This window comes from Eschscholzia californica, unplaced genomic scaffold (assembly GCF_041429995.1).
Source record: "Eschscholzia californica isolate CP2 unplaced genomic scaffold, dmEscCali1.0.p SCAF_3, whole genome shotgun sequence".
Lineage (NCBI taxonomy): Eukaryota > Viridiplantae > Streptophyta > Magnoliopsida > Ranunculales > Papaveraceae > Eschscholzia > Eschscholzia californica.
In genome coordinates, this window is record NW_028238420.1 from 38,045,655 (window position 1) to 38,157,807 (window position 112,153).

A 112,153-nucleotide genomic window follows, 5' to 3' on the forward strand; every position below is an offset into this window, starting at 1 on the left:
TGTCTTTGAATAACCATGAGAAATGTAATAGAATCATCTAAAGGCACCCGACAAATTATTGTCGCCCTTTTTTACACTTGAGGCGCTAAATGCTCACGGCCGTTACAAGTTTCCGTTACCATATTCATTATCTTGCTGAATACTTTTTCTAAGATTCATCATCTTACCACCGCAAGAAAACACATCTACAGATCATAATCTCAATTCAATTTAAATCCTAATTCATGAAGAAGACAACTCAGTGCAAACGCAATCCAATTCAAACTTAACTTCTTCCAGCAGATGATGATAATCATTAGGAATTCAATTCAAACAATTCATCAAGAACTCAACTAGATTCAAACTCTGATCCAAAAAGTTTTTATTAGTAGACATGATAAATGATCCAAGAATATGAATCTTTTTGTCACCTAAACAAATCGTCTAACTTCATTTTTCTTACCAAAATCAACTTTCCTGTATAACAAACAGATCCTCAATTATCCGTTTGACTGCCACGTGACTGGGTGGTGCCTAATGCCTGATGACAAGTAAAACTGTAAAAATAGGATAAATGAAGGGCGGTAACCAAGGATTGCTTGGCTAACGTAATCCTCTTGTAAGCACCCACGTGGGATTCACCGGCCATGCAAAAAGTCGGTTGATGCCAACTCAGCTTTCATGTTTCGGATTTATATTATATATTATAAATTCCAAAATTAGCAGATATCTGGTGGATCAATTTTCAACTAGATTAAAAAAATATGATACATTAATAGGAGGCACGAGTGGAATTCTCACATAAAAAATATAAAACTTAAAACTTACAATATCGTTTTCAAACTTTGACCTCTAAGTATTTCAGGGCCGGCCCTGACTTTTCGGTGGCCCGAAGCGAGGTCTGAAAATGTGGCCCTTTCTATCAAATTGTAAAATTTATTACTGAAAACCGTAAGTACTGCAAAATATTTTCATCATATTTATAAATAAATTAGTTTTTTTGATGATTACAATCACTGACATTTTGTTCTTATGAAATTTTTCGATGCAAAGTCACTAATACTCGTCGAATAATCAAGACTGTCAGACATATCATTCTCAATAGATAATATAGCTAACTCATTTAACCTTTCTTGCGGCATAGTAGATCGAATATAAGACTTAATCAACTTCAACTTAGAAAAACTTCTTCCTGCAGAGGCAACGGTAACTGGTATAGTCAACATAATTTTATAAAAAACTCATGTGTTCGGGTAACAACCTTTCTTATCTTTCAAAAAATCTAGCACTTCAATTGGTCTTTTGATCTCATTTGGTAAAAGACGCTTCAACACTTTCAGTTCAGAAAATAAGTCTAGTCTGTCTATGTCATATGACTCATTATGCTTGAAAAATGTTTCAAGGCGAACACATGAATCTCTCAAATCACCATCATCTTGGGAGTTTAACTTTTGTAACTCAATCAGAAAACCAAATATTTCTTTGTACTTCTGAAATTGCTCGAATCTGCTCTTAAATGAACAAAGAGCATAATCCAATATGTATATGAAATAATTAACTTTAAATGCTTCTGCAGACGACATTGATGGATCTTCACACACATTCTCGTCAAACTGTTGCTTTCTTCGAATAATACGTTTTTCCGAAATGTTGCTTCAACTCCCGTCTTAATGGCAATCTCTTTAGCTTCAATCATGCCTTCTTCAAACCCCACTTCTCTATAATCTTCAAAATAACGAATGAGTCCGTTCAATTTCTCTAATGCAACATCAATATTTATATCTTCAGTTTGAAGTGTTTTGCTAACAGAGTTTACCGCAAACAATATATTATGCCAAATAACCATGCTCAAAAGGAATTTAAAATTTTCAAAGTCTTGTTCTGATATATTTTTGGCACCATGAACTGTTTTTGAATCATCACTTGTCTCCACCAATACTTCTAAAGCTTCTAGTAATTAGGATTAAAGATTAGGCTTTCATCAGTAGTTTTTTGTTAACTTAATAAACCCTACACCATCTAGATATTGTCAATTGTTATTATATATAACAGAAAAGATAGGAGTAAATAAATAGAAATTTAGATTTAGATGAATTTAATAAACTCTACAACATCTAAAGATCATATATTTATATATAATGAGAGGGAAAAAGTAAATAAATAGTAGAAAATAGGATTTGTTTTATCCTAAATAAGGCAATAACTCGATGACTTTGAAGAATCTAAGAAGGGAAGGTGACTAGGTGAGATGAGTAGATGACAATGGATCTCTCATCCCGTAGTGGAGAAGAAGAGGGTGTTCTCGGGTCCGGTTTGGCACTTTGACTTGAAGAAAGAAAAAGATATTGGGATTTCATGATTTAGATATTTAAATTTCAAAAAACATTTTTTTTCATGTCCAACAAACTGTTGGGTCCACCATTCATTTAAAGATCATCAAATTTGGTGGCCCTTTTTTACTTAACATTTGTTAAATGGGGCCCTTATAATTTTCTTAGAGAGTTAGGCTTCTTTTATATTTTTTAAAGAAATTAATGTCTTTGGTGGCCCCTAAAAGTCGGTGGCCCGAAGCGACTCTTTGTTCGCTTTGCCCCAGGGCCACCCCTAAAACCGTTTTTTTGGGAAAGTGACTAAAAAAGTACTAAAAATCACTGCAATAGCATTCGATCTCATAAAAGAGCAAGACCAGAAATATTGAACTTGGGTATAAGTAAACTAGTTTATGTTGGTGTTAGGTCATCTAACTACATTATTTATACCCTTAATAACCCAAGTTCAATAAATTATGGATTCCACTTTTTATGGGAATCGACCCGAAACGTCCAGAATTTTCGGAGTTCAACCATTTGCACAATGAAGTGTTGACAAGTAAAATAGTTACCTGTTCAGAGAAAAAATAGTTAAAAATATATCATACATTAAAATAACTCAGTCAACTATATGAGGTATAAGCCTGACCGTCCGTTTTTGTTGGGAGTTTGATAAAGATTACATCAAATGGATGATATAAAATCATTTTCGTGTAAATCGAGTCAAAATAGAGGTGTATTAGTGTCAACAATTAAATCAGTTAAAATCTTCTTAAAATATCTCCCAACACCCCACGATTTCTCTCTTTCTTTCTTACCCCCCTCTCTTTCTTCTCTCTTTTCCCTAACTTCTAAATAACATTCCACACTCCCTTATCTTTATCTTCTTTCTTCTTATTCTTTCATAGAAGAAATTTTTAATCATCATTATCTTTATCTTCTTTCTTCTTTAGATAAAATGTGGTGTTTATCAGCGTAGCCAATAGGACTATGTCGTGTCCGTAAGACACTGCGGAAACATACTGCTTCTATAATTAGTGAAACATTATTAAGAAATTTATTTAAGACATTGAAAGTTTAACTATACAATTATATTACTAAAATTTGAAAGATAACTTATATAGGTCGGTTTGGGGCAAGGCCCCCTATATCACCTGCAAGGTCCATCAACTTGCGACACTCTAAGTTGTAGAATTTGAGGTTCCCGTTAGATTTGCTCTAAATTGTTATCTCCACCAAACTTTTCTGATTCTACAAAGCCAATACAGAACCCCTTTGTATATATTACTATTCAAGATAACGATTTCCACAAACATTATGAATGATATTTTAAGGGAAAGAAGTATTTTGATTTTTATGTATAAAAATGACTGCTGGAGCACATTAAAATCATCATTCATTTGTATTGTATTTAAGCACATGTGTGATAATAAATGGCGGCTAATGTGGATTAGACTGTATTTGTCAATTTAGCTGGGCTGAAAGTCCATCACACGTGGACAATGTCTTTTTCTTGCCGAACTTGACAGAGATTTAGTACATGTCAACAAATACAAGCGGTCTTGTTTATTAGGGTTGAAAGTGGATCGAAAATAACCTATTTTCTAAATGTTAATTATAGAGAAGAAAACTTCCCCCTCATATTTTGTTTACTCTAGCACACAGTAATCCGAAAAACATACAATAGAAAATGCATCAAAATCGTCTCTAGTAGAAGAAGAAACTTTTGTCTAACTTTGGTGAGTCTGAAAAAATAACTCTTTTTTTTATCTTATTCATGCATCAGAATCATGTGTTACTTAAACATTGTTATACGATATCTTATATTCTTATCTGTTTTATAAGACCCAAAATTTCAAACTACAAACTTATAGTGAAAATTTTCTTTTTCTTGGTCATGAACAAAGACTTTGGTTAAATTTTTTCATTATCTTGGTGGGGTTTATATCATCCTTTCTTATTATATGATATCGGACCATTGGTAAAAGGCACTTTGTTTACTTATTAATCATTGAGGGGTTAAAATAAACTTTACTCTTCAAGCATACATAGTAACATAGGTCCCCTAAATCCAACACTTTTGTGGAAATGGATTTTTTTTGTGATTAATTTTGAGCAAATACATGTCCAAGCATTAAGCAATCTTGTAATAGTATTCATATTGCTAATGTTTACAATACAAAAAATTCTATCCTTGTAGAAATCCTTGAGCCAACTCACTCACTCAATAGGTCGTGGCACATGAAGAGTTCAAACCAATCTCATCTACAAGTAGTATGTTGTCTGTCGATAGGCATGTCATGGTTTCGTGGTGTAGTTGGTTATCACGTCAGTCTAACACACTGAAGGTCTCCGGTTCGAACCCGGGCGAAGCCATTTCTCTTTTTTTCTAGGGCATCTTATTGTTTTGGTACATTAATGGTGTCTATTACAAACTCAAAGCTTTACTTTGAGCTTAGAATTCTCTAGCTTTTAGAGTAATCGCTTAACTTCTTAATTTTAATCTGATTTTTCCCAATTTTTCTACAACAATGAACATGTTACTGCTTATAAAATTTCCCTTCTACCATGTTTGTCATTCGAATTCAATGATCACCATTCACCAAGCAATTTCGAATCATTATACTCACATTATTGAATAACATAACTTTTTTCGGCTATTGGAAAAGGTGTGTCGACTCATTACAAATGATACATCTAGGAGTTACGGTATCGTTTGGGTCGATCTGTCATGTAAAATACGACTAAGAATAGTTTTGTGCTAGTCAATTGTTGAGTACTGATATCATCTTTCTTTAATTTGCTAAATTGCTAAACTGTAATATCCTATGGCTTTATAAGCTCCCTGTTAATGGTTTTAAGGTTTTGCCCAAAGAAGTGAAGCGTGTGGTTGATAAGATCTCTTATGACTTTTTGCTTTTGTGGTAACTCGTTTCTCCCTCTTTCGAATAATTTGATGCAAATGAATGATGTAACCGTACCTCGGATTGTTTCATCCCATATCAACTCTTAACACAGAGGCTCTTTTTTTTTGTTGAAAGAACATAGAGGCTTTTAGATTGCCAAATTCAGCACTAGACAGACTCGTTCTTGTTAGATAACCACTCAATATCATAAGATAAGGTGAGAATATACATCTATGCCAATTGACCCAAATCATAGATAAGATGAGAATATCCATCTATGCCAATTGACCCAAACTACATGTACTTGTGATGATTCGAACTTCAAAATATGAGAACAAGCAATAGCACTCCTTCCTCAAAAAAAAAAAAAAAAAGTAAGATCGCCATACTAAGATTTCGTTCAGGTACACGTTAAAACACGTATGATTTTGTAAAGATGGGAAACCACATATTTAGGGTTCCAGAATTAGTTCGAGCGAATTTAAAGATGGGAAACCATATATTTAGGGTAGAATTGGTTCGATCTGAATGTCTGGCCATGATATTAAACTGGGCACAAATACGTTTTGATGATTCAAGAGGAAGGCAAGGAAAATGTTACATTAAGATCTTGAATTATTTGACCAATCATACCCATCTGTAATTGACCTAGTATTTATTTTCTCATCTCTTCTTTCTAACTGTATGATTAAATTTTATGTGCAAGTTACCACAACTCCTAGTGCAGTGGGTTATAGCAGCTTTGAAAGTGAAGTTATAAACAGTTTATGCATTAAGTAAGAAAAGGCAACTCCTCTATTCTAGCTCCATTTTATTATAGATTGTTCACATGTCCTGCTTTTCCATGACCATGCCTGTGACTCTGAGTATTTGTAATGAACTCACAGATCGGTAGGCCCTAAGCGAGGCAACACCAAGATTCTTCCAAACGAGATCGAAGTTCAAAACCTTCATAAGAACAAAATTCAAGATTCTCCAGGTCCATAGATCCCATTAAACAATTATAGCTATTCAAGAGTTATCCAGTAACAAAACTAATAAGTATCAAGACAAGGAACTTCAAAATTCAAGAATTAAAAAGATGATAAACTCTAGTCTTTGCTCAAGCAGCTCTCACTACACCACACTGCAGCTCTCTAATAACAAGTAATAGAAGTATTGCTTAAAAGATGCGGTTTGTCTTCCCCATGGTACTCTTCAAGTACAGGCACCTCACCTGTAAAGACATAATCCGAGAATTAGTTTGCAAACGATATATGAAGAATCTTGCTTATAATGTCTTGTTATCAAAGTTATAACAAGGTCTCAGTAAGCATATGAAGACTCGCGCAACGGAAGGTTCTCAGAAAAGAAAGGTTGTCGCAAAAGAAGAGAAAAACACATTAGGGTACCTAATGATCACCCAAGTATATCCAGATAGCAGTAGTAGGACAATTAAGTGTTATATAAAAACCCAAGTGTGAGATATAGGAAGGGGTAAATGAACATACGTTTTGCCAATTCTTCTTCAACAGAGATACAAGGAAGTTAACACTGAGTTGCACATTTTGGAAGATCTGCTTCTCCTCCATTCCCAAGTTTCCTACTGCTACTCCCATGCAAAGAACCTTCTTCAATTGAAACTTCACCATAGCTTTGGTTTCATTAACTTTCGCCTCTAGAGATTCTTGATGAGAAACCAATGTTGGGAACTTTCCTGAATTTACATAGGGTTCAAATAGATACATATAAGAGTTAATCATTTAGGAACATAATTGGTCTAAAAGTTAAAATGCAAAACAAGAAATGCGAAGGAAATCTTAATAATCAAATTACTATAGGTTGGGATTTAGATATAGAAAAGTTCACACATTAAATTATTAAACTACCTTCGCTCTATAGAAATCAAAATATCCAGACCGTAAAAAGTGATCATCTCGAAAGGTATATTTCATAGATAGAGTTACTTGCCTGCTTTGTTAAGACCGGGGCCAAGGAGACGGGGAATTTGTTTAATGACAGCTTCTGATGCAAGAAAAGCATGGTACTTTTTGGCTAGCTTCTTGACCAATTTCTTGTTTTTGTTAAGCTTTTTCAGCGACTCCACATCCATATAGGCCAACCCTATCTTCTCTGCCTATATACATGAAAGGTTTGAAGGCAGAAATAAGCATATTTCATGGCGAAAAGGAAAAAAAGCACGGAAACGGGAGTAAAACTAAATGTTTAATTACCTCTTCGACGTGCTGGGCATCTCCAAGCATGCAAACCTTCATTTTAGGGCGAGGAATATGTGGTAGCTTCACGGAACCACTGAAACGCTTGTCTTTCTGAGGGTCATAATTCTTAAGTCCAATCTGGAGTTCAATAGTTTCAGTGAAATTGCGTTTCTTCTCTTTGGCATCTCCAACAATTTGGGTGATAGCTTCTCTTAATACATCACTCTGAAGCTTACTATAGAAACCATGAAAAAATACAATCATAATTTGGCAATCGACCACTCATTACAACAATTTCGACAATAAAATCACCCATTATTTTATGCATTCAAATCCCAAAGATCTATTTCAGTTCTTTCAGATGGACAGATTAGAATATCCACAGTTTCAAATAACACCTTTTTTTAGCAGAAATTTCAATGAGCAATCTAATGGGTATAACAAATTAATAATTACAAATTTTGTTCTTTTTTTCAGAATTCTCAGAGAATCTTGATGGTGATTCATCAACATCATAACTAAATCACGTCAACCAAAAGAAAAAATAATATTTTAAGTTAAGATAAAATACCTCATCTTCGCAGATTTTAGTTCCTGTACCAAAGTGAGTTCAAAAGCAGGTTAGAATGAAAGATGTATGAATTTGAAGAACACAGATATCGTTGAACTAATCCAATCCGAACCCTAGAAAATTAGGTCTGAAAGAAGTAATGAAATAGAGGAGAAAACTCACCAAGAGAAAGACGACGAAGTGCCAAATCCTGGATTAGGGTTTCTTCTTGAGAGCAAAGAGGCCGTAAATGAGAGAGAGTGTGTGGTTTATAAACCCTAAACACGTGAGAATAGCACGTGTATAAAATAAGGACCAGAACCAATATAAACGGTTCCAATTCAAATCCACTTCCAGATTAAGAGCAACTCCGGCCCCAGTCGGGCAGCCTCCGCCCGGTGCTCCAAGCCGAGTCGGCTGGGGCGGAGGCTGGGGCCGATCCTTCCGTCGCCCCTCCCCAACATGACCGTTGGGGAGTCCCAACGGTCATGTTGGGGTGATCCTAGCCGTTGGAAAAAAAACTTAAATATTTATAATTAAAATACATCCCACCAAATGTCGGTCCTCGAATAATTTTTCAACCTTGGAAAAAAAATATTATTTTGAAAATAGTTCAAACAGGTGTTTATATCTATTATATTAAAACAGGTCAGTCGGTTATCCAGGAGATAAGTCTGACCGTCCATTTTATTTTAGAGATTTGGTTGGGAACACATCCGACGGATGATATAATTTTTTTATGTAAATAGACTACAAAAAGAAGGGTATCTATGTAAATCAACTAAAATTAGTTAGAGTAACTACTACCCATATATTTCTCTTTTTTTTTTTCTATTGAGTAGAAAAACGTGAGAGGTTGAGAAATTAGCGGGGAGAAAATCTCTCTTCCACATTCTTCATCGATTTTTTTTATGAAAAACTTCCCAAAGTAACTACTTCGAAAAATATATAAATAGGACTCTTGCCAGACTGATATCTTTTCACTGTAAGAAAAAAACAATCTCTCACATCTATTTTATAGTTCAGGCTTCGATGAAATATTATTTTTCTTTTTTAAATGTAATTCTCTTTTTTTAAATATACAATGAAATATTATTTTTCTTTTCTACATGTAATTCTCTTTTTTTAAATGTAAATAGCTTAGTATTTGATTGCTCCTCTTGGTTGTTTAATGTATAATTATTATTTTCTCCAAATGTAAAATGGCTATTCAACTGTTACAATATTCTTAACATGACGGTGCAGCCAAAAGGGATCTACCGCGTCCGTAGGACGCGGTGGGAACCTAATATACATAAAATCACACACGTTTTTCGCACACCAACTAAAAGTCTACACACGCGTTTCCCACATGAACAAATTTTCGGCCTCAAGAGAGGCTGAGGCTGGAGCTGAATTTTAGAGGCTGAGCTGAGACCAAAAATTTTGAGTGAAAAAATGATTTTTTCGGCCTAAGACAGACTGGGGTTGGAGATGCTCTAAGAACTCATTAAAACCCCATGAGGTATGTAACATAATTCACTGTGTATTTATCATAATACTTTCGGTTCACTTCGAGATAAAGTACGCCACGACTACACTAGTGACGGCATTGAAACATGTCGTGCCATGTCGAAGCTCCATATTTTGGGGCACGACACAACACATTGGCACGATCCAATCTGTGACGTGGCGCGCCTATGGTGTGATTTCTAGATGCGACCTTAGTTTAAGTTTTAGAGTACGGGGAGGAGCTACTAAATGACTCCTCCCCAACCTCATTCTCTTAAGTGAAATCGAACCTAATTCTCTGAAGTGAAATCGACGTGCGACTTTAGAGAACATGTATAAAACACAAACTTCAATAGGTCATTTGCTCATAACTTGAGGTACGTGTTAGGTAAAATCTATTAAGGTAAAATTAGCTTCAACTTTAAACTGTGTTTTATTAAATAAAAATTATTTCCAACAAAGTGGGTAGTAGTAGTATTTTACAAATTAAAACATCCCAGTTCTAACGGGTTATCGGCTCGTGTTGTCTGGGAGCTTAAATATCAGACCCGCCACAACCATTTTGGCGGGTGATGGGTCAACACGACATGACACGAACCGTTCTGTGCCGTGTCGTGCCTGCCCATTTTCGCGTAATTAGTAAAGTAAGTGACTTATTGAGAGACTCTTAAACAAAGCTTCCAGATAAAGGCAATACTCGAACCTCCTTAAGATTTTCCTTAGATTCCAAACCCAACATATTTTTTTTTTATCAAAACCATACTTTCATTCATCAATGAACATCACAAAGTACATGGTAGAATTCTCATTTCCTCTCCTCTGAAAACTTGATGAGAGTTATACATTCAAATGTAAAGTGCTTCATGAAGGGAAAATAATCGACTAGACACAGACACAAAGATCCTATAGATCGAGAATTAAAGACCCTGAAGGTCGACAAAAAGATCCTAAAGATCGAGAATTAAAGACCCTAAAGGTCGACAAAAAGAAAATTACAACAATAATATTAAACTAATAAAAGTAAAATCTTGATAGTTTTTTCTCTTGACTTGTAATTTCATCTTCAATTTCCCTGAATGGTTCATCGTAGAATTCGGCGATAATGAATCTTCTTTCTCACTGCATCTTTATCCATACTTCCGTTCCTTAAACATTTAAAATCACCAACAAATAGATTAAATCCTTCATGGAATTTAGTTTTTGTAACTTTAGGAAATGAATATGTGATCCATGTTAGAGAGATAAAAACAATGAGAAGATGAAGAATCAATAAGAAGAACTGTGTGGAATAAGATTTGATTCCATAGAATCTCTCTCTAAAACTTACACTCCAGGATCTTATTGTAGAAATAATATAAACAACAAAGAGGAAAACCTGGAGGAGGGATCCCTCCTCCGGAAAAAACCGACCCAAACCCACACATTTGTACTCGCCTATATATATAGGGAAGTTTTATAGGGGCCTCCCATAAGTGTTATAGGAGCCCCCTTCCTTCACAAACTCCCACACAAATTTGTCGGCCCCTATAACACTTATAGGGGGCCCTTTAAAACTACCCATATATATATATATATATATATATATATATATATATAGAAAAACATAGTCTGAATAGTTTGGGTGGATGCAACTATTGACAATACTCTACGTCCAATGCTAACCGAGGCCCATTGAAAGAAAAAAAATAATGAAGATGAATAATGAGTAAATTGTAGTTCTATAGAAAACCTCAAATCCGAAGGTTCCTCCAAGTTTCAGTTCAGTCCATGCTATTGATCTTCAACTCTTGTCTTCTCAAAATCAAAAAGATCAAAAGAAGAATCCAACAACTTAGATGGTACTTTAAAGAATGTCACTTTCACCCTCTTTCAACAACCTTGGCCAAAATCAAAGAAATATATTAAGATGAAATTAAGGTTCCACATGTGAGAATAGTCTCACATGACATAATGGGTAACTAGCAACCAAGAATATAAAGTATAGGTCCTCTCCACTCATTATTGCCAATTGATTTTGAGTTGGATGACCACAAACTTAACACCACATTGGTGGAAATGACACATGAGAAATTGGATGGAATATGATGATCAGGACAATTGGAGCTTAAAATAAACTGCAGCTTTTTCAAACACATATAATTTCCGATAAACACTAGTAAGATTCAAGTATTTTTCTCTTCACCAATTTTGTCAATCCAACCTCTTATACACATAAAACTCACCAGAAAAGAACATCAAAATCCAAAGTTGTTATATGCTAAACTTTGCAACCTCTGTTTCTTACTTTACTTTAAACAATGAAGATTAAATGTTAAACTTGACAATAACTCCCAATCTTCAATATGCCAAGTCCTCTAGATCATCCCCATCTCTTCATTCAAACCCTTTCAATCTTCACCTTCTTTAACCAAAACTGAAGCCTCACTAGTTGTCCTTTCTTTCAACTGTGAACAAAACAGATGATCAAATCAATTTAGAGTAGAATTGCATTTTAACCAAAACATAAGAACATTATGAAAACAAGTATCATGAAACAAATTTTAACACCTGCTTTTATACCCTTAATCCAGTACTGGAAGAATTTGTTTTTCGTCGTTCCTCAATCAACGCTGTTCGAGCCGATAAAATTCCAGCAGGAGCTAATGAAGCATTGAAAACTGAACAATCAACCCAATCATTCATAAGTTTTTCTTGTCCCCATATCTCTGGAATCCAAACTCGACCAGCTACCTCAACCCGGTGTCTCTTTAGTTTATTCCTTCCTGAATCCTCGTCCGAAACTTCACATTTTTCTGGTTCTTTTTTCTTCTTAATAATAGCAGAAATCAGAGATGCGTCTTGATTTTCGACAAAATTGTTGTGCGAAGAGTGATAAGTAGTATCTGAAAGTTGGGAGGGAATTACCGGAGTCCGGTGATTGAACATATTAAGCTTAGGACTGGTCATTTTCATGAAGAAATGCGAGTTTGTTGAAATGTACTTGGAATGCATGAAGAATCTGGTGGGAATTTAATTTGTAGGTTGTTTTGTGTGGCTTGTGATATTTGTACGTGTCTATTCAAATTTGTGTGGTTTAATAGACCTTACATAATTGAGGCCAAGTTGATACCATCCTTGGAAATTAAGTCAAAATCAGATACTCATTGACTTCTAAAAAGTCATGAATTCTTATGGTGTGTTTGGTTGCAGGATTCCTAAGTAGGATTCCTATCAAAAGTGGGATTTGGTAGGAATCGTGAATCCTTGGTCTGTTTGGCTACCAAGAATCCCAGGACTCTTGAATCCTAAGGATTCCTAATTCCAAAATTTTTATTGGACCAAAATCCACCCTACCCCCTAGGATTTGCTAGGATTTTGAATTAATAAACCTAAATTTCAAACTTAAAATCAACAAAAATTTATTTCCCCTTCTACAAAATAATTATTTTTTTCAAAAATCATTATTTTTTTAAAAATCATTGTTTTTTTCAAAAATCATTACTTTTTTTTCAAAAATCATTATTTTTTTTTAAATAATTTTTTTTTCAAAGATCATTTTTTTTTTCAAAAATCATTTTTTTTTTCCAAAAATCATTAATTTTTTCAAAAATCATTATTTTTTCAAAAATCATTTTTTTTCCAAAAATCATTAATTTTTTCAAAAATCATTATTTTTTCAAAAATCACTATCTTTTTCAAAAATCATTATTTTTTCAAAAATCATTATTTTTTCAAAAATCATTATTTTTTCAAAAATCATTATTTTTTCAAAAATCATTATTTTTTCAAAAATCATTATTTTTTCAAAAATCACTATCTTTTTCAAAAATCATTATTTTTGAAGAATAATATTTTGTGGAAGGAATAACTATTTTTTGAAAAAAAATGATTTTTGAAAAATATAATGATTTTTGAAAAATATAATGATTTTTGAAAAAAATAATGATTTTTGAAAAAAATAATGATTTTTGAAAAAATAATGATTTTGGAAAAAATAATAATTTTCGAAAAAATAATGATTTTTAAAATAATAATATTTTTAAAATAATTATTTTGTAGAAAGAAATAACTATTTTTTGAAATTTTCGTGAAAAAAAATAGGTTTCATGAAATTTCAGTTACCTAGAGACAATATTTGGATGAGATTTTGTTTTTGGGATATTATTCATGAATTTGAAGGATATTATTTTAATTAGAATCTTATTTTGTAAGAATCCAAATATTATTGACAAACAAACCAAAGGATTTTAAATGAAAGAATCAAGAAGCCTAGAATTCTTATTGGTTACCAAACAAACCAAAAGAAACCATTTGGATTCATGAATCCGTGGATTCATGAATCCGTGGAATCATGAATTCCAAGGACTCATGAATCCACGGATTCATGAATCCTGCAACCAAACGCATCATTAGTGTCAAAGAACTCAATCTCAAAAATGATTCTAAAAGTTCTTGATAGAAAATAAGCATAGAATTCAACACCAAAATCATTTTCTTATTATTCGAAAACTTACACAGGAAATAGTGTGTTTGGTTTTTCAACTAGTAACTATAGGAACAGTATATAAAAAAGTATGTCAAACTCGACGAAACATGGATGACCCTTCTTCTTGAGGAACTCGGGGATCTTGACTAAGTTGTCAACGAGAGAGAAAGAGGGAGGATGTCGTCTGTTGACTTCTCCATGGTCTAACTGATTTCCCTGCAATTTTACCATGATAAGGTATTTCAGAGTTCTAGGTAAGATCCAAGAAAGTTTAGGGATAATTTCTAGAAAGGTCAAAATAATATTGAAAATGAGTAGAAAAACACATTTGAAAATTATTATTTAGGTCAAAAAGTGTGCAAATACTAAAATACCCCTTTTTGTAAATCGATATAACTTTTATTTGAGATGTCGGATTTCTATAAAAATTATATATTTAGAAATGATTTTTCATTAGCTTTCTAACAAGATCCACTTTTAATACTTTTTTTTTCAAAAAAAAAAAAAATATCCAGAAAAAACGTCGTTTTTTTTCCTTTAAGTTTTTCTGCAAACGTGTTTGCAACAATCTGTTATGCAAACGTGTCTGCAACAATCTGTTATGCAAACGTGTCTGCATCAATCTGTTCTGCAAACGTGTTTGCAAAAATCTATTCTTTAAACGTGTTTGCAACAGTTCTGGGGTTTGAATCAAACTGGGGATTGAGTCATGGGGTTTGAATCAAACTGGGGTTTTGTTATATTTATTGAAATTTAAGGTTCATGGTGGGTGTGATTGTATTAACTGATTATGATTTTGATAAAATTGCTGGGTTCTTTCAAATTTTGCATTTTAGCGTTAAATAAATATGAAGATCTCTTGAAGTTGAAGAACTCGTGAAGATGACGAATGGGGTAAGAAGAAGATTGGAATCGAAGAATTGGAGTCGAGGAAGACTCAAGAAGATGAAGATTCGGGAAGAAGAAGAATGAAAATAAGTCCAAAAAAATTCTGAATTTTAGAGAGAGAAAGTTTTAGTTGGTGAGGGTATTTTAAAAATAGAAAAAATAAAAAATGACCTTAATAGTAATTACTAATATTATTTTAAACTTTGCAAGTTATTATACATAATATTTTGGTAAGGTCTACCTAATAGGAAAAGATCAAGGTTTTTTTTGTTATTATGATATTTTTTTTTTAACCCAAACAACCATTTTCCCTAAAATTTATCTTGGCTAAAATTTATCTTGGCTTCATTGTATTGATCCTACAACGATGATTAAGCTCCCAGGGTCATTTTCACCCCAAAGGCCGAAACGTCCTTTTTTTTTGTGGACTAATATCCATGTCTTTTCTCTCACCACCTCTACCTGAGGAGACTTCATGGTGTAGTTCAGGGGCAAGCCCACATAGGGGCCATGGGGGAACGTGCCCCCTATGAGCCAAAGAAGTGTTCTTCAATCTAACCACCATTGAAGTTCTAGCTAACAACAAGGTGGGAGATTAAGGTGATTTCTTGATGTCCCAAATAGAGGAGCTACAATTGGAGCTCTTGGTCTTCTCAAAAGCGATTGGAAAGGTTTGAGGGAAAACTAGCGATTAAACTCTTAGTTTATCATTAGCTTATACATGAGATCCTTGGGGTACTAGTATTAGAGATTATATGTCTAAGATTCCGCTACCAACACTAGGAGCCACCATAACCCAACAATGACATTAGAGCCTCTTGCGATTAAGCTTATTTTGGCTAAGTTTCAGATCAATCTATGTTTGTTTTGATAGATAGATGTGTCTAAGAGTGTTTTAGGCAACAATTTGTTTAGTTTGAATGTGATTTAAATTTATTCAAATTAGTTTTCAAAGTTGATAATTGAAAAGAGTTTCAAAAGATTCAATTTTGATTGATTTCGATTTTGAAAATTGTTTTCGAAAGAGTTGATTTTCATTGATTTTAGAAGTTTCTTGAAAATCAAATTTTGGGTTTTAGATGGTTTCTAAAAGATTGGGACAACAACTATTGAGAATAGCGAAAGAAAAAAAACTTGAAAACATCAAGTTTTAGAAGTTTCAAAAACTTGGAAGCTGCTGGGCACGCGTCTGGGACGCGTCTAGGACACGACGGAAGCGACCTGGACGCGACTTTGACGCGTCCAGGACGTGCCCAGGAAGCTTCTAGTTCACGTCGCAACCCCTATGGGCCAGAATAAGTCTGGCCCAGGCCAAGGACCACTTGGCTCGGGCCAAAGCACGCTGGCCCATGGCCGAGACATGCTTGGCCCGTTCCAATGCATGTCCTTGGCTTTGGCCGAGACAAGCCCATGGACTTCGGCCGATAGTGTCTCGGGGATTCGCCAAGGCTTGTCCCGGATCATTCTGAGACAGGTCCGGGCAACGGGCTAGGTTTTTCGGGTCTTGACCTGAGTGAGAGTTTCTCTTACGAGAATCCAATTTTTCTCCCAGTTCCACCCAAATATTACCGAAATTGTTCCGGACCACCCAAAGGCTCGAAAAGGGTTTTTCTTATAATTAATTTTGGAAATAAAAAAAACTCAATGAACAAAGTAAAGAAGTGTCAAGAATGAGTTTTCTTGTGCAGGCCAAAGATGCAACCAGAGAAGAAGCTCCAGCAAGGAATCAGTCTAGGCGAAGAATGAATCAGTCTCAGAGGTAGGTTAGGTAGTGAAACGTCCAGGAAAAACTTCGGTGATATCTAAGTAAACTGGAGAGGAGACATGCAATTTGAAGCAATTGCAATGCAGTCAACCGTGAATCAGGGGCTAATTGTGGTCTTGAAGACTAATGAAGATAAGTCAAGCCAAAAAACTTGACAAGATAAGCCGATGGTGGTCTCAAGTGAAGAAGTTCAAGAGAGAGACGGTCGTTGGAACAAAATGGGGAGCCCTTAGTGGCGATGCAGTTTAGTCACCTTACAAGAGAACGAAAAAATTCTTAAGATAGAGATGAAGCTATATTGAGTTCCAAGGTTCCAAAATTTAATTTAAAACAGTAGTTAAATTTAGGTAAACCAATATATGGACAATCAAAATTCTTAAGTGGACAAATAGTAATTTGGTTTACTTATATTAAGTTGGGGACAACTAAATTGAAGGGTCCAACGATAAATACTTATTTTTCATCAACTTCTTCATCTCCATCACCGTAGTTGAGAGGGAAGAAACCCATTTTCAGCCGTGACCACCACCTATTGAGGGGTTTGTTTAACCATGATTCCGATGAGTTGCTTCAACAATGGAGTGGGTTTCAATATGTTGTTGCTTCTGGTGTTAGGGTTTGTTGGGTTATACCTTAAGAATTGAATATTTAGTCTTTTTGATCAAGTAAGAGCTTGAGACATCTCATCTCATTTAACCTAATTCAAGGAAACCCTAAAAATATCAGCTAGAAGAACATTTTTTTTTTCTAAATCACCAAAGCAGAAGTATGAAATTCTCTGTTATCTAAGGTGTTGTTTGTTTTATAATTTTTTTAGATCTGAAATATGAATTTGTTCCAATCCAGATTTCAGATGTTTGATTTTTAATTTAAAAAATTTGGCTGAATTTAGCCAAGGTGGCTGAAAAAGAGCCAAATATTCCAGACTTCAAAAGAAGTCTGAAAAAGTGGTATAATTTCTGAAATATATAAAATGATTTTTCTGCCCCTTTATTTTAGAAATTTTTTGTCTCAACTCACCAAAAGCCACCACCGGCAGATGATAGCACTACCACCACCAACCCATAGAATATCATCACCACCAACACATAGAACATCATCACCACCACCACCAGAGAGGACGTCACCACCACCACCATAAATCACGTCACCGCCACCACCACATAGTAAATCACCACCACCAACCGAACCACCTCAGAGCACATCACCGTTATCAACCAAACCACCACAACCACCACCAACCACAGGGGCACCACCAGCAAGACAGAGAGAGATCGACAGAGAGATTTGGCTAGGAGTTTTGTCGATCTGTTATAGAGAGAGAGGGAGGTGATCTGTCGAAGGTTTCTAGAGAGGGTTTACGGTGAGAGAGACTGAAAAAACTCCTGAGAGAAAGATCTTGCCAGAACTTTTGCCTTTCTGTAAGAGAGAGAAAGAGAGGGTTGAGAGAGAGAGAGAGAAAGAGAGATTAACCTCGCCAGAATTCATTCGCCGAATCTTGTTAGAGAGAGACTTTGTCACGGACTCACGGAGAGTAGAAAAACCGAGAGAGAGAAAAAGGGGATTGAGGTTTCAATTTAATTAGGCAAGGCAGGAGAATGAGAAACATAGATTAGGGTTTGTTTGTCAAAAATATCAATTAGAGGTATAGATGTCAAAATTCTAACTCAAACCTAGTAATTCAGATTTAAAAAACAAACGTCTAATTCACAAAACAATTAAGTCAATTCAGATTTCTGGCGTATAAAAACACAAACAACACAGAAGTCTGAAATTTTTAGTCCTTCTAAACAAGATGACTACTACTTGCTTCTTCTACTTTTTCGCTTTCTCTCTAAGAATGAGAGATTAAATTGGTCTGAATAGGAATGAATATCAAGTCTTTTTTTTTTCAAACTAGGGACATTTACAATTGTTTGGAACTCCAATAGGAAAAAAAACTGAATTAGATGCAAAACAAAACAATGAACACACCAAAAATATCATTTTCGGTTTTTGAACAAAGAGGGAGATGAACGGTAAAATGCCAATCCTTAGAGGGGAAAAAAATGAGACTCACCAGATGATGTTGGTGGCATGAAAAAGGGTGACGAAGACTGTACATGGTGTCTTGAGAATGGGTTCGCCGCCGGAGTAAATGGAGGTTGCCGATGAGAAGGTGATGATCATGAAGAAGAAGAAGAAACAAAATTAGTATTTAACTTTAGATCCTTGGATTTTTCTCGCCTCTTACTGATTTAAATTGCTCCCAATTCTTTTGTCCACATAAGGAATTTAATTGTCATATATTGGCCACCTAAATTTAAAACGATTAGAATCATCATCTTTTCATCTTTGCCAAAGATATATATATATATATACCATCTTTAATACGTAAATTTAAAATACATTAACAAATTTTTATTGAAAACCTAGATACCAATTATTCACATGGATTGGATAATAAAAGTAAATTGTTATTCATTTTAGTCTCAAAAACTTTGACGTTAAAACAATTTAGTTTCGAAAACTTTATTTAGAAGACGTTTTCAAGTGATGAAAGTAAAATGATGTTAAACAAAATCATCGTTTTGACAGTACTATTTTATTTCAAATTATATATACAAAGACGATTTCTTATAAGTGAAGTATAAATATGAATTGTCTAATAAAACGAAAGAATTTGTAGTACATTGGACCCCTTTGTGTTTAATCCTAGTTTCGTCCCTGGATTAAATCACAATTACAACTTTGACATTAGTAAATATGGTCATGATGATAGTAAGGATGAAAACAATGGTGAGATTTGATATTTGTTTACTAAGCTCGCGAAGAAATCAGAGAAGACGACTAGAGCATCAAGAACTGCTGGGTCATATAATAAGTTAAGTTTCTTCCAACATCTCATAGTCTCATTTGCTCAATTTTGTACAAGTATATGATACAAATAAAGTAGTTCTATGACATTGTAGATATGAAGTTTGTAAATAATAGTAAGAAGTAACAAAAAGACTAATCCCTTTTTATAAATAAAATTCCAGAAATGAACAAGTGAAAACAAAACTATGAGGTTTTTATTCATGAATGGTGTAATTAATGTTTTAAAGTCATGCAATATTACCCCTTCATCTCTAAAGTATCGTACATGAATTTTGTTGGGTAAAACTGGTTACTTGTTTGTGGAGATAAGTTGGGATTTTTTAAGTAATTCTATTACATACTTCACTTGTTATAAAGTTTCCCTTCTTACTTACATTTGTTGTTATAATCCACACTTCTTGCTTGCCTTGCTATTTAGTTTTTACATCATCCCAACTTTCGCTATCTAATTTGAAGTCACTGGAAAATTTACTCTTTCGGGTTTTTTTTGTAATTTAGTAATGACGGTGCATTTGGAAGGAGATGAACAATCTAGTTGTGAACTGTTCTCGTTTAATAGTTTTTGTTTAGATTCTGATGTGTAGTTAATTAGTGTGTTGATATCTTTTCATTTGCATACCTTGAGTTTATCTCACTAAGGAACAAAAGTAGTCTTAACACAACAAATGTCCCAAGCCTCAATACTTGAGGCCTTGAGGGGGATAACACTGCCGGCAATGACATGGTCAAGAAAATTTGACATGTCCAGTACTGGCATGCCGATGGACCAGAACCCAGTACTTAGCATGTCTGAATGGATATGAGAACTTGAGACCAGAACACATAAAGAATGACTCGAAAACAATATTTGTGGAATGGGAATAGTTTTAGATTTCGTCTCAAATTGAAAACATCAAACGAAAAAGAAAAATACATGCAGAAAGTACAAGACTGGTCTAAATTTCTATGAAGAATAGGATCTCAAATTACTGTCGCAGTTCCCATCCTAATTAAAGAAGACCTGCATTTGCCGTAACTATCCGTGCATCGACAAAATCAACATTAAAGACCAGTTTGGGCAGTAATAACGTCGGGCCTATACAAACTAAGCAACTCTCGCTACCTCATCAGACAGTTCAGAGAAAGTGGGTCTTTAACATGGTACCAAAGTCAAGATACCCTTTAACTTCTTCGGATCCCTGCAATTACTGCACCACCTGTGCCAGTTCCTCCCACCCATTCCAGCCTACACAGACAATATCACATTATTAGCAAAAAGGCTAAAAGGATATGTGTAACGCCCCAAGCCTTAGCAGTTGCCGATATTGTCCCCGCTTTAACCACCTCACACAGGTACGGGGTTTTGTTTTTGGCGAAGGCACCACAAGCCTACCCAAAAGGCCTCGGTACTTACTAAGCTTGAGCTTACACATATAGCCCAGTCTCTGGACACTCTTGTGAGCAATGTGGGACTATTACAATCCCCCACCCTCAGCGAAGAGCCGTCCTCTGCTCTGATACCACTTTGTAACGCCCCAAGCCTTAGCAGTTGCCGATATTGTCCCCGCTTTAATCACCTCACACAGGTACGGGGTTTTGTTTTTGGCGAAGGCACCACAAGCCTACCCAAAAGGCCTCGGTACTTACTAAGCTTGAGCTTACACATATAGCCCAGTCTCTGGACACTCTTGTGAGCAATGTGGGACTATTACAATAATTGTAACACCCCTATTTTCTTGATATACCAAATTGGGTGGAAATAATAAAAGTCTAGGTCAGTTTTCTTTAGATGAAATACTGGTGGGTTTAAAAACCCTATTTCTCTTCACTTTTGAGGAAACCCTATAGAAAAGAAAGAGGGTGCAGCCGCTCCTTAGTGATGGGAGGAGGAATAAAGAAGAAAAGTGATGGAAATAGAGTTCTCTAGTGAGAGAACAGGCCATGGTTGTGGTCTTAAAGTCATCTAACGCGAAAAGAGATAGATTTCCTATCTCCTAATTTTTTTGTAGGCTCTTTCAATTTATTCCATGATAGGTATAGTATTGTTAATCACATGAAAGAACGATTAAATGGCTTAGAGACTAGTTTTATCTAGAATTCATAAAACATATAGAGAGGACAGTATTTTGGTCTAAATTCAACTTACATCTGGTATTGATATATGAAGAATCTCGGAGTGATTCTTATATTTTTGGAAAGGTCTGTTTGTCTACTTTCTATTAGTTCAAACGGTTTGTTAATCCGAGTTCCGAGTGAAGAGTTACGATAGTTTTCGTACAAGGTGTCAGAACAGTGTCTACTGCAGTCGGTTTATATTAAAATTAAATCTGGTGTAGATATATAATGAATCTAAGTGTCATTCTTATATGTTTGGAAAGGTATGTTTGTCTACTTTCTATTAATTCAAACGGTTCGTTAATCCGAGTTCCGAGTGAAGAGTTACGATAGTTTTCGTACAAGGTGTCAGAACAGTGTCTACTGCACGTCGGTTTATATTAAAATTAAATCTGGTGTAGATATATAATTAATCTAAGTTTTATTCTTATATGGTTGGAAAGGTCTGTTCGTCTAATTTTTAGTAGTTCAAACGGTTCATTAATCCGATTTTCGAGTGAGAAGTTATGATTGTTTTCGTACAAGGTGTCAGAACAGTCTCAGATGGACGAATTTATTGAGATAATTCACATGGTTTCTGTTCTTTAGGCAATGTATCTCCTAGGTAAATACCTTCTAATGGTGATCCTATGTTTGTTAATTAATATTTTTATTTGTTTGTTTGAGATTGCGATCCACGTGAGGATCTACTATAAGCATCATCCCTTCTGACTTGTCATGTGTTGTTGACTTGAATTGTTCGGTGAGTTTGTTTGTAAGTCTTGATAAGAGTCTATGTTTGTTGTGTATTGGTCTGAGATACCTGAACAAGAGTTTGATGATTGTGTCTTTCGACATAATGTGGTTGTCGACGTACATGTCAAGTTTGTGGCCATAAAGGTTTACCTTAGTTAAAGGCATGATATTTTCTATCGGCTGAAAATAAAAAAAAGATCGTTGTATTATCAGGGTTAGTATTAGATTAAAATAATACGAGAACCGGAAAACCTAATAATTAATCAAATGACATAAATTATTAGTTTCGAGAGGGATTGGATAAATCTGATATATTATGTTAGTATTCACCGTTAAATTTCAGATAATGCCAATAATGAATATGAATGCAATGCTTCCTTGATTGGGGATTGAGCTTGCCTACCCGAGACTTAGGTTTGAGGAAATCTACTGCAGTTGGGTTTTAACCCAGCTATTTTGTTTTTCATGTAATTATTGTGCACTCATGGTAGGTGTTGCTCGTGGATCCAGTTTGAAGGTCTCAAATCTTTGATTTCAAGGCGGTTAGCTTGAGATTTGGGATTTGGGGCGCTACAAAGTGGTATCAGAGCCGAGGACGACTCTTCGCTGAGGGTGGGGGATTGTAATAGTCCCACATTGCTCACAAGAGTGTCCAGAGACTGGGCTATATGTGTAAGCTCAAGCTTAGTAAGTACCGAGGCCTTTTGGGTAGGCTTGTGGTGCCTTCGCCAAGGACAAAACCCCGTACCCGTGTGGGCTTGGGCCTGGGTGGTTAAAGCGGGGACAATATCGGCAACTGCTAAGGCTTGGGGCGTTACAAAGTGGTATTAGAGCCGAGGACGGCTCTTCGCTGAGGGTGGGAGATTGTAATAGTCCCACATTGCTCACAAGAGTGTCTTGAGACTGGGCTATATGTGTAAGCTCAAGCTTAGTAAGTACCGAGGCCTTTTGGGTAGGCTTGTGGTGCCTTCGCCAAGAACAAAACCCCGTACCTGTGTGAGGTGGTTAAAGCGGAGACAATATCGGCAACTGCTAAGGCTTGGGGCGTTACAAAGTGGTATCAGAGCCGAGGACGACTCTTCGCTGAGGGTGGGGGATTGTAATAGTCCCACATTGCTCACAAGAGTGTCCAGAGACTGGACTATATGTGTAAGCTCAAGCTTGGTAAGTACCAAGGCCTTTTGGGTAGGCTTGTGGTGCCTTCGCCAAGGACAAAACCCCGTACCCGTGTGGGCTTGGGCCTGGGTGGTTAAAGCGGGGACAATATCGGCAACTGCTAAGGCTTTGGGCGTTACAGAAGCATTTTGGTCTTTCTTTTTCTTTGATAAATCTAATTCAATAAAAGATAGGAATATAAATTAGCTTTCGATAGCTTTCGTAACTTGTGTCCTAGAGAACAATTGTATTAGTTGTGACCAAATATGAGGGTACCAGAATCACGTTCACAATCTCAAGAAAATTCTTTGCACCCACAGACAGGCCCGGCCCTGGCCCAAAGCGAGCAAAGCCTCGCTTTGGGCCACAAATTTTTGGGGGCCACCAATTTTATATATCTTGGTAGCTGTTGCAAAAAATTTTGGGGGCACTTTCATGTTTGTGAATGGGCCTTCATGAGAAACCAAGCAAAGTAACCGGGAATGCTTAATTCCCATTGCCAATGTACTTTCCCCAATCCCAAGGTAAAGCTTTGACTTACTTTTTTAAATTAAATAATTCTTTCTACCTAGTACCCCACCACCACCAATACCCACTTTCCCAGTTAAAAAATCGAGCTCCACTCCACTTTTCCCCAATTACAAATTTACAGTCCAACAATAAACCCTAACATTCAATAATCTTTCTTCTCTCTTCAATTATTCAACAAGACAAAAAGTCTTCCTCATTCAAGATTCAACATTCTAAGAGGTAATTACTATTTATTAAGTATCTCTTTATATATATGTTTGGTGTTTATAATAATTTACACATAGGTCATTTAGCAAACTCTAAATTGATTTTTTTTTTTCTTTCACATTTATGTCTATAAAATATTTAGTTTCCAAGATTTAAAGTGGAAGCCTCAATTTAAAGATCCAAGCATTGGGTTTTTCAAGTTCTAACTATTAACATTTAAGACTCTAACCGGTGTCAAGGTATGTAACTTACTTTCTATGGCAATATAATAAATTTTCATTGTTTCTTCATTCATCTTTTGGATATTAGCCATTGGTAATATTTGGTATATTATTGTCATCATTGTTAGATTTGGGATTTAAGTATGCCTCCAAGAATTAGAAAACATGTATCCGGGTCGGAAAAGAGAAGAAAAAAAAGAAGAGAAGAAGAACTAGTGAAGTCCCAAGCCGGTGCACTTGATAAGTTTTTTAAAAACGATAAAGACAAGGACAATGAGAATATAGAAGAGGATGTTACCGATTATAACAATGTGAATGAGGATGATGTGAATCACAATCTCAACCAACCTATGCATGATAGCACAAATGATGAAGACTTCGCTCACGAAGAAAATGGTCCTTTAAATGTTTTTGATCCGGGTACATGGGATACCATAGATCAAAATTTGATAGACTTCTTAGTTCAAAAGGGCCCGATAAGAATTACTGATTTTGAATTTCCTTCAGATGCACATGATAGACGTTTCTCTCCTATTTATTATAATCGCACTACTATAAATGGCGATAAATATGATAGGGTGTGGCTTGTGTATTCAATGTGTAAAAACAAAGTCTATTGTTTTTGCTGCAAGTTGTTCAATAGTCGTGGAAATGGTGGTAAATTAACTAACGAAGGATTTCAAGATTGGAGAAATCTTACAGGAAGACTTCAAAGTCATGAAGGTAGTGATGACCATTGTGAAGCTTTAATGAAATGGCATGAGTTAGAAGTGAGATTGAAAAGAGTTGAAACAATTGATAAATATTTACAAGAACAACTTAACAAAGAAAAAGAACGCTGGAAACAGGTTTTGAAGAGGATAATTGGTCTTGTAAAGACTCTAGCTAAGAGAGGTTTAGCCTTTCGAGGAAGTAATGAGAAGATCGGTCAAGAAAATAATGGAAATTTTTTGGGCATAATTGAATGGGTTGCTGAATTTGATGAGGTACTAAAATTGCACCTTCATCGTATTCAACATGGTGAAATTCATTATCATTATCTTAGTCACAAAATTCAAAATGAATTGATATTAATGTTGGCTTTTGAGACTAAAAGTTTGATTGTAAAAAAAATTCAAGATGCTAGGTACTTCTCAGTGATACTTGATTGCACTCCAGATGTGAGTCACGGAGAACAAATGTCACTAGTTATAAGATGTGTGAATGTTGCAGTAACTCCAATAAAAGTTGAAGAATATTTTCTTGGGTTCTTAAAAGTGGAGGATACATCGGGGTATGGTCTTTTTGAAGTTCTTAAAAATGAATTGGATCATCTTCATCTAAATATTGAATATGTTAGAGGACAAGGATATGACAATGAATCTAATATGAAAGGAAAACATAAAGGTGTGCAAAAAAGATTGCTTGAAATAAATCCAAGAGCATTCTACACGCCATGTGGTTGTCATAGTCTTAATCTTGTACTTTGTGATATGGCCAATTCGTGTCCTAAAGGGATTACTTTCTTTGGAGCCATACAAAGTATTTATGTGTTATTTTCATCTTCACCTAAGCGATGGCAAATATTGAAAGATAAAGTACAAGGCTTTGAAGGTATCACACTTAAGTCACTCTCCCAAACTCGATGGGAAAGTCGAGTTGAAAGTGTTAAAGCAATACGATACCAAACTTTACAAATACGTGAAGCGTTAAAGGATTTGGTAGAAATAAGTAATGATCCCAAAACGGTTCATGATGCCGAAAACATCATAACCCAAGACTTTGAAAGTTTTGATTTCTTACTTAGCATGGTTATTTGGCATGAAATTTTGTTTGCGGTAAACTCCGTTAGCAAAACACTTCAAACTGAAGATATGGATATTTATGTTGCATTAGAGAAGTTGAAAGGCCTTATTTCTTATCTTGAAAATTATAGAGAAGTGGGATTTCAAGAAGCCATGATTGAAGCTAAAGAGATTGCAATTAAAATGGATGTTGAAACTACATTCCGAGAAAAACGCATTATACGTAGAAAGAAACATTTTGACGAGAATATAACTGAAAATGCATCAATGTCAGCTGAAGAATCATTTCGAGTTAATTACTTCTTATACATATTGGATCGTGCTCTTTCTTCTTTCAAGAGTAGATTCGAACAATTTCAAAAGTACGAAGAAATTTTTGGGTTTTTGTTTGATTTGCACAAGTTAAATTCTAAAGATGATGGTCCTTTGAGAAGCTCATGTGTTTGCCTTGAAAATTTTCTAAAACACAATGAGTCGTACGATATAGATGGATTAGACTTATTTTCAGAACTCAAAGTGTTGAGGCGTCTTATACCAAAGGATATTAGAAGACCAATTGAAGTTTTAACTATTTGAAGGATATAAAGGGGTGTTACCCAAATTCATGGGTTAGTTATCGAATTTTGTTGACCATACCTGTCACTGTTGCTTCTGCGAAAAGAAGTTTTTCAAAGTTGAAGTTGATTAAATCTTATCTTCGGTCCACAATGTCACAAGAACGGTTAAATGGGTTGGCTATTTTGTCTATTGAGAAAGATATAGCCGACACACTTGATTATTCAACAATTATTAGTGATTTTGCATCTAAAAATGTAAGAAGAACGATGTTCAATTGATTGTGATTATCATCACTTTTTTGTTACATAATATAATTATATATTTTCGCTACTTATAAATTTTTTGCGATAGAATTTTATAATTTGATGTAATTGAAGGGGCCACATTTTGTAACCTCGCTTCGGGCCACCAAAAACTCAGGGCCGGCCCTGCCCACAGATATATTCACTTATTTAGGGGATCGAGATAAAAATACCTCATAATCTCATACCTATGAATGAAGAGTGAAATTGTAAATCTCAGCGATGTTTCAAAAGTGTATGGGCATCATATCTAAACAAGTTACCGACCATAGATCAACTCACATGGAGGAGCTTCAACCTTGCTGAACATTATGTGTAAAAATGACTTGACAGCAACAGACCACTTATTTGTTCTCTATATTGGATGAAGAATCATCAGAAGTCGAATACAGTATCTTACCATGACTTCATTCATAACTGGGAGGCTTGGATATCCTAACATATATATGTAAAATAGCCTTATAGTCTCATTGTACATATAATTTTCTAAGTTTATAATAAAATATTCATTTAAAGTTAAAAAAAAAATTAGCTAGCCAAATTGTAACAAATTCTTTATTATGGAGAATGTGATATTCTAATCCACTATACCTAATCTTTAATTAGGAAAAGTTATTGACCAATTGTGTGTACAAAATTCTGGTTGGTCTGTCCTATTTTCAGTAAAAGAAAAAAATTGATGTGGGAGAAAGTTGTTAAGAAAGCTTTTAAACTACTTATTACCATCTTTTTAATGTGTGTCTATATATGTATGGGATTTTTCTGCAGGAACTATAAGTTAAGTGATGGAGCTTGAAAATGTTACTACTAGTGCCATTGCTACTAGGTCCCTAGAATGTGGTGAAACTTCATTAGAACAAGAGATTGAAGTCACTGAGATGAATCTAAAACCGACAAAATCTCCTTCTTTTATTCTCTCATTTAACAATCTAACATATGGAGTCAAGTCACCTCGAAAAATGAAAATTCAAACATGTTTTCACTGGAAGAATGCAAAAGGATCTTCAGGGGAGACTATAGAGCAGGAAGTGAGTAAGTTGTCTAAAACAAATATATTACTAGATGATATCTCTGGTGAAGCTAAAGAAGGTGAGATTCTTGCTGTTCTTGGTGCAAGTGGTTCGGGAAAATCGACTTTAATTGATGCACTTGCAAACAGGATATCGAAGAAAAGTTTGAAAGGTTCGGTGAAACTTAACGGCGAAGTTCTTGAGTCAAAGCTTCAGAAAGTAATATCGGCTTATGTTATGCAAGACGATCTTCTTTACCCCATGTTAACAGTTGAAGAGACATTCATGTTCTCTGCGGAGTTCAGATTACCTAATTCACTTTCAAAACCGAAGAAAAAAGCTAGAGTTGAAGCACTTATTGATCAACTAGGTCTTCGAGATGCAGCTAAGACAGTGATAGGAGATGAAGGTCATAGAGGAGTCTCTGGTGGTGAACGTCGTCGTGTTTCAATAGGAAACGACATAATTCATGACCCAATTATATTGTTTCTTGATGAACCAACATCTGGACTCGATTCGACTAGCGCTTTCATGGTGGTAAAAGTTTTACAGCGTATCGCTCAGAGTGGGAGTATAGTTATCATGTCTGTTCATCAACCTAGTTCCAGAATTCTTGGCCTACTTGACCATTTGATTTTCTTGTCAGGTGGACAGAATATTTATAGTGGTTCACCCACTGATCTTCCACTTTTCTTCTCTGAATTTGGCCACCCTATACCCGATAGCGGAAATCAGGCTGAGTTGGCTCTCGATTTGATTCTTGAACTCGAAAACTCGCTTGGTGGAATGAAAATCCTGGTTGAACTCAACAAATCATGGCAGAAATTGAAGTCCAGTACACATGATTCGGACTCCAATAGTAAAAGTTTATCTCTTAAAGATGCCATTAGTGCTAGTATTTCAAGAGGAAAACTAGTTTTTAATGAAACTAAAGATCTTAATCTTACATCAAAAGTTCCAACTTTCACGAACCCATTCTGGATTGAGATTATTGTGTTAACAAAACGATCGGTAAAAAACTCGTTACGAATGCCTGAACGATTTGCAGTCCAATTAGGGGCAATTCTTGCTGCAGGTTTTAGTATGGGAACTATGTTTTTGCGCCTCAGTAGTTCACCAAGAGGAGTACAAGAAAGGTTAGGCTTTATCGCTTTTGCCATGTCTACTATCTTCTTTATTTCTGCAGATGCTCTTCCGGTTTTCCTCCAAGAACGATACATATTTATGCGAGAAACAGCTTATAACACTTATCGTCGTTCGTCGTATGTCCTCTCCCACTCCATTGTAGCTCTACCTTCACTACTTTGCCTGTCCATTGCCTTTGCAGTAACTACATTTTGGGCAGTCGGTCTAGCCGGTGGTTTCCCTGGGTTCTTTTACTTTTTCCTAACAATCTTAGCTTCATTTTGGGCAGGAAACTCTTTCGTAACGTTCTTATCTGGAGTAGTCCCTAATGTTATGTTGGGTTATGTTGTCGTCGTTGCTTTACTTGCTTACTTTCTTCTCTTCTGTGGTTTCTTTATCAATAAAGATCGAATTCCACCATATTGGATTTGGTTTCACTATATATCCTTAACGAAGTATCCATTCGAGGGTGTTTTACTTAATGAATTCAACAACCCAAGTAAGTGTTTTGTTAGAGGTGTTCAAATGTTCGATAACACGCCCATTTCAATGTTCTCAAATGACATGAAGGTTAAGTTGCTAAAAACGTTGAGCGTTTCTTTAGGAATGAACCTTACATCGAGTACTTGTGTTACAACCGGAATAGATATATTAAATGAACAAGGAATGACTGATCTAAGCAAATGGAACTGTTTATGGGTTATTGTGGCTTGGGGTTTCTTCTTTAGATTTCTCTTCTACTTTAGTTTAATTCTAGGGAGCAATAACAAGAGGAGGTAACTCATGAATAAGGCAAGAAGAAGGATTTTTTAATGAACTATGCATATAATATATTCTATATTTTTTCTTTAAAGTTGAATTTGGTCTAATTTATACAAAATAAAAATATGTTGACATTTAGGTTCATTTGCTTGGATTAGGTAAAGATTGTGTAAGTTTATATAAAGGTTGTATTATCGTTTCAAGTTATCGTTTTATATTATTGTGGTTATAAATATTTCACTATTTTTCTTGAATGAGCAACTTCATAATTTCTTTGAGTAAGGAAGAAAGTACCCATATGCTACTTCATTTGAACTTGCACAAAAAGATTTGATTGATTGGAGTGATTAATGGAGTAATAAAACTTGTCTTGAAAATATGAACAATTCATATTTGGTGTTTCAGAAAACAATAGATATAATGCTGGACCAATTTACGGACAACCCGTTAGTCATTTCTCAAAAATTTGGTCGACCCAAAAAAACAAATTAAGACATTATCAAAGTAAACTTGCACGATTAAAATTGACCAAGGTAAACAAACAATAAGGATGTGGATGCATGTTATGTTTTTCTGATTATTCAATAATGTAAAGATAATATACTGATCTAAGTGTATAGAAATATATTGGTGAGACACTTGGTTTGACTTTTTTAAGCAAATCCTTAAAATGCCTAAACTTATGACATATTAACCATTTGACCCCTCATTTCCAGCCGACTGTTCGGACCTTGGTTTCATCCCTTAAATGCAACGAGCAACGGGTAAGAACTAATGTTCTTGCTCTGATGGAAGTCCTAAAAAGATAGAAGAGAGCGGAAGGACCTCCTCCATGTAGTTGGACAAGTGAGTCTACCAAGAGAATGGTTCTTCCTTTTTGCGAGGTGGGACGAAGGGAAGGATATCTTCCCCTTCCTTGAATCCAGCAAAGGTTTCTTTTGGTTCGCTTGATCCGTCGTGGGATGTGGGGTCTCCTCACTGATTTTTTTCCTTACTAGGGGCCAATTTACAAGTTATAACAAGCCTTGATTGCAAGTTATAAAAGCAACCAAGGAGGTTGCACAACAAAGAACAGAGAGAAATAGTAGCAAAGAAGAAGAAAAACAAAGGAGGAAGGATAGAAGAGAGAAAACAATGAAAATTAATTTAACAAAGAAAAACAAGCCAAAAAGTCAACTAACATTTGTTAACAAGTAACAAATGGAGGAGATCCAAGATCATACAATCAGTGCAGAAATGGAAGTTTTTCCGATACTTGGAGAGTCTTTAAGGCGCCAGGAAGACGATCAAGTACTGCTTGAATTAGAGCAGATAAAATATGTTCCTTTTGTTCTCTCCTTCAGTAATCTCACATACAGGATAAGCCCACGTCGGAAACTGACATTACCGGCTTGTTTTCACCGGAATACAGAAGGAACACAGGTTACTCATGATGGGTTGCTTTCAAACTCAAAGATTATACTGAATGGCATCTCTGGTGAAGCTAGAGAAGGTGAAATCATGGCTGTTCTTGGTGCAAGTGGTTCAGGGAAATCAACATTAATCGATGCTCTTGCTAATAGAATAACTAAAGAAAGCTTGAAAGGTTCAGTAACCCTAAATGGTGAAGTTCTTGAATCAAGGGTTTCAAAAGTAATATCAGCCTATGTTATGCAAGATGATCTTCTCTTCCCTATGTTAACTGTGGAAGAAACATTGATGTTCTCAGCTGAGTTTCGATTACCTAGTTCAGTATCAAAAACAAAGAAGAAAGCTAGAGTTGATGCACTGATAGATCAATTAGGGCTACAAAATGTAGCCAAGACAGTAATAGGAGACGAAGGTTATCGAGGTGTTTCGGGTGGTGAACGTCGTCGTGTTTCAATAGGAGTTGACATAATTCATGATCCAATATTATTGTTTCTCGACGAACCAACGTCGGGACTTGATTCTACTAGTGCGTTCATGGTAGTAAAAGTCCTACAACGAATAGCTCGAACGGGGAGCATTGTGATCATGTCAATTCATCAACCAAGTTATAGAATTCTTGGCCTACTTCATAGTTTGATTTTCCTCTCACAAGGGCAAACTATCTATAATGGCTCACCCAATGATCTTCCCATTTTCATCTCCGAATTTGGGTACTCAATACCCGAAAATGAAAACTGGGCTGAGTTTATGCTCGATCTAATTCACGAACTCGAAGAAGGATCACCAGATGGAACAAAAGCTCTACTTGAATTCAACAAATCATGGCAACAAAAGAACTTCAAGAACAAACATCCTCATAGTAATTCCAACTCTAATGGTTTTGGGATATCTCTCAATGATGCTATAGGAACTAGCATTTGTAAAGGAAAACTTGTTTCTGATCTTACATCTAGTACTAGGTTCTCAGCTTTCGCTAATCCGTTCTATACCGAAATTATTGTATTAGCAAAACGATCGATAACAAATTCAAGACGAAGGCCAAGGGTTATGGCAACACGATTAGGAATGATACTAGTCACAGGTTTCATCTTGGCTACCTTTTTCTGGCACCTAAACGATTCTCCAAAAGGCGTAGAAGAGCGATTAGGGTTCTTCGCCTTCGCTATCTCAACTACTTTCTACAATTGTGTACAAGATCTCCCATCCTTCGTCGAAGAACGCTTCATACTTATAAGAGAAACTGCTTATAATACATATCGTCGTTCTTCTTACGTTATATCCAACTCCATTGTTGCTATACCTGCATTAATCTTTCTTTCGATCGTCTTCTCAGTAATAACATTTTGGGCAGTGAGTCTAGCTGGTGGATTGTCAGGGTTCTTATACTATTTTCTTACCATACTGGCTTCATTTTGGGCAGGTAGTTCTTTTGTTACATTTATCTCTGGATTAGTCCCTAATGTTTTGCTAGGTTATGTTATTCTAGTCGCTACGCTCTCTTACTACCTTCTCTTTAGTGGGTTTTTCATCAACAAGGATCGAATCCCACCATATTGGATTTGGTTTCATTTTATATCTCTTGTTAAATATCCATATGAAGGTGTTTTAAGAAACGAATTTGACAATCCAAATACGTGTTTTGTTAGAGGAATTCAAATGTTCGATAATACACCTATTTCAGTGGTTCCGATCGATACTAAAGTTAAGTTGTTGAAGGTTTTGAGTGATTCGACTGGGCTAGATATATCACCGACAACATGTGTAACGACCGGAGTTGATATACTGAGAAATCAAGGTATAAATGAACTAAGTAAATGGAATTGTATTTGGGTTACTTTGGCTTGGGGGTTTTTATTTAGAATTCTATTTTACTTTGTATTATTGTTTGGGAGTAAGAATAAGAGAAGATAGCTAGTTCATATTGTAGTATTCTACTCCTTTTGTTTATATTAAAGTTAATTGTTTATGAGTCTAGAATTGGTTAAGGGTCTGTTATTGACAATATCAATTTCTTGGCTTTGGGTTTATCATTTTTGGTTTGATTTTAATTACTTGTGTACTTGACTAAAAACATATCGTGCGTTTATTAATTTTTGTGATGCAAGAAAAATACTCAATTTCTCGATATCTTTGTGCACACGCCATGGATTTATGCATGGTAAAATAGTGTGGTAATAAGAGTCATTCTCTTTCATTCCTCCACTTTAAAGTGAAAACTACTTTTTTTTTGTTTTTTGTTGTTGAAACTTTCATATATTAAGAAAGAAAACTATTACAATACTTATTAATTAAAAAAGATGGAACATTTTTTCAAGACTTAGATCTATTCTTCTTCCTAGCACATTTAGCTAGCTTGTCTGCTTGGTCATTCATCTTCCTATTGGCGTAGCTGAAGTGAACCCTTTCCAACATGCTTTTAACTTCTGTGATCTTTTTGATGTGAACTTGAGAGTGCCAATGTATGGTATGTCGATTATCTTGGATATGGTTGATAAGGTTGATATTATCGCTTTCGATAATTATGCATCTATAGTTATGCTCTTCAGCCCAACACAAACCTTGTAAAATGGCTAAAGCTTCACCCTCCTCGCTATTCCTCGCTCTAGCATTGGACGCATACGCTTCAAGAAATTTGGAGTCCGCGTTGTGTACTATAAGACCAATTCCAATGTTTTCTTCCACGGAGATAAAAAAGGCGTCAACATTAATTTTGATATAAGGATCTACTGGCGGTTGCCACTTAGCTGGCTTGGAAGTATTAGTTTTAACCTTAACGATCGATTTTTTCGGAAAACTTTCGATATTGGTGATGACTGTTTTAATCTCTGTGATGATATTTTCGAAGCAGCTATCGCATCTCATTTTCCAGATGTTCCATAGTATCGTTGCAAAGTGAGTACCATTTGAAGTGGTGCTTTTTTGTGATGAGTCTTGCCAAGAGAAGATCCATTCTGTTATAGAACTAATATTTTCTTAAATAATATTGAAGTAGAACCAAATATTCTTTGCCATAGAGCAGTGTAAGAGGGCATGTTCTATCGATTCTATAATTGAACACCTTGTACACATGGGAATGTTACCTATGTATTTACCTATCCGACCCTTAACGGGTAACGCTTTAGTACATATCTTCCAGATAAAAAGTTTGATCCGCGGAATGGTGGGGATCAACCAAATAAAACTCCAGTTATAGTTGGTGGAGGGAGGAGTGGTAATACTATATCTCAGATGAGAATACATAGATTTTACTGTGAACTTTCCGGATTCTGTTAATTTCCATCTAATTTGGTCCTTACCTTCACTGTCAATGGGAATGGATTTAATCAAGTTTCTAGTGGGAGCATTGAAAGTATCAATTAAAATGTTATCATTCCAGTTATTGTTAGTGATGAGTTGGGAAACCTTGACGAGATTCGAGTTGTTATTGTTTTGTGGAGGAGTATTAAGATTCGGTATCCAGTTGTCCTGCCATATTTTGATGTCTTCTCCAGAGTGGGTTTCCCAACATGCAAGAGTTTTAATCTGACCATAGTATTTATTTATGTTCTTCCAAATCCAAGAGTGGTAAAGTTTAGTCGGGCCCGGGGAATCTGTGTTGGGAAAATATTTTGCTTTCAACAATTGAACCCGAGCAGCCTTAGGCTCAGTGCGTAATCTCCAAGCGAGTTTACTAAGGAAAGCTTTGTTATCTAATTCAGGTAAGTGGATTCCTAGACCTCCCGCCTTCTTGGAATACAGATGGAAGTCCAGGATTTAGTACAAATACCTTTTGACTTACTCCACCAAAATGACTTTTGGATAGTCATAATGCGTTTGCTTACACTTTTCGGGAGTGCGAAGCATTGCATCTGGTATCGAGGTACAACTGCCACCACGGAAGAGATTACCACCGTACGGCCTGCCTGAGAGAGAAATGAGTGATTCTATTTGTGGAGCTTATTGTTAATCTGTTCTATCAGTTCATTGAAAACTTTCGTTTTGATAGCCCCTATGAAAAGCTGTGCTCCTAGGTACTTTTTCGAAGTGGAGGCGTATTTTACTTTGAGAGATCTAGTAATCATTCTTTTGAACTTAGGGTGAGAATTTTTGGAGAAGAAAATATTTGATTTGCTATAATTAATCATTTGCCCTGAGGATTCACAAAAAATATTGAGGATGTTCTTAAGATTGTGTATGTTATCCATGAAGTTTTTGCAAAATATAATACAATCGTCTGCAAATAAAAGATGGGAGATCTCCAGGTTAGGGTTGCTAGTTGGAAAGCCAAGAAAACTACTTCAACAACCAATCCTTTCTTTATTCTCAAAAAGTATTGAGGATGTTAAAGTGAAAACTACTTCAACAACCAATCCTTTCTTTATTCTTCCTTTTCTATCTCCCTTAATTCTTCATAACCCATAAGGCGACAAAACTCCAACACCGATCTACATCTTCGATATCAATATGTTCACTTCGAAACAGCGACTGCGTCTAATTAATCACATGGCCTGCAAACAAGGAAGTTGAAAAATACTTATACTTCACTTGTAAGATATAAAGATTTGTAATTCAACACAAATGGGGATGTAGCTCAAATGGTAGAGCGCTCGCTTTGCATGCGAGAGGTACAGGGTTCGATCCCCTGCATCTCCAAACCGAACATTATTTTATAGAGATGGGTCGTTTTGAGTAGGCCAATTTGGGTATTTCACTGCTGTTACTTTAAAAAAAAAAAAGATTGGGACAGGAAAGAAAAGGGAGGGAGTTCAACTTTCCAAATCGACAAGGAAGAGCCAAGAGCGCGAGAAACTAGGGTTTATCGTTAATCTCCACTTTCTCTCTCAACTCCCAAGTATTTCTGCTGAGGGTTTTTATCTTTGATCGACGCAGCTAGGAGCCAAGCTGCTGACTGCTGAGCAACTAGGGTTTTATCTGAAATCTTCACCTTCTCTGTCAAGAATTCGGTTAGTATAATTTTCCTCATGTTTATAAAATCTGAATGTTCTGGCTGTTTAGGTTCTTGTCCACTTCATGTAGTTAGTTTGTCAATGCACATGAACTGTTTGATAAAATGTCTAGTAGACCAAGCTCCTCCACATTTTTTTGGTCATCTTCTTTTGTGGGTATATATATATATATATGTTTGTAGTTTTTAGAGTTCTACTAGGATCGTCCACTTTTCCTATACTTTTGAAGTTTCAATTTTGAAACTTTGAATGAATATATTAGAAGAAAATGATTCACAATGCCATAAGGAACTCACCCTTTAGGAGGTTAGGCAATCCTCCTTGAATGACAAAAAAGAAAGAAAATAGAAACCAAAATCCGCAAAGTATACGAAGATTAAAGTGTTGCAAGCATCGTTTCCCAATTCACCATAAACTCATGAAAAGACAGAAACTTTGCCCACTTCATCTCCCTTGATAAAAAAAGAGGTTCCTTTGAATCAAATGAATAATCGATTTTGCTGATACGGACCTACCCTTGAATATAACTTTTTTCTTGAAATCCAAATGCATTATCACCAGAGGCAAGGAATTCCAAGTAGAAGATAAGTTTGTCGTCACTAGTAGCTTCTTTAAATACTCCAAGTCGGGGCTCCATTGGCCCTAACTTTAAAACCTGGTTCCACCTCTCCGCAGTTTACTTAAATAGTGAAATAAATAGATACTCGTTATACAAGTAGTTCAAATTCATAAGAAGCTTTTGGTTAGGTTCTTAGGTGTTTCTGAAACCCAAGTTTAGGTATATTTTCTTGACCTTTCTTTTTGGCTCCCTCTTATGAATGTTACTGTTTACTGTTGGAGAGAATGTGTTTTTCCTTTTTTGCTAACTCTAATTCTATTTTTCTGGATGTTTGGGTCAAAATAGTGTTCTCTATCTTTTTTTTTTTTCATGTTTGTTGGTTATAGTCTAAATGGATGAACTTATGAAGCAATTGATTATTATATCAGTGAAATCGTTATTAAATCATTATATTCATCCATAAAAGAAAGGGAAATCATTCAAAAGAGCAGATTTTTTTAGCTTGTCATGTTTCTATGTTGATTTTTGTTCAAACTCAATTCTTTCATTAAGTGGTTGACTGCCAGTAGTGCCAAATTCTATGTTCCACTTTCTGAAGAATTGTTTTCCTTCGAAAATTGTTACAATTCACAGATAGTTTGGTTCCTCGTGGTTTCCTGCAAAATTGCAGCATTAGCATAATGATTTGCTCATAGGGATACTGACTTCAATGTGTTTGATGAAATGCATTTAAATAATGTGGATAGACATATGGGGTAGACTTGGCTGGATAGTAGATGAGTAGATCTACTTTTCTTTGGTTAATAATTTCTTTACCCTTCCTTTTGTACATCTCAGTTGTTTGACAAAGTTGGAAAAGAAATGGAAGAACCTAAGCAGAAGAAGATACCGGTTTTGCCATGGATGAGAAATCCAGTTGACCTTAGTCTTTCTGAAGGATGCCCACTAGATGATGTACCACTTCTTGATCCCAGGTTGTTCTTTCTCCTCTTTCCCATCTGTTTACTCTTTTCCGTTAACATTTTTGTCTTATATCTCCCGTATTCTCATAAATCAACTACTTAAATAACTTATATGAATAAAAACAGCGGATGAGTAGTTTAGTTCTTTGATTTATGGCGTACTTCAACCATATCCGATATATTGTGTTAATGTCGTTGCTTCTTTCTTTACCTAATTTAATTCATTACCTAGTATTGTAGATTGAAAGATGCTCTGAGAAATAAGGGTTATTGTTCTCTTTTTCAAGTCCAATATGAAGTATGGAAACAAACAATTGGACCTGGTCAATTTGAGCGAGACCTATGTGTAAATTCAGCAACCGGAAGTGGAAAAACTCTATCTTATGCTTTACCAATAGTTCAAAAGCTTTCAAATCGAAATGTGACACGTTTACGCGCTTTAATTGTGCTGCCTTCTCATAGTTTGGCTGAGCAGGTTCCTTTTTATAACTCCTATTCAAAAGCTTTAGCAATCTATTTCTACTAGTGTTTGTATTTGTTATCGATCTATTGACAGTTGTTCTGTACTTTCCATCTTGGTTTAGGTTAAGGGCGAATTTGACTCTATTGCATCAGCAGTAGGCTTATCTGTTGGTCTGGCAAGTGGTCAAACTTCAAAAGCAGATGATATGTTGGAGCTTATTAAACAACCTAATTATGAAGCAAGCGTTTGTTATGATCCAGATTACCGTATGCCTGAACTAGAAAGTGCTGTTGATATTTTAGTGGCAACCCCTGGTAAGCTGATGGACCACATCAAAACTACTAAAGGCTTCACTCTTGAGCATCTTCAGTTCCTTGTAAGGACGACGATTTTTATTGTTGGAGTTTTAATCCTTTATTCAACTATTATATGGAGAATTTACATAGGCTTATATTGAGATCCTCAGGTGGTTGATGAAACAGAAAAGTTACTAAAAGGGGAATATCAGTCCTGGTTACCTACTGTGCTTAAATTTATTCATTCAGATGAGGAAAGCCCTTTTGCTCATTTAAGAACTTCTGAATCTGAGTTAGCTTCCTTCAGAACTATAAGGAGATCGTAAGTTATCCGCTTTCATTTCTTACATCTATGGGATTAAAAACTGTTAACACCTTAAGAATAGTTCTACTTTCTTGATGCAGTGGGATTGAAAGAGGATTTAAAGGTAAAATTTACCCGAGGCTTGTGAAGATGATTCTATCTGCTACACTAACACAGGACCCTAGCAAACTATCCCAGCTTGAACTGCATCATCCTCTGCTATTGACTGGTGGTCGATATAAGCTTCCTGATAAGCTGCGATCTTACAAATTGGTATGTCTTGTTGACTCTTGAGTTTTGACATACATGTATATGAAATTTATCTTATTACTTTTGCAGTTGGAGTTTATTGGCAGTACATCTTTCTATAAGCTCTATCATTAATAAAGACATTCGAGTTGACTCTTTCACCAGAAAACTTTATAACCCTTCTCGACTTCTCCACAGGTGTGTAAGTCATTAGACAAACCACTCCATTTGGTTGCACTTCTACAAGAGTTGAGTGGGGAAAAAACTATTGTTTTCAGATCATCTGTAGAGAAAACTCACGAGCTCAGTATCTTACTTAATTGCTTTGAAAACTTGCAATTTAAGGTCAAAGAGTATTCAAGTGGTCAGCCTAAACATCAAAGAAGGTAATCTCTGACATGTCTAATAAACTATTAATTCAGTTTGTTACCATTAGTTTACTGGAACGCTTTGATGCTTGAAATTTCCCTTTCTGGATTGGTACAACTATCGAAGTTTGTGGCCATTGGTTGCAGCAACACGCTAAAGGCCTTTCGGAAAGGAACAGTAGAGGTTCTTGTCTGTTCAGATGTGATGAGCCGTGGAATGGATATTGAAGATGTGACAAATGTGATTAATTATGACGCACCTAGTAATATTAAGGCTTACGTCCATCGAGCTGGAAGAACTGCTAGAGCAGGACAAGCCGGGCGCTGCTTCACATTTCTTCGTAGGAATGAGGTATGGGAAGTTTCAGATATGAATGAATGTTCTATATTTAAATTTCCCTACTTGGATCACAGGGGTAAAATTGGCTACTTATAAACTATTTTTTCTTTTTTATTTGGATGAAACTCTTTTTTCTTTAAACTAGGATTTAAGAAGACCTTGCTGCAGATGAGTCTTCAGTTGAACAATGATGTTTCAATGGAACTTAATGTTGCAAATACTTTTGACTTGATTTTCATTGTTATGCTGTATTGAAGCTCATCCTCTTCTCAAAATTTTCTAGGTCTTACCATTTAAGGATATGCTGCAAAAAGTTGACATCAACTCTTGCAGTGAATACCCTATTTCCGCCGATACAATTGAGCGACTTCGCCCTCTTTATACTACAGGTAACATTTTACTCTCTATATGTGTGATATTTCAGTACCTTAACGATGTTTGTCAATGATAATTGTGGTTTCGGAACTTGAAGAATGAGAATACCCATATGTCCATTTAGTATTCTATTATGATTCAGGTAGGTTTATCTAAATTACTAGTGTGGTTAATCATTGATCTTTGCAATTTAGTGCACCAACATTTCGATAGGGTATGAATTGTTGTGCGTCGATCTCTAATTCTCTCCTTGTTCTAAGTTAGGTGGTGTATTTCGTATTCCAATTTCAGATATGGAATATGAATCGACTCTAGTCGAATTTCAGAATGTTTATATTATATCTGCTCTGCGCCTTACTCGTTTGATCGGCCCCATTTTGGGCCAATTTGAGGTAGACATAAAACAATTGTGGATGGAGAGCTCGTCGTCTAAAATAACTTGATAGGACTATTGTATCCCTAGGCCCTGACCAAGACCAGTCTGACTCATATGACTAAGATTCAGACAAGTCTTTACTCGTTCAAGTAAGATTCGGACAATTAAAAAACGAGCACGCCCTTAATGTTAGTTTCTCTTTTCTTTCTTTGTCTATCGAGTATCGAGTAGCATTTCGTTATATAAACCTGTGGCGGATTCCACTGTATTGCCTGTGTACCTTTAAATGTGGTTCCAGTAACATTTGTTACAAACTTAATCTCCTGTGAAAATAACTTTCTTGTCAAAACTCATCAGCATCGAAGAAAATGGAGGAGCGTACAGAATCAAAAGCACCAAGCCGGCATAAAAAGAATTTAAGAGCAAAATCTAAGTGAAGGAAATCAGCTGGACAAAATGATATATGGATAGAACATTTTACAGTTGGTGACTGTCATAACCAGCTTCTCTGCTTTTGGATACTAGAGATTTTATGGTAAAGTACTAGTGCCCTAAGTAAAGAGTTTCCTTTTGTTTAGTCACCTTCATCTTCAACGACGTCTCCGGACCTATCTTTCTCGCAGGTTTACACACTCAATATTGGAAGACTTCAACTTGAGAAATCACTAGAAGCGATTGATTTTTTTTTTTACAGAAATTCAGTCTTTCGTATGAAGAAGAATCTGTTTTTCTTTTAATAGCTTTTTGTGTTGTTGAGAAGGGAAAGCAAAATGATAGACAGAATTAGGAAGATAGAAGAGTTGAATGGAGGAAGAGTTGGATTCCTTATTTACTAACTCCATGTGGGTTGAAGAATTGAGAGTCAAGATTGAGAAAAATGATGATGATGATGTCTTATTGATGTTTAAATGATTTTAATAGTTTGATTAAGTTTGAGTTGTAGTTTATTTATAAGAATTACTACTTAATAACTAACTTCAATTTTGAGATGACATTGTCTACAACAATTTTTGTCATGGACATGGAGGAATGAGATACTTTCTCCCCATATGTCAATTACTTAGTGATTTGTCAGTCTTGTAAGATATAAAATACTCAACTTTTTTTTATTCTCTGGGTTGGTATCTGTGGTTCACAAATTTATATTTCTTCAAGGCTTTCTTTTTTCACTTTTCAAAATTTAGATATGAAGTTTAGCTAGAGATCTTGGTAGACTCAAGACTGATTGGAGTTTTTTTTTTTTTAACTATGTACTTTTGGGCATCATATCACCCTTGTTTTTTTCAATCCCTTCTCTCCTAAATATTAATGATCAATTGTTACCAAGGATTGAAGATCCCAAACAAACACAAACATTAAATTGGGTAGAATGGTACAAATCCCTTCTTTCACTTTCATCTTCTCCAATGAGTGTGTCTGTGTGTGTGTGAGTGAGCTTGGCTAATTAGAAATAAGTTTTTAGTTTTTAGATCTTCAAAGTTATAGGTGCCTACGAAACTTATGCGACCTCCCAGCAATCTTTCTGGTTAGAGTTGGATCCAGGTGATGCTAGTCTTTTGCGCCCATTCCCTTGATAGCCCAGCGGAGGGCTTGCTCTTGTGTAAGTGCGTTTTGGCTCGTGCGACTAAGATCTGTCGACTTTTTTAACTGGTTAAGGTTGACCAATAATTAGCTCTGCAGACATGAAAGACTAGAAAAAACACACCTACCCTGTACCATAATTAGAATCAACCTTTCATCAAGAGAGTGAAAAGTTTCATCAAGAGAGAGCGAGAGTGACGACTTGAAAATAAGGAACATGATTTCGTTTAGGTTTGAGACTTTGAGTAGACTTTAAACTTTTAGTTTTTTTCTACCATTGTTCGCGTTGTCCGGGAGGCCCAGTAACTTCAAAGCCCGTTATCTAATCTAGGGCATATAGTAACAAAAGATCTTTCTTTTACTCTTTTTTGGCGGGAAAATTCCTTCACCTTTTTGACGCACAAAATCCCTCTTTCTCTCTCGCTGTTTACTCTAATGATCCAATAGAGCGTACGAGAGGCGGAAGAAGCTTTAGGACATTCATTTTAAGGGTTTCTGAAACCCTAGTTCAGTCAGGTAGTTTCTTCGTTTCCCTTTTCCCCTTCTTATCACTGAAACTAATGTGTTAGACGGTTTCTTTCTACATTTTAGGTCTACATATTGTTCTGTTATGATTAATTTATTTTGGCATCTTTCTTGGTTCTAATTTATTAGTAGAGAGAGAAAGAATTAACGTTTTGGGGTTGAACCAATATTATAAATGAACACAAATTACTAAGCAATTTTCTTTGATTTTCATAGGAACATGGAAATAAAAAAGAAGCAATTTTTGCACCTTATCTTCATGTTTGGTAGTAATACATTGTTCAAGCTCAAAATCATTGATTAAATGGTATCAGTGGGGGAGGTTATATGCTTCACTTAATGATAGAGTTCATCGTTTATTTTGAAAGTGTTCTTATCCATTTTGAAATAAGTAAAGAAAAGTAATGTCATTATCCTTCAAATTGGTGTCTATTAGAATTTTAGGGTGTAAGAAAAGAGAAATTGTATTGATTTGTATTGATATTCATAGTTATTACATAAGATCATGATAAGGAGTAGTACAAGAGAAAAGTTTAAGCAATTGAACAATGTGGGACTATATTGAACTATATTTCTAACATTCCCCCTCAAACGAATGACTTTTGCTAGTGACAAATTCATGAGTTTGCTAAACAAATTTGTAGATTTTGACTTGATGGAGGCATCATTGTGAGGTTGCTATGTTGTTGTTTGTTGTTGATTTTGCTTTTCTTCACTTGAAGAAAAGTTGGCACCATTGCCAATTGGTTTTGAGTTGGATGACCACAAATTAACATGGTATCAGAGCTAGGCCCACACGTGATAGGCTTAAAAGCCACACGTGTTCCACGTCACCCGTAAAGAAAAAAAAACACACGTGTTAGGCTCAAAGAACGCCACACGTGAGGGGGCGTGTGAGAATAGTCCTACATAGGAGAATGGGTTTCCTTTATTGTTACCCTCTGCTCTGGGCTAGGATTTCATTATACAAATCTTTTAGAGCATTGTAGGATTTAGTTATTTGATGCCAATTACCTATAACCCGATGATTCTAAACAACTTCGCCTTCTTAGTGTTTGAAGGAACTCCAGGTTATCATGTGCTTGAATTTGGGATCATCTTGTTTAAGGTAGACGAGTAAGACTTCTTAATAAGATTGTCACTACTGGCACGAAAAGAGGGACGATTGGAGTATCAGACTAGAAATTTTCAAAAGAAGCATTCATGCAGTCACCAACCACTGATTCTCCATGTTCATCACCAATCGCTGACAATGGGGAAAATAATCTTCAGCCTTTCTTTGTTCTTCACAAAGCATTGCCTCAAAAAGGAAGTAGACAAGCTTCTGCGTCCAAAAAGACCAAAAGAAAGTTATATTCATCTCTAGCGTCTCCTAAATCCACAGAAAAATCAGAGGATAACAAGCAAGTTCAGAGAGACGATTATGAAGAGTGGCGTTTTGAAGCTTTTGATACTGTGTGGTCGGAGATTGAGACAATCATTAAGAATGTCTTGAAGAACATTAATATTGATGTATTCAATGTGGTACATCAATGGGTTCGTGAATCCTTCTCTTCTATTAGATCCGCTGAAGTACCTATTGTTCTCCATTCTTACCCTCCTTTGACAGACATCAGTTGCAAACAGATTTATACAGGTTTCGTTTTCACAAAGAATGTTGAATTCGTGGATGATTTGTTGACATTCAAAGACCTCGGGAATCATCTAAAATCCCACGGATGTCATGTGGTTAGCCTTTCTTCGCTGGATTTCACAGCCAAGAACGGAATTGGTGGTTGTCTTAGAAGTTTGATAAGGCAGTTAATCATGGTTACTCCTGATTCTTCAGATATTAGTATCTTAGCTTCGTGGTACAATGAACCAGAAAATAATGGAATCCCCATAGTTGTGATCATCGATGATATGGAGAGATGTAATGGAAGTATCATATCTCAGTTCATATTGATGTTGAGTGAATGGGTAATAAAGATCCCGATCATCTTAATAATGGGTGTTTCCACGACTGTTGATGCCCCAAGAAAGTTACTTACATCAAATGCTCTCCAATTTCTTTCTCCTTGTAAATTCACTTTGGGTTCCCCATCTGAGAGAATGGATGCAATCATCGAAGCTGTTCTTGTAAAATCATGTTCAGGATTCATTGTCGGCCATAATGTATCTGTTTTCCTCAAAAACTATTTTCTAAGGCAGGATGGAACTGTGACTGCTTTCATTAAAGCTTTGAAGATTGCATGTACAAAACATTTTTCAATGGAGCCTCTTAGTTTCTTATGTGAAGGCTTCCTCCACGAAAATAGTGAAGATTTCTGGAGTGAAAAGTGTGAATTACTATCGGAAACAGCGCTCGAGTGTGCTTTTGATCTTCCATCTTGTAGAAACAAGGAGCAGTCGGACAGTTTGACTGCTGAAAATTTGGTTTCTGGTTTATCAACAATGAAGAGATTGTGGAAGGAATGGAGCTCTGTACTATTGTGCTTATATGAAGCTGGCAAACTTCAGAAAATGAACCTCTTCGATATTTTCTGTGAGGCACTTGATCCAAATGATAAACCAGTAGCTGCAGAAAACGGTGTCATTCATCAGGTAGTACGAAGAATAAAGGATCTTTCAGTGTCACAGTTATCTATATTACTTCATAATTGGAGAAAACACACAGAAGAAATCCCCAAAATTTGTGACGTAGTTGATCATTTGTTATCTTTGTTAGATTCGGTGAGTGATGTGAAGAGTTCAAAACAAGATGGGTCTGGTACTGGTACGCCAAAGATGTCAACATCTCGTAGCAATTTGAATATGGACAAAGACAAGAGACTAGTTTACGAAAGAGCTATTAAGTTGATCGAAGCTATGGTTAAAGATTATCTAAATCCGATGGAGAGTTTACCTTTCCATGAACTTATCTGCTTTAATAACGTTGATCTACTTCAATCAGCTTTGATTGGAGATCCAAGAAGAATGATTCAAGTTGATCTTCTCAAATCTCACAACCATCTCCATTGTAGTTGCTGTAGTAAGAGTGGAGATTCTCTTTTACCTTCCATGAATGATACCTCAATCATTTATACATTAGCTCAAGAACATGGTGACCTTATTAATCTCCACGACTGGTTTAAATCTTTTAAGGAAATTATTGTTCGGCGAACTACCAACCCGAGTACCAAAAAGGGGAAGCGCAAATTGCAGATGTCACCAGCATCGAAGAAGAGAAAGAGTACGAAAGAGAGTGAAGTCATAAGTGAAGCCTTGATTCAAGCAAGGTTCTGCAAGGCAGTTACAGAGCTCCAGATCACTGGGCTACTTCGAATGCCAAGCAAGAAACGACCTGATTTTGTCCAAAGGGTTGCCTTCGGATTTTAGCTATAAATCTTTCTAGAGATCGAAAATTTATCAAAATACATACTCCAGAATACTACTATAACATTTATCAATTTTAAGCGACCGATACCAAGTGAGAGAAATGCCTTCGGTGCAAGAGGTAAGCTTCAGATTGATTTAAACTGGTTATTCTTTTTATCCATTCATGTATCAGCTGAGTTAACCATTTTTGACATGGTTATGTATCAATCTTGTTCCTGTTGTTTCAGTATGTTGAATTGGTAAAACTTGTCCTTGCCCTGATTTCTTATGTTCCTTGTTTAAACTGGCTCAATGCAGAGAGTTCATTGAAATATTTCTGTGGTAATGTTTTGGATCTGACATTTTTCACCTTTTAACTCATTTTAAGAATGAATGGAGTGATAGATATCTTACTAGGTTCAGATATGGATGTAGATAAGCCAAATTCACTTGTATATGAGTTGGGAGTTGAAAAGCTCCTGCTAGATATATCATGAGTAGGACAGTTCCTCTGAAAGCTCTATCTTTCCTAGGGATGGCAATCAGGTGGGCACAGGCGCCCATGGGCAGTGACATCGTTGGGTCAGGCTTCGTTGTTTGTTTCCTTTCCTCTTTCGCTGTTACGGTATTCGGGCGGGGTTTTTGCAAATATCTCATGCTCAAAGGCCGCCCATGCCCACAGAAAGAGTCGGGCTCGTCAGGTTTATTGCTTCCTTGTAAATTAGAGTAGAACTAAATACAGTATAAACTTCGAAACAAACTTAAGGATTAAGACTGAAATGATATGGTTTGGTGAATATGGAAATGGTAATGAAAATTAACTACAGAACTAGTTTAAGTCCCACATATTCATGTTTTTTTTTTCTTTCAATGAGACTTAATATTTGAGTCGAGCTAGATTTTAGAATATTTGTTTTTGTTTGACTTGTCTCAAAGCTAATTTGGGTTACTTAGATTGGGACAATGTTAAAAGTAAAAACTAAATAAAAATTAAAAATTAAAAAGACCACCAAATCCATTTCTCTTTGCCTTCTCTTATTTGGATCGAGAAAAGTATATGAATTGAGTGAAAATCAAAATGGAAAAAAAATTCTATAATAAAAATAAGATTATCCGTGACTCGTCCAGTCGAATTAGATGAGTGTAAAAATGACAAGAAATTAATCTCCAATCTTTTATTTTTTTTATTATCTCGAGAGAGTTCACATGCCACACACAAGTAAATTTTCAGATTTCAAGAGCTTGGGGTTCAGGATTCTTATTGAATGATTCAACAATAAACACAAAACCAAACAAGTTTACATTTTAAAATACTAATGCATAGTGTTCTTATTTTCATAAGAATTTCTAAGCTCCATAGTTCTCTTCAAAATCCCTGCAAAACATAAATGATGACCAAATATTTAAGCTTCAAATTTAGTGTTTTCGATGAAAGGCGGAAGTAATAGTAGGAGTTAAAGAGCGACGAACCAGGTATCGTTTCTTTATATATCCTATGAGTACTTCAGAATCGATTTTGGTTTGTTTGTAGCCTTCAATCTTGTTCAGTTCCTACGAGATAAAAAAAATATGACTCACCGATCACTAAGTAGTTCAATACAATAACTTTACGTTCAAAATATTGAAATAGAAAAGAAGAAGACTAAGAAGTTAGAGAAGGAATCGAGCGAACCTCAATCCATGATGCAAGCTTAGGCCTTCCTTTTGTGATATCATACTGCTTTACATCCAATAAGAGAGGATGGTACCTTTCGATAAACGGAGCATAAGCTATATCCACCTAAAGATTGAAAAACGAGAGAGTTTCACTATATATGATGTACTGCCAGTCATAATACCAAAGACATCGTTCGTGATTGGGCACCACCAAGCGAACTTCCTCAGCTCGGCTCCACATTATACATGATTTTTCTTTGGCGGGGCAGGCCTACATCAGCCCAAGCTTCCCCACCCGACCCATCTAAGTCCCAAACCTACTCAAAATGCTTTATAAATATGTAACACTCTGGAAGGCGTAATAAATAAAAATTGACATAAAACATAATCAACAAGAGCACTATTGAGACTCGGAGCTATTTTTCAGTCTAGAAACCAACATCTCTAGGCATATAAGAATACTCGAAGAGAACCACTATAGACTATTAGGATCTTTAACTCCGTTACCATGTTAAGCACGAAGATGCTATATTGAAACCAAATCGGGAAATGCAAAGGCATTGGTCAATGTTGGAAAGGGAAATAATTCGAGTGTATAAAGGATTCTGAATCATGGTAAGAGGAAACACTACCATATGATATACTTACCAAACTGAATTGGCCAAGGAAGAAAGGACCATCTCCAAATTTCGAGAGCGCTGTTTCTAGGTAATCAAAAGGGGCGCCATCTGTTGTAGATATTCGTCGATATATGATCAGTCTAGTTTTATCCCTAATTCTTATTATTTTCTTCATCATTATTCCAAAGGAAAGTTATGGAGATAGCATGTCTCGAAAACTTACTAACTTCAGCATCTCTCTTGGCCGATGCCATCCCAACGCTCGTCAAGGTATCGGCATATGATAGTAATTCCTCTGCAAATTCTTTCTTAGCAGGATCCTATAGTTTCACATTTTATTTAACACAATTAGAATATCGAAGCTAAAAGCCTATAAGTAATCGAATCAAAGTTTCAAATACATCGATATCATGGGCTTACATCTGGGAGAAGTGAAGGGCCTTCAAAGTTGCAATCAAGATATTTAATTAGATCAAGACTTTCCCCTTTCACCTCATTGTTATGTTCGAGAGAAGGTACCTACAAACAATACATGAAATTCTCATAAATAAGGGATAAGTGTTTGATATTGTATAATGTGTACTTCGAAGTAAACTAAAACTTTATCGAAATGAAAGCAGAAGAACTAAAAAGAGATATATGTGAAAAGTGTGATCAAATCGAACTCATTACCACGACTCCTCGAGATGAAGACCCTTTTGAACAGATATTGAGAAGTCATCACTAAGAATCACGAAGATTTTCTACGAATTATTCAATTTAGACTTATCAATCAACTAAGCTCTTGTCATTTCTATGGTGCCTTAACCACTTCTAGTTTTACAATCTGAGCATGTTCTCTTAAAATCAGTAAATGAGCAGATGAAAAGAACTAGACTTAGGTGGTGTAAGTATTGAACTGCAACAGACATAACCAACTAAGCTAGCTTGAAACTCATTACCCAAGCATATTTTGGTCGTGTATTACCTTTTTGTGTACTAAATCAACATAAACTATCAAATTAGACTCAACAACCCCTCAATTTACATAAAAGAATGAGCAATATAAGTATGGGTTGATGGAATATCACCTTATTTGGAGGGTAAAGTTTCTCTTTGTACCAAGTAGGTCTATTTTGAAGATCAAGGGGTACCAATGTGATCTTGTCTTGCAGTCCCTGCTCTCACAAAATTATATAAAACATGAGTCCTGCTAGTGACACTACAAACTTACAACAGTTACACGACAAGTTCTATTTACGTAATCTGATTATTTAGAAGAATAACTTACAAAAAAAAGGAATTAAACTTTCATAAGAAACCGTTCATACGTATTAGAATCTTGTTGTGCAATTGTTGTCATTCCGTTATGTATAGGAATATTGATTTTTTGAATCAGGGAATCGGGTCGAAAACCTGATTTTAATTTTTTTTTTAAGTTAAAAAGACAAGTAATATTTTATTTGGTTAAAAATCCAAAATTTATATTTTGTTTGGTTAAAAACTCAAATATTTGTATTTTGTTTGGTTAAAATTAAAACCCAATATTTTTTGCAACCCTCTTGCAAGTTGTCGCAAATTACGAAATACTTAGGGAGCGGAAGACTAAAAAAATTGAGTAACACTTTTACACCAAAATAAAAAATTTAGAGGGTGTTTCTACCAATTTCTCAAATAGAAATCATGAATGGTGTTTGTGTTTGAGGAAGTGTATTCTTGTAATCCTTCATCAAAAAAAAAAAAAAAAAAAAAAGTGTATTCTTGTAACCGAGAATATAATGTCTACGTTTTCTCCCCCGCCCCCATTTGTTAATTAGTTTTGAGCGGGATAATCACAAACTTGTGAGGATAGTCCACATGAAAAAAGGATAATCTCTTGAGGAAGAATATAATGTCTTGGTCTCATCTACTCATTGTTAATTGATTTTGAGTTAAAATATCACAGATGTATTTTGAGTTAGATGATCACAAACTTATCATGGTACAAGAGTTAGGTCCACACATAATAAACTTAAATGTCACGCTTACTTCACGTCCCTCCGAAAAGAAAAAAAGACAAATGTTAAGTTCAAACAGCGCCACACATGAAGGGGCGTGTGAAACTAGTACCACATTGACAAAAAAGGGTATTCCGTGTGAAAATAGTTTCATATCTAGGTCTTCTCTCGTTTTTGTCCATTCGTTTTGAGTTGGATGACAAAGTAATCTTATAATGGAGTCACAAAAAAATTTACATAGCAAGCTGCGAGAGAGCATGATAAAAGTAAAAACTAAAATGCATACCTTACAGTTTCGGGTAATCCACACTCTCTGTGCATAAGGGCATATATAAGATATGTACAACCTGCTTCATGAATTAAAGTAAGAAAATTTTGAGAACCAATTGTAACATAAAGTGTATACATATAGAGAGAGAGAGAGAGTGAGACCTAGTTGTGCCGTCGAACAGAGGTGGTGGATCAGAAGTAGAACCTAGAGGAGGTGGAAGACCCTTTTCAGAAAAAAGAGAAGGTGGAAGATCCTCCTTAACACTGCTCCTGGAGAAGAAAATTATTTATAATTACTCATTAGTTTAAGCAAAACTTCTAATACCCAGGAAAGAAAAATACATTAAAATATTAAATCGAAGAAATCCCAGGAAGAAAAATCCGAAAAAGTAGAAGATTTCTAACAATAAAATATTTGGGGGTTCTTACGCTGCGGCCATTGTCACTGTAAAATGGAACTCTGTGTTTGTTTCCTTTAGAGAAGAAGTCACAGTTTAGTACTACAAGCGCACTTTCACTCATACGTCGGGGGCAAATTTTGGCTGTAGGGGGCGCCAACAGTAATTAAGTGGGGCGCCTATAAATAGGCATTACTTTCACTTTTTCTTCTCCATATTGGAGTTATGAGTATAGGACCAATTCATTTACTCACGGGACTCACGCCTGTTTGGGACGCATCATATTTTGGCATGAGTCCCGCTACCATAACTCCATAAGTAAAAAAGACAAAAACTACAGGTATGTGTGAGTTTAGTCCCACCGCATCTACGTCATTAAGACTGTGAGGACGAAACTACAACATGTCTAGTGACTTTTTTGCGAGCTATGCACATGACAATATACGTAAAAGAAAATGGAATTTGACAAATTTTATAAAAAGTGTTTTTTTGTACGAAAACATAATGCGGAATTGGATGAATTGGCAAGATATTTCTGAATGCTCATTAATTTTTTGAACGGTAAAATTTCGACGTTTAAATTTATTTGATCTTTATTTACTCATGACTGATTGGTGAGGATTCCAAATTTTTGGTGCTTAGGTTCCTACATCCCATAAAAGATCACAAGTTAGATTTTATGATCTTACTTTTTTTTTATTGAATTTTGTTTGTTGCATGAATAAATAGATATGGGTACACAAAAACGTATTTACATCACTAATTATCATTTGTCACGGCATATAATTTTTTTTGAGCATCCATAAATCGTTGTGTTGTGCACAATCGTTTTCGCACAAAGGTCATATACTTTGATCTTTTTGGATACAAAAACGTATTTACATTGCTAATTATCATTTGTCACGACATATAAATTTTTTTGAGCATCCATAAATCATTGTGTTGTGCACAATCGTTTTCGAACAAAGATCATATACTTTGATCTTCTTTTATCCAAGAACACATACTTCTTCAAAGATCTTCATTTGACTACACATTTATTCAACATATTAGAATACAGAGACACTAAAATAAACATAAAAATTATCGTAAACAACAAACACACAAACTACGAACGGGCCTTCGTCTTCTTCACATCCTTATCAAATCAAATTATCATCATAGTAATCATCTTAGGAACCCTAATGAACAACTCTTAAACTGTACAAATGAACCGATAAAAATAAACAAATCTAACTATCATCAATTTCTGCTTCTACGAACCTTAGTAGATCTGATAAACCTTGAAAAGATATGACAAACCTCGAAAAAATTCTGAAACCTTAATGTTCATCAATATGGAGCTGTAGGAAGGGGGAAATACTTCAACAACCTCCTAACATTCAATTATCTCGGATTTGACATTGTGGACTCACAAAATTCAACAACCACATCCAAGTCATCTCTGAATTTGTCATGGTCACTGATGAAGATCTGACATCATGGATAGATCGTTTGATTAAGGGAAGAAAAGAAGCAAGATGTAGACACCTTGTTGTTGGCGAATTCTGATCGTTTGAAATTGCAGAAAGGGTTGGATAATCCTGACAAAGACACCAAGAGATGTTTGGATTCTTACCCTATTATTTTTACCAAGGAGGATCTCTACAAAGGAGACACTCTTCACGGTTTCTCACTGTTATAAGTTCCATCATAACGGATCTAAGGGTCCACCATATCGAGGGTTTCATTGTCAGTCTGCAATGATACAGACCATGAACATCTTGTGGTCAGCAAACCACAAAATTGTCACACTACGTCTCACGGGGGGGTTTCGCTTGAAACCCTTTGTAACATCCCGGGGTTAGATGAGAGACTAGAATGACTTATTTACTTTAGGGTTTGTTTTGCAAACATGCTAGGTTAAACTAGGGGCTATATATGCAATCACGTCATAATCAAATAGCTTGTTTCAATCAGACCAGATTAAAGAACTAAAGTGTTGTTACCTGGGTATTAGTGGTGTTTAAAAGGTCTGGGTGGGTTGCAGGTCGGGCCCATCCAACCCGGGTTGGAATAGTCTCGGGGCGGGTCTCAATCCGAGTTGGGTATACCCTAACCCAACCGGGGACTGGGTATAGACCCAGGCTTAGACAAAAAAGTGGGGGTATTCAAAATTTTCCACTCAAATATCTTGGATAACTCAGCGACTTTTAAGGGTGCCCCAAAATCTGAACCTAAATAATATGGACTTTTCAACGGATTCTTTCCCTTTGCATGGAAACTCAGGATGTCTTAGATTATCTCTTGATACTTGGAAGAATTTTGATTGATTAAATATTGTGAAATGAAGACTACTCTGATATCTAGAAAAAATAGATTGAATTTTGGAGAAAAATTCTAATAACTTACATGAAAAAAAATGTGCGTTTGGAGTGTTTTTGTTGGCATAAGACACAACAGGTGACGATTTAGGTGAGAGGATGTCAGCGTTTGTGAAAAAAATGACGAATCTATCGAGGCCTAAGTAGGGGCAGAATTATGTGGAGACCAGGCTGGGCAGTTGCCCCGCCTGATCTCCACATATATAAGCCAAGCTACCACTATTCACCATAGGTTACTTTAGCTCTAGTTGTGGAGTGTATGCCTCCAACCCAAAGACACGAGTTCAAATCCCTTAGCCTACCTCAGACTCTCCTTTTATTTTGGTTTCAAACGACTAAGCGACCCTAAATTAAGTGACGAATTGCTAGAGAAAATCTTGTTTTTTTGCTTGGATATACTCTTGGCTATGTAATTTTTTCTACTTCAAGTGTCATTGAATAATTATAACACGAAGACTTTAGGTTAATGATTACTAAAATTATGTGACTTTTTTATTATTTCAATTGTGGAATAATTGATAAAGATCTATTGATATTTTGGTACTCAACTGAGTTATCCAAGATTACGTTGATTTGTAAATTTAACTCAAAAGATTACTTCTATCGTTTTATTTAGATTATTAAGATAAATGTAAAAAATCATGATATAAAAGGATGTTCTTAAAAAGATTGTCTTGTGTTGTATCTTGTAAGTCCATACGTATTATATGTAGAAGTTTACTTTGTAGAAACTTTAGGCTTGCCCTGTCTAGTATGAAATTCTGGTTCCGCCCCTGGATCTAAAGCATCAGTGGTTTAGGCCGGTAGATATGGTAGAATTTTGGTGGTTGAACGGCAACCATTTGATCATCCCGAAGCTTGACCGCAATACCCTTAAACTGACGTTCCGTTATTGTTGTTTGGTTCCCAAACTAACTTGGTTGTCTTACCATTTAGTCCCATTTCTAAATAAACCTCATTTAACATTAACGAACTCAATAACTTAGATAAAAAAAATCTCATTCATCAAGAATCGTATTTGAAAGATTCTTGGCTTTAAAGTGAAGAGTTCGAAGATACGAACACAATGGTGTGTCTACCTTGATGAGCCAAACCAATCTAAAATCGGTTCCGATTCCAACTATACATGACACTGGGAAAAGGGATCGAGCTTTCTTATATTATCTAAGTGGTAAACCACATAATAGAATCATCCAGCCCCATCATAATTTTCTTTTGTTCTCATTGGTTTTTTGTGACGTTGAGAGAAAGGTGGACACGTACATCTAAGGTCCTATATGCCCACGGGTGGGGCACCGTAGGGGAAGGAACCTTGATCCTCCTTACCAATGTTAGGTTGTAATAATATTTTGTAGGAAAAATAGTATTTCCTTCATTTATGGATAACAAGATAAAAATTAATATTGTTGTCAATAATAACCCAAGGCCATCCCAAAAGGCCAAACTTGATGAACAAATCCATCCAATTAAGTACAAGATTCACAAATTGATTCAGGTGTCTGTGGCACACAAAGCTCAATAGGCCCTCGCGGAATCGTCTTGATCAAGGGCGGGCCGCGGGCCTATTTGGAGGATCATAATTGAATAACACTGAACACTGTGACTTTGTGAGTGTGCCCATGCAGACTGTGGGAAATAGATTTGCATCTTCCATATGTAGGGCCAAGAAGGTAGTGAGCCAGATGTATCAAAAACTCTACTTTTCATGTCTCACAACCTTCTTATCCCTCCATAAAAACCAAACCATTAGGATTACAAAGTTATGTGTATGGTCGAAATCCATACTTATTATAGCATACGATAATAAGATTTCATTGTCTGAAATATTCTAACTAACAAATCCACTCGTGACTAAAAGTTTCACATTCAAATTTTAGAATCAGATTTAATCAATTAGAAAAACGCAAAATCATACAATTTTAATATCAAATCCTGATTTATGTCAAATATTCAAACAAGGCTGTCTTTGTTTGGTATCAAAGTCAGAAGTCTGTTCGAGGTCTAATAGGAGTTTTCATATTTAGACTATTAAGAACTCTTGAAATCTATGTTAAGTCCATTAAAAATATAGATCATTGATGAATGATGTATGTAGTGGGGCGTGGGGATGTTCAAACATACCCATTAGCCCTAACACGAGAACCTGATGTGACCATGAATAGATAGATGATGGTAAATGTCTTCATCTATTCACATGGATAATGGTCCACGTACCCTTTCAACAAATAGACATGACATAACAACTAGGCGACGAGCCATCATCTCACATTAGATGGGTTGAGACCCACTCGGTCCCACTTATTGGGATTTAGATCAATACCCACCATCCGTTACCACATGGGTCGGGTCTCTTGACTCTACTCAGAATCCACACGCACCATATCATTAGAGCTCGCCTAGGTGTGGGAATCGGACAGGGCTCGGGAATGCATGGACACATGCAACTTCGGATCGGGAGTGTCGGGGTCCAAAATATAGAGAACACTAGATTAGGGCGGACTGAAACAAAGCAAAATTGACTTTATCTTACATAAAATCCACACTTGTTCTCAGGCATCCTAGCTTCAAGATCTTTGCTTTCCCTTTGAGGACAAAGTGGCCTGTTGAAATTAAGTGACATATCCCAATCTTTGAAAGCATTTTGTATGTGTTACTTGTGGGTAGCCGGTCTAGTTTAGTAGGTCGGCCAAGCGTAGTCCATCTCCATCTTCCGGTAACTCATTTTTCTTAGTGTTTTAAGCATTCCAAATCGATATTGGGGCCGGATCGATCCGAGAAAGTGGGCAAATGGACCACAAACACTGTCATGACATAAGCAATCTTCTCCATCCGAGTGTCCGCCCCGATAAACCTGATTGATGTCCGCCCAAAGTTATTCGACCCCTATATTCTAATCCAACATGTGATATATGGATTATAATGATGTAACCCTAAGTGTATATCGGATAGTGGTGCTAATCGATAAGGTCTGATCTGTTTTAAGGCGACCAGGCCGGATCCGTACCATAAGCGACCAAGCTAGCTTGAGATATTTTTCTAGGCTACGTTGATTTTTGGCCCGCGGGCCTGTCTGCCTCGGGTCGTTCCAATGTTTTTTCCCCAAGCAATAACGAGTCTGGTTTATGCGTTTATAAGTATTGATGATTTTTTTTGTTTTTCCCTCAAATTGGATGTTTAGGACGTGTTTCAATGATTGCTAGAAATAAATTTCTCTTGTGAACAATTATACTCTTAAGGAAATAACTTTGTGACCATTTCTCTTCTTATAACAAGATTTAAAGAAAAAATTGGAAGTTCTCTTCTTATAACAAGATTTAAAGAAAAAATTGGAAGTTCCTACAAAAATTCAATTTACTAACTGTCAGAATGGGTCGCAGACTAAACTGCACCGAACCGGAAAGCCCCAGTCCAGGTCTCTGGCTAGATTGAGATGTATGACTCAACCGGCGTCCCCGACCAAGTAATAATTCAACCCGGGCTTGGTAGTGCCAGTTCTAGTCCGGGTCGGGCCGACTCGATAAACCCCACTAATAATGTCCATTTTAATACTCGAATACGAATACTCAAAATTTCGAGTAATTTTCTCTTTGAATCAAATTTCGGATATTTAAATATTCATAGATAGATTTAGTGAGATCCTTGATGTTGGACATTTGTTATGGCCCATTAACAAGACCCAAACTCACCCATGACCATGAAAATTATCAGTCGGGACACTACATTTTAGATGCTTGACAACGAGATTTCGAAACCACACCTCCCCCACCGCTTAATTTCACCAAAACCAAAACTCATCCATCACTTTATGTTTCTATTTCCTAAATCATTAATAAAAATCAATAATATCCATTTGGTGAATAAGTTTGATTATCAAACTTCCCATTATTCTTTCTTCTTCTTCTTCATCTTCTTTCTTTCTTTTAATCCTTTTGATTGATTGTCTCTGTTTTTTTTTTGTTAAAATGAACTGTCATTCCTTCTCCTGTCTCCATTCCTAGTTAGAAATACTTCTTGAGATATGTGTTTAGCCCATGTGATATTTGAGTGTATAGGGATGGAGCAACCCATTCTCTTCCTCAATCATTCTCTCTCTTTCTCTCTCCTCTGTTTCTCTCTCTAACTTTTCGCCATTAAAGCTCCCTTCTTTCCTCCTAATTTCTCCAACCCACTTCTCAATTCTCTCTCTATTTCTCTACTGACAGTTATTCTTCTTGGAGAAGTACGAACACAATAGAGATTTAAGAAGAAACAAGAACATCCAGCCAAAATCAATTAATCCCACTTTCTTCTTCTCCCAGGTAATTTCTGTTTTTATTTCTCATCACTGCATTTTTCTATTTAACTTTCTTAATTTATGTCTCTCACTCTAAATTTCTTAACAAAAACTTCAAATTTTCTATATTTCTTCCTATCAAATTTCATATTCTGAAATCAAATTATGCAAATATAAATACAAAACAAACATGAATTCATACTTCAATTCCTCTGTTTTGTTTTCCCTTTCTTTTCAATAAGAGAAATTGTAGGAATTTGACAAATTTTCTGTTATTTTTTTCCTTGTTCATTGAGTTGCAGTTGTGCTATTACTTGCTCCCTCCAAATTCCATGGAATTCAAAATCCATAATTTACAGAGTTCCACGATAATGTTTTTTTTTTGAGCCATAAAATTCGAATTTTGATCGGGATATATGTTACTACACCATACCACTCAATAGAAAGCATAAAAGTACAAGTCATGTTTTGTGGATAATATTGAAGAAAATTGTAGTAATATCAAGAAAATTTAGTGGACAATACTTTCTAAATTTGTTTTTAAAGTACACATTTCCACATGGTGGGGTATCTAAAAATGGAAAAAGATACCCATCCTCGCTTGATCTTCCAAAAGTCTCTCTTGATGTTTCAAAAGTCTTTTAAATGTATGTAAACAAAAATAATTTAATGAGTTTGAATGTTAGTACGTTACTATCGAACTTAACCCATAAGTTTGTATATGATATAATTGAATGTGTAGGTTTTTTGTTATAACTAAATATGTACCCCGTAAGTTTTTTTGTTATATTTTACGAGAAACTGAAACATATTATGTCAAAGTCAGATTATGACTTATTTGAGAATTTTGAATAAGGAGATTGAAAATGACTATCATTGATTAGCCAAAAGACAAATCTACAGAAATATGATTCAAAATTTTTATCAAGTACGTAGTTTATTTTTTACTATCTAAAATCTAGTACATTTACTATTAGATTTTTGTTGGTCAATGGATCTTAGATTTGGACAAGATTAAGGAAGGCATTTGATAGAATTGACAAATTATGAAATGGTCCCCCAAATTGAAAGAAAACTAATCTAGTCTTTTTTTGGTGAAACCAACCCCTCTCTTTATTGGTAGTTTGGTATTCTTGAGAAATAGGAAATGAAATTGATACATCAGTTCATATTTTACTAAACCGAACCCCATATGATAGTGACATTTATCAAGCTCTTAGTCGGACCGGCTTGATAAAATTAGGGTGGTTATTGTGGATTTGAAGGAATTTTCCTTAGGCATTCTATGTAGCATTCCAATATGATATGTCGTTCTGAATTTTTTTTTTTTTTTCGTAACATGAGATTTAGACCTTATTCATCAATAGAGAAACACATATGTTACCATCCGATTAATGTGGATTTCACGCATGGCGAAACTTTAAAGTAGAATAGTTTCATCTTGAAATGCCCTAGCTAGGTACACTAATGAATTTATTCTTGTTCCTAATATAAGTGCTGATATTGCAGTGAAATGAATCCATTTGATAAATCTGCAAAATCATCTTACCCAAGGGACTCTCGTGATTCACTTGAAGTCTTCAATCCCTCGACCGTCACTGTTCCCAAATCCACAACCACCACCACCACACCATCAAGTTTCCGGCCAAATCCCAAGTGGCAAAGCTGGGGAGAAACAATTGGAACTACTCCTGAACATGAGGAACCCAAACCCTACTCCTCCTCCTCCTCCTCCAAAACTACTAGAACAAATGAACCTACTTCATGGATGGCTATCAAAGATCCAACACCACCACCACTACCACTACCACCAGCAAAGCAACAACCACCATCACCGCCACCAAAGCAACAACCACCACCGCCACCAAAGCAACAACCACCACCACCACCCTTAATGGAAACCACAATCATGGCAAAAAACACTGGAAAATCAACTCATCCTGTGGATGTTCCGCTCTCAGGGGAGCACGGAGCCGCTGCTCAAAGAGCAGCAGAATGGGGGTTAGTACTGAAAACCGACGAAGAAACAGGTAAGCCACAAGGAGTTGGAGTGAGAAACTCAGCAGGAGACGAGACGAATAATAAGGCGTTAGGATCTAGGAGAAACTCGGCTAACTCGGGAAGAAGCTCTGAGGATTCCGAAGGTGGTGTAGCAGGCAAAGAAAGAGGAATACCAAGAGTCTCAGAGGATTTGAAAGATGCATTATCGACTTTTCAACAGACGTTTGTTGTGTCTGATGCCACCAAACCGGACTATCCAATAATGTACGCGAGCGCCGGGTTCTTTAAGATGACTGGTTACACATCCAAAGAAGTCGTCGGCCGAAACTGGTATCAAATCCATCTTTATACCCATTATTTGAATTGTTCAATAATTTGTGCTTCTAATATTTTGAACTTTTTAGTGACAGTTTTCCAACACCAGTTCCAAAGTGTCACAAATTTTAAATGTTTTGGCCATGCTTTTATGAAACTGTCGCCTTTTAGTATTTAAAACTGTGGTTTGTAACATTGAATATATGGACGGGGTGCAGTCGATTTATGCAAGGTGCCGGAACAGATCCTCAAGATGTGATGAAGATAAGAGAAGCATTAGAAGCCGGAAATAGTTATTGTGGAAGGTTATTGAATTACAAGAAGGATGGGACTCCATTTTGGAACTTACTTACTATTGCTCCTATTAAAGATGATGAGGGCAAGGTTCTTAAGTTCATTGGGTAAGTTAGTGAAGTCCAACTTCATTCACATATATATTAATATATACATATATTATGGCTCTTAATTAATTCTATGTCTTATTTTTGTTTTTTGGTGATCATAGAATGCAAGTGGAGGTTAGTAAACACACAGAGGGAACCAAAGAGAAAGTGGTTCGGCCTAACGGATTGCCAGAATCGTTAATCCGATACGATGGTACGTTTTAGTAATGACCGCTTAATGCATTTAGTTACTTCGTCATATGATTGTCGTTTTGTTTATGTGCAACTATTCTCATATGTGTGTCAGATTAATTACTAACTGCAAATCTAATTTTGCAGCTAGGCAGAAAGAGATGGCAACTAGTTCAGTAACAGAGTTAGTGTTGGCAGTAAAAGACCCGCGGGCGCTATCTGAATCGACAAACAGACCACTGTCAAGGAAATCTGAGGGTGGTGGAAGAACAGGAAGGTTATCATCAGAAGGTCTTCTTAGTGGTAAAGGAAGAAGAAACTCAGAGAATGTGGCTCCTTTCAGACGTAATTCTCACGGAGGAGGTGGCGGTATGAGGAAATCAATGCAGAGGATCAGTGAGATTCCTGAAAAGAAACCAAGAAAATCTGGTTTACGTTCTTTCATGGGGTAAAGTAACTTAACCATTCAACCTGCATCCTCACTGTCAATTGAGCACGACCGAGTCCGTATGAAAACCCTAATGTTCATATTAGTCTGACCTGATCTAGTCCAAAACTCCAATATATGACCGACTAGACGACTACGTACTCATGGGGCACCCAGGTGACATGGGTGCTATGGAGCTCATTTGACTTGGCCCATGAGGGACGAAAGCGAGGTAGGCGCCCACTTCACTGGACGGACTCAGATTAGGGGTGCCTATCAAATCTCCCACCACGAATGTTTCATTTTGATTTTGCAATCATATCAGTTGATATACTCATATGAGATAGTTCTTTTTTCCTGCTTACAGGCTAAAGGGGAAAGGGAATTCGAACATAGAAAGCAGCAACATGGAGTTCGCGATGGAAGATGATAGTGAGGAAGATGATGAAGATGACAATGTGGACGACAAAGTCAGACAAAAGCAAATGAGAAGAGGTATTGATTTAGCAACTACGCTGGAACGTATCGAGAAAAACTTTGTCATTACTGATCCTCGGTTGCCCGATAACCCCATTGTAAGTTTTCTCTCAAATTCTTAAGTATTTGCATACTCTTCCTTTACTTCTTTTTTATTCCGGTTTGAACTCCATTCATCTGTTTTACTTTTTAGATTTTTGCATCGGATAGTTTCTTGGAGTTGACAGAGTATAGCCGTGAAGAGATTTTAGGGCGAAACTGCAGGTATTCATTTTAGCATCTTATGGAAAGAGCATAACTTTATTTTTTTTTTTCGAATCACGCAAGAAAAGTATAAATTATTGACTCGTATTGAAGAGTAGTAGTTAGCTTAGATGGTGACATTTGTTGATGTTTATAACTTAAAATGGGTAAATGAAGTTACAATCCCTAGAGCATCAACTCATCGATCTCTTCATAAACAAGTTCACGTGTTCAAAAGAAAATATTACTAAGATAGATACCGAAAGAAAAAGTGGTTGACAAAAGATTTAGGATTCTTCCCAGAGGGGGAATCCCAAATCCACAAGTGGGCGGATTTTGATTCATTTTCTTTGAAATCATAAATCGAATAATCTACATATAAAATCAATCTCTACCAACTATATTTCGGATGAAACAATAGAGTAAAGTTTGCTATTACTATGATTACATTATTACAAAAAGATCCTGAGGAACACATTTTTGAGCTTGCCAAACATGGTCTAACCGAAGGGAATATGCTAATCGTATTAAAACCGTTGGATGTTTTTAAAGTGTTTTGGCGGGAGGCTAACCGAAGGGTTGAAGCTCGATTGCATCCTAAATAAACCCTAACCCCTAATAAACCCAAAATCTCCCAAATTCACATCCCTCAAACCGACTCAACTCTTGCTATTAGAACCAATCTTAGAACAACAACAAAACCCTAAAGGGTATCTAAATTGGTACGTTCATTCTTTCTTCTTACCATTCAATTAATTATTGGAGTTTTTTCATTCAATCGACTGAGATTATGAAATTACAATCCATCTGAGAGTTAGGTCACAGGTAATTAAATCATGCTTAATTGCTATAAAATCCTTAATCCTAAACTTTTGATTAATGTTTTCTAATTCATTTTCCGATCGATTAGGTTTCTTCAAGGTCCTGAAACAGATCCAGCGACAGTGAAAAAGATCAGACATGCTATCGATACTCAAACAGATGTCACTGTTCAGCTCATCAACTACACCAAAAGCGGTAAAAGATTTTGATTGATTCTTGTTTTTTTTTTTTTTTGAAACCTATTCTTGATTTGATTTAACTCAGAACTTAAATTTCTCATATTTTAGTATAAACTCATTACATTTGATCCAAACAGGGAAGAAGTTTTGGAATTTGTTTCATTTGCAACCTATGCGAGACCAGAAGGTATGAATTATGAACAAATTAGGGTTTATGTTAAAATGTGTTTGAGAAAAAACCTAACCTTTATTATGTTACTGTTTTACTAAGTAGATAATTTCTTCTTTCGCTTCTCCGTAAATACAGGGAGAAGTACAATATTTTATTGGAGTACAACTGGATGGTAGCGAACATGTCGAACCACTTCATAATTGCATTCCTGAAAGTACCGCTAAAGAGAGTGCAAAACTGGTATCTACCTCCTCTTTTTCTTGTTATTTATCTGGTTAAATTACATATATTTCTGTCAACTGAATCGACTTACCCGACCCAGCCTGACTCAGGGCGTGGACTTGTCTCAAACTGGGCTTACAGAGTATCCCATCTATAGGCTGTTTCCCCCAAAACGGCTACTTTTTGGGGTTTGAACATTTTACCTCCAAAACTAGCCGTTTTATAGTTGTTAGGCGGTAAAAATGTCAAATAACCCCAAAGACGTAATAAATAGTTCAAAACAATCCTTTTTAACTCAAACATATTTAATATTGGCACACAAGCTTAATCCCTTGCCTGCCTCGGGTCCGCCCAGTACAGTGTTGACATGGCCCATCTCGATTAACACCACTAATTTACTGGTGTATTTTGCATTCTTTCTGGTTCAGAATTCGTTCAAGTTTGTCTACCAAACTTTCTATTGTTCTTCATATCCATTTCAATCTTGGGTTTTTACTTCTAGAGTTGTCTAAGTAAGTCTTGTTTCTGACTTTAAGATTACTGAATTGTTGGTAATGTTCAGGTTAAAGAAACTGCAGTTAATATTGATGAAGCAGTCAGAGAACTTCCAGATGCTAATTTGGTAATGTTAACATAGAAAAATGAAAACCCAATTTTCATTTAATTCTAGGTTTACATTTTTGATAACTTGAATTGGGTATTTGCAGACGCCAGAGGATCTTTGGGTAAATCATTCAAAGACAGTTTTACCGAAGCCTCATAGAAGAGATAGCTCATCCTGGCAAGCTATTCAAAAGGTAAATTATCTTTCAGTTTCAGTTCAATAGCAACAGTACTACCTCTCAGTAAAAAGAGACATGTTCATTTTGCTTCTCAACGGAAACTTAAACTATGAAGATCTACCATCAACTCAACAAGATTTCGCCAAAGAATTTGTATATCCTTATAATATCGACAGTTCATTGTTACATTAAAAATATGCGGGTATACAACATCGATAATTTGTCCCTGTTCATTTGTTCATATCTTTGGTCTACAGGTTTTGGAAAGTGGAGAACAAATAGGTTTACAACATTTTAAGCCAGTGAAAGCTTTGGGATCTGGTGACACTGGAAGGTGTGTACTTTTTCTTACTTCTTTGCTCACTCAATTCTGCCTCCAAGAAACGGTTAAATATTAAATTAACCTCAAGTACATTTTTTCTTCTAATTCCATCAAGCATGTATTTCGCTACATATTCCCGGAAGAATCTCATAATTTTCCTAGTTATGGTTAAAAACTTAAAATCATCACCTAACACCTTGAATCGGTAACTTGAAAATTCTCTTCTCATATTGTAGTGTGCATTTGGTGGAATTGTGTGGAACTGGGGAATTCTTTGCCATGAAAGCTATGGATAAGAATATTATGCTCAACCGAAACAAGGTATTGAACTATGAAGTTTGTTAATTGAACTTGAAAGATTAGTTCTTTTGTAGGAATTTTAACATTCGGCCGAATGATGTTGTTTGAAGGTTCATAGAGCTTGTGCTGAAAGAGAAATTCTTGACTTGTTGGATCACCCTTTTCTTCCTGCATTATATGCTTCTTTCCAGGTTCTTTAATTTAAATATTTAATCATCAACTACGTGCCAATAAGTTATAAGTGCATGTTTTTTTTTTTTTTCTCAAAATCTTATTTGTATAAGAATTTTGATGAGTTCTGTTATGCCTGATTTTTGATAATTTGCAGACGAAAACTCATATTTGTCTGATAACTGACTACTGCCCGGGTGGAGAGCTTTTTCTGCTTTTGGACAGACAACCTAAGAAAGTTCTTAAGGAAGATGCTGTTAGGTATATCTTTTTAATCCTCGTCATTGACTACTTTATTTACTTACATGTATGGACAAGTTAACGATAAAACCGACAACACGCTTGATAATTGCAGATTCTATGCTGCCGAGGTAGTTGTTGCTCTGGAATACCTTCACTGTCAAGGTTACAAATTCATTATCTCTCTTATCGTTTTATTTCTATCACTTAATCAGTGCTATCGTTCTTGATTCTTAAAACTTGTTTGATTATTTTGCAATTTAGGTATCATATACAGAGATTTGAAACCCGAAAATGTCTTGCTTCAAAGCAATGGACATGTAGCGTTAACAGACTTTGATCTGTCATGTTTAACCTCTTGCAAACCACAGGTATTTGAATGTAATTAAGGCTAAGTTTGAAATCGAACTTCTAAATGATGTTATTCACTGTTAAACATTCTGAAAATTTTCTGGGATAGAGAATTGGATTACATAAATTAATAGTTATGTGCTCAAAATGCAGCTTTTGATTCCTAATAACAATGATAATAAGAAAAGGCAACAGAAAGGACAGCAAACATCCCCAATTTTTATGGCTGAACCTATGCGAGCTTCGAATTCTTTCGTGGGCACTGAGGAATACATAGCACCGGTTTGTGACTTACCTACTCGACATCTTTATAGCATTATCTTTCGTTCAGTAGCCCTTGTCTTCATTCTAGCAACAAACAGACTTATTCTTTAACTGGTGGTAGGAACTAGGATCTGACGTATTTTTCAAATTTTCGTTTTGCAGGAAATTATCACTGGAGCTGGCCATACTAGTGCAGTTGACTGGTGGGCTCTAGGTAATAGTTTATCTATTATGCGAAGTATCTGAAACTGTACGAAGAATAGCTGCCCATTTCTCCATCCCGGACTTCCGGGAGCCTATTCGTGAATCTTCCATTATTCTAAGCTGTTATACCCCCAGCGCCCCAAGCATGGCTGGTCATGCCAAGCATCTTACGGGACTTTTTCGAGAACTGTGTTATGCTTCTATATTATGCCTCCGGGGGCCCTCCCAGCCCTAACTTGGTCCCAGACGAGTCTTGGCCCCACTGGCAGTGACGGACTGTTTCTGAGCCAACAAGACTCATTGTGAAACACTACTCAGCTCCCAGAATATCTTTTCGAATTGTTTTCTTCTTCTAAGCTTTTACACTATTATCTTGAACTGATTGAATTCATGGTATACCCTTTTAGGCATTCTATTGTATGAAATGCTCTATGGGTATACACCATTCAGAGGAAAAACAAGGCAAAAGACATTTGCTAATATCCTTCACAAAGATCTTAAATTTCCAGGAAGTACTCCGGTTCGTCTTTCTCCTAAATAACTACTTCCTCATCTTAAACTCCTCTATATACATTCCGTTATTAATAAAATCTAAAACTTTGCAGGCAAGTTTCAGCGTAAAGCAATTAATGTACCGTCTTTTGCACAGAGACCCAAAAAACAGATTGGGTTCTCGTGAAGGAGCTAACGAAATTAAGCAACATCCATTTTTTCGTGGTGTGAATTGGGCTCTCGTTCGATGCATGGTTAGTCTGAATTATGCACTTAAAATATAACCTCGTTATTTTGGTATAAGATGGTAGATACTGATATTTTGAGTTGTGATCAGAACCCGCCTCAGCTCGATACTCCAACACCATTAACAAGTGAAGCTGAAAATGAAGTTAAAGTTGTAGATCCTCAACTTTTGGATTTACAAACTAATGTCTTCTAATGAGGTATATCAATGAATTTGATACTTCAAACTAGAATAGCTTATGCGGTTCATAGTGTAGTAGATTTGGCCCTGTACATATAACTAGGTGTGGTTTTGGGCCTATCTCACCCGAAAAGGTTGCTCAAGTGGTGAGATTTTCCCTAAAGTTATAAAGTGACCACCGCCTTGGGACTGACTCCAACCATCTTTCCCTTCACACGTTGGGAATTGGAACACTATCCTCCCCCTCGCCAATGGAAAGACTTCGGTGAACCTGGGCTCTAATATCATCTGTAGGTGTGGTCTTGTGCCTTTCTTTGCCCTTCAGTGATTTTGGGCGTATCACGCCCCAAAAGTTAGGTCATGAGTTGAGGTTTCCCCTCAGCCTTACCACCTCCTCCTATAACCAATATGGGACTCCAACCAGTACTTCGGAGAAAACTAAAATCCTAATTCCTGTATAGCTTTTGTAGATCATCTGGAGTGTTATACTGTTAGTTCTCGAAAAAGGGAGCTGATCTGGAATTCACGGTGGTGCAGGGTGACGGAGGACGCATTGTTCCACTAAGAAAAAGAAAAAAATTTCTTCGTTCTCCAGAATCTCCATCGACAGAGGGAAGGAATGAGTTGTTCTTTTATTGTTCTTTGTTTTTTCGCTTCTTGTTGTATTTTTCTTTACCTTGGTTGTGTGATTTCAATTGATTGTATTGAGTGTGGATTTCTAAGTAATAATATTACTTTTCCAGTTTTTCTTTCTTTAGTTTTTCTATGTTAGGAGGTTTTCTTAGTTTTTGAGTCTTAAATTCATGAAATTTTTTAACTTACCTCATGGCAGTAATGTGTAATTAAAGTTTGTTTTGTAACTTAGACTTTACCCCCTCCTCTAACCGTCAAAATTAGTTAAAAAATTTCAATCACCAAACTACCTATTTTTTTGGAAGTCGACTACAGTCTACGTTAGTCGTTACATTTCAATCACAACTCTCGACTAAATCACATACAAAAAAAACTTCACAAAGACACATCAAGATCTAAAATTAAATGTTAAAATTCGCCATTATATAATTATCGGGGATATAAATTTAAATAGTGACACAATAATTTAACGTGGTTCGATTACATACTCAAGACCTACATCCACGGAGAATAACTTCTTTATTAATAATCACCACATACAAATGTGGGTTAATCGGTTACATTGGTCAGAAATAACTTGATGATTTAAATCCTAGGGAGATATTCTGAATATAAGAAACTAAATATTATGGATCCTCACATATCTTCAAATATCTTGAAATATTCTGAATTCTTCTTGATCGTCGGATCTCGTCTTCTCGATCCGTCACGTACATACACGTGTTACACACGTATCTCTTTTCTTGGACACATCTTCATCGTCGGATCTCTTCAACTCGATCCGGCTTATATCATCCTATAATTAAACTAGAACATAAGAACTTGACTATAAACCTAATCATAAACACATGGTTATTGAAAGAATACATCACAATTGATGAAATGAAGTAGATTTAATTTAGTGGTGGCCAACGGGCCGTGCCGTTCCGTTTCGTGCCCGGACCACAAAGGTCTGGGCACAGAAACGACCCATGGGAACGGCCCAGCCGTTCCCGTGGCGTTTCCGTTGCGTTTCTAGCCGTTTCCGTGGCGTTCCTATAGCCGTTCTCGTGGCCGTTCCATGTTGTTCCCGTGGCTCCGACCCATTCATAAATATATTTTTTACTTGTAAAAAAAAAGTAATAAAAGAAACATTATTTTTTTTTTTCAAGTAAAAAATTGTGATGTACAAAAACTTTAGAGTTTATGTCATATCTTTGTTTATTTTATTGGAAAAGAGTTCTATAAAGATTCTCCACATTTACTTTAGATTTTGTGGTTTAGGTGTGGGACTATCTTTACCACTTTATTTGTTTATTTTTTTGAAAAAAAAAGTTTTAGTTTGTTTCAAAAACAAAAAAATCTAAGTAAAAAAAAATAAAGTAAAACCTCTTTTGTTAAATTCAAGTATTACTTTTTTTTTATGTTTTTTCTTTTTGTAATATAAAGTAGTTGTCATGAAAATCTAACAATTTCTAAACACATTAGAATATTAGTACACCCTAAGTAATTCTTAAAAATTCAAATAACTAAATTGGGTCGTTGCTAGCGTGTCGTTGTTGTCGTTTCCGTTTCGTGCCCACGGGCCGTGCCGTGTACGATCCGTTCCGTGTCGTTCCTGCGTGTCTAATCGGCAGTGTTTAACGGGTCTGGGGCTCTAAAATCCCAGCCCCGACACGGCACGCCAGACCCGTGACGGGTCGGCACGGCACGGAACGAACCGTTCCGTGCCGTTCCGTGTCCTCAAATAAACGGGCCGTGCCGGTCCGTTTCCGTGTCGGCACGGCCCGTTGGCCACCACTGGATTTAATATCAACTCTCCTTTCTGTAACCTCTCAAGCAGCCTCTTTGCACCTAAAATTTCCATTTCCGAAAGCTTCTTCAAATATCCAATACCTACATAAGAAATCATCAGCTTCTTGCATGTTTGGCTTGAAGATAAAAACCCAAGACAAGAAACAGCATACTGTTTCGATGTATCCTGAGGACTTGGATCAAGTAATTGTACTAAATTCTGGATGCTTTTTTCATCCTTCTTCACTTGTCTACAATTTTATGAGAGAGTTATCAAACTTGATAGAGCTTAACTTCTCTTGCTCCATTCGATCTCGATTCTAACATTTTTCACTAGCAAAGAAATGCATCCAAATTCACCCAACAACTTCTTCATTTCTAATGAACTACAAATCTTGCAAATTGTAGATGCAGCTGCTTCTTGAGCACCCAAAGAACCATCTTTAAGTACATGAATTGAACGAGGAAGGAACCCAAAAGAAAGTAAAGTTTCGATCGGGACTAAATTAACAAGATTTTTCAGAGCTCCCATTGCTGATTCTTGTGGTAATGGACCATTAAGATAAGTTAAAAGACTTCGAATTCCTCCTGGTATAACATATCTTCTAAGACTTTCATTACCGAAAGTAAGATTTTCCAAGCACTCAGCTGCATATTCTTTCGATCCTAGTAACAAACCCGAATGCAATAACTTGACGAATTTCGGGTACTTTCGGTAAGTTTTTCAAAGTGCCCGCCGCTGTTGCCTGCGAAATCGACTCGCCAATTCGACAAATTTCAATTAACGTTGATGTTAATTTGATAAAGTCTAAATCTTTTGTGAACATGCTTGCCCAAATATTTCTCCCATTACTTTGAACATACCTAGTCCTGTAATTGCTGCAATTTTTTTTTGGTTCATTTGCACCCAATTCATTTCCAATGCTTGTCGAGAAAATCATGGTTCCCATCAAAGCAAAGCAAAGGTTGCTCTTGCATTAATCAAGATGGGAAAATGTATATTAAAGCAGTTTTTTGAATCAAAATTCCCATCAAAGCAAAGGTTGCTCGTCGAGCTCTTGAATTTAGACTCAAATTTTGTCCAAATCCGATTCCGTATGAATGAGTTATTACAAAATTAATTTGGTATGGGTACCATTAACTCTAAACCGGGATTGAAAACAGAGAGAAGCATTAAGATAGTTTTTTGAAGAGAAAGACCAAGAAGAGTAAGTTTTTTAGCACCAAAAGCTTGACCACTAATTGTCTCCATTCCCATAGCTAAATCCGAAAGAATCTGAGTATCCACTGATATAAGCAACCCCAATAGCAAGAGCACCACCAGCTAAAGAAAGTTCACCAAGATACCCAAGAAAGAGCATTGAAACCATTGATCTAGAGTGAAGTAAAAGTCCAGTAATAATCATTGGAAGTGCTATGTTCGCAATCGATTTCGATTCATTAATGACTAAAGAAAGATGGGTTATATTTGATTTTGTTTCATCTTTAGGAATCAATCGGGTAAAAATGTTGGGTTCTGAATCTTTGATGGAAATTAGGCAAGGTTGGTTAGAATTGCATTCATTTGAAGAAACAGGGGATTGGTACCCCATGATTCAATTTCGTCATGGAAAACAGAGTTTGAAAGAGAAAGAAGGTTTGATGGGTATGGTAGAAGTTATGAAAGTGAGTACTTATATATAAGAATTTTAGGGGCGGCTTTTGAAGATGATAAAATGTTCTAAGAATATTTTTTTTAAAAGAGTAGTTGATGTCACTGGGGATAATACAGTTTTTGGCCTGCATGGAAGCCATAGATATACTGAGAGAGAAATTTCAACAAAAAAAAAGATATTGAGAGAGAAAACAGAGGAGATAGAAAACAGGGCAGGGATTATTTCAATTACATTATAAAGAAAAGTACATATTAGTAAACTTCCATAAATTTAAGATAGCAAGTCAATTTGTCTATATTTCCTAGAAGCCCATATTTCCAAAAAGATTAAGGAAAGAAGGAAAAATGTTAAAGTTTGTCATTCAGTTGTTTCCATTCAAGCGATAACAGATAGACCAGAACAGGAAAAAAAAACCCACGTTGACAACAAATGATTATGTTACAATATAGAACGTGCCCGTAACAGAGAGGCAAGAAGTAGAAAAAAAAACAACCCACGTTGATTATGATATTGATTATGTTACAACAGAGAATGTGTCCGTCAGAGAAAGGCCAGAAGCAGAAAAAAATAACCCACATTGATAAAGATATTGATTATGTTACAATACAGAACGTGTCCGCAACAGAGAGGTCAGAAGCAAAAAAAACAACTCACGTTGATAACGATATTGACTACGTTACAGCATATAAAGTTTCCATCATAGAGAGGTCAGAAGCAAAAAATAACCCAAGTTGATACGATATTGATTATGTTACAATACAGAACATGTCCGTAACAGAGAGGCCAGAAGAAGAAAAAAACAACTCACGTTGATAACGATATTGATTATGTTACAATAGAGAACGTGTCCGTCACAGAGAGGCCATAAGCAGAGAAAGATACCCCACGTTGATAACGATATTGATTATGTTACAGTAGAGAAAACGTGTTTGTAACAGAGAGGTCAGAAGTAGAAAAAAATAACTCACGTTGATAACGATATTGATTACGTTAAAAAAAAATAACAGGATATTGGACAGACCCAATTTGAAAAAAATTTAAGTTCTAAAGACAAGTTATATTTTTTTGGTTAAAAATCCAAATATATGTTTCGTTAAAAACTCAAATATTTGTATTTTTTTTTAGTTAAAAATCTAATATTTTTTCAAAGTTGTTGCAAAACTATGGCTAATTGTTGCAAATTATTAAAATATCTAAGGAACTGGAAACTAAAAACATTTACCAATCTTTTTTCACCAAAACAAAAAATTTCTGAGGAGTTTTGACCAAATTTAGTGTCCCTAGTGTATTCCTGTGTATTGTGAATCGTGTTGATCTTATGTCTATAATGTTTCTCACGAAAATTGTGAGTCTTGGCATGCCACTTGGGAGATGTCCTCAGAAGAAGAAGAAATGTCCAGAGTTAAAGAGAAATTTAAGATTTTAGTGAGAATCATATAAGACATAAGATTAACTAAAAGACACTCACTAAAATCTAATATGATTCTCACTAAAATCTTAAATTTGTTATGATAATGGTGGCTGGCCACTATTGGTTTACCTATTAAAAGATGAGCTGTCCTTTTTGGAGTCAATCAAGTGAATTGATAACCATTTGATTTGCTTAACGGCTAAGGTTATGCATGAGGTGCTTGTAGATAAGGAGTTGAGGTGAAAGGTTATGCATGAGGCGCCTGTAGATAAGGAGTTGAGGTTAATTGACTTACACCTATCCCGTACGTGGTGACATCTTAAGTTATTACCTTTCCTGTAAATACCCCCTCCCCCCCGACACTTATGTAACTCTAATAAGCAATAAATTTTGTTTGTACATCTTTCTTATTGGGAAAATTAATTGTAAGACTATCTAATACAAAAGTTCATATTGAATCTCCTAAATTTCTAGAAAGGATCCAAGGAGACATATGGTCTTATTCACCCACCATGTGGACCGTTTCGACATTTTATGATATTGATAGACGCCTCTGCTATATGGTCTCATGTTAATCTCTTGTCTACTCGTAATAATGCATTTGCAAGGTTGCTTGCCCAGATTATTAGATTACGAACTCATTTCCGATTTTCCGATTAAGTCCATACGCCTTGATGAAGCAGGCGAATTTACATCCAAGGCTTTCGATGCGTACTGTATATCAGTTGGTATTTATGTTGAACATCTTGTAGCTTGTATTCATACACAAAATGGTCTAGCAGAATCATTCATAAAACATACACAACTGATTGTGATCTGCAGTATTACATGTTGTTGCTTTGATCCGCCTACGACCTACTGCGAATGGTCAACATTCTCCATTGAAACTTGTTTTAGGTCATCAACCAAACATAGCACATTTGCGTATTTTTAGATGTGCGATGCACATGCTAATTACACCTCCTAAACGGACAAAATTAGGACCCATAACGACGTCTGGGGATATATGTTGGTTTTGATTCACGATCTATTCATGTATCCAAAACCTACAACAGGTGATACTTTTACTGCAACATTTTCAGATTGTCATTTTGACGATACAATTTTCCCACCATTAGGGGGAGAAAATTCATGTACAGTGAATAACAAACAAATCGAAATGTGTCGGAGTACACAAAGTTTACCTCATCTTGATCCTTATACAAATCAATCTGGGCTAGAAGTAGAAACAATAATACATTTGCAAGACATTGCAAATAAATTACCTGATGCATTTAATGATACAACAAGAGTAACTGAATTATATATACCTGCTGCAAATGCTCGTGCACGAATTGATATTCATAAAGGAACAAGTGAAAATATTATAGCATATGAGTCATCTAAGGCACGTCAGAAGCGTGGAAGACCAATTGGTTCTAAAGATAATATCCTTAGAAAGAGGAAGAACCAATCACAAAATAATAGTTCTCTAGAAGAGACTATTAATGAAACACCAACACTTTTTGAACAAATACCCCTTGAAGAGGGTGAAGCCCTTGATAAGACAGAGATACTTAATAATGAGGAAATCTCTATAAATTATGGACGATCGAGAGAAGTGTGAGATCGAAATTAAACAGTTGTCGATGACGCATTCTCTTTTGCAGTGACAACCTCAATTCTGAAAGAGAATGATGATTATGAACCACACTCTATTGAGGAATGTTGACAAAGACCTGATTGGACGAAATGGAAAGATTCAGTTCAGACAGAACTAGATTCACTCAATACACGTAGTATTTTTGAGACCAGTGGTCCTCACACCTCAGGATGTAAACCCAGTTGGGTTCAAAGAGTTTTTGTAAGAAAACACAATGAAAATAATGAGATCGTTCGCTATATAGCACGACTTGTGGCCCAGAGTTTTCTACAAAAACCTTAGATAAATTATGAAGAAACATATTCTCTTGTTATGGATGCAATTACATTTAGATATGTAATCACTCTGACAGCTCAAGAAGAACTTGATATGCTTCTACTAGATGTCGTTACTACGTATGTATACGGCAATCTAGATACTAATATTTATATGAAAGTCCCTAAGGGATTCAAATAACCCGAGAAAAAATTTCGTGTCATGTATTCACTAAAACTTAATAGAGCTTTATATAGTTTATAGCAATCAGGGCGAATGTGGTACAATCGCCTCAGTGAATACTTGACCAAGGAAGGATATGTAAATGATCATATTTGTCCATGTATGTTTATTAAGAATTCATATACCAGATTTGCTATCAATTGCAATATATATTGATGACATCAACCTTATTGGGGCAATTGAAGATGTTTGCAAGGCTGCAGAATATTTAAAGAAAGAATTTAAGAAGAAAGATCTCGAAAAAACTAAATTCTGCATTGGTCTACAAATTGAAAGAAGTAATATAAAACTCGTCCATCAAAAGTTATATACTGAGAAAATTTTGAAACGATTTAACATAGATAATGCATATCCACTCAGTACTCATATGGGTGTTAGAACACTTGATACTAAGAAAGACCAATGCGTCCGAAAGAAAAAGGTGAAGCACTCCTTGGTCTAGAAGTACCATAACTAAGTGCGATTGGCGCCTTACTGTATTTAGCTGAATACACTAGGCCTGACATTGCTTTTGCAGTAAACCTATTAGCTAGGTTCAATTAGGCACCAACAAAAAGGCATTGAATGGGTGTGAAACAAATTCTTCGGTATCTTCAAGGAATTACTGACATGGGGTTATTTTACTCAAAACTTCAATCTAATGACTCCCAAATAGTAAGATATACCGATGATGGGTACCTCTCTCGTCCACATAAATGATTTTACAGACTGGTTACGTTTTTATCAGTGGCGGTACAGCTTTCTCATGGCGATCGAGTAAGCAGAGTATGTCAGCTACATCTTTTAACCATTCAGAAATTATTGCTCTCCATCAAGCTACTAGAGAATGTGTTTGGTTACGATCTATTATTAGTCACATTAGAAGTTCCTGTGATCTATCATCAATCACGAAATCACCAACTATTATATACGAAGGCAATGCAGCTTGCATTGCTCAAATTAAGGAGGGATATATTAAAGCTGACACAACGAAACACATCTCACCTAAAGTATTTTTTCGCACAGGAATTATGCTGATTTGTTTACCAAGTCTTTGCCGACTACAACGTTAAGAAAACTAATACAAGGCATAGGAATGCGGAGTTTGAATAATCTTATGTTATAAGACTACAATATGATCAGCGGGATAATATCCTTATATAAAGCTTTCTACGTCAATGATACTAGTTTTTCTACTCGTTGTACTCTTTTTCCTAGGTCCAGTTTTTTTTCAGTGGGTTTTACAAGCAAGGTTTTAATGAGGCAACATATGAGTATACTTCAAAAGATTTTAATGTGATCATCATTTCGAATACTGGTCATTCAAAGGGGGGAGGGGGTGTTATGATAATGGTGGCTGACCACTATTGGTTTACCCATTAAAGGATGAGCTGTCCTTTTTGGAGTCAATCTGGTGAATTGATAACCATTTGATTTGCGTAATGGCTAAGGTTATGAATGAGGTGCTTGTAGATAAGGAGTTGAGGTGGAAGGTTATGCATGAGGTGCATGTAGGTAAAGAGTAGAGGTTAATTGACTTACACCTATCCGATACGTTGTGGCATCTTAAGTTATTACCTTTGCTATAAATGCCCCCCACCTATGTAACTCTCTGAGATGTGAACAATCAAGTTGGAATAAAAGAAAATGATTCATTTACTCTCTTTCTCTTTTAATTAAGGATACCATGAATAACTTGATATCAAATAGGGTGAAAGCAAATAATACATAACAAAATTCGACTTAGTTTTGGACATTTATTCTTCTTGTGAGGACATCTCGCAAGTGGCATGTTTGGACCTACGTGCACCTTTATAATGAACTTTTTTGGAGCCAAGTACACGACATTGGTTCAAAGTTGGAACCAATTTCCTTTTCAAGATCCCATAATGTGGGTCCTCTCTTGTCCCTAATGTCTCAGGACCTGATTCAAAATAAGTGAGAAAAATGTTATCACAATAAACTATTGGAGACGATTTCATAAACACACCAATGTCACGAAGAAGAAATTGTATCCAAACGATGTTAGCAGTAGTATAAGTCGTTGCACGATATTCTGCCTCAGTGCTAATTTTCAAAACAGTTGGTTGCTTTTTCGAGGCCCAAGACAATATTTGATCTCCCAAATAAATACAACTTGTTGTAATTGACCATCGATTGTCTTGGTCTCCCGCCCAGTCAATGTCAGAAAAAGCTGTTATATGTAAGTAGAACCCATCATTCTGTATAGCGGAATTGGTTGAATAAAAAATACCTCTACCCAATGGTCATTTCAAATAGCGAAATATACTGAAATGAGTAGTTGTAGGGGAGTGCATAAATTGGAAAAACCGAATAGGTAATATCCGACCTTGTTAAGGAGATGTGTCGCAGGCCCCCAACCAATGACCGATACAAGGTCACATCTGAAAAGGGTTCACCGTCGTTCTTGGACATCTTTTGACCGGAAGGACTCGGATTGCACATTGGTTTGGAATGCAATAAATCAACTTTGCTTAGCAAATCAAGGGTATACCTTGACTGAGTTATTAAAAGACTAGATTCAACTCCTTTGAGCTCCATACCCATTAAGTTGTGAATATCACCAAGATCATTCATGGAAAATTCATGATTTAGTCGAGTAATAATGTGTGATAAGACAGTGAAGCGAAACCTGTAATTATAATATCGTGTATATAATAAGAGTAGAGTAATAAATGAAGAAGTCTGATAAGTAAAGAAAGAATTGTCTGATTTCGAGCCAATAAAATCCAACTCTTGAAGATAATTCGTGAAACGAGTGAACCAAGCACGTGGTGCTTGTTTAAGTCCATAGATAGCCTTATGCAAGCGACAAACATGATTTGGATATTCTTTATCAACAAATCTAACTGGTTGTTGCATATAGACTTCGGTGTTAATAAGCCATACAAAAATGCATTTTTGACGTCAAGTTGACATACATTCCAACCATTATTGACATCAACACTTAATACTAGTCTTATTGTCACCGGCTTCACAATAGGAGAAAATATTTCATCATAGTTGAGACCTTGTTATTGAGAATATCCCTTGGCCATCGATCGGGCCTTGTACCTGTCAATGCTTCCGTCACTTTTTTTTAATGCGAAGGCCCCATTTGCACCCAACTAAATTAATTCCCGGTGTCTTCGGTACCAAAGACCAAGTCTCCTCAATAATGCATTAAACTCGTCGGCCATTGCAGAACACTAAAAAAGGATTTTGTTTTGCATCTGTAAAACAGGTTGGTTCCCTCGACAAGGTAGGAACCGTCGAAAGAAAAGAAGAAGCAATAATATACTTTGTTGCAAGTAAAGAGGGAATTACCTTAGGTTTCCTTATACCTTGTTTGGAACGAGTCACATATGGTGAATCGGTTGGACCGACGGGGGAGAAGATTATTCTATCACGGGCTCAACTGGTTGCTCATTTGTTCGGTTGACACTTTGAGTGAAGGTAAGAGACTCATTATTGGTGCATGGAGCAGCAAGTATGGGTTGAGTTTGGGTAGCTAATGAACTTGAAGATGGAGATGCTTGGACTGGAGTGGACTGTGACGCCCTGAGTTTCGGATCACGGTTTGCCAGGCAGTTTATAAAAGAAACTCAGTCTAATACTCACTCAAACCAATTTCAAATATAAACCCAAGCCAAAACTCTCATCACGGGTTACAAATCAAGAACAAACGCCGCAGAAATTCAAATATAGTTTAAACCTTTTGAAAATATGTTCGGAACACATGTAACCCAAAATAGTTTTCATAAAGACAAAAACCACTTGAATTCATGTATATGAAATTCACAGAAGAGACTGAATTTTGACAGAGTTCCTTTTATTAATTGAACATATCAAACCTGAAAAACCTGTCAAACATTGATACATGCTTTCATAAACTTCAACATATCAATAACATCAACTTAAAAGTGACAAGGTGCATACTATTTACATATACACAATCACAAACAAGTGAGAGAACGTTCCTAACTATTTTCTAGATGATACATATATAACATTGATGTTGTGATAAAATCGTAAGTTGAAAATATAATAAAAATTATATCGAGCTTACATGATGTGAGCCATCGAAGTAAACAGTGTCCCTCTAGGTCACCAATACCTGCAACTGAACAAAAATAATTAGATAATCCGAAGGTCAGCTCAGTAGGATACCTAGACATCCTACCCGCACCACACACATCAACAGTTTGATATATCAATAGTTATAAGTGTTACAAATATACAGAGATATCATTATGCACATGAAGTAAGGCAATATAGCAAGATGGTTCTTCTAGCTTACCAAGATCACGACTAAATACGCCCTCAATCGGGGTCACCGACTATTCGGCTAGGAAGAGTCGTTTGGCCTTTGTTAGTGTGTAAGCAGGTGGCGCCTTATCGAACGTTTGACTACTGCAGTGTACACATAGATCCACGTAATATCATGTTAAGAGCTTTCGTAACTCTCCCTTCGTCATCATTGCCCATCAGGCTAGCTTGTGATCTCAATACCCATCAAATAATAAAGCTCACCCAAACAGTGATACGCTTAGAATATGTCATGACCTACCCAGACGATTATAAGAGCATCATCGTGTAGTAGAGCCATATTCGTGGCGATACAACTATCTCATCTTGAGGCGCGTCTTACCTCCGGCCAGATCTGATGCTTCCTCGCAAGGTAATTCATTAACAATTCGAAGAATACCCAAACATATGCATGAACCTATAATAGTATTAGATGATCTGAGTGGCTCCGAAAACTACAAAAATAGAACCCTCCTAACAAGTCCCATGAGCCAGAAGAGAAGAGCGTTCTTGTGTCTCGAGGTAGGGTAAACCTTGTTCAAAGTCAAGCTTTTACAACTGTCCACTTTCAAGGATTAGGTATTTTCTTATTAAGAAAATTCAAGTAAAGACCCTCTTTCATTAGGGTGAAAACATTGTAAGTATCAATCACAACAGAATTCAAACCACACACACCAGTGGCTTAGCAGAATAAATAAACAAGCATGACATCGGGTCGACACCCTAATCACTCCAAGGGTCGGAATACCCAACTCCCATCCTCTCTGAACCCCTTCTGGATAAACTCGGGTCGTTACCAAACGGCTGCGCACGCTCGGAGTGTAACCCTTGACATAATTTATGGCTAATCCGTAACATAAAAATAAACAAGGGGACCAACCAATGCTTGTCGAAAAACAACCATTACACGTAACACAACTCAAGCGATTCTGCCACCATGTTATACACGCAGCTCAATCGATTCCACCACCACGTGTTTACAATTCACACAAAACGATTACACAGCTCAAGCGATTCTGCAACCATGTAATTATTTTTCAGAAGCCCCAATTTAATTTGAAAAGATAAACATCCACAATAGAGAGTATACCACATACATTCACATCATAACATATCATGCCATAATTTGAACTAGAGAACGATAAAAAGGAAATAATATATATATATATATATATATATATATATATATATATATATATATATATATTAGTGGCGAAACGTGGAATACCCGTGTGTAGGGTTATGGTGGTGTCTACTAATGTCGTATAAGCGGAATCTCAGACATCTCATGTCTTGACATTAGTACGTCCCAAGATCATCATGCATAAACTAACAGTTAAACTAAAAAAAAAGTAGAGATTACCTTAATCGCTATTTTCCCTCGAACCTTTCCAATCGATTAAGAAGACCAAGATCTCCAATTGTCGCTCCTCTACTTGGGACATCGAACGGTGTATTTAATCTCCCTCCTTGAAAGCTCCCTAGCACTCCAATGGTGGTTTGATAAGAAGAACTCCTTCTTCTTGCTTGACTAGTTGATAGCTTGGGAATTAGCTCACTTTCTCCTCTCTACTTGATGTGGTAGAGTAAGAAAGCTTAGAGAAAAATTCCGCACCTTATTCTCTCCCCTAAGAGTCTTTATATAAAAACCCTAATAAGAATCTATCTCCAATTAGGTTTCCTAAAAGACCCTTTAGAATAAGATTTAAGGAAATTGTCGAAAATAGCAACTAGTTGATATTTTCTCAATTCCTTGAGGAGGTGACGTCCAAACCCAGCCAAAATTGGCAGATTTAATGTTCCTTATCTGAGGAACCGACCTTCCAAAAATAAGTCCAATCCGAGCCATAAAAGTGCTACAATCGGTTTAGGCCCAAACCCCCATTTTCGGACCATTTTGCTATCTTGTGCCTAAATTCTCATTAGGCCTGTGAGATATGTTTATAGGACACTCCCATGGTTATATCACACTCCCACTAGTCATATCATCCGATTAAATACCCATTCTTATGTGTAACCCGTTGTAGGATCCGATCGAAGTTAGTCGCGAAATACTTCGTAATTCGACGATCGTAGTTGGTTTCTAGCTAAACACTACGACCCCTAAATCAATCAAACTTGATGATCTTCTACATCAATTGTCCTAGCCAACAAATTGCTCGCATTGCAATCTTGGTCGAAGAACATCTCCTTCACCGTGCTCCAAGTAAGATTCATAGGGTCCTACCTCTTCTTGCGCCTCTAATGGTGCTCATGACTAAGGTCCACCTCTCCTCGAGCTTCCTATTACAGTACATTAGTCCTACTAAAATATAAGTGGGCAAAACGGTCATTTAATAGTTACCTAACTGTCAAGAGTCCTCTTGCTGAGCAAGAATGCATGAAATGAATGAAACTATACTAGGAATGTCCTATCGGCAGTGTAGAGTTCACTGAGACGTTCCACCGAATAACTGAAATGCGTACAAACCAACCAATCAACTTCCCACAAACTCTATTTTTACATTTCAGAGTCTTTGCAAGCTGACAAATCATCTAACAAAGCCAATAATATGAATCTATAACTCAAACTGTCCATTCATGTGAAATATGACAAAGTTCGGGTAATCATCTCTATTCTAATTCACTCTAAAACAATGTGAAATTTGAGCTGTAAAATAATTCAACAACAACCCGTCTATATATGGACACCCCAAAATTGTCCATAATATCCTAAACATGATCCTGAACATAAATCATTAGAAGAAACTAAATAATAATTACTTTAAATTATGGATCCAAAAGAAATTAGACCCAAAAATACAGTTATGGATATAACTATCATAAAACCACAAAATTCGGATGAAATAGTAAATTCTAAACCGCTAAATATGTAAAACGATTCAAACAGAATGACCTGGAAGAAGCTTCACTGAATTTCGACCAAAAACGACTTAACCCGACGAAAATCGACCATGAGCTTCAAAGCAATGGACATGTAGCGTTAACAGACTTTGATCTGTCATGTTTAACCTCTTGCAAACCACAGATATTTGAATTTAATTAAGGCTAAGTTTGAAATCGAACTTCTAAATGATATTATTCACTATTAAACATTCTGAAAATTTTCTGGGATAGAGAATTGGATTACATAAGAAAAGGCAACAGAAAGGACAGCAAACATCTCCAATTTTTATGGACAAACTAGATATCCTTCTATAGGATTCTGAACTTTCCTAGATAGACTTGAATTTAGACTTTCCTAAATAAATAAAATACTGCAACTTCCTAAATAACTAGACTCAAATCTGGACCTTTCCAATTATTGGAAATACTAAAATAACATAATTTCCTAAACCTAAATTCTCTAATAATCATACTAAAATTGGGACTTCCTAAAGCTACTCTCCATGGCCGGATGGCCCATGGCCCGGTTTAGTCATGGAAAAAGCCTCCACGCCGGGTGCCCCTGCATCAGCATCCCCTTCTCCCAAGAGGTTCGTCCCGAACCGTTTGATGAAGAAAATAACGTAATGCACCAGCAAACGGTGAACTCTGTTATGGCGATCCGTAATTCCCACTTTGTTCGACATTTGCCGGAATTTCGAAGAAGAATAAGGACCAAAACACCAACTTCATACCGAATCCAACGTTGCAAAGATCCTCGGAGAATCGATCTTAGAGAATATAGGTCCAATAATTTTCTACATCTCTTAACCTTTTCCTTCTCAAGATTAGCTTTCTCTTCGTCTATTTTCTTAAACTTTCTTGCTACTTCATCCAAAGTGTTCGAAACTTTCGACTGTAATTCTACTTCACTCTTTTCCATTACAGATATGGTGGTTATAAGCTTTTCAACTTCCTTTTGTAAGTCATCCATCTTCATCTTCAGATTAGTTCCCTGTTCATTAATCTCTTCATTAATCTCTTCCTTCTCTCTAACAAGTTCATCTTTCTCTCTCTTCAGATTCTCAATTGATTTCAAGGAATCAATCAACTTTCCATCAACTAAATCTTTCTCCTTAATCAAAGATTGAATATTCATTTCCCTAACTTTTCCTTTCTCAATAAGTATTTCTTTCTCTTTCTCTAATTGATTCAGTTTCTCCTGAATTTCTAATCTAATTTTATCAAGTTCAATGAAATTTGATTTCAAAGTTTTAGATTCAATTACCTGAATATCGAGATTTTTCTGGATCAAATTCATCTCACGAACAACAACTTCAGAAGAACTTCGTTCACGACCTAACTCTCCATTGACGATATCAAGCTGCTTCTGCAATTTCTTGATCTCAACATCTCGATCAATCTTTTCTTTCTCTAGATTACAAAACTTCATCTCCATGTCTGATTTCTGTTCGAGAATTCGATTATTAATCTTCCAGATCCGCTTGATTTCATTCTGAGATTCTTCATTACTCTTCTCCAAATCATTCACTAAATTTCTCAATCTATCTTCTTCTTTTTGCCTCTTCTCACGATCGTTATTCACTTCAATTCTGTCATCACTGAACTCCTCATTCACCTCAATAACCTCTTTGATTTTCTCATTTAATTGATCGTTCAGTTCTTTAGCTTCTTCATTCATCTGTTCCTCTAACGCAGCTTCATTCACTAGGGTTAAGTTATGTTTAATCTCAGCTTCCATAGCTTTATCTTGAAGAATCTTCTTCTCTTCCTCTAATCTTTGATTCTCAGCTATAAATTGTTCGATTTCAATTTCAAGATCACTTTTAGATTTCATAAGAGTACTAACCTGATCACGTCGCTCCTTTGTTTCTTTCAAAAGGATATTATGAAGAGTTTTCAAGCTCGTAATCTTCTCCAATGGATTATTATTCTCCATTGTTATATTAGGTTTTCCTTCGTTCGTAGTTTGTGATGAAGTAATTGCGTAAATACCTATAGCTTCAACTTCTTCGTACGTTTCTTTTTCTTCTTGTTCTTCTTCTTCGTCGACTTGAACATCGTTGTGAGCGTCTTCTTCAACTTCTTTGTGTTCTTCTCTTTCTTCTTCCTTATTGAAAGTTAAAATAGACGATGAATATGGTTGACGTATTATTGTTTTGATGTCGTTTACCACATGTTGAGCCTTAACTAAATCGGGTATTAGCGATGGAACTGTTTCGAAAAAAGACGGTTGTGGTTGTTGTGGTGGTGAATAGGAAAGATAAGATGATTGTGTTGGTGGTGGAGGTGAATACGGTTGTATAAGAGATGGTGAATACGGTGCCGGTGTAAAATAAGAGTACGAAGGTTGCGGTGGTGGTGGTGATTGTGGTGAATAATAAGTGTATGAAGGTAGAGGTGGTGAAAACGGTTGTGAATAATAAGAGTACGGAGGTGGTGTAGAAGAAGAATATGGATGTGAAGCTGTATAAGACAATGGTGGGGGTGGTGACGGTGATGATGAATACGGTTGTGGAGGGGTTTCTCGTTCGGTTTCTCCCGGATTCCAATGATAATTGTACGAGTCGTTATTCGCATATAAACATGAAGAACATGAGCATTGATTCGTTATCTCTTGATGAGTATAATTTGATTGAATATAATCATCTTGACGAATATAATACGATTGATACTGATGTAACTGGTCTGGAAAAAAAATTCCAGAATCATTAGCCAAAAACTTTGGTGGCTCTGGATACCACATGATGTAGAACGCAGCGGAATTTAAGAATAAAATAAACTAATACGAAGAACGATAAAATAACGATTAAATAACTCTAAATAACTGTAAACTCGATTAAACTTGATTGGGTTTTCTCTTCAACATGGGAATAATGGACAAACTAGATATCCTTTTATAGGATTCTGAACTTTCCTAGATAGACTTGAATTTAGACTTTCCTAAATAAATAAAATACTGCAACTTCCTAAATAACTAGACTCAAATCTGGACCTTTCCAATTATTGGAAATACTAAAATAACATAATTTCCTAAACCTAAATTCTCTAATAATCATACTAAAATTGGGACTTCCTAAAGCTACTCTCCATGGCCGGATGGCCCATGGCCCGGTTTAGTCATGGAAAAAGCCTCCACGCCGGGTGCCCCTGCATCAAAACATCTCCAATTTTTATGGCTGAACCTATGCGAGCTTCGAATTCTTTCGTGGGCACTGAGGAAATACATAGCACCGGTTTGTGACTTACCTACTCGACATTTTTATAGCATTATCTTTCGTTCAGTAGCCCTTGTCTTCATTCTAGCAACAAACAAGCTTATTCTTTAACTTGTAGGAACTAGGATCTGACATATTTTTCAAATTTTTGTTTTGCAGGAAATTATCACTGGAGCTGGCCATACTAGTGCAGTTGACTGGTGGGCTCTAGGTAATAGTTTATCTATTATGCGAAGTATCTGCAACTGTACGAAGAATAGCTGCCCATTCCTCCATCCCGGACTTGCGGGAGCCTATTCGTGAACCTTCCATTATTCTAAGCTGTTATACCCCCAGCGCCCCAAGAATGGCTGGTCATGCCAAGCATCTTGCGGGCCTTTTTCGAGAACTGTGTTATGCTTCTATATCATGCCTCCGGGGGCCCTCCCAGCCCTAACTTGGTCCCAGACGAGTCTGGGCCCCACTGGCAGTGACGGACCGTTGTGAAACACTACTCAGCTCCCAGAATATCTTTTCGGATTGTTTTCTTCTTCTAAGCTTTTACACTATTATCTTGAACTGATTGAAATCATGGTATACCCTTTTAGGCATTCTATTATATGAAATGCTCTATGGGTATACACCATTCAGAGGAAAAACAAGGCAAAAGACATTTGCTAATATCCGTCACAAAGATCTTAAATTTCCAGGAAGTACTCCGGTTCGTCTTTCTCCTAAATAACTACTTCCTCATCTTAAACTCCTCTATATACATTCCGTTAATAATAAAATCTAAAACTTTGCAGGCAAGTTTCAGCGTAAAGCAATTAATGTACCGTCTTTTGCACAGAGACCCAAAAAACAGATTGGGTTCTCGTGAAGGAGCTAACGAAATTAAGCAACATCCATTTTTTCGTGGTGTGAATTGGGCTCTCGTTCGATGCATGGTTAGTCTGAATTATGCACTTAAAATATAACCTCGTTATTTTGGTATAAGATGGTAGATACTGATATTTTGAGTTGTGATCAGAACCCGCCTCAGCTCGATACTCCAACACCATTAACAAGTGAAGCTGAAAATGAAGTTAAAGTTGTAGATCCTCAACTTTTGGATTTACAAACTAATGTCTTCTAATGAGGTATATCAAACTTGTCTGCAATTTTATGAGAGAGTTATCAAACTTGATAGAGCTTAACTTCTCTTGCTCCATTCGATCTCGATTCTAACATTTTCACTAGCAAAGAAATGCATCCAAATTCACCCAACAACTGCTTCATTTCTAATGAACTACAAATCTTGCAAATTGTAGATGCAGCTGCTTCTTGAGCACCCAAAGAACCATCTTTAAGTACATGAATTAAAGGAGGAAGGAACCCAAAAGAAAGTAAAGTTTGGATCGGGAATAAATTAACAAGATTTTTCAGAGCTCCCATTGCTGATTCTTGTGGTAATGGACCATCAAGATAAGTTAAAAGACTTCGAATTCCTCCTTGTGGTATAACATATCTTCTAAGACTTTCATTACCAAAAGTTAGATTTTCCATGCACTCAGGTGCAGATTCTTTCGATCCAAGTAACAAACCCGAATGCAATAACTTGACGAATTTCGGGTACTTTCGGTAAGTTTTTCAAAGTGCCCGCCGCTGTTGCCTGCGAAATCAACTCGCCAATTCGACAAATTTCAATTAACGTTGATGTTAATTTGATAAAGTCTAAATGTTTTATGAACATACTTGCCCAAATATTTCTCCCATTACTTTGAACATACCTAGTCCTGTAATTGCTGCAATTTTTTTTGGTTCATTTGCACCCAATTCATTTCCAACTCTTGTCGATAAAATCATGATTCCCATCAAAGCAAAGCAAAGGTTGCTCTTGCATTAATCAAGATGGGAAAATGTATATTAAAGCAGTTTTTTGAATCAAAATTCCCATCAAAGCGAAGGTTGCTCTAGCATTAATCAATAACGCACATAATAAAATCATGATTTCATACCACCACCATTCTAAACAAACTGAAATGCAACTTGGGACTGCAAAATTTAGAAGTGATTTCCAATCTTTTAAGCAATCTGAAGATAACCCACCCCAAGTTTTTCTGTAAATCCGAGAGACGTAAATGTAGAAGATCAAAGATCCAACTAGATTGAAATTAGTCCAAACCCCACTTAAGGGCTTAAGGCAACTCCTTGAATTCCCAGATTTAGATAAGAAACAAGAAAATAGTTAATGGGTATGAAGAATGATCGAAAGGGTGGCACAATAAGTTAATGGAAGAGTTATCGATTGAGATCGAAAATAAATTCTTAATGTATGAAGTAAAGATTGAAGTAAAAAGTTTGGGAACCTAAGGAGAAGGGGAATGCTAGTGAGAAGGTTGGTTCTATCATAGAAGGATGCTCCTATGTAGACTACCATACCTGTTGAGTTATCAACTCCAGTACAAACAGTGAGTTCGACAATTGTGGTTGGGTATGATGAGGGGTGGCAAGCGGTCAAAAGCAAGAATGTCGCGAAGCGACAGAAAAGGTCTAGTGAGCCATCTTCTCCAGATGATAGGCATAAGAAGGTGAGTACTCATATTGATACTTCACAGTGGTTTGTCCTTGCTGATAAGGATGAGTCTCGGTGTAAAATGGTTGCAGGTGTTGAGATGGAGAAAATTGCACTGCATGACGTTGATGATAGGCCCGATATGCTAATTGTTGGAATCGGTAGCTAGCTCAAAAGCAGCTGGACAGGTTTTTCCTTAATTTGATGTACCTATATTCATTAGAGTCTCGAGCAAGACATCTCGTTTGATTCGTCTCGTCGAGCTCTTGAACTTAGACTCAAATTTTGTCCAAATCCGATTCCGTATGAGTGAGTTATTACAAAATTAGTTTATGATGGAGGAAATTTTTATTTCCTTATATAGAATCTTCCATATATTTATGGTATGTTGGTTGAAACGGAAAGGTGTTTCGCCACGCAAACCACGCGCGGCGTGGGTGAATGGGCGCATTGGGCGCTTTAGAGGCAGAGCATTTCAGCTCTGTCTCGGAGTCTAGCTCTGCCTCACAACCCTACTTCGCATACCAACTCTGCCTCAGCCATTAGCTCCGCTAACGGGTCTAAAATTCAGCGCCGAGACCCTTGTAAACGGATTGGCGGGTCGTAAACCGGGTTCGATACCAATCCATATTCGAGTCACTTTTAACGACACTAGAGAAACAACACTGACTTCGTCTGATGATGGTATTGCTTCTTGTAATCGAGGTAAGGCTACTCGTACACTTGATTTTGGTAAGATGAGGGCTGGTGATGATGATATTCTTGTTGTAGATAATGTCTCTATTATAGCTTTGCGCCTTCGCGACTGGTTTCGGTTGGATCAAATGTTAAGAAATTTGAAGCTAAGATTTCTCAAGCTAAGAGATTGGTCGCAAGGTTGTTTGTGCTCCGCCTAATGATTAGGTGGATTTGATCCTCATTGTTTTTTTATTATGTATGAGATATAGCCTTAGGTTTAGAGGGTATGACTTGAACACCGTGTTAGTGATAGTTTTTTTGCGTTTTTTTTTATGTAGTCGTGAAATCTATTTTTTATTTGTTTGCGTTCAGGTTTCCCTTCAGCCTGCTGACCATCTTGACAAAAAATGATCAGTCTTTTTTCATATTTAACCAGAGAAACTCAATCGGGATTGAAAACAGAGAAAAGCATTAAGACTGTTTTTTGAAGAGAAAGACATAAGTTTTTTAGCACCAAAAGCTTGACCACAAATTGGTTCCATTCCCATAGCTAAACCTGAAAGAATCGAGTATCCACTAATATTAGCAAACCCAATAGCAAGAGCACCACCAGCTAAAGAAAGTTCACCAAGATACTCAAGAAAGAGCATTGAAACCATTGATCTAAAGTGAAGTAAAAGTCCAGTAAGAATCATTGGAAGGGCTATGCTCGCAATCGATTTCGATTCATTAATGACTAAGAAAGAAAGGTTTTATTTGATTTTGTTTTATCTTTACGAATCAATCGGGTAAAAATGTTGGGTTCTGAATCTTTGATGGAAATTAGGTAAGGTTGATCAGAATTTCATTCATTTGAAGAAACAGGGGATTGGTAACCCATGATTCAATTTCGTCACGGAAAATAGAGTTTGAGAGAGAAAGAAGGTTTGATGGGTTTGGTAGAAGTTATGAAAGTGAGTAGTTATATATAAGAACTAGGTTTCCCTCTTGGCTAACGCCGTAACATTCTAAAATTCTTCCTACAAATTAAAAACTTCAACAATTTTAGAGGAGAGAATTGCAGAGAATAGAGAGAAATATAATTGCAGAGAATAAGAGAGAATTACAATCCTGTTGTTGGAGCAGAATGAGAAGAAAGTGGTGCAGTAGTTATAGTTATTTTAGGGATATCCTAACCGTGTTTAAAAAATACACTATTACCCTTCTCTTTTGAGTTTATTTACATAAAAAAGAATTTATACCAGCCGTCAGATGTGAACTCTATCAAGCTCCCAACAAAAATGGACGACCAGACTTATCCAAAATAACCGACTTACCTGTTTTTACATTTGAGTTTGTTTACATAAAGAGAAATTTATACCAACCGTCAGATGTGAACTTTATCAAGCTCCCAACAAAAATGGACGGCCAGACTTATCCAAAATAACCATCTGACCTGTTTTTATATATTAGATTTTAGGGCGGCCTTTGAGGATGATAAAATGTTCTAAGAATATTTTTTTAAAAGAGTAGTTGATGTCACTGGGCATAATACAGTTTTTGGCCTGCATGGAAGCCATAGATATATTGAGAGAGAAATTTCAACAAAAAAAAGTATTGAGAGAGAAAACAGAAGAGAGAGAAAACAGGGGAGGGATTATTTCAATTACATTATAAAGAACAGTACATATTTCATAAAAAAAAAGTACATATTAGTGAACTTCCATAAATTTATGATAGCAAAGTCAATTTGTCTATGCTATTACAGGAATACAAAATTGCAAGGAAAATGGAACCCTCCAGAACCAAATTGGCTGAAAATTAATGTTGATGCTTCTTTTATCAATGTGCATGATATTACAGGAATTAGCCTAATTATCCATGATTCTGAATCTAAATTCATAGAAGCTCATACGAGTATTACGAGAGGCAGAAATAGTGAAGAAGGAGAGGCAATTGCAATTCTCGAGGGCCTGGTATGGGCGGTAGAACATGATTATAATAATATTATTATTGAAAGTGATAATATAAATATCATACATAACATTCAGAATACTAAGCATGAAGTTCAATGGCAGTCTAGAATCCATCTTCGTAAAATTCAGGAGGTAAAACGCAAGATTCATATGGTGAAATTAAGTTACACTAATCGTAGATTCAACTCTCAGGCGGATAAGCTTGCTAAATGGGCCAGAAAGAAGAATAAATCGAAGACTTGGAGCAGAATTCCTTATTTTATGGTTTCTTTCCATTGTAATGACACTTTATTAGCTTAATAATATTTGTATCTCTTAACAAAAAAAAAAAAAAAAAGTCAATTTGTCTATATTTCCTAGAAGCCCATATTTCCAAAAAGATTAAGAAAGAAGGAAAAATGTTAAAGTTGTGTCATTCAGTTGTTTCCATTCAAGTGATAACAGATAGACCAGAACAGAACAGAAAAAAAAAATCCCACATTGATAACAAATGATTATGTTACAATATAGAAGGTGCCCGTAACAGAGAGGCTAGAAGTAGAAAAAAAATAACCCACGTTGATTACGATATTGATTATGTTACAACAAAATGTGTCCTTCAAAGAAAGGCCAGAAGCAGAAAAAAAATAACCCACATTGATAAAGATATTGATTGTATTACAATACAGAACGTGTCCGCAACAGAGAGGTCAGAAGCAAAGAAAACAACTCACGTTAATAACGATATTGATTACGTTACAACAGAGAAAGTTTCCATCACAGAGAGATCAGAAGCAAAAAAAACAACCCAAGTTGACGATATTGATTATGTTACAATACAGAACGTGTTCGTAACAGAGAGGCCTGAAGAAGAAAAAAACAACCAACGTTGATAACGATATTGATTATGTTACAACAGAGAACTTGTCCGTCACAGAGAGGCCATAAGCAGAAAAAGATACCCCACGTTGATAACGATATTGATTATGTTACAGTAGAGAAAACGTGTTCGTAACAGAGAGGCCAGAAGTAGAAAAAAACAACTCACGTTCATAATGATATTAATTACGTTAAAAATAAAAACAGGATATTGGACAGACCCAATTTGAAAAAAAATTAAGTTCTAAAGACAAGTTATATATTTTTGGTTAAAAACCCAAATATATGTTTGGTTAAAAACTCAAATATTTGTATTTTTTTAGTTAAAAATCTAATATTTTTTCAAAGTTGTTGCAAAACTATGGCAAATTGTTGCAAATTAATAAAGTATCTAGGGAACTGAAAACTAAAAACATTCGTGGATCTTTCTTCACCAAAACAAAAAATTTATGAGGAGTTTTGACCAAATTTAGTGTCCCTAGTGTATTCCTGTGTACAGTGAATCGTTTTGATCTTATGTCTAAAATGTTTCTCACGAAAATCGTGGGTCTTGACATGCCACTTGGGAGATGCCCTCACAAGAAAAAGAAATGTCCAGAGTTAAAGACCCACGTTTTTCGTGGGTCTTTAACTCACATTTTTCGTGGGTCTAGACACCCCAAGTTTTTCCGTAAATCCGAGAGACGTAAATGTAGATGATCAAAGATCCAACTAAATTGAAATTAGTCCAAACCCCACTTAAGGCAACTCCTTGAATTCCCAGATTTAGATAAGAAACAAGAAAATAATGGGTATTGGAAGAATGATCTAAAGGGTTGCACAATAAGTTAATGGAAGAGTTATCGATTGAGATCGAAGATAAATTCTTAATGTATGAAGTAAAGATTAAAGTAAAAAAGTTTGGGCACCTTAGGAGAAGGGGAGTGCTAGTGAGAAGGTTGCTTCTATTGGGTGTGATGATGGAGTGGCTTCTCCTAATCAGGAGGAGGTTTCGATGAAGGGCTACGTGGGGATTGAGAAGGATGCTCCTATGTAGACTACCATACCTGTTGAGTTATCAACTCTTCTACAGACAGTGAGTTCGACAATTGTGGTTGGGTATGATGAGGGGTGGCAAGCGGTCAAAAGCAAGAATGTCGCGAAGCGACACAAAAGGTCTAGTGAGCCATCTTCTTCAAATGATAGGCATAAGAAGGTGAGTACTCATATTGATACTTCACAGTGGTTTGTCCTTGCTGATAAGGATGAGTCTCGGTGTAAAATGGTTGAAGGTGTTGAGTTAACTGGTGCAGAGAGGGATGACAGGGTTGGATGGAGAAAATTGCGGTGCATGACGTTGATGATAGGCTTGATGTGCTGACTGTTGGAATCGGCAGCTAGCTCAAAAGCAGCTGGACCGGTTTTTCCTTAATTTGATGTACCTATATTCATCAGAGTCTCGAGCAAGACGTCTCGTCGAGATCTTGAATTTAGACTCAAATTTTGTCCAAATCAGATTCCGTATGAATGAGTTATTACAAAATTAGTTTGGTACGGGTACCATTAACTCTAAATCGGGATTTTGAGTTAGTACCACATTTATGATGGAGGAAATGTTTTATTTCCTTATATATAATCTTCCATATATTTATGGTATGTTGGTTGAAATGGAAAGGTGTTTCGCCACGCAAACCATGCGCGGCGAAGGCGAAATGGGCGATTAGGGCGCATTGGGCGCTTTAGAGGCGCCTGCATGCACTTTGCACTTCGCATCGTCGCCTTTGATTTTACGGACATATATTTGATCCGAGGGTCAGGATGATTGGCGCCTTTAAGATAGATCCGTTGATGATCTAACAGTGGGCGGTCAAGGCACGAGATCTTGATAGATCCGTTGAGATCTGACGGTCAAGATGGCACCCGAAAAACCAACAGTCAAATATGAATGTTGGAAAGCATCCATTCGTCTATAGGCACCTGTCTAAAGTGTCACCAATACTTCTATAAATACCAAACAGAATCCAGCAAACAAAATACGAAAATTTTAGCATTCAAAGTTAAGAGCATTTAGAGTTTAAGTAGTCAATTGCATCTGGTTCTTACAGCTTGTTTGAAGTTCGCACGCTTTAAGAAAAAACGAAGTACTCTTATTCGTCATCCTGAAAGGTTCAGCCGTTGTATCCTGAGAGACAAGCATTTGACTGGTTTTAGTACTAATACCAGGGTGTTCGCTGTCTTAAGGAAAGAGACAACTCGACTCGGTTTTCTCTAAGCTTCTAATCAATTTCTGTTTAAAAATTATATTAATTTTCTTTTTAATCTGTTTAAAAAAACAGTAATATTTTTTAGACTGAGGGTGTGTTTGATATGTCCTATTTCCATGGAAATAAAAAAAAATTCATAGAAATATGTATGCTTTAATTCCTTAGGAATCTATTTCCATTAAATAGTCCACTTTTAATTCCTTGCTCCCCCTCGGAATTAGTTTCCACGGAAAGTCAAAAATCAAAATAAAAATATTTTAATATATTTAGATACTTGAAACCTAATATTTATCTCCCTATATGTTCGAAATGACATTTTTACCCATAAAATTTAGCAAAATAAACTTTTCCTTATACATTGAGCAAATGACACTTTTGTCCTTCTCACCAAATGACATGTTTAGGAAGTGCCAACAACCTTTAGTTGGAGTGGCAAGAGGTATAATCTTCCACTTTAGAGGTCAAAGGTTCGAGGCATACGCTGAACAATTCAAAGAAAAAGACATGTTTACGAAGTTGTCAAAATGACATTTTGGCTTTATATAGCCAAAATTACATTTTTACCTTTTTATAATATCAAATTGACATTTTACCCTTATGTTGTCAAAATGACATTTTTACCTTTGATAATATCAAAATGACATTTTTAACCTTATGTGGTCTAAATGACATTCTTACCTTTATCTTGTAAAAATGACATTTACACACTTTTACATTGACAATTTTACCTTTTATATTAGTAAAATTTCTTTTTTATCTATACGTTGTCATTTTGAAAACATAAGGGTAAAAGTGTAATTTCCACAACATAAGGATGAAAATGTAATTTTAGCAACATAAAAGTAAAAAATGTCATTTTGACTACATAAAGAGTGAATAAAAAATTTTAATTGAATATTATATTCGTAGAAGTTAGTTGTCAACCAAATAATAGAGTTCGTAATTCCACATTTTAATAAATGACAACCAAACGAAAGAACTTTTATTTTCATGGAATAAATCCCATGGAACTCTTTTATTTACATGGAATTATTTCCCTGATATCAAACACAACCTTAAAGTTATCTCTGAATTTATTGCAGAAAGACACTCTAAAGTGTATGTATTTATAAAACATGAAGACCGGATTCTTGGTTTTTTCATAATACCAGATAAACAACACTGACTTCGTCTGATGATGGTATTGCTTCTTGTAATCTAGGTAAGGCTACTCGTACTCTTGATTTTGGTTAGATGAAGGTTGATTATGGTGATATTCTTGCTTTAGATAATGTCTCTATTATAGCTTCACGCCTGGTTTCGGTTGGATCAAATGTCAAGAAATTTGAAGCTAAGAGATTGGCCGCAAGGTTGTCTTTGCTCCGCCTAATGATTAGGTGTATTTGATCCTCATTGTTTTTTTATTATGTATGAGATATAGCCTTAGGGTTTAGAGGGTATGACTTGAGCACCGTGTAAGTGATAGTTTTTTGGCGTTTTATTTTTTGATGTAGCCGTGAAATCTATTTTTTCTTTGTCTGGGTTGAGGTTTCACTTCAGCCTGCTGATTTATGCAATAAAAACTGTATTTTTGAGCATCATTTGAAATATCTCCATCTTGACCAAAAAATATCAGTCTTTTTTCATATTTAACCAGAGAAACTCAATCGGGATTGAAAACAGATAGAAGCATTAAGACTGTTTTTTGAAGAAAAGACCAAGAAGAGTAAGTTTTTTAGCACCAAAAGCTTGACCACAAATTGGTTCCATTCCCATAGCTAAACCCGAAAGAATCAAGTATCCACTGATATAAGCAAACCCAATCGCAAGAGCACCACCAGATAAAGAAAGTTCACCAAGATACCCAAGAAAGAGCATTGAAACCATTGATCTAGAGTGAAGTAAAAGTCCCGTAAGAATCATTAGAAGTGCTATGTTCGCAATCGATTTCGATTCGTTAATGACTAATGAAAGATGGGTTTTATTTGATTTTGTTTCATCTTTAGGAATCAATCCGGTAAAAATGTTGGGCTCTAAATCTTTGATGGAAATTAGGCAAGGTTGATCAGAATTGCATTCATTTGAAGAAACAAGGGATTGGTAACCCATGATTCAATTTCGTCACGGAAAACAGAGTGAGAGAGAAAGAAGGTTTGATGGGTTTGATAGAAGTTATGAAAGTGAGTACTTATATAAAAGAATATTAAGGCGGCCTTTGAGGATGATAAAATGTTCTAAGAATAATTTTTTTAAAAGAGTAGTTGATGTCACTGGGGATAAATACAGTTTTTCGCTTGAGAGAGGAATTTCAACAAAAAAAAACATATTGAGAGAGAAAACAGAGGAGAGAGAAAACAGGAGAGGGATTATTTCAATTACATTATAAAGAAAAGTACATATTAGTGAACTTCCATAAATTTATGATAGCAAGTCTATTTGTCTATATTTCCTAGAAGCCCATATTTCGAAAAAGATTAAGGAATGAAGGAAAAATGTTAAAGTTGTGTCATTTACTTGTTTCCATTCAAGCGATAACAGATAGACCAGAAAAGAAAAAAAAACCACGTTGATAACAAATGATTAAGTTACAATAGAGAACGTGTCTGTAACAGAGAGGTCAGAAGTAAAAAAAACAACCCACGTTGATTACGATGTTGATTATATTACAACAGAGAATGTGTTCGTCAAAGAAAGGCCAGAAGTAGAAAAAATAACTCACATTGATAAAGATATTGATTATGTTACAATACATAACGTCTCCATCACAGAGAGGTCAGAAGCAAAAAAACAACTCATGTTGATAACGATATTGATTACCTTACAACAGAGAAAGTGTCCATCTTAGAGATGTCAGAAGCAGAAAAAACAACCCAAGTTGCCACAATATTGATTATGTTACAACAGAACGTGTCCATCACATAGACCGGATCCTACAAGGGTTACACATCAGAGTAAAGATTTGAACGGAGAGAATTGACTAGAAGGAGAATGGCAAATAAGTGGATTGGATCCATTATTGGTAAGTCCAGATTGATTCAGAGAAGTCCGAAGAGATACATACATGTCCGGGCCCAAAAGGGAGGCCCGGAAAGGCTTTAGGTAGGCCGGCCATGTGATGGCCGACCTAGGCAATAGGGCCGGCCATGTGATGGCCGGTTAGGCCCTAAGTGGGCCGGCCAAGGAAGCCCATAAAGGGCTATGTTGGCCGGCCACTTCAAGTGACCCAAAGGAGGGTATTTTGGGTGTTGCCTTATAATTAGGTTTTAAGAATCCTAGTTTGAGTCTAATACCTCTTCTAGAGATTTCTATATATACCTAATTATACAACCTAAAGAAAGAAGAGAGAGCCAATTTTGTGAGATCTTTTCTGAGAGCCTGAAAGAGTTTCAGAATATACATCTCAGAGAGAGAGAGAGAAAAGGAGTTTTCTCAAGTATCTAGTCAAGAAGAAGGAGTTCTTCATCCCAACCTTCAAGAAGGTCCTAGCTGACTGAAAGGAGGGAGTTCAAGTCATTACTCGGTGACTCAAGTAGAGGAGCTACACTTGGAGCTCTTATCTTCTGAATACTGGTCGGAATTTAGTTCGTGGGAAAGCGATTAAGAGGTAATCATCTTTCCAACTTAGTTCATTGGTATGTTCATGTATAGATCCTGGAAACTAGTGTTAAACATAGAGATATTTGAGATTCCGCTACCAACACTAGACAATTAGGTGTATGAGATACCCTAGTAATCCCCTACAGTGGCATCACGAGCCGTTTGCATGAACTATCTTTGACTAGACGAATTAGATTCTAACTTGAACAACTAGATACTAGTGTTTATGATGTTTGAATGGAGATTCAAGCATAGTTTGATGAGATCAAATTAGGGTTTGAATGAGATTCTTGACCTAGAAACACTAAAAACATAGTTTTATGAAAAGAGTTTTCATAAACAAGCTTTAGGGTATAAGAATTTTGATAAAAATCATCAAAACCATGAAGATTGGTTGATGAATTTGTCAAAAACAGTACCTAACAGCAGCTGGAACAAAGAAAAACAGAAAAGAATCAAGTTGGAACGGTTGGATTTCCAAAAAGTTTGGAAACCTAGCTGGCCGGACCAGACAGGACGCGTTCCGGCCGGACCAGCACATCTCGGACAGACAGTCCGAGACAGACAGGGACACGGACTGGAAATCCCAGTCCGTGAAGAACCGGGAATCCTAGTCCGAGCTGGACTAGGAGTCCGAGATTCTCGGGTTTCGGACATCCCAGAGCGTCTTCGACGCGTCTGGGATATCCCAGTCCAACACGGACTAGGAGTCCGAGACTCTCGGGTCTCGGACGTCCCAGCGCGTGGAAGACGCGTCTGGGATATCCCAGTCCGAGACGGAATAGGAGTCCGAGACAGGAGCGTCTCGGACATCCCTGACGCAGGTTGGACGCGCTCGAGGGAACCTATTAAGTCCCGGTCTAGGACCGAGACACTGGACAGCAGTCCGGACGCATTCAAAATGCGTCTGGAGCGACCAGAACGCATCTAAGATGCGACTAGAAGCTTCCAGACACGACTGGGATGCGACCGGAGCATCCAGAAGCGTCTAGGACGCATCTGGACGCGTCCAGAAGGCATCCCAAGTAGGATGGCCTTGCCGTCTGTGCACAGAAGTGTCCGGGACGCGACTGTGGAGCACGAGTGCATCTCAGACCGAACATCCGAGATGGCATATGTGTTGTCCCAACCCAAGACACGTACGGGACGCGTCTGGATGTTCCAACAGCTCTCGGACTGAGCATCCGAGAGGAATGAAAGGTGACCGATGGTCTGGACGCGTCTGGGACGCGACCAGGACGCATCCTAGACATCTCACCCGAGATGTCTATGGTCTGTCCTAGGACAGAAGCGTCTAGCTAGGCTAGGACGCGTCTGCCCGAGAGACTGAGCACGACAGTAAGGTGCTGTCTAATGGTCCGGACCTTGACCAGGTTAAGTCAAGGGTTGACCTAAGGCCAGTCAAAGGACTTTGACCAGGGTTGACTTAGGTCTTTTTGAGTGTGACTCAAGGGCTTTTAGGCCATGACCTAAAAGGGAGTTTTTCAGACTTTTTCTCCCGGTTCTGAGCATAGTTTTTCCGACATTGACCCGGGTTAGAGAAGAGCCCGAACGGAGTTTTTCCTTGTATTGATTTTGGAAACAATTAAGGAAGAAACGTAATGTGCTTCTAGTTTAAGTATTGTGAATACAAAACTTTAGAGCCCATTAGACGTATAGATGTCACATATTCCCACGAATAGCTATACGAGACATCGCAAAACCTAGAAACGAATCTAGGATACATACTTTGTTTATTATGATTGTCATATTATTGTATGTATGGATGTATGTGATTGCGTAGAATAGTATACCTTTAGATAAGATTATCGTTTCTTGTTCTAAGCACAAGAAGTTGTGCCCGAATAATACTTAGAGTATAGGGTCTTAGAATCTATTGACGAACCGAATGATGAGATCATGGTTCAAGTGGGAGTAGTCAATAGAGGTTCTTGGATATGAATCCAAACGAACCATAGGCGAACAAGAAATAAACTTAAAAGGTGAGATCTTTTAAGGGGTAATACTAAGATTTAACAAATCATTACGCAAACTCACATAAACTTTTACGTAATAAATCATGAATGGTTATGCAAGAGTTCACAGTAACGCAACTTGATAAATTACGTAATAAGTCCCAAAAAGAATTTTGAGTAAAGCCTACCCAGATTAAGACACCTGTTGAGCCTTTGTTCATCGATGGTGGGTCATGCCAAAGCAGGGTGCCATCTTTAACCTCGGGACAATACGGGTAGATCTATGAAGAGGTCTACATGTCTAAATGGTTATTCTCAACGAGTCAGCAAAAGGGTTTTGGATTTCGGGGCTAAAGGACGATTTAATGTTTAAATCGTTAACCAAGAGTCATAGGAGTATGATCAGTAAGGAGTTACTCACCCAGGACGACGAATTAAGGGCAGTGCCAAAGTACGCTTAATTTCGAAGGAATGGGATCTTGGAATTATATTATTCTAAGGGGACGACAAAAATAGAATAATATAGGCAAATTGAGAAAAATTGCCAGGATAACAAGTTTAATCACTTTCGCATTTCTTACATGTAGTTTAATTATGACAACAAAAGACTCAAGCAGCATACGCTGGCTTCTGGAAAAAGGAACCTAAGATCCGAACATAAGGCAAACGTGTTAGACACACCTATTCCTGTTCTCAATGAAGATTCGACTGAACAAGAGAGGGAGCAAGAAAGGAATATTCGGAAGAGGTCTGAACCCATAACATGCCTCATGTTGGCAACCATGGAACCTAATCTTCAGGATAAGTTCATAGAAATGGATGCCTACACCATGATTCGACAACTTAGGAATTTGTTCCAAAAGAAGTCAAGAATGGAGAGGTATGAGACTTCAAGGACGATATTGGATATGCGTCTTGAAAAGGGAAAGCCTGTAGGGCCACATGTTTTCAAAATGATTAGTCTTTTTGAAAAACTAAATCGACTAGGAGTCGACAATGGCCGAGATTTTGCCACTGATATTATTTTGCATTCGCTTCATAATGGATTTAACCAATTTAGAATGCACTATAATATGAATGGCTGGGACAAATCTCTGGAAGAACTACACGCTATGCTCCAAACAGCCGAAGAGAACATTGCAATAGTTGAACCCAAGAAAGAAGTTCTAATGGTTCATAAAGAAAAGGGATTTAAGAAGGACGGGAAGCAGAAATTCAAAAGGAAGAAAACGGGTAAAGGGAAAGGCAAAGAAGTTGCCATGAACAAAGGTACCCATTCTGATTCCAAGTGTTTCTATTGCAATGGCACGGGCCATTGGCAAAGAAACTGTCCAAAATTCATGGAAGACAGAAAGAACGGAACTGGGAGTTCCGGTCAAGGTAAAAATTATTAAAAGTTATTCAATTAAATACAAATTCCTCAAGGTATGTGATACCTAAAAGACTCTTATCATTATGAATGACAGGAGCAAGGGGGAGCTGAGTATTTATTGAAGAGGAGATGAATCTGTCAAAAGCTAAGAAGGCAAGAGTTGTTGGAAAAGCTCAAGAAGGATCATAGACTCGATAAGCAATACTTTAAGGCAGTTTTAGTATTTCTTTTTCTTTTCAGAACATTGACTCTGTAATGAGATTATGGGAGTGAATAAAATATTAGATATTTTATGATGTTCTTAAAAGAGCCTATTTAACTTTTAAGGAATTATACCGAATGATCCGACTTAGTCATTCTAATCTTGTCAATTAAGCTTGAAAGAACATGAAACTAAAGTTGTTTGGTCACGTATCTCTCAACGATAGTTAATCATGGTTTGGAGGAAGAAATTTGACAAGAATTCTCGTAAGAGTACAAGAGTTCAGTTAATCGTAGAAACTGATGTTAGACATAAAAGTCCACGATTAATGTGATTAGAATGGACGTAGGACTTGATTTTGGAAAAGTTTTGGAAACAAATCCTAAATCGAGGAATGGGTCTAGTTGACTAAATAATATGATGAGATCATAAGCTCAATAGTCATCGATCTTCCGAAAATACAAAAGTCTAATACGAATCAGCCAACCCACTAAAAACCTAGATTAGCTATAGTGAATAATTGAGTCCATATAAATATGGATATTCTTTTTAGAAGGACTTCTAAAAACATGTCAATTATTCTAATGTCTAAAGCGTGTTAGACATGAGTTCTTCGAAAAGAAGAACGGGATTTTCTCACAAATCATCGAAACACAATGAGATTGTTGCTCTCGATGGTGTCTTCATTAAAAGGAGGGTCCTTCAAAGAAGACAAGTGGGAGGAAAAATCGAATAGGATTCGATAAAGAGCAACAAAAGGAAGTAAGGAGTTACTTGCCTTAAAACGAAAGGGAGTAAGGAGTTACTCACCTTACGAAACGAGGGATGTCGCCTTGAAAATAAGGGACAATCGCCTAGAAACTTCTTAAGGAGTTAAGAAGGGTTGCTCAAAAACCCCAATGAGTCTTGAGAAGATTCAAAAGAACTATAGCAGAAACCACTCTGAAATTGGACCGGAAATCCAAAGAGATAAGAGTAAGAATGGTTAAGTCTTGTGCGACAAGAAGGTAAGTGGGAGTGAAACAAGCTAGTTTCATGTCCTGTATGTAGGAGACATACACGAGAGGACAGAAGACGAGGGTAGATTAACTATGGGCATCAAAGTCTATGGAGATAGACCAAAGGATGATAAAGACTCGTTCAAAAGGAGTTTTGAAGAGGTCAGAATAAGAAAATCTCTTGGAGAGAAATTCTACCCAGCTCTCGTGATGAACATGGGAGAAACACTTATGTTTGAAAACATAAGAACGATCATGAGATGATTGTTGTTTACCCGAACATCTGAGAAGTACTTGGAGTAGGAAAAGATGTCGTCACCCATACAAGTCAGAAGATTGAAGAAAGTTATAAAAGTAATCTTCCGAAGATAAAGATGGGAATCTTTTAGGAAGGGCTAACAGGTGGAAAAGAGTTTTTCATGCTGGGAGTCGTTACTAACTCTACTAGATAAGAAAGTAAAATTAGAACTTGGGAAGTACTAATTTCAGTGGGAGAAACTGGTATTATCATAAAAGCTCACGACGGGTTCGAAAGCAAGATAATAACAAAGCGAAGTGAAAAGGAAACTAAACTGTCACCTTAGAACGATCATGGAGATGCTCGAATCTAAGGAATTAGGATCAAGGAAGGAGTATCCTAAGATGACTTGTAAAATTGATAACATGAAGGAGTTCACGCGGGTGCTCAAATTTTACAGACTCTTGTTATCCGAAATAAACTGGGTTTATTTCATCATCTAAATTGTGGTTTAGAATTTAGACGACAGTCCAAAAGGATGGAGTGTTCCAAGTAGGTTTATTAGATACGTGATCTAATAAAAGAAACCCTACTAAGTGAACATGGAAGCACACCATCTTACTATCCCTAGTCCAGGTCATTAATTGGACAATAATGACTTAAGAAGACTAGCATGAGTGATTGACAAGATAGCGCCGTTTCTTGGGCTATGGGAATAGGAGTATTCAAAGGTCAACTTCATGGGTGTATAGTTGATACACTAGAAACCCGCCGAATGAGAGTACTTCAAGAGTTGAAGTTATAAGATGTCATAACTCTCATTTAAGCAAATTGGAGAGATTTCTCAAAACATGAGTACTCACTCAATTTATGGAAGGAATGTCGAACTTTGGTACCGTCAAACGCCATCCGTAAAAAGTGGTTATAAAAGCGGGATACTGGGGGAGACAGGATAGACATGAAATTGAGTGGGAGTACAAGAATGGAACATGTTTTCTTGAGTAAAATCAGGATAAAGTATCTCCGGGCCACTTGATGAGAAACAACTGAAAAATGCATGGCCGTGCTCAAACGGATTAAGAGTTAATCATTTGGATTGGAAGTTGTTCTCGGGATCAAGAGAGTCTGATGAATATGACATATCAGATGGGACACGAAAAAACATGGGAATCGAGCATTGCACTTGTTCTAAGTACAAGTGGGAGATTGAAGGATATATTGTCTCGGTCTGAAGGAATGGTATCCTTCCGAAAGAGTGTCCTTCGACCAAGGTTGCAATGCGTACAATTTGGCGAATAGGATCTTAATGACCTTACTCGGAAGATCATTAGTCCGGTCCAATTAGGGGTCGTAATGCTAGCTAAAAGCCAACTACGATCGTCGAATCAAGGAGTTGATTCGCGGCTAACATAAACCGGATCCTACAAGGGTTATACATCAGAGTAATGATTTGAACGGAGAGAATTGACTAGAAGGATAATGGCAAATAAGTGGATTGGATCCATTATTGGTAAGTCCAGATTGATTCGGAGAAGTCCGAAGAGATACATACATGTCCGGGCCCAAAAGGGAGGCCCGGAAAGGCTTTAGGTAGGTCGGCCATGTGATGGCCGGTTAGGCCCTAAGTGGGCCGGCCAAGGAAGCCCATAAAGGGCTAGGTTGGCCGGCCACTTCAAGTGACCCAAAGGAGGGTATTTTGGGTGTTGCCTTATAATTAGGTTTTAGGAATCCTAGTTTGAGTCTAATACATCTTCTAGGGATTTCTATATATACCTAATTATACAACCTAAAGAAAGAAGAGAGAGCCAAGTTTGTGAGATCTTTTTTGAGAGCCTGAAAGAGTTTCAGAATATACATCTCAGAGAGAGAGAAAAAAGGAGTTTTCTCAAGTATCTAGTCAAGAAGAAGGAGTTCTTCATCTAAACCTTCAAGAAGGTCCTAGCTGACTGAAAGGAGGGAGTTCAACTCATTACTCGGTGTCTCAAGTAGAGGAGCTACACTTGGAGCTCTTATCTTTCGAATATTGGTTGGGATTTGGTTCGTGGGACAGCGATTAAGAGGTAATCATCTTTCCAATCTAGTTCATTGGTATGTTCATGTATAGATCCTGGAAACTAGTGTTAAACATAAAGATGTTTGAGATTCCGCTACCAACACTAGACAATTAGGTGTATGAGATACCCTAGTAATAGGCATCTTAAGTTATTACCTTTCCTATAAATACCCCCCACTTGTGTAACTCTAATAAGCAATAAATTTTGCTCTTACATCTCTCTCATTGGGAAAATTAATTCTAAGACTATCTGATACAAAAGTTCATATTGAATCTCTTAAATTTTTAGAAAGGATCCAAGAAGACATATGTGGTCTTATTCACCCACCACGTGAACCGTTTTGACATTTTATGATATTGATAGACGCCGCTGCTACATGGTCTCATGTTAATCTCCTGCCTACTCGTAATAATGCATTTGCAAGGTTGCTTCCCAAATTATTAGATTACGAACTCATTTTCCCGATTTTCCGATTAAGTCCATATGCCTTGATGGGGCGGGCCAATTTACATCAAAGGCTTTTGATGCGTATTGTATATCAGTTGGTATTTATGTTGAACATCTTGTAGCTTATCATTCATAAAACATACACAACTGATTGTGATCTGCAGTATTACATGTTGTTGTTTTGATCCGCCTACAACCTACTGCGAATGGTCAACATTCTCTTTTGAAACTTGTTTTAGGTCATCAACCAAACATAGCGCATTTGCGTATTTTTAGATGTGCGAGGCACATGCTAATTACACCTCCTAAACGAACAAAATTAGGACCCCAACGGCGTCTGGGAAATATATGTTGGTTTTGATTCACTATCTATTATCATGTATTCTAAAACCTACGACAGGTGATACTCTTACTGCAACATTTCAGATTGTCATTTTGACGAGACAATTTTCCCACCATTAGGGGGAGAAAATTCGTTTACAGTGAATAACGAACAAATTGAAATGTGTCGGAGTACACAAAGTTTATCTCACCTTGATCCTTATACAAATCAATCTGAGCTAGAAGTAGAAACAATAATACATTTGCAAGACATTGCAAATAAATTACCAGATGCATTTATTGATACAACAAGAGTAACTGAATCATATATACCTTCTGCAAATGCTCATGCACGAATTGATATTCATAAAGGAAGAAGTCAAAATATTATAGCAGATGAGTCATTAATGAAACACCAACACTTTCCGAACAAATACTCCTTGAAGATGGTGAAGCCCTTGATAAGGCAGAGACACCTAATAATGAGGAAATCTCCATAAATTATGGATGTTTCAGAGAAGTGCGGGATCGATATTAAAAAAATTTCGATGAGGCATTCTCTTTTGCGGTGGCAACCTCAATTCTGAAAGAGAATGGTGACTATGAACCACGCTCTATTGAGGAATGTCGACAAAGACCTGATTGGACGAAATGGAAAGATTCAGTTCAGGTAGAACTAGATTCACTCAATATACGTAGTGTTTTTGTACCAGTGGTCCTCACACCTAAGGATGTAAACCCAGTTGGGTTCAATGTGATAGATTATGAAGAAACATATTCTCCTGAACTGAATCTTTGATATGCTTTTACTACATGTCGTTACTACGTATCTATACTGCAATCTAGATATTGATATTTATATGAAAATCCCTAAAGGATTCAAATTACCTGAGAAAAAAATTTCGTATCATGTATTTACTAAAACTTAATAGAGCTTTATATGGTTTAAAGCAATCAGGGCGAATGTGGTACAATCGCCTCAGTCAATACTTGACCAAGGAAGGATATGTAAATGATCATATTTGTCCATGTGTGTTTATTAAGAAGTCATATACCGGATTTGCTATCATTGCAATATATCTATTATATAAAACAGGATGTTTATGCTGACTGGGACAAATATTTTGACAAACCAAGACACAAACCCAAAGATAAATCTGGTCGTCCGCCTCAAATCAGGATTACTAACGTTAAAATATCTTACCGTTGAAAATAACCCCTCATTTGCCGTTTGAGATTGGGGTTCCGTTGAAAATCTTCTCCGTCAACTTTTGGACGTCTAGATTAAATGAAACAAAATCTCTACAACTGTTTCAACCAGGAAATCTTCTCACATCAATTATCTTCATCAGTAACAACCGAGAAATCTTCCAATCCCTAATGCTCTTTAACTCCAAATATTAAACCAAAGTCAATTATCTTCCAATTCCTAACGCCTAACTTGTCCCTTGATGTCATCATTCAATTCAAGATTTCTCACTATAAAACTTTTGCATCACACTCATCCATCATACGGTAGATTTTTTAAAGCAGTAAGTTTCTGGCTTCTTATTGATTTTTTAGGTTTTGAAAGCACTAACTTTCTGTCTTCTTATTGATTTTTCAATAGGATTTGCACATTATTGGGTTTCTTATTGATATTTTTTTCATTGTTGTAGAGAGATAAGGCGATTAAAGCGATCACTACGTCTTAATCAGTAAGTTCCTTGACCATTTTTCTTTGATGTATATAGTTTGACAGAGTCGTGGCTGAGAATTTGAGGGCCCGGGGCCAAACTTAACAAGAGGCCCTCTTGTATGGTACCATAAAGTTAGAATACACTTAATAACATAAAGTTAAATTGTTGACGAAACCAAACTCGTTGTATGAGGTTTATGAATGATTGCTTCAATTATTTTCCAAATTTCTTTGATATACAAGAAGCATTGCAACTAAGTAATAAAAATATATGGTACTTTGTCCCAAAATCCAAATATCTGTAGAAATATAAAAACAAAGTTAATTTGAGATAGTTTTAACTTCAAATAAGACTATAAGCCCCCCCCCCCCTATGTGTGATTTGTACTAACAAAAAAACAAATGAAAAGATGGAAGCAATGAAGGTCGAACCCGGGACCTTTGATTCCCAAGACAAGTAAATCACCACTGAGCCAATATCTCTTTTGGTTCTATTCACTCAATTAGGCTTTTTTATAATATATACAACCTATTTAGTTGGGAGTGGGCCCCTTTGAGGTGGGGGCCCAGGGCGGATGCCCTGCCCGCCCCCCCTCAAACACGGCTCTGTAGTTTGATCATAGTATTTAATACTTATTCTTTGGTTGAGTGATTTTGTTCATTTTTAGTTCATTTCCAGAAAAAGAAATCATGTGCACACAACATGTTCGATTAAAATCCCGAGAGAGCTTACATAGTTCTGAATACTTTCTTCTTTCATAGCTTTGAGTTTATTGTTTCTAAGTGTTAACTATAGAAAAAATTCCAGGCAAAAAGAGTTGGTCGGTAAAAAAAAAGTTTTGCATACCTTCATAGTTGAATTTTTTCTAAAGTTAACACTTGGAAACAACTAACAATCACCTAATACCTCTAGCTAAAGATGACCTTGGATATATCTTTAGATGTTTATGTCGTGGCTAAAGTTTGGCAGTGACTCTTATGTGGTGCCAGGAGTACTTGCACTAACCATGTTAACTTTTGAATGCCTTCTATAACAATACCTTCTTCTTACATATATACGAGGGTGTAACCCGTGCCCGTGGGGCACAGACAGTTTATCTGAACGCATTACAGATCGAGCAAACTATGTGAATGAGCATAAATTACAATCTAGTATATATATATATATATATATATATATATATATATTGATGACATCAACCTTATTGGGACAATTGAAGATGTTTGCAAAGCTGCAGAATATTTAAAGAAAGAATTCGAGATGAAAGATCTCGAAAAAACTAAATTCTGCATTGGTCTACAAATTGAAAGAAGTAATATAAAACTCGTCCATCAAAAGTTATATACTGAGAAAATTTTGAAACGATTTAACATGGATAGTGCATATCCGCTCAGTACTCCTATGGTTGTTAAAAGACTTGATACTAAGAAGCATTCCTTGGTCCAGAAGTACCATAACTAAGTGCAATTGGCGCCTTACTATATTTAGCAAAATACACTAGGCCTGACATTGCTTTTGCAGTAAACCTATTAGCTAGGTTCAATTCGGCACCAACAAAAAGGCATTGGATGGGTGTGAAACAAATTCTTCGGTATCTTCAAGGAACTACTGACATGGGGTTATTTTACTAAAAACTTCAATCTAATGACTCCCAAATAGTAAGATATACCGATGTTGGGTATCTCTCTCTTCCACGTAAAGGAATTTCATAGACTGGTTACGTTTTTACCAGTGGTGGTACAACTTTCTCATGGCGATCGAGTAAGAAGAGTATGTCAGCTACATCTTTTAACCATTCAGAAATTATTGCTCTCAATGAAGCTACTAGAAAATGTGTTTGGTTACGATCTATTATTAGTCACATTAGAAGTTCCTGTGATCTATCATCAGTCACAAAATCACCTACTATTATGTACGAAGACAATGCGACTTGCGTTGCTCAAATTAAGGAGGGATATACTAAACGTCATACAACGAAACACATCTCACCTAAATTATTTTTCTCACACCATCTACAGAAGAATGATGAAATTAATATTCAGAAGATAAAATCATGTGAGAATTATGCTAACTTGTTTACCAAGTCTTCGCCGACTACAACGTTCAGAAAACTAATACAAGGCATTGGAATGCGGAGTTTGAATAACCTTATGTTATAATACTACAATATGATCAGGGGGATAATATCCTTATATGAAGCTTTCTACGTCAATGATACTAGTTTTTTTACTCGTTGTACTCTTTTCCCTTGGTCTAGTTTTTTCCCAATGGGTTTTACTGACAAGGTTTTAATGAGGCAACATATGAGTATACTTCAAAACATTTTAATGTGATTATCATTTCGAATAGTGGTCAAAGGGGGGAGGGGGGTTATGATAATGGTGGCTGACTACTATTGGTTTACCTATTAAAGGATTAGTTGTCCTTTCTAGAGTCAATAAGGTGAATTGATAACCATTTGATTTGCGTAGTGGCTAAGGTTATGCATGAGGTGCTTGTAGATAAGGAGTTGAGGTGGAAGGTTATGCATGAGGTGCTTGTAGATAAGGAGTTGAGGTTAATTGACTTACAATTATCCCATACGTAGTGGCATCTTAAGTTATTACCTTGCTATAAATGCCACCCACCTATGTAACTCTGTGAGATGTGAACAATCATGTTGGAATAGTAGAGAATGATTCATTTACTCTCTTTCTCTTTTAATTAAGGATACCATGAATAACTTGATATCAAATAGGATGAAAGTAAATAATACATAATAAATTTAACTTAATTTTGGACATTTGTTCTTCTTGTGAGGACATCTCCCAAGTGGCATGTCTGGACCCGCGTGCACCTTTAAAATGAACTTTTTTGGAGCCAAGTACACGGCATTGGTTCAAAGTTGGAACCAATTTCCTTTTCAAGATCCCATAATGTGGGCCCTCTCTTGTCCCTAGTGTCTCAGGACCTGACTTAAAATAAGTGAGAAAAATGTTATCACATTAAACTGTTGGAGGCGATTTCATAAACACACCAATGTCACAAAGAAGAAATTGTATCCAAGCGATGTCAGCCGTAGTATAAGCCATTGCTTAATATTCTGCCTCAGTGCTAATTTTCGAAACATTGGGTTGCGTTTTCGAGACCTATGACAATAGATGATCTCCCAAACAAATACAACTTGATGTAATGGACCGTCGATTGTTTTGGTCTCCCGCCCAGTCAATGTCAGAAAAAGTCGTTATATGTAAGTAGAACCCATCATTCTGTATAGCGGAACTGGTTAAATAAAAAATACCTCTACCCAATGTTCATTTCAAATAGCGAAATATACGTTTTACCGCATTGAAATGAGTAGTTGTAGGGGAGTGCATAAATTGGCAAACTTGATTTACCGAATAGGTAATATTCGACCTTGTTAAGGAGATGTATTGCAGGCCCCCCACCAATGACTGATACAAGGTTACATCTAAAAAGGGTTCACCGTCGTTCTGGGACATCTTTTGACCGGAGGGACTCGGATTGCACATTGGTTTGGAATGCAATAAATCAACTTTGCTATCAAGGGTATACCTTGACTGAGTTATTAAAAGACTAGATTCACCTCCTTTGAGCTCCATACCCAAAAAGTTGTGAATATCACCGAGATCATTCTTGAAAAATTCATGATTTAGTCGAGTAATAATGTGTGATAAGATAGTGGAATCGAAACCTGTAATTATAATATCATGTACATATAATAAGAGTAGAGTAATAGACGAAGAAGTCTGATAAGTAAACAAAGAATTGTCTGATTTCGACCCAATAAAATCCAACTCTTGAAGATAATTCGTGAAACGAGTGAACCAAGCACGTGGTGCTTGTTTAAGTCCATAGATAGCCTTATGCAGGAGACAAACATGATTTGGATATTCTTATCAACAAATCTAATAGGTTGTTGCATATAGACTTCGGTGTTAAATAAGCCACGCAAAAATACATTTTTGATGTCAAGTTGACGTACATTTTAACCATTATTGACATCAACACTTAATACTAGTCTTATTGTCACCGGCTTCACAATAGGAGAAAATGTTTCGTCCTAGTGGAGACCTTGTTATTAAGAATAACCCTTGGCCACCAATCGGGCCTTTTACCTGTCAATGCTTCCGTCACTATTGGTTTTAATGTGAAAGCCTCATTTGCACCCAACCAAATTAATTCTCGGTGTCTTTGGTACCAAAGACCAAGTCTTATTCCTCAATAATGCATCAAACTCGTCGGCCATTGCCGAACACCAAAAAAAGATTTTGTTTTGCATCTCTAAAACAGGTCGGTTCCCTCGGCAAGGTAGGAACCGTTTTAACAAAGGAAGAAGCAATAGTATACTTTGTTGCAAGTAAAGAGGGAATTACCTTAGGTTTCCTTATACCTTGTTTGGAACGAGTCACCATATGATGAATCGGTTGGACCGATGGGGGAGAAGATTATTCTATCACGGGCTCAACTGGTTGCTCATTTGTTCGGTTGGCACTTTGAGTTAAGGTAAAAGACTCATTATTGGTGCATGGAGCAGCAAGTGTAGATTGAGTTTGGGTAGCTGATGAACATGAAGATGGAGATGCTTGGACTGAAGTGGACTGTGAAGCCCTGTGTTCCGAATCACGGTTTGCCAGGTAGTTTATAAAAGAAACTCAGTCTAATACTCACTCAAACCAATTTCAAATATAAACCCAAGCCAAAACTCTCATCACGGGTTACAAATCAAGATCAAACGCCGCAGAAATTCAAATATAGTTTAAATCTTTTGAAAATATGTTTGGAACACGTGTAACACAAAATAGTTTTCATAAAGACAAAAACACTTGAAATCATGTATATGAAATTCACAAAAGAGACTGGATTTTGACAGAGTTCCTTCTAAAAATTGAACATATCAAACCTAAAAAACCTGTCAAACATTCATACATGCTTTCATAAACTTCAAAATATCAACAACATCAACTTAAAAGTGACAAGGTGCATAATATTTACATGTACACAATCACAAACAAGTGAGAGAACGATCCTAACTATTCTAGATGATACATATATAACATTGACGTTGTGATAAAATCGTAAGTTGAAAATATAATAAAAATTATATCGAGTTTGCATGATGTGAGCCATCGAAGTAAACATTGTCACTCTGGGTCACCAATACCTGCAACTAAACAAAAATAATTAGGAATTAGATAGCCCGAATGTCAGCTCATTAGGATACCTAGACATCCTACCCTCACCACACACATCAACAGTTTGATATATCAATAGTTATAAGTGTTACATATATACAAAGATATCATAATGCACACGAAGCAAGACAATATAGCAAGATAATTCTTCTAGCTTACCAAGATCACGAATAAATACGCCCTCAATCGGGGTCACCGACTATTCGGCAAGGAAGAGTCGTTTGGCCTTTGTTAGTGTGTAGGCAGGCGGCGCCTTATCGAATGTTTCACTACTGTTGTGTACACACTAAATCCACGTAATATCCTGGTAAGAGCTTTCATAACTCTCCCTACGTCATCATCGCCCATCGGGCTAGCTTGTGATCTCAATACGCATCGAATGATAAAGTTAACCCAAACAGTGATACGCTTAGAATATGTCATGACTTACCCAGACGACTATAAGAGCATCATCGTGTAGCATAGCCATATTCACGGCAATACAACTATCTCATCTTGAGGCGCGTCTTACCTCCGGCCAGATCTGACGCTTCCTCGCAAGGTAATTCATCAACCATTCGAAGAATACCCAAACATATGCATGAACCTATAATAATATTAGAGGATCTTAGTGGCTTCCAAAGCTACAAGAACAGAACCCTCCTAACAGGTCCCATGAGCCAGAGGAGAAGAGCGTTCTTGTGTCTCGAGGTGGGGTAAACCTTGTTTAAAGCCAAGCTTTTACAACTGTTTACTTTCAAGGATCAAGTATTTTCTTATAAAGAAAACTCGGGTAAACACCCTCTTTCACGACGGTGAAAATATTATAAGTATCAATCACAACAGAATTCAAACCACACACCAGTGGCTTAGCAGAATAAATAAACAAGCATGACATCGGGTCGACCCCCTAATCACTCCAAGGGTCGGAATACCCCAACTCCCATTCTCTCCGGTCCCCTTTTGGGTAAACTCGAGTGGTCGTTACCAAACAGCTGGGCACACACGGAATGTAACCCTTGACATAATTCATGGCTAATCCGTAACATAGAAATAAACAAGGGGACCAACTAATGTTTGCCGGAAAACAACCATTACACGTAACACAACTCAAGCGATTCTGCCACCATGTAATTATTTTTCAGAAACCCCAATTTATTTTGAAAAGATAAACATCCATAATAGAGAGCACACCACATACATTCACATCATATCATATCATGTCATAATTTGAACTAGGGAACAATAAAAAGGAAATAATAAATATATATATAAAGTGGAGAAACAGGGAATACCCGTGCTCCAAGTAAGATTCATAAGGTCCTACCTCTTCTTGCGCCT

The 112,153-nt window shown here is 36.4% G+C and overlaps 6 protein-coding genes, 1 long non-coding RNA gene, 2 other non-coding genes and 5 pseudogenes across 26 annotated transcripts; 9 read left to right on the forward strand and 5 right to left on the reverse strand.

The window, feature by feature from the left end:
- The first annotated feature begins 4,590 nt into the window (after nt 1-4,590).
- On the forward strand, nt 4,591-4,664 carry TRNAV-AAC (transfer RNA valine (anticodon AAC)). The gene has a single exon. It is a non-coding gene; the product is annotated as a tRNA-Val (tRNA).
- A 1,494-nt stretch (nt 4,665-6,158) lies between these two features.
- On the reverse strand, nt 6,159-8,391 carry LOC147550060 (large ribosomal subunit protein uL1-like). Its single transcript, XM_086666923.1, has 6 exons — nt 8,126-8,391; nt 7,964-7,986; nt 7,408-7,627; nt 7,145-7,310; nt 6,685-6,890; nt 6,159-6,410 (listed from the first exon to the last, which is right to left on the reverse strand). Exons 2-6 carry the CDS (start codon nt 7,966-7,968, stop codon nt 6,357-6,359), a joined length of 651 nt encoding a protein of 216 aa, XP_086523049.1. The 5' UTR covers nt 7,969-7,986; nt 8,126-8,391; the 3' UTR covers nt 6,159-6,356.
- A 1,984-nt stretch (nt 8,392-10,375) lies between these two features.
- Nucleotides 10,376-12,427, reverse strand: LOC147550061 (uncharacterized). Its single transcript, XR_015237918.1, has 3 exons — nt 11,981-12,427; nt 11,163-11,877; nt 10,376-10,578 (listed from the first exon to the last, which is right to left on the reverse strand). It is a non-coding gene; the product is annotated as an uncharacterized LOC147550061 (long non-coding RNA).
- A 12,069-nt stretch (nt 12,428-24,496) lies between these two features.
- LOC147550062 (uncharacterized) lies at nt 24,497-26,973 on the forward strand (annotated as a pseudogene).
- Nucleotides 26,974-27,778: 805 nt separating this feature from the next.
- Nucleotides 27,779-30,148, forward strand: LOC147550063 (ABC transporter G family member 2 pseudogene; annotated as a pseudogene). The gene has a single exon (XR_015237616.1). The product of XR_015237616.1 is annotated as an ABC transporter G family member 2 pseudogene (transcript).
- An 818-nt stretch (nt 30,149-30,966) lies between these two features.
- On the forward strand, nt 30,967-33,334 carry LOC147550064 (ABC transporter G family member 20 pseudogene; annotated as a pseudogene). Its single transcript, XR_015237548.1, has one exon. The product of XR_015237548.1 is annotated as an ABC transporter G family member 20 pseudogene (transcript).
- A 280-nt stretch (nt 33,335-33,614) lies between these two features.
- LOC147550065 (uncharacterized) lies at nt 33,615-34,166 on the reverse strand. Its single transcript, XM_086668414.1, has one exon. It carries the CDS (start codon nt 34,164-34,166, stop codon nt 33,615-33,617), a length of 552 nt encoding a protein of 183 aa, XP_086524540.1.
- A 1,696-nt stretch (nt 34,167-35,862) lies between these two features.
- On the forward strand, nt 35,863-41,531 carry LOC147550066 (DEAD-box ATP-dependent RNA helicase 1-like). 5 transcript variants are annotated; one of them, XR_015238230.1, is made up of 11 exons: nt 35,889-36,247; nt 37,647-37,783; nt 38,012-38,246; nt 38,356-38,610; nt 38,701-38,852; nt 38,936-39,107; nt 39,282-39,469; nt 39,599-39,803; nt 40,075-40,180; nt 40,900-41,165; nt 41,303-41,531. XR_015238230.1 is itself a non-coding variant. In XM_086670939.1 (10 exons), exons 2-10 carry the CDS (start codon nt 37,671-37,673, stop codon nt 40,977-40,979), a joined length of 1,506 nt encoding a protein of 501 aa, XP_086527065.1. In that variant the 5' UTR covers nt 35,863-36,247; nt 37,647-37,670; the 3' UTR covers nt 40,980-41,531. The 5 variants fall into 5 exon arrangements, 2 of the variants coding, with proteins under 2 accessions (XP_086527065.1, XP_086527066.1); XR_015238231.1 differs by having other exon boundaries at nt 35,961-36,247; nt 40,900-41,077; nt 41,166-41,531; XR_015238229.1 differs by having other exon boundaries at nt 35,961-36,247; nt 40,900-41,077.
- Nucleotides 35,864-35,936, forward strand: TRNAA-UGC (transfer RNA alanine (anticodon UGC)). Its single transcript has one exon. It is a non-coding gene; the product is annotated as a tRNA-Ala (tRNA).
- Nucleotides 41,532-42,222: 691 nt separating the features above from the next.
- ORC3 (origin recognition complex subunit 3) lies at nt 42,223-46,341 on the forward strand. Of its 3 annotated transcripts, XM_086670949.1 has the most exons (3): nt 42,242-42,639; nt 42,865-43,093; nt 43,565-46,341. In XM_086670949.1, the coding sequence occupies exon 3, from the start codon at nt 43,852-43,854 to the stop codon at nt 46,003-46,005; it is 2,154 nt and encodes a 717-aa protein (XP_086527075.1). In that variant the 5' UTR covers nt 42,242-42,639; nt 42,865-43,093; nt 43,565-43,851; the 3' UTR covers nt 46,006-46,341. The 3 variants fall into 3 exon arrangements, with proteins under 3 accessions (XP_086527074.1, XP_086527076.1, XP_086527075.1); XM_086670948.1 differs by lacking the exon at nt 42,865-43,093 and having other exon boundaries at nt 42,223-42,639; nt 43,701-46,341; XM_086670950.1 differs by lacking the exon at nt 42,865-43,093 and having other exon boundaries at nt 42,223-42,639; nt 43,710-46,341.
- An 803-nt stretch (nt 46,342-47,144) lies between these two features.
- On the reverse strand, nt 47,145-50,993 carry LOC147550069 (glutathione S-transferase L3-like). Of its 4 annotated transcripts, none has more exons than XM_086670954.1 (10): nt 50,936-50,993; nt 50,669-50,770; nt 50,523-50,583; nt 49,331-49,417; nt 48,681-48,779; nt 48,484-48,580; nt 48,289-48,368; nt 47,657-47,764; nt 47,455-47,535; nt 47,145-47,359 (listed from the first exon to the last, which is right to left on the reverse strand). In XM_086670954.1, exons 1-10 carry the CDS (start codon nt 50,944-50,946, stop codon nt 47,351-47,353), a joined length of 735 nt encoding a protein of 244 aa, XP_086527080.1. In that variant the 5' UTR covers nt 50,947-50,993; the 3' UTR covers nt 47,145-47,350. The 4 variants fall into 4 exon arrangements, with proteins under 4 accessions (XP_086527080.1, XP_086527078.1, XP_086527077.1 ...); XM_086670952.1 differs by having other exon boundaries at nt 50,669-50,776; XM_086670951.1 differs by having other exon boundaries at nt 50,523-50,586; nt 50,669-50,776.
- Nucleotides 50,994-56,860: 5,867 nt separating this feature from the next.
- Nucleotides 56,861-67,268, forward strand: PHOT1 (phototropin 1). Of its 6 annotated transcripts, none has more exons than XM_086670945.1 (25): nt 56,861-57,565; nt 59,050-59,358; nt 59,411-59,871; nt 60,075-60,257; nt 60,362-60,453; nt 60,579-60,879; nt 61,226-61,433; nt 61,529-61,599; nt 62,489-62,595; nt 62,717-62,766; nt 62,887-62,991; nt 63,536-63,595; nt 63,681-63,770; nt 64,013-64,089; nt 64,314-64,398; nt 64,488-64,568; nt 64,706-64,809; nt 64,904-64,953; nt 65,053-65,159; nt 65,293-65,421; nt 65,566-65,617; nt 66,015-66,127; nt 66,213-66,353; nt 66,437-66,545; nt 66,988-67,268. In XM_086670945.1, exons 2-24 carry the CDS (start codon nt 59,305-59,307, stop codon nt 66,539-66,541), a joined length of 2,826 nt encoding a protein of 941 aa, XP_086527071.1. In that variant the 5' UTR covers nt 56,861-57,565; nt 59,050-59,304; the 3' UTR covers nt 66,542-66,545; nt 66,988-67,268. The 6 variants fall into 6 exon arrangements, with proteins under 6 accessions (XP_086527071.1, XP_086527070.1, XP_086527072.1 ...); XM_086670944.1 differs by having other exon boundaries at nt 56,909-57,565; nt 66,997-67,268; XM_086670946.1 differs by having other exon boundaries at nt 56,971-57,565; nt 67,064-67,268.
- A 17,272-nt stretch (nt 67,269-84,540) lies between these two features.
- On the forward strand, nt 84,541-85,643 carry LOC147550071 (phototropin-1 pseudogene; annotated as a pseudogene). Its single transcript, XR_015238071.1, has 5 exons — nt 84,541-84,547; nt 84,689-84,740; nt 85,117-85,229; nt 85,315-85,455; nt 85,539-85,643. The product of XR_015238071.1 is annotated as a phototropin-1 pseudogene (transcript).
- Nucleotides 85,644-85,684: 41 nt separating this feature from the next.
- LOC147550072 (protein DETOXIFICATION 49-like) lies at nt 85,685-94,884 on the reverse strand (annotated as a pseudogene).
- Between the last annotated feature and the right edge of the window lie 17,269 nt (nt 94,885-112,153).

Coding starts and splice junctions, on each gene's coding strand:
- LOC147550060 (XM_086666923.1), bottom strand. Junction 7,311..7,407: donor ATGCCCAGCACGTCGAAGAG/GTAATTAAACAT, acceptor TCATGTATATAG/GCAGAGAAGATAGGGTTGGC. Junction 6,891..7,144: donor CCCCGGTCTTAACAAAGCAG/GCAAGTAACTCT, acceptor ATGTAAATTCAG/GAAAGTTCCCAACATTGGTT.
- LOC147550065 (XM_086668414.1), bottom strand. CDS start 34,166: ATGAGATGCGATAGCTGCTTCGAAAATATCATCACAGAGATTAAAACA.
- LOC147550066 (XM_086670939.1), top strand. CDS start 37,671: ATGGAAGAACCTAAGCAGAAGAAGATACCGGTTTTGCCATGGATGAGA. Junction 37,784..38,011: donor GTACCACTTCTTGATCCCAG/GTTGTTCTTTCT, acceptor CTAGTATTGTAG/ATTGAAAGATGCTCTGAGAA. Junction 39,470..39,598: donor CAGCCTAAACATCAAAGAAG/GTAATCTCTGAC, acceptor CATTGGTTGCAG/CAACACGCTAAAGGCCTTTC.
- ORC3 (XM_086670948.1), top strand. CDS start 43,852: ATGCAGTCACCAACCACTGATTCTCCATGTTCATCACCAATCGCTGAC.
- LOC147550069 (XM_086670951.1), bottom strand. Junction 48,780..49,330: donor AACTTTACCCTCCAAATAAG/GTGATATTCCAT, acceptor TATTGTTTGTAG/GTACCTTCTCTCGAACATAA. Junction 48,581..48,680: donor GCCCTTCACTTCTCCCAGAT/GTAAGCCCATGA, acceptor GTGAAACTATAG/GATCCTGCTAAGAAAGAATT.
- PHOT1 (XM_086670942.1), top strand. CDS start 59,054: ATGAATCCATTTGATAAATCTGCAAAATCATCTTACCCAAGGGACTCT. Junction 63,596..63,680: donor AACTTCCAGATGCTAATTTG/GTAATGTTAACA, acceptor GGGTATTTGCAG/ACGCCAGAGGATCTTTGGGT. Junction 65,422..65,565: donor CTGAGGAATACATAGCACCG/GTTTGTGACTTA, acceptor TTCGTTTTGCAG/GAAATTATCACTGGAGCTGG.